We start from the raw sequence: 144,179 nt of genomic DNA, 5'->3' as shown, positions 1-144,179 counted from the left end.
CACAAAAGTTCAGATCACATTGTATTAATTCAGTACATTCATGCAGCACATAACCATAATGCAATACAAGCATAGAGTCATCTGTGCTCTCACAGCACAGCCTGGCAACACGTCACACAAGAAACTGACACCACATTGCACTAATATAATAAACAGCACAGCTACTCAAGCACAATGTAGACAACATTACTATAATACACAGCACACAATATAAATCCAGCACAACCTCTCAACACAGAGTGCACAATGATATAACATTAGCATACCAGCTGAAACCAGACAACATTAATGTAACACATCCCTACACTACAGCATAAATGACAAATGAACAACTCTACTGCACAGTCACAAAAATATGCCAAACCAGTATTGTACATTGGTGCACCATACTTTTATACAACACAGTATTCTGCCCAGTGCTCTCACAATACATTCCATAGCTGTACAGAACAAAGGCTACAATGCTAATACAACTTACCATGATCACACAAAATTAATACAGCACAAACACCCACAATAAAGCTAACACAGCAAAATCAGACCATTGCACAGAGTGCACACCCTTACTACGCAATGCAGGCCAACAGTACACAATGGTAATAATGAATGAATAAGTGCACAGCACACAAAATCAGCATCATACAACCACAATGTGTTGAGTGGTACTACAGCCAAATCACACAACACGTTGCCACAACAGTTCAGTAAAAGGAATAAATTGCAACACAAATGTGAGCCCATGGTACTGATATAAACAAATTACTAGAACTGGTCAAAAATGTTCCAGCGGATCCTTTTTCCATTGGAAAACGCTGTTTTATCAAAACTTAAATCTTCCATATATCAATTTCAATGAAACTTCATGTTAAAAAAAATCAAAATGAATAAAACTGAATGGAACGTTTTGAGGTTAGGTTGCAAAATTATTTTTGTTTAGACATTTATTTTATATTATACAGAAATTAAAAAGTCAAAATTGCAAGAAAACTTAGCAGTTTAATTGACCTGAAATGATTTTTTTGCAGAAAATTTCAAAAGTTTGGCGAAAAATGTAATAATAGTGAGTATAGCCTACCGAACATAGAAATGATACACAGAGGAGCATATCCAGCACAGATAGCACAGCCGCACTTCAGTGAGGAAACACAAATATTGAGGGGTTCTGCAGCGTGACGCACACCACATTAATATATAATGGTTCCATGTTGCACACAGTATACAATACCAGCACACTGAAAAGAGTTGATGCCAAAATGCATGAGGTGTACAGCTATAATGCTGCAGTACTGAATGCCATATGCAGAAGCCTTCGCAGAGACATGACAATCACACTATACAAACTAGACACTTGGTGAAATAAGATAACCATATAAAGTGAGATGTATGAGCACCAAATGCATGCTAATAACATGAGCTTGAGACCGAAAACATCACTATAACCTGGCAAAGAGCACACTTAGTTCAGGACATTAATATTAATCTAAGCTGATGCATGTTAGGGTTTTCTATAGTGCCCATCATGGTAGAATTCTAAAGTGCTGCTCAGGTACAATAGGTGTGCACAGCAAGGTACCCTAGCGGATTTCAGTGAGTCTTCTCTATTTCCCTGGCTTTACAAAGTTCTGCTATTTATTATTCAAATGAATATAACACTAAACAAAGGAGATCTCATCCCAATCCAGGGACAAACTCTTTAAAACACATCTCATAAAATAAACAGACTCCAGCAACTACTCACAGAAAAACTATCTCAGCAGCCCTGAGACTAAACCCAAATTGAATAGACTCCACCAATAAAATCACCACCACAGTCCCTACATCACCCATTGTCCAGTGGGCTATAGAGAAGATGTACCTTGCTGCAAGCTTTAAAGATTAACAAATCTAGGTTGTTATACACCAAAGTAGGAAGTGGATTTCAAAGGTACAAGGCCCAAATTGAGGAACCCCTGCCACAGCCCTTTCTTTTTTATATCAGTGGGGATCTAGCTGAGGGGACTGCAGGCTGCAACAGTGGCAGCATCACATGGGGGAAGTGGGGGTTGTGGGTCTTCTCAGGTTTGTCTTCACCGCAAGGTTAACTTGAGTTAGAACTCAGTTGTTGTCCCTAACTTGAATTCTGACCACCCTTAATTTGGGTGTGGTGGTACATTTAACTCAAGTTGGCTGGCGCCTCAGGAGTATAGGCTAATGCTCAAGTGAACACAATTTGTTAGCTGCTAACGTGACTGCTCTGTGGTGTGGATGCAGGCTAGTCCTTCAATGCCTTCCCATAATTTCTCTCATGTATGCTAAAAAGACAGACCAGTTCTCCCATGATTCACTGGGAAAGAATTCATAGAGAGGCTCACTTAATCCAGCTCAAAGAACCGTGAGCTGTACACCACAAATTCTTAGTGCCAAACATGAGTGAGTATAGTCCCAGTGTGGAGGCAGCAGTTCGAGTGTTATTTTGTAGCATGGTCAAACTCTCACTTGAGTTAGGCTAACTCAAGAGAAATAACTCGAGTGTAGATAACCCGAGTTAACTCTGCAGTGAAGACATGCCCTGAGAAGCACTGGTCTCATGCCATCTAGGATCAAACATCAGCTTACAGACAGGTTGGCGCTTTTTCCCACCCCCCATCTATGGATGACCAAGAGGTTGCAATCCTTTCTTTCAGGTGAGGCCCTTACACCTATTCCTTTGTCACCTTGAGGTTACATTGCTGCAACAGTCTCTGCATAGTTATTTCAGCACTAGACTCTGTGCTTCCTTGTTTGGAAATCCTTTCATCCACCTAATTCCCTGCCTCTCTGTCTATACTGCAGCTGGGCAAAATTTTCTGTCCAAAACATTTTTGGCAAAATATGAAGATTCAATGACACCAAACGGCTTTGTGACTTCTTGTCAGTTTTCAGTTAATTGTTTCAGCTGGAAAAAAACAAAACAAAACAGAATGAAAAAAATAAACAAAAAAAAAATCTGAAAACACTGAATCATTTCATTTTGATACGTTTAAAACAAAATGTTCTGAATTTTTTGAGCCAGAATGACTTTGTTTATAAATTTCCTTCAATTTTATTTTTTTTAAAATAGAAAAACCACCCCAAGAATTGAACTCAGACTAAAACATTTTGTGGGGGTGTCAAACTAAACATGAACCCAAACTATTTTTTTCAACTTTTTGATTTACCAAAAGCTTGAAAAAATTAATTTTCTGGTTGACCCAAAATAATTTTTTCCCAATTTTTTGGAACTGCCAGAGAACAAAAAAACAAACCAACAAACAAACAAAAAAAACACGGTTATTTGAAGAGCTCTAATCTTGACTGCTATAGCAGCTTCTCAGCTCTGAGGAGCACTGTGCATGTTCTGAAGAAGCTAAGTACATCATACTCTGTTCATTTGAGAGGCAACTGTAACTGCTTTTGTTGGTTTTTTTTCTGTCTTTTACCGCAATGTGCCTGTTTTACCTTATACATTTTAAAGTTTCAGACTGGAGTCAAAACAAATAAGCTCTAAAGATGCAGCTGAAAAAAGAGCTGACAAGAGCTTGTGTGTGCGTAAACTGAGGCATAGAATTGCAATGACTTGCCCAAGGTTGCCCAGAAAGACTGACACAGAGCTAGGATTCGAACACAGATCTCCTAACTCTTTCTTTCCTCCTCTGACCACAATGTGCTTGGCTTACAAGATCCTATTTCTCCTCTGGAGAGTGGACAGTCAGTAATTATTTTCTGGCCATCCAGTAATTCACTGAAGGGGCTAGGAGGATTGACTTGCTCAACTATCGGAGTGAGCAATGGTGAGGTTTCTGATATTTTTAAATAAAGCTGCGTTTTCCTTGTAAAATGGCCTAGGTACATCTTAAAAATTAAAATGAATCTTTCTTTAAAGGAAAGAATCAATTTCTTGTCCAGGGAGAGGGAGATCTGACCATAACAGTCCAGGAATCTGCATGTAAGATTTCAAACCAGACATAGTCACAAGTTCTTCTCCTGACTCTCTGTGGACTTGGGTAAGTCCCTTAGGGCTCAGTCCTTGAGATGCTGAGTGCCTCCTGCCAGGTGATGAGCGCCTTTGATGTCCATTCATCTCAATTAGAGGTGAAGTTTCCATGCAAGAGGAGCCCACCACCTTGCAGACTTGGGCATTTCACCTTCTGCCTCAGTTTAGACATCAATAAAAGAGGGAAAATACCCACCTTTCAGGGCTGTAGTAAGGGTTAGTTAAGCAAACCTGAAGAGATAATTTGTGACACAAATGCAATTTTTTGTGGTCAGAATTTTTGGGGTGTTCCTGAAAAAACAATAATTCTTTTTTATGAAAATAGATATTTTTTCACAAGATCCATTCAGTTAAAAAAGCCATTTTTCCATCAAAAAACATTTTGATAGAAAATTTTCCACCAGCTCTATTAACTACCATAGATTGTTTATAAAGCAATTTCAATATGACAAACAATGCATACATATTAATTATTATTAATAAAAGTATAAATCCTATGAGATAATTTCAAAATTATCAGGTGAAAAATATGTGAGATGGTAAGAAGTTCGGAAGTTAAAGCTATAAATATGCAAAGAAATATTTATTATTTAACATGGACAGTTATTTTGAACTATTTAAATCTAATATTAAAGCTGCAGATTTTACATCTCAAATCTAGAATTTCTTTAGAGCTTTGGCAATGTGTTGATAAAAATGGTCACTTCTACATGTTATGAAAGAGATTGTGCTGGGTTTTATAGGAAATAAGTTAGTGCATGTTACCTGTGATGTTTTTTACTCTGATTAGCTCTGTTTCCATAAGGAAAAAAGATGCTCTGTTTTCCTTATATTTGATAAAGACAAACTGCATTTAATTTTCTGTAATGATCTGCAAAGACTGGCAACATGCAGTAAAGTTTGTCAAAAGGATAATATGTGTTGACTTAACCCCCCTCTTAACAGGCTCAATCCAGTTAATATGTTTGTGACATGGAGGAAAATAATTATTTTATGCTGTTTAGGGGATCCATGAATAAAATATAGGATATACAGTTAAAGGAATCAAGGATAGGGACTGGGAAAGAAATCAAACCTGGTGTTTAAATAATTTCAGACTGAAAGCAAAGGGATTTGACAGCAGCTTCCCACTTCCCCAGCCGTATTTGTATATTCTGGTTCAAAGTTTAAGATTCAGATAACGCTCAGTATTCAAATTTGTCTTAAGCCATATGTGCAGGTGAGAAATTACAACATTTTGGACTAGTTAAAATTCATTTTATTTGAAACTGTGCTTCAAAAACAGAACGGGCCTGCTAACATTCTGATCGTCTCTTGGCTCTTTAATAATATTACTTGAGATATTTTGAGTGGAGCTGATTTTAAAGTAGAGGTAGCTAACCAGAGTTTAGACACCTTCCAAAACTAAACAAAACTTGCTTCACCCTCATGCCAAAGTCAATCATGGTTAGGTTCTTTTTGAGGCATCTAGAGATCTTGTATGTAGGAACAATGTTAATTTTTATTACACTGATAATTAGAATGCAATACAAATAATTGTATAGCAAGAGGGAACTGTGATGTTCTAAATGTATCTGTAACAGTGCCCTGCTATGGCGATCAGATTTTGTTGATGTATTAGTGTATAAAAAGAATTGAGCACAAGGCTAGAAATAGACAATCCTATTATGCCATTTTTATATAAGATATAAACCTGAGCCTATGTACTAGCATCCTGGGGCTAGCTTATTTCACTGCCTTATATTCTCAATGGCCAATTCTGGAGGTAGTTATAAACCAGGGGAGTTATGTACTGAGGTTAAAGCTCAATAGGAATCTGAGCCATTGGAAACTAGACATCCCCACACTGTGTAACTTCAGTATATTATCTTTCTTTCCCACCCAGCTTGCTAAAAGTTTTGGAAGCCTATTGTTTCCTAGCCACTGATGATGTATTTTGGAGTAACCTTGTAATTTAGTACCCTGTCTTTATCAGCCCACAGTGCTTTTTGTTCTCCACAAAAGCAAACTAGTGTTACTTGTTCACTAACCTAAAAGCAGTGGCAATATTGAGAGGAGAAACCAAGACAAACAAAACTGATTAGGGAGAGACTTGCTTTCAGGAAACCTTTTCCTGTCACAGGGGGATGGATAAATAAAATAATGTTTCAATAATTTATGCAGTGTGCACATGAAAAAACATTGGAATTGTGAAATGAAAAAACGTATAAAGAGCAACTGAAGTTGATAACTGCTTTAATCAGATCAGATGATCATTCTAAAATAAATTGGGAAATCAGTCTTGCTCTCAGCTCATGAATGGCAATGGGACTTGAATATATGTTCTTACATTGTTCCCCAGAAGTTCACTTCAGCTCCTGTCCTGATGAGATTAAACCCACTGACGTTGGTGCTGGCTTTCTTTGGGGGGAAAATTAGCCTGCAGAACTGGCTATATAAATAAACTTATCACCAGGAAGCTATGTGGTCTAGTGGTTAAAATAGAGATTGAGGAATCTGAGACTCTTGAGTCCCATTCCCAGCTCGACTGTGGGGAAGTCATTTAACCTTTCTGTGCCTCAGTTTACACACCTATAAAATGGGGATATTTAGCCACTTCACAAGAATGTCATGCGGCATAAAGTGAATGTGTGTAAAGCACTTTAAAGTCTTTGGAAGAAAACTGCTATATACATTAAATGAAGAGTGTTATCATTTACTTTTCACACTTAGAGCATCCGTACCTTCTGTATCATGCTATTCTCTCTCATATTCCCATATCATCTGAATATGAAAAAAATAAATTCTGTAACAAGTTAATAAAATATTGATTCTGTAATAGGCAGCACTGGGGGCAGGGGGAGAGAAGAACAGAGCAGGGTCGCTTAAGGGCTGGCTAATTTTCAGAGTCTTTTGTGGGGGAGGGTTGCTGTGCTGGGAGCAGGAGGCTGCTGGGACTTTTGTAACTTCAGTGTCTCTAATCCTCTCTTCAAGGGTTAAATTACAGACTGTTTCTGTCTCTGGAGTTCTCTCTTCAATGCAAACTCAGGGCTCCAAGATCTTGCAGGACTAATATCTGGGTCAAGAAGAGCAATTCTATTTTTTTTAGAAATTCTTTGTTCTGGCTTCTCTGCTACGGGCAGGAGCACATCTTCTGTGTTTCGTTCCCAGTGCTTTGAAGAGATCCCAGAGCAGCAGCAGGCTCCAGGCATGTTGTGGGCTTGGGAAAGACTGGGCCCCAAAGCACAGGGCCCATGGAGGTGTATGTTCTCCACTATGTGAGAGACTGCTGAGGAAGTTGAAGCTTTTCTTTTTCTCAACTCTCTCCCTGTCCTCCTCTCTTTGCTCCCTCCCCCTCCACCAGCCCCTTTGTCGACACTTGATCATTTACATCAAGTTGACATTCGCAGAGTTTACTCAGGGGTCTGTAATTGTATTCTTTCACCGGTTCTGCATTACCAACCATGAAAATGGAATCTTATCATCCCTGACCAATTTTTAATGTACAAAATGATTTGGCCGAGGTTCAAAGGGAGTCACAATTGAAATCAGGTGAATGATACATGTAGGGTTTTTTTCAGTTTCTCCGTGCCTTGATTTGATTTTTCTCGTATGGCATACAGGGAGAAGTAGCTTATTTTTTTTGTCTGTGCAAGCTATATAAATGTATATATACTGTGTGCACTATCTATCTATCTATCTATCTATCTATCTATCTATCTATCTATCTATCTATCTATCTATCTAATTATTTAAATTTACTTATTCATTATGCGATGGATGATAGTGAAGTTGACTATAATCTCTAAAAAGCAATCAAACAATTGGAACAAGTTTAAAGCCTGCTGATAGTGCTCTGGGATTAATAGGACATTATTAAATGAACTGCCTTTGCCACATGAAAAGGGACCTCTAAGACAAAAATAAAAAATCAGGGCAGAGTAAATCACCAAGTTGGTACCATAGAGAATGGAAGGGGGGCAGGGAAGAATAGGGAATCCTCCTTACTGAAATACATACCATCGCCAAAGGAACAGAGCCCTCCTGCTATGAAGAGATGAAGGGGGAGTTCCTATTATCACATGTTATTTGAATATTTTTTTATCCTTTGGAAGTTTAGTGTTGTGAATAATATGGACACCAATAACTCAGTCATGCCTTTTCTTTTACGAATAGTTACTAAAACTCAGGGAATCTGTGTCCTTGTATCCTATGGCTGCATTACTGAAGTGCCGCATTAACGTATGAATTTATGTTCGTGACACCCATCTGAGGTAGGGCAATGTTGTTGTCCCCATTTTTGGATTGCAATAGTGTGACAGAGAGATGAAAGATGAAATGTTCAGAAGTGGCCACTGATTTTGAGTGTTTGAGGTGAGAAACCTTGGGCCTCCTTTTCTGCAGGTGCTGCTCACCCATTGCTCCTGTTGGGTACAAGTGGATTTGCGAGTACTCAGAACTTCTGAAAATCAAGCCCAAGAGCTGTCAAGTTCCACTTCCAGAACCAGTGTTGACTTTTGGACCAAGTGACTTGTCCAAGTTCACGCAAGGAGTCTATGGTCATGCTGGGAATTGAACCTTCCAAGTCAAATACCTTGCTAGAAGGCCATCTTTCCTACCAAGCCAGAGAATGCCAAAGGGTGTGATAAAATTACTGTACGTTATGTGCTTGTGTATATGTTTGATGGGAACACCTATACGACAGGGTGCCACGAAGGGGAATTTTTTCCTTAATATTCAGGGCAGATTGATGGAGGGCTGATGTCTTATCCTCAGTGTGAGCATGGGGGGAAGCGGAGATTTCTAATGGGGGTCACACAAATCTTGAAGTGTTTTTTTGGGGGGCTCACTAAGGGATGTTCTCTAATTATGATAGCGCAAAGGGGCTCAAGGTATCCCCTTTGAATAAGCCTTTCCTGGGGTGAGAGTGGTGTAAACAGCAAGATACCATATCTGGTGCTGTCCATTTAATAAAAGGAAAAAAGGGATGTAGGGTTAGAAGGTTCTGCGGCTGTTGGGAAAACAGTTATTCTGAGACACCCTTAAGGTATCTTGGAAATCGGAACCTAAGATGGAATAAAGAGAAATGCTCTCTAGGACCTGGTTTCCCTGGAAGGTCCTGTGAGCAGGCAAAAGACTCAGAGCTAGGTTTGGTGCTGTCTCCTAAGGTGCAGCCCAGGAGGAGAGGAGGCAGTTTTACACCTTATTTGTGCTGCCCAGACTCTGGTTGGCTGCAGGGCCTGAAACAAGGCTGCTCTATCTTGTGGTGACCTTACTTGGGCCCTGTGTGACCTGCTCTGCAGCTCAGAATTCCCAGAGTGCTGAGAACAACACATTTCTATATTAGGGCCTGTGAAGGTGCAGTATTGGGCTGCTTACATTGGCCCAGTCACTGGCTTACTCTCCCTTGCCTGTTGCTGTCTCCTTACAGCTCTGATACGCCACTGCAATTGCATACAGGGTCAGGAGCAGGGGCCAGAATGTGGTCCACTGAGCGCAGAGAAGTGCAAATATGTCACACGAGCATCCTTGGGATCTGTCAGAGTTAGGATTTATCCTGGGACAAGATGTGAAAAGTTGCAGGCAGAAACAGCTCAGAGTAAACCAACTTGGTGCTACCTGAGCATCTTTAAGTCAGCTTCCAGTGCCAGCCAATCAGCAGCAATCAAATAAATAAAAATGCAGGACTGCCCCAGTCCCCAAAAATGTGCTCTTTTTTTTTAAAAAAAATGAAAGCTGAGATTCAACCCTAATCACTTGCCTCCAGGGGCTGGAGCTTTATAAAAATATCAAATATTGCAAGGCTTGCAATAAAATTGTGAAAACTGAAATGTATACAACGAATGCCAAAAAATAATTGCTGGGAATGCAACATTAAAAACCAGAACAAAAAACACCACCTCTGCTACATTTCTCAAAACTCTGTGGGGCAACGGGACTCCTGTGTAGCGATATCTTCAAAGAAGCAGAATTCCGGGTAAATAACTTCCCTCCTTTGAGCTACCAGATAGCATCATCACAGGATTCCCACTTTTGGAGAGTAAGTAGCTTGAAGGATATCCTACAATAAGAAGTAATGAGAGTTCAGAGTAAAGACAGTGGCAAACATCAGTTAAAGTGCAGTTGATGGAGGCAAGAAAGGTAATCTCTACCCAAGCTGTTCAATATGTGAACAGAATTTCATTGCTTGACTCTTGTATGTGTGGCTGTAGAACGGGGGTAGGCAACCTATGGCATGCGTGCCAAAGGCGGCACACGAGCTGATTTTCAGTGGGACTCACACTGCCAGGGTCCTGGCCACCGGTCCGGGGGGCTCTGCATTTTAATTTAATTTTAAATGAAGCTTCTTAAACATTTTAAAAACCTTATTTGCTTTACATACAACAATAGTTTAGTTATATATTAGAGACTTTCTAAAAACGTTAAAATCTATCACTGGCACACAAAACCTTGAATTAGAGTGAATAAATGAAAACTCAGCACAGCACTTCTGAAAGGTTGCTGACCCCGAGTATAGCCAGCATATGAGGGAATGGTATCTATTTATTGGAGCTGATAAGAAACAGAATTTCCATCCTGCAACATCCAAATTGGGATAAAAGAACTATCATTTGTGTGTGTGTGTAATAAAAAGTTCAGAAAAATTGTATTTCGAAATGTTGAAATGTTTCTCAGTTCAGCATTAATTTGTCTGCCTGAAGTGCTCCATTACAGAGAGACAAGGCAGGTGAGGTACTATCTTTTACTGGACCAGCTTCTGTTGGCAAAAGAGCCAGGCTTTCCAGCTTACACAGAGCTCTTCTTCAAGTCTCATGGGAATTGTAGTTTGGGTGCTTCATGACCCATTTAGCCTTGTGGGCACTATACTTCTCCCACCCACTGTTGGAGGGGGCCTGGCCAGAACCTGACTGGCTCTCAGCTCCCAAACAATCAGCCAGCAGGGAGGTAACTGGCGCTGAATGGCATGAGCTGGAACTGGAGCCTGTGTTTAGGGGAAGTGGAGTGGCGCAGCATAAGGCAGCAGCATCTTTACTAAAAGACTGCACCCCCGCCAGCAACCGGGCTTAGTCTTTAATTCTTTTTTTCTGGGCCTGTGACTTCTAACAATCCCCCCCAGTTTAAGTACCGTGCTTGGGGCTCAGATTTGGGTGGGCCTAGGTGCCTACTCACCCAGCCCCATTCGTGGCTCCACCCTGAGGGAAAGAGAGATTTGGGGAGGCTGATCCCCCACTAACCCTATCACATATCTGTATAACCAGATGATGTCAGTAAGTTTCACACAAGTGTCATTGACTGGAATTTAGTAAACAACTCCACTGATAATGTAAAAGAAGGAATAGAATCTCACTCTCTTAGGGGTGTTGACTGTGCAGTGCTAAGAGGAATAAAAAACAACAAAAAATGTTTTTTGTCAGGAAAGTAGGCAGACGTGACACTAATTACACACCGGGAGATGATCTGCTTAAGAGGCTGCTGGTCATACACAGTCACTTTTCAGTGAGTTCTGTTTCTACCTTTCCAAGTGAATGACCTTAGTAACACTTTGCAGTTTACAGATAATGTTTAGTTAGCTCTGAAATAATTGCAGTAACTTCATGTGAAATTAGGGGCATGCATGTAGGGCCGTGGTTTTGGACAGACCTATGCCATCCATTTAAAAACAATGGTCTCAGTAAATCTCCCTATGCAGGCCCATTTATTACAGCAAATGGGTTTTAAAGGGATATTCAATGGCCTCTAGGATATATTTATAAAATCAGAGACTGTCTCTGTATGGATTCCCCATCAAGCACAAACAGAAAAGTCACAACAAATTTTGTTTGCTTTTCCAAACTTATACCAAACTTTTGAGATTTCCCTTCCCTCAAACCTTCTTACCACATTGTTCTCTGTCTCCTAGCTCCATCTTCCTCTTTCCATTGCCAATCTCACTCTCCCATTCTCCTAATAGGACTACTGACTTCTCACTTCTGTCTCCCTTGCCCCAACTCCTTCACCATGATCCCTAACTCACCCTTTCCAACAGTTTTCCCATCATTGCTGGTGTTTCCATTGGTCTGGCCATCTAGGTCCTAATGGAACTAGAAGGAGGCTGCATTTAAATTTAGGTTTCTCTGAGACCTTCCCATACCAGAAGCATCTCACATGTACATGTCTGTTTCAGGGGAACCTTCTGAGAGTGCGAGGTAGGCCATGAAGAAAGAACACTGATTGGAGATTGGAGGGAAGACTATTTGAACCTACTTAAAGTAATAGCTTGGGATAAGATTAGGGTAAGTCTTAATTTTCTAAACAACTTTGCTCAGCAATGTTTTGTTACCTACCGCTCAAGCCAAGATGGGGAAAATCTAGGTTTGCAGAAACTCGAGAGTCAAATATTTTTGGCTCTAGGTTCTAATTTATGTTTGGGGGAGGTATGGGCAGGTAAATAGTTCTGGTGTTTTCCCCATCTTGAGAGAATACCATCCTGTTTACCCAGAAAATGCAGACATCCAAGCAGCAAATTATAGGGTTTGAGTGCTCTTAAATAAATTCTTCCTGTTAGCAAATACTGGTGACATCAGACTGTTGTACCATGTTTAATTGAAAGTGGCAAGCAAACACTGCACTACTGCTTCTAAACTGCCTGAAAGCTGTTGAAAGCTTTAGTATGTTAAAAGGAAAATGGCCAGATTCCATCTCCCTTTCTTTTAAATAGTAATAATAATAACAACCTTACTATGGCTCTATAATTCCACGTTGTATTTATCAGCCTGTGCTTCAGAATACCTTGATTTTTGATCAACTATATTTCTACTGATAATCCCTATGTGAGGCGATTAGCAAAACATTCAACTACTTGCTAAATGAAAATATGACAATGAGTTTGTTCAGGTGTAATTTATTTTTAATTGGTTATAAGAATTCAAGTGTGTCTGTGTTATAAAATAATACGCTATGTGAGAAATACAGGCAATAACCTAGGGCATTACAACAAATTTAGGAAAAGGCACTTCTTGTTCTATATACTGAGAGCTAAATGGCAGTCTCGTGCCAACAGTAGGGGATGACATTTATAGATTCTAATAGTTGCAAATGCTTCAGATAAGTCACTCTTACATTTCCCTGGTCGGAGTCCTTCTGGCAAGGAAGATCACCTTTAAGGGAATGAGATTCCATACAGTAGGTTCAAAACTGACTGATTCGTTTCATATTCAGTAACCATGAGCTCCATAGTTTCTAAACACTATTTAACTATATTTGAATAACATATTTTTAACTGGTTGGTACATTTTTTCTCTTATCTGCATGAAATTGCATTTTTGCCAGTTCAAATTCATTGATATCATTTCTACTGTATGTCAAGTCTGCTAATACAAGCTGAGGGTTTACCCAACAGTTGATTAAATCTATTAAGAGAACTGTACTTGCTTAGCTGACTAACTATTGCGGTTTTAGAATTCTGTGATGAGCCTGTAATTAATCCTGTGGTGCAGCTATGGCAATTTCCAGTACATCATTCCACATGGGAAAAGGTGGCAAGGTTACTGTGTGGCACCAAAGACTACTGATTTAAACACTTTTAGCATTTCTGTACGGTAGGGCTTATAGCTCCATTTCATACATAAATGACAGAGCTAAATATTCCGTTAGCCCTATTAACATCAAATTAAAGCTTTTTTTCCTAGGAGATAATTAGTTGATACCCCCATTGAAGTTCTAATTTATTTCCTAAGAAAAGCCTATAATTGGACATTGTTCCCACCCAATACAGAAGAAATCATACGCGGAAGTGGTCGTTTTCATCCAGGCAGAGCTAAGCGCTTCCTAATGTGAATCTACTCTTACTATAGGGCAGTCTGATTTCTGTTTATTATGTTGAACTCATGGCCTGTATGTGCAGAGGCATCAAGTCATGGACCAGCAGTGAGAACACAACTACAATACTACAAACTGTTCTAGGAGCTTCAGTGCCACAATAGAGGTCAATAAGCTGAAGGGAGTGCAGAGAAGAACAACAGATATGGAAAGGGAGAAAAGGATGGGGCTGGAGGAATCACTGAAAAGGAAAGAGCAAAATATCTACAATAATTTGTAGATACTAAATGGAGGGGAGTTGGTTAGATTGCTCCAAGAGGGTATTATTGGGAGTGACTCAAAAGAAAATTTTAATTAGCTATCGGGAGAGACTTCCTGAAGTTGAAATCTATTATGGACTGACCCCATAACCCTATGCTCAGGTGAGTAGTCCCATTGGAGACAATTAGACTATTTGTTTGAACAAGGACTGATCATGTGGTAAGAGTTTGCAGGTCAGGCCTCTTATGCTGTGAAACAGTCTTGCAAAAAGAGTGGAAGAGGTCTGTAACTTAAGTTATTTAAAATTAGAATGGACGAAGCCCTGGAGAATAAACTGTAGAAGAGAAAATTTTGATGACAGAAGACTGGATTAGATTACTTTTTCCCTAGCTGTAACTGTCTATGAGTAGAACCTGTGGGAATCTCAGACCAAACATGGCTAAAATTTATAAATGGCAGTAACTGTACTGGTTATTTCATTTCAGAGTAAGTAGGCTACCTATAACATGGAATTCTAAACTTGTGAAATATTAATGACCAGTAAGTGCCTTCATTTCATTTTTATCAGGAGAAAATTCTGTTATTACTCAGTTTTGAAAAATTTTAATTGTTTTTTTTTTTGAGGTGGGGTGGGCAGGACATAGGGAGAACTGAATTTTTTGCTTCCTAAATGTATTTTTAAGTAAGTTCTTTAAGAGTTAGGTTTAGTGGGAGGTAAATGACAGCAGGCAAGTGCACTAACCGTTCATCTTTGTAGACCAAATTTCAACTCTGATGTGAAATGCATTGGCTGTCTCATTCTGGTTACCTATGCATGTTTGTCTACACCACAAAACTGTCATAGAGTTTGCTTGTCTGTGCTGTGGAAAAGCCAAGGACTTGAAAAGCTGAGGTGCTGTGGGTCAGGCTTGAAATGCATTATCAGAGCTGTGTTCAGAAAACATCCCGCTCTCTTCCTTTAGCCAGTGCAATCAGTCCCTCAAAGACCTGTGTATGGGATTAATATTTCATGCATGAAATGTTTTGTGTACAGTAGTGACATAATAAGAAGAGGCAGTTTATTAGTTTGTGCATGCAAGAAGAATGGATTACAGAACAGGAAGTGTGTAAGCACTTGCCTTAAGATGCCATTTTTTTAACACCTAAGTTCATCATTCTATAGCAAACATGGTTCTGCTTTTCAGGTTTTTATTTTATTTTGCCAAACACTGTCTAAATGGGTAGCACCTCATTTTATTGTGTTTTTCATGCATATCTTGCACAGAAAGCAGCCCATGTGGAAAGACAGTGAACAGATAGCTACAGCTGTTGCCACTTATGCTCCAGAGCACAATTTTAGGAATTAATGGCTTCTAATCCTGAAAATAATATAGATACAGAATGGTGTTAGATTCCAAGCTGCCAAGCTGAAGTCCCTTGCTCTTATTTTATAAATATGTTTATAAGAGTCTGCCTTAATCTCTCAGCTGCAAGAAAAGCTTTAGAGATCACTCTCAATGTTTGAAGCTAAAATTGTTGACCTTTGGCAACTCATCAGTAGCCAGGAAAATACACTGAGGTATCTCTTTGCTGAAATATTTAAGACAATTGCAAAGCACCAGAGCTATCAACAGATAAAGATTCCTTCTGGTCCTGCCATCTACTTCAATGACTGAAAATAAATACAAGTGATTTCGGCACTTTTGGGCTATTGTTGAAGTGAGGGAATACACTGTGCTTGTTTTACAATTTCAGGCTATTAAAAACCACTAAACTGATTGATAGGTTTCAGAGGGGTAGCCGTGTTAGTCTGTATCAGTAAAAACAACAAGGAGTCCCTGTGCCACCTTAGAGACTAACACATTTATTTGGGCATAAGCTTTTGTGGGCTATAACCCACTTCATCAGATGCATGGAGTGGAAAATACAGTAGGCAGGTATAAACATACAGCACATGAAAAGATGGGAGTTGCCTTACCAAGAAGGGGGTCAGTGCTAAAGAAGCCAATTCAATTAGGGTGGATGTGGCCCATTCCCAACAGTTGACAAGAAGTGGTGAATATCAACAAAGGGAAAATTACTTTTTGTAGTGCTATATTCACCCCTTCCTGTCAACTGTTGGGAATGGGCCATATCCACCCTAATTGAATTGTGTATATTTATACCTGCCTACTGTATTTTCCACTCCATGCATCAGATGAAGTGGGTTATAGCCCACAAAAGCTTATCCCCAAATAAATTTGTTTGTCTCTAAGGTGCCACAAGGACTTCTTGTTGTTTTCATTGAATTGATAGTCCTGGGGTAATTTATGTAAGTCTATATCTTGCCAGAATCCTCAAAAAATATTTTCAGTCTGAGGTTGTTCTACTAAACTATAGAGTACTAAAAATAATCACATACAAAGTGTTGCCAACCCCAACGTTTAAAAAAATCACAAGGCCCCCAAAATCATGAGATTGGCTTAAAATCATGAGATTTCAAATAATAAATATTGGGTCTTTTTATTTATCTTCTGGTTTCTGAGTCTTTAGAGGTTCATATCTTCAGGCTTTTCACTGCTACTATGATAGTTTGAAATTTACTTATTTTTAAATGAAAACCAAAATACTCACCTAATAACATGCTAAGAAGTTGGGGTTATAAGAAAAATACCCAGTAACATGAGATTCAGAATAAAATCATGAAAATTGGAAAGACTGTTACATAGCTATATACCTTTTATTCCAATGGAACCCAAAGCATTTCACAAATACACACATTGACAACACTTTCCAAATTTGGGTACCTAAACAACAGTGGCCTGATTTTCAAACATGTTGAGCACCCACAATTTCAGGTGACACCTCTGACAATCAGGCAATTGTTAATTTTAGGTAACATCTCCAAAGCGAGGTGATAGCGACAGGTTATCGACAAATAAATTGCATTCTTATCTGTCCTTTTCTTCATGCAGCGTTAGCATCAATAAATGCATTATTAAAAATTACAGTGACTTCCGGGACGATAAAGTAACAGCCACCATGGGGAACTTGCCTTTGCCAGGGTCAGTTTTGAAAGCCTTCATGCCAGTCCAGCCATTTATGATTTACTTACATCTTCTTTGTCTCTTTCATGTGAATTTCTACAGTGGCCCTTATTTTTAAGGCTTTTGTTAGTTCCGCTTGCTTGCTTGTTTAGATGAACTCAAATGACAGAACTTTTCCTGCCTTACCTTTCTCTCCTGTCTAATTAATCGTCGTTATTGAATGCCTTCTGGAAGTAAGTACTAGCCAGATTGGATGTTGGTGGCATTTTTGTCCCCTATTGTGAAAGCATATAGTCATGTTACGCATCCACATCTATTAATAAAGTCTTCTGTAAAGGAGGCGTGGTCTAGTGGTTAGGCTGTTAGTTGGAGGACTTAAGTTCAAGTCTCAGCTCAGCCAGAAACTTGCTTTGTAACCTTTATGGACAGGTCACTTAGGGCCAGGTATTTAGGTGTGTAAATAGGCACATAGTGGGATTTTCAAAAGTACTTTGAAGCCTAACTTCCAATGATTTCAATGTGGGTATCCCACTAGGCATCTACTAAATGCCTTAAATAAATTGGGCCCTTGTCTCTTTGTCTATAAAATGGAGCTTTCTTTGTCTATGGAGTTAGGTGCCTAAGTCCCATTGACTTTCATAGGCTCCTTTGAAAATCCCAGCCTTATATTGTAAACTCTTCACAATACGGTCTGTCTCACAGTGTGCACGTGGAGTACCTAGCAAAATGGGGCATGGATCTTGGTTGGGGCCTTTAGGTGCTTCTATAATACAAATAATAATGAACACTTAAAAGAGAAGGATGGTTTGAGCACAAAATTGAGAGCTAGGAACTCTGGAGTGGGACTCTATATTTGGCAGGTTACTTGCCTTTTCTGTTTCCCTAGCTGGAAAATGGGTATGACACTGTCTTTCAGAAGTGTTCTGAGGGCTAATAGTTAGATATACCTCTGAAAATAGAATGCATGTTGCAAATGCTAAGTATTTAGCTGAAGAAGAAAATGTATCTCCATGGAGCCATAGAGAGATTGATGTCAAACATAGACAGTAGTACAGGGCCCGAAGCAGCAACAAGTTATATTGGAAGAGATGGTATAATAGGTTTAGAAGAAGACAGGTTGATGGAATGTACTACTAATGTAAATTATGCATAGATATGACTTACATGAAAAGAATCCAGTAGGTTGGACAGATAATAACATGAGGAACAATGTGGTTGATGCTGTTCTGACTGATTAGGCCAAATTTAGCAAGATATTACTATGTTCAGCCCGTTAAAGGAAGACAGTACGTGATGGTGAAATATAGGAGCCATGTAAACATTAAGCTGGAGAGAGCAAAGTTAATTAGCAAAGATGATGATGATTATCTTATGAAAATAGAACTTGTGAAAAGCATAAATCGTTTCCAATGCACCGCAGACTTCAAGTTCTATCAGGAAAAGCACAAAGAAAGTCATCAAGTATAAAAATTAGATAAAAAGTGCATGTAATAGTAGAAATCACTGAAAGAATGAGGGGATTAATAATACAGTAAGATAAACAAAAAAAGCAAAAAGAAGCTCAGGGAAAAGAATATTGACAGTAATGGGATAAGAACAGCAAGGCGAGTGAACATAAGTGGTATATGGAGAGAAAAGGAGGTTGAGGACAAACCATAGGACCCAAAGTTCAGACCATATATGGGTAAAGATAACAATGGACAATGATTGTGAAGATAATTGCACCCACCAGGGTGTGGGCATGAAATGATCTTTCAGCATTTGCTTGTCATGATGACAGAAGGTTTCCACCGATTGTCATACAGTGTCTCTCATACTGAAGTACCAGTGTTCAACACTGAGGCCTTGTCTACACCGCACAATTAAGTTGACCTATGTTAGGTCAACTTACAGCCACTGTAATGATTACTGTGGTTTTCCATGTCCACACTACCCTCCTGCTGCTGGTGGTGCACATCCTCACCAGAAGCGCTTCCACCAACTTCAGAGGGGTGGGGGAGATGACAGCCCGAGCTGTCAGCCCTGCTCGGGGTTCCCAGCTGATGGCCTGGGGTCTCAGCACCCAGCAGCAGGGCTCCCAGATGGAGTGCCAGGCTATCAGTGCCAGGCAGCGCGGTGCTGACAGGCAATGTAAGTAATGCAGTGTCTACATAGACACTGCACCACCCTAACTACAGTGCTATGCCTCTCGTGGAGGTGGGAGTTATTAGGTCAGTGTAGTGGGGGACTTACATTGGCGAGAACGACGCCATAGTGTACAGACAGAGTTAGGTTGACGTAAGCTGCCTTATGTCAACCTAACTCTGTAGTGTAGGTCTGGCCTGAGTGTGGCTTAGAAAATTTGTCCTAGTGATACGCCTATCCTTGTTACCTCTCAGTCTAGCTTACATTTGGTTGGGATTCATTACTTCATGTTTCAGCTGTTTCTCAGAACAGGGCAGATTTGTGTGAAGATAGGCAAGTTCTCAGTAGATGTGTTTCAATACTTAAGCGAACTGAGGTTAAGTAGGGATTTTTGCCATTGTCCTTGGCTTTGTCCAGCATGTGTTTTGCAGTTTGGACTGTTTTCTGAGCAAGACAGTTGCTTTATGGCTTAATAACATGGACATGCTATGACATGGGGCTGTCAAGCCTTTTTAACTATAATTAAAACCATCGCCCAAGGAACATTTTAAATCAGATTGCATTATAATCAATGTGGACTTTGTATCTGTATAGTAACTTCATATGCTTTTGCATTAGCTCATCGGATATTAGTTTTCCCTAACATTAGTGTTCCACTCTAGGAATCACTTATCTGCATAAACTTTTCTTGATGCAACCCCATTCTGTACTAATTAATAGGTTTGTAATAATTTCATATAACTTTATTCAATTTCATGTCATATTTCCCCAGAGCAGCATCTTTTGCTGAGCAATGAGCTATTGAGACTTCCAGTGCCAAGGAAGGTCATTGCGATAATTCATAGATTTAAAGATTTTTAAGGCCGGAAAGAACCATTATGATCAACTAATTTGACCTCCTGCATAACATAGGCCGGAGAATTTCATTCCTGTCATTGCTGCATCATGCTTACAACTTCTGGTTGAGATAGGGGATAATTTTTAGAAAGACTGATTGGATAATTTTGATTTGAAGACTTCAGGTGATAGAGTATATGCCATGTCCCTGGGTAAGTTGTTCCAGTGGTTAATTATCCTTATTATTAATTTTTTTTTACTTTATTTCTAGACTAGCTTCAGCTTCCAGCCACTGGATTGTGTAATGCCTTTGTCTGCTAAGTTCAAGAACTCTCTGCTATCAGAAATCCTATTTCCATGTGTGTAATTATAAACTGACTTAAGTCACTTATTAACCTTCTCTTGGATAAATTAAAGATTGAGCTTCTTTATTCTCTCAGGTTTTCCAGGCTGTGACTCCGGACACTGAACTGGACATAGTGCTTTGAGATCTATGGATGAAAAGTGCTATATAAGAGCTAGGTATTATTATTTATTATTTTTATTTTATAATAATAATGGCGGTAGATGGAGTTCTCTGTTAAGGACCTGAAAAAATATGATGAAATAATTAATTATTTGCATATGTTAATTATGCAGCTCTGTTCCTGTGGCATGCCCTTTCAAAAGTGCTGAGGGAACCAGTCCCCAGCTAATTCCAAGGGTCATATCAGCACAAAGTTAACATTCCTTATAGGGCTTGGATCCCATGCTGGAGCTTAAACCTGGGCTAGGCATTTGGGGAATCTTTTTGCCAGGGGTTCTCAAACTGGAGGTTGGGACTCCTCAGGGGGTCATGAGGTTATTACATGGGTGGGAGCGTGAGCTGTCAACCTCCACCCGAAACCCCGCTTTGCCTCCAGCACTTATAATGGTGTTAAATACAAAAATGTGCTTTTAATTTATAAGGGGAGTCACGCAGAGGCTTGCTATGTGAAAGGGGTCACCAGTATAAAAGTTTGAGAACCACTGCTTTATACTGTCAGATGAGAAAAACTGAGACCCTTTGGTAGAACATAATGGCCTGGTGTAGATACCAAGTGTACCCTATTGGTGGCAAAAGAAGCCCAGCCTTCTGTACAGACAGCAAATACAATGAAAGAGGAATTAAGCAAGATCAGTTTTGCTCAAAGAGTTAATCATTCCCCTGCTAGAGCATATATTTTTTCTGAGTAGAATGCTTGCATTTTTTTTAGCAGAATTCCTTTTACCTTATCTGAGCGCTCAAAATCCATATCCAATTGCTGGGTGGAGTGAGCCTGAATCAGGATGAAAGACCTATCAGTGTTTGAGACAGGAGATCTGGAGATAATGGCAGGAGGAACAGAGGTTCCAGTGCTCTGATGAGAAGTCCTGAGCATCTGAACTGTTGAGCTGGGATTGGGATTCTCAGGATGATGTGAGCTTTGGGCTATGTCTTCAGTGCAAAAAAGGTGACTTGTGGGAAAATGAATACACAGTAGCTATTCTGCCATAAAATCCTAGTGCAGAGAAGACACTATAACTTTACTATGAGGTAGGTAGGTGGGCAAGGTGTCCCAGTGTGGCATGGAGTATAGTGTTGGCTTCAACAGTGGCGATTGCTTCCTCACATTTGGTGTGAGTCCATTGATCTTCAGGGCATGCTGCCAAGTTCACCCATTTCCCCTGGTTTCCAAAGATGAAGGGTGATTCAGTGGCAGCTAACAGGCCCACCGAAAGGAGGGGTACAAAGGGGACAATTGCCCGGGCGGGCCCCAGGGCTCCTAGGCACATGAGACTGCTCCAGGTCCCACGCACCGGCACAATTGGCCAGCTCAGGCAGTCCTGGAAGTGACGGGAAGTGACTTCCACCCGGGGCCCTGCCCCCTAGGGACGGCCCTGGTCCTGTGTCCTGGAATTTCTGTCGGCAGGCCCGGCATCTGAACAGTTTTAATCTTCTTGGGCTGACTGGGTGGGAAGGATGTTGTGATTTACATTGGCTATTGATCCAGTCTGTGTTGTTTACATATTTCTAGCAAAAATTGTTATTGCTTTTCTGAGATGAAGGTTGAATCTTACCCTGAAAATTTTTAGTAGCGATGGCTTATTTCAACTACGACTGAAGTGTTTCACTTCTTCAGCTCCCACAGTGTACCTTCCAGATCATATTGCTGCTAGTGGGTTTGCTCTTTCTTACTGTTATTCATCTGCACCTTAGACAGTCATCCAGCACTGGCCTTGTACTTAAAAAACTCTGACTAGCAGTTACTTTGTATAGCGATGCACAAGATAGAGAACTTTACAGACAGCAGCAATATAAATATCCTACCGTTATAAAGCAGGTAGGTGTTTTGGTTCCATATTAATTGTCTGAGGAGCAACTTGAATTTCAAGTAGATGTTGCATTTCATTGTGAATATTTTGCACACTTCTAGCTACAGCCAGAATTCATAAAGGTCATATGCTATTGTTGATACAGTGTCATTTGTCACAAAACAGCCAGCTGCTAAGATTCCGCTATGACCGACACTACCTGGCAGCTTGGATGGATTTGGGAGGGCCATGTAGGAAGTGAAGGAAGATCAGCACTAGGATGACACTGACCCTGGCAGAATGTCAGAAGGCCTGCTCAGAGACATCACACTTCTAGCTGTTCTCCTACATACTAACCCCCCAAACCTCAAGAAGTTAATTTTCAACCATCATGTTATAAGAAGGCCTTGTGCAACTCAATGGCAGCATAAAATACAGCTGCTGCATCTCACATGTTAAAGTACACACCAGTTGTCCATTGCACTGAAATCTCTGTTTTCCTGTAGAATAACCATTTATCTCATTTATTTCTCCCCCCCACCCCCTTCTGGTGGAAATGCTTTAAGTTTCAAGCAATAAAAAGAACATCTAAGAGGAAAAATAATCTTACAAACAAATGAAAATCATTCTAAGCCAGTCATAAAACCGAGGGAAGAGGAAAATAAATAAATAAAACCAAGCAAACTATGCGTCGTGCAGAACATTTTTCCTGAACATGCAGCCAAAAGTGCACTTGACACATTATACTACCTGTGTGTGTTACAATAAGATGATGCTCTTTACCTTGGAGGCAACATAAATTCAGTGTGATAATACACAGGCTGCCAAGGCTAACGCTGCTTTTATTTAAATACTGGCCTAAATGCAACATACAGCCAGTGTACGTTAATGGCATGTAAATCATTGCTGTGCTGTAGCTGGCACAACCTATTGCTTCCTACCATTTCCCAGCATTGTCAAAGTTTTGTTTTGTTCCCTTGAATAGATGCTGTTTTCTGTGCTGAGCTCCAAGCAACCCCTTTATTGCTAGTTCCAGTCCTTTGGTACCCAAATGAATCACCCTTTGGATACATATTGTTAGCTCTGATGTGTCTGCTTAACTGTGGAGGGGAAAATACCCCTGGTTTATACTGGGGGAAAAATTGCACCAGATTCCTGAGAGGGAAGAAGCGGGCAAGAGATTCTTTGTGGGAAGAAGGGGAATACAGCTATTTTTTTATTAGTATTATAAAGAAATCCCCATTCTACTCAGTGTACATGCTACAGTGCTAGAGAATGTAACATTTCCTATGCTATCAAAACATTATTTAATGAACTCAATTTCATTTTATCAGTGTTTTGTATGTAGATAAAGAAACAAAGACATAAAAATAGGGTTTTTTTCAGACATTTTTTGTGTGTATGGATGAAAAAATGATATAGTGGCCTCGACCACAGATATCACGGTCACATTGTCAGAATGGACAGCTCAGCCTGTCATTCATTGCCCATGGCGGTGAATTGGAACAAGAGTTGTTGATATGACACTAAACAGAGAATTACATTTTTCTACGCTGTATGGAAAACATAGATGTATTCTTGTTCACTGTGCCTCTGAACAGGAGAACAATGCTGAGAGGAGCCCGCTACTTTATATCATTGTTGTTGTCTATTCACTACATTGACAATAGAAAGCAGTTGTTGTGAGCTGGCAACAATTAAATAAATAAATGTATAAAATATTGCCACTGCTGAAAATAACAGCAAACCATTTGGCATACATCTAGCAGAAAGCAGGGTTGTTTTATTCAAACATTGGCTGAATCCTTAAGCAGCTGCCAGATTTGTCTTGGGGCTTTTGGATTTTTTTTTGCATTTGATTTCAAATTTGTTATATCACCGAAACACATCATACCACAGTCTTATTTTTATGGTTACACTTCCAACAGGGTGAGGTGAGTTTCAGCATGCATCACCCATTGGCTCAACTAGTTGGCCATGAAAACGGAGGGAATTACACATGCAAATAACAACTTCCTTGTAGGATCTTATCCTACACTTTTGACCTACATGAACACCTGACTACCCATTTGAATGCACACTTTCACATGCTGAATGCACATAGGCAGATATGCATGAAAATATGGATGCAATGCATTTGTTTGCATGCTCTCCATAAGGTTGAAAAACATGGCCCTTAAGCTTCAGAGAACAGTAAATTGCCTCCTTAAAAATGAAAGTCACATGTTAAGTAATATTTTTTTTGCATTTATTTACACATATTTTATGTATGTTAACTGGCTTGATTCACTCCTGAGGCTACAATGTGATGAAAGGGCTTCAGCAAACCTTGCAGGACTGAGCCCTTAGTCAGGTTTCACTTCTTGGTATCTGTTGTCATAATTCTACAAGTTCTGTAGTTCTCCATAGAGCTTTAATTCTCTATAGAGAATTAAAAACAAGAAGGAAAATTCTCTTTTTAGTTTTGGAGGGATAAGGGTGCGAGTAATCAGATATTCTTGCTATAGTGTAAAAAATGATAAAAGTGCACAAACCCTACTTTTTTTAAGTCTCCTTTAAACTCTGGCTAGAGCTTTCTAGAGAGGCTTTCCAGGAGACATACTGAAACTATGCATCTCACATCTCTCTCTCTAGGGCTGGCTGCCTCTGGCTCTCTACGGTATCCATATAGCCAAGGGGGTGGGTGGCTTGGAGCAGTGTGCCTCCATACCATGGAGACTTGCCATACTATTTAAAATGTAGGATTTATTTTTAAAGTAACTTCCTTGACACATGTAGTTTTGTAAGTTATGGACCTGATTCAAAGTCTATTTAAGTCTATTGGCTTCAATGAACTCTAGATCAGGCCCCAAAAGGAGCATTAACTTTATTATTGAAGGGCTTTTTGGTCTGGGAATGGTGAGGGAGCAACAACAGCTGCACATATCACATGATGAAATGAAGATGACTCGTTTCCCTTTGTGCCAATAGACTTTTCTCAAGTGTATGAGAGTGACAGTGCTAGAGATTGAGTTGCTGTGTCTATCTTCACAGTCACCTTATCACCCTGACCTGGTGTATCCAGCCTTAACCAAAGCTAGGAGCTAATTCAGTCTCCAGATAGTTCAGTCCCCAAAGCTGCTCTGAGGAGGCTGCTCATTATGCTGAATTGTGTTAATGTTCACTATAGATGAGATACAGTTGAGATCAGCCTAACTTCTTTTTACTAGTGTTGTGCTAGAAACAGAGAGTGGGGCTGCAGGTGAGTCTGGGGGTTTATAGCAATTGTGTTAAAATTAGTGAGAGATGAAAGGACACCTGTAATTATGTAGGCTAACAAGCCAAGCAATATGACTTTAATAATCAAAGCAAGGGCCATTATTTATTGTGCAGTTCATCAAAATTCAGGGTGGGTCAGCCTGAGCCAGATGCAGTGGCAGCAGAATGTCTCACCCAACCGCAATGCTGGGAGGGGTTTGTTCCTGGAACAAATGGGACCTATCTAAACTTGCAAGGAAAGGCTACGGTTTTAGGTAATATAATACACATCTTGGCCTTTTGTTATTCTCAGCCCTTTCCTCTTTATGTTCCTACGGATAAATAAATCTTTGTTCGAAGAGATTGTCACTGCATTGTTATACTGATCTTAGACCCCCATAGAAAAGTCTATAGCAGAGGCCAAAACCCAGCTGGATCTGCTGAGGAATCACAGTTGCTGAGCAGGATGATGTCATCTAGAGACAGTGTGGTGAAATTCAGGATTCCATCTTGAGAGAAGAACAGCCATAGGCCTATCATGTGGAAGAGATACCCACAGGGATCAAAGGTACAGCTCAACCTGGTACTGTAACAAAGGCTTAATCTTTCTTCTTGGGTTTTTATTTGAAATATTAAATGGATAAGTAAACAGTACCTGATATTGATTAATTCAAGAGAGGTCCAACCCAAAATTTTGGGGAAGTCCATCTCTAAACTTTGACTGAGATCTGAACTTTGTATCTGTGGTTAATATATTGTAAGCAGGGTCTAAATGAGCATTCCCCTGACATCTAGTGACGAACTGGGGGGAAAGACTTCAGGAGCAGAATGTTTTTGCATAGACTCACCTATTCTGCCTAGGTGTTCAGCAGACAGAATTGTTTTGCCAAAGTGATCAATTTGGGCTGGTTTTGGGTTACAATTCACTTTAGTATTGAAAGCAGGAGTAAAGAAATGTTTTAACCTTAGTGTATGAATAAAGGGCAGCAGAACTGTATTTAGTATGTCCTGACTCAGGGGATTACCCTAAATTGAACTTCACTCACTAAGCAAGGGTTAGGGATGCCAAATTCAAGTGAAAGAGGGGGTAGGGAGGGTGCCAGGTGTTTCCACTTGATGGTGTGGACTCTGTTTAAAGAGTTCTAGACACCATTTGATCCTCCCCTCTCCGGTATGTAAAGTCAGAGCTGATTGAACTCAATTGGAAGTCCTTGTTTCTATTCAGTGATTACTAGAGATGAAATCACTGATGAGCAGGTTTAAGGGCTAACCCACATGAATGCACCCCTGAACGCTGGGTCTTTGCTGACCAAGGACAGCTGACTGAGAGTGGGATGCAGTGGAAGGAAAGGCAAGTGGCATTTTAAAGGGACATTTGTTTGTCAGACTTTCACACTGCAATATGGAAACTGAGGCAAAGGGCACTGCCTCACATATTGTGGGGGGAGTGGTTATGGTTATATGCTTTTGAATTGTGGTTGTATTTTCCAAAATTAATGCTGGGTTCCTTTCCCTTTTAATACAAGTTTTCTTCTGTTCAACACAGACTCAGTGCTTGTGAGTGAGGAAGTATTGCCAGTTAGAAGCACCCAGTGGGCGCTGTTTTGTAATGTTAAGAAGAACCCCTAGAACCTGGCAGAAGGGTTATAGTACTATTGTCCTTTTTAGTGTGCATGTGCCCAACAACAATTGTAATGGGCTTGTACGAGTAACTGATTGTAAAGATGGCCTCTGCTTGGGCCTAAAGGTAACTAGGAAGATTAAATTTTCAACCATATTAAATATAGTAAGACAGTTTAGATGCGGTAAAATAACAATGCAAAGCACGATTCACGCTTCTCAGAGTTCCTTATCCTCACAACTGTGTGGTGTGGTTCATGCTAATCTTTGTACTTCTTTAAAAACCAGGCAATATTGGTGAGAAAATGCATTGGCCCAGCAATTTTGCCCTCTAATTTTCTATGGGGCATACAAGGGAGCAGCTGTAACAGTTTAAAGAGAGTTCTGTGCTGTTATCAGGCACTGATTCACCATAGTGGCAGTGTGTAAGACTGCGCTGTATTTTCAGAGACAGTGTGGGCCATTACTGAATCAGATGTTTTCCCAACTATCTCTAGCCGCAGTCCAGGAAAGTGTAGTTTCCAAGCACTTCAGTGATACCAGATGAATTGGTGGGGGCTTTAGGCTACATTCCTGGTAGGAGCATTCTCTGCAATAGGCCTCCAATTCTCATTTGGGTTGTGCCTTCTATTGGTACAATAAGCAGTGTTTATTTCTGAGTTAGTCAGAGAATGGAAAAAAAAATTCTTAAAATTTTTGATTTTTTTTTCATCCTTAGTCCAAATTTCATTTTCACCATGCTTTCGCAGCCAGCTCTAGTTAATTGCCCTAATGCCAGGGGTTCTCAATCTGGGACTCTCATTCCTCAGAGAGGCTGCAAACAGGGAGGATGATCATGACCCCCTGAAACTTTTTTTTATGTCTAGATGGGAGGGAAGCTCCTGGAACTTTGTTACAATATGGGATCACAGTATGGAGAAGTTTGCCCTAATGGCATTAGAACTACTCTTAATACAAATGCAGCAGCAGCCCAATACTGACCACCAGTAAGCACAGTCTAGAGAAAATGTGCATTTATTTCGATATACTAAGATGAAAGGCACCTCATAAATAGAATCATAGAGTTCAAAGCCAGAGTGGTCTGCCAGATCATCTGTTTATCACAGACCACTAACCACCACCTATTTACTCCTGCACTGAGTCCTATAACTGGGAGTAGACTGTAGTATTGCAGCCTTCAGAAGAATAAACTGTTGTGTGCCACAGACAGAGACCAGGAGGGACCAAGGTGCTCGTGCAGTGCCCGAGGCCCCTGCAATGGTAGTTAAATGATTTAGTGATTTATCCAGGTACCTGAGATAGATTCATAACATTATTTTGGGAGCTTGGTAAGGATGATTGGTGTAAGAGGTGTGTGGATTGTTTCCTTGATCAGAGAATACAGACTTTTGCAAACATTTCTTTGATCAAAGTTGAGCATGAAACTCACCTATTGTTTGACAGAGAGGAAGGCTGAGGAGCCTGAGAAAAAGAGAATGACCAGTGCCCCTGGAGGCATTGTAAATCAATCCACTTTCCAGTGCCCAAATAACATGGGATTTGAGAGAGCTCTCATCAGTTGTACAACTTCTTGTGAGCTGATACTAATGTTAGAGGCTGAGTCTGTAGGTGAATATTTTTTCTTATAGAAGTTTGGATTAAATTCAAATGTCCTCCTGGTGGTAGCAACAATTGGACAGGCAAATAAGAAAGCCACTGAATCTGAATTTGAAAAGATTAATGTATTGCTTCCCATTGTACAATAACATACTACTGGAACTGGTCAAAAACTGGGGGAAATGCTTTGTGAAAATATAGTAGAAATGTTTTTAATTGGAAAAAAAAATTGATGGACCTTTCCAACCTGATCTACCTATTAGTCATGTCTTGTGTAAGATGCATATGTATATGCACACATGCGCATGCAGTTGTAATGTTGATTTGCTTTGCATTATTTGTAAGAGGGAAAATTAAGTAACTTTTAAAATCAAATCAAAGCTTTTATTTAAATGTCTTTTGAAAATAAGATCAAGGGTAACAATGACCATATCCAAATACCAGTTTCATGAATTTGGGAATAATCTAAATTGACTGGAATCCTCAGATGCCTGCTTGACTTCTTTGTGATTGCACTATTGACACTCACTGGAATTTGCCAGTTTTAGTCAGTCCTTGAAACAGACGGTAATGAAGAGGATCTAGATAGATATAATGCCAGAAGGTTATAAAACCTTGAAGCCTGAAGGCTGTTCAACATTTTTTTTTTGTTATGCAGCCTAATTGGGCTGTGGTATTAAGACAGTATGTTTTTAAGTTTTCATATGAAAGTATGAGCTTTGGTATGACAGAATATCAAAGTGAAAATTAATGTCCGCCACTTGTATATTGCCTAGACGTTACTTTAGAGAGAAAACAACAGGAGCGAGACGAAGCCATACATATGTTAAATTCACATCAGTAATAAAGATTAAGTAGAAGTTAATAGCATCCCAGTCATGCTTGTGGAGGTAATCTCCTTTCTGAAAATTCAAAATTAGATTTGGAGGATCGAAGCAAACAGGGGGTGAGACTTTGGCGTAATATTTTAATCAAATTGTCATGAATGAGTGGATACAATTAAGAATTCTGTCAGTCACAGTGCTGAGCCCCTTTTGTTAGTCAGCTGTTGTGAGGGATGCACTAGGGCATCGTGGGTAGAGATTAAACTTGACCTTTCCCAGGATCTTCATTTTTGACCCTCTGGCTAGGCTTTGCTTGTCAGATGGCCATTTCTTTTTAAAAAAAGGAGAAGCTGAGATTGGAGGGACAGACAAAGACGCGCTCTCTCTCTCTCTCTCTCTCTCTCTTCCCCCCAAACAGCGGACAATGCTCAGAATCAACTCCCTGTCAGCTATAAAGTGTCCATCTAAACCAGTTTTCTTTAATACTTTTCTAGTGTGTATTGTACATGTTTTTGGACAAAATTTTCAGAGTATGAATCTGTGCCTAGGGTGACACAACTGAAGGAATAGGAAATAGTTTCTTGTTTAGTACGTTATGCTCTAACAACACTCCAGGAGGTTGCTTTTTGTTTTTAAGAGTATCTGATAACGAGTGCTTATTTGTACAAATTCTAATTGTATTTTTAATTGCTTTAGAATGGTTTTGGAATTTTTCACATTATTAAGAAATTGTGTTTGACATACAGAGCTCTAGAGAATATGACAATGTAACACTGTGTGGCCTTCCCCCTCCCGAGTTAACCCTGATAAATAGAAATTAAATATAAATTATCTAAAAATGTCTCCATATATGTGCTTTGGGGCATTGATCTACATTGGAGGTGTATTTTATTTAGAGCATGGTTGTGAATTCAGGATTTGCAGGCACCAGACTATATAGGTGTGGAAGTAAAGCAAGTATTGCTGCACCCAACCTGAGTGAGAACTGTATTTCTCCGCCATAGGTCTTTGTGTTTGTTTCTCCTGGCCTTTTGGGGTTTTATTATTTATTTGTATTAGGGTAGTACCTAGAACCTCCAACCAAGATCAGGATCCCACTGTGTTAGGCATTCTACATAAACACATTAAGAGACAGAATCTGTCTCTTGGTGCTTTGAGGAGCCATTTATGAGCTCAAATAACTTAAGATCTTTTTTAAAAATTTCAAAAGTGTCTAAATCTCATTTCCAAAAGCAACTTATGTGCTTAGGATCCTAAAGCCTATTGACTTTCAATGAGTTTCAGGGCCCTAAGTGCCTGTGTGGGATATATTTTCACACACAAATGGCAGTTAGGGGCCTAACTGGGACAGATTTGCCGTGGGAGCAAGGTGCCCACTTGCTGTTTGTGCCTTTGAAAATCAACCCCCAAGTTGCTTATGACAATGGAACGTAGGTTCCTAAGGTCACATAGGGTATATCTATACAGCAAAGGAAAACACATGGCTGGTCTGTGCTGGTTGACTGGGCTCCCAGGGCTCAGGCTGTGGGGCTCTTTTACTCCCTTGTAAACTTTCAGGTTTGGGCTGGAACCCTCCCACCTCGCAGGGTCCTAGAATACCAGGCTCCAGTCCAAGCCCGGAAATCTACACAGCAGTGAAACAACCCCACGAGTCTGGGTCAGCTGGCAGGGCCAGCCAGGGGGTCTTCTTTGATGAGCGGACATAGCCTTAGGTGCTTGTGAAAATGTGACTCCTGGTCTTCTCAATGTGATATTTCCTCTGTCCAAGCACTGAAGTACTTTATGTCCTCTCTATCCAGGAATTGAAAAATCGCATGTTATTTCAACCCCATAAATGGCTCTCTGAAACATTAAAATACATAAACACAGCTACAAGAATGCAAATACTAGAAACTGGGCACACCACTCATTTATAAGTGAGGATAAATCAGTTGCATGAAATAAACCAAGAGCAACCTGACGCCTGAAGCTTGTTCAGCGTTAGAGGTTTCCACATCCATACATGTAGGTGGCTCTTTTTTTAAATAACACTGAATTTATTATTTTAAGCTGATCCCAGATGATTCTTTTATCTTCCCCTTCTTTTTAGCTTCTCTGCCTTTTTATACAGCTTGTTTGGTAAATAGAAAGAAGTGCTTTAGACTGGGGTGACAGTATGTAATCTACATCCCCACTGTTTGTTTTACCTTTTGTTACAGAAAGAATAAAGTCTGAGCAACTTGTGCTAGTACATCAGTTTCTTTGCACTCCTCTGTACTGTAGGACCTAATTATATTTTAACACTGCATTTACTCCATTTGCCTGGAGAATTATTTCAAATAAACTGACAGACCTATTGTGCTGTGACATCATAGCAAGTCTTTTTTTTTTTTAAAGCCGAGAAAACAAGCCCTTCTGTTAATTCAGCAATAGCACAAGAAATTACATTAACAACATTTAACCAAAGTGTTGAAAACATACTGAAATAAACACTATTGCACTTCGGGGGTTGAAAGGAATATGCATCAAAATGCTTGGCATTTAATTTTTTTTCTTCGGGAATTTAGCCAGTGAAATATAGCTGCCAGTGTCTCAGGCCTGCGTGTGTTCTTCTGCAATATGCTCTCGATCAATCAGATTTGCATAACTAAACTGTCGGCAAGCCCGCTCTGCTGCCCAGGTGCAGGGACATTTGCATATAGAACAGTGAGGAGGTCCCAAGAGTCACTTCAGACTCCAGTGACTGCTGAGCCCGCAGTCCACATAGCACTGGAAATGAAATTGGAATGACAAAAAAATGGTAGTGCTAGTCTGGAAGGGTGAAATATGCACTTGTGTTTCAAAGGTTATGTAGAGATCACAAGACAGCATTCAGACATGAAAATACACATAAGCCCACAGAAAAGCAAATGCCATTGTGTATATTTTCCCCCCAAGATACTTTTTTTTTTTTAACCTGTAGAGTTGTGTATCCTCAGTGTTTCATTGATTCTCCAAACCTCTAGTGGGGAGGATTAGCCAATGTGTGTATTTTAACTCTATATTTTTCTCACAGCTATGTCCCTTAGGTATAACATTAAAATTAATAAGGGATCTTTATACTTGAGTTTACTCCTCTATAGAAAATGTGTATTCGCTGCTCCTACATATATGAACATATGTGTATCTGCTGCTCCCATGACTTTGCAGTGTACAACACATACAATTAGAAGGAATAGATGTTCAGGTAATTGCCCCAGTGTATTGGTACAATTGGCAAGAAACTCATGGAAAAAAATGAGTAATAATATTAGGGACTTTGTGATCTTCCTCTGAGGATCTCCCTGAGCTTATCCCCATTTTACAGGTGAGGAAACTAAAACAGAGAGGTGAAGTGATTTGCCTACAGTGAAGCAGTGCTTCAGTGGCAATCTGGAATAAAAGTCAGGGAACCTGACACGTCGTCCTCTGCTCTAACCATTAGGAGAGGTTGCCTATTCCCTCACCCCATTTTTTCTAAAATTAAAAAATAATCATGCTCATCTCAGCACCATTTATTTAGAATCTATTGTCAACTGTAATTTTCCATAGGGACTCCTAGAAGGACAAACCCTCCCCAGTGCATCTGTATTCCCCCATAATACCGTGTACTCAATTTCCAGAGAGGAAGGAATATTGCAGATTTGGCCCCTGGTCAGATTGGTGGGGGAGGGGGAAAGAAATGGTGTCCCTATTGGTTTGAATGTCACTTGTTGTCAAGTTGGCATCCTGAACAGTTTCCATGACAACAGCTTTTTTGTGCTGCGGGACGAGGTCATGCACCTGTGCTCCTGATGAAAAGGACAACAAGAGAACGTACATTATTTAAAGCTTTTATCTTTCAGTACGTGTTTGAGTATAACCTTGAAATTGGGTGAATAAAGGACAAAGTACATTGCTATGCATAGGACCGAGGCAGGCTACATCAGTTAGGAAGAGCTCAGAGTAGGCTGGAGTATTTTACTCCATGACCACTTTTCTAACCTGTCATGGATGGGTTATGCTGTTTGACTCCTTTCCATCCTTAATACCAGCAAAAGTTCTTTTCAAGTGAATGGAGTCACTCATTCCAGTGGGAATCTGAAAAGAAGGGAGGAATAGGTAGTTTGCTCATCAATCAGCTTTCCAAGCTGTCTGCTGTTATCTTCTCTGATAGCGTCCCAGTCACTATCCTGCCCCACCTGGGATGTGGGCATTATTATTATTAACTGTTTGTATTGTGAGAGTGCCAATGATAGCCCATGATGTCATTGTGCTAGGTGCTTCACAAAACAGCAACAAGACAGCTCCTGCCTCCAGGAGCTAATCATCTAAATGATTGGGCATCTATCTGGATAATGAGAACATCCACAGCAACTTTAAACAAGGAAATAATTTGTTTTTGTTTGGGGGTTATTTTTAGAAGAGATCAATACTCATGCTTCAGGGCACAAGCCAAACAGCTGTTGATAGGGTCTAGGAAGTAACTTCCACTATGGCTACAGTTGTCCACTATGGGATTTCTTTCACCTTCATCTGGAATATGTGGTATTGGCCACTATCAGAGACAAGATAGTGGACTAGGTGGACCACTGATCTGATTGGGTAGTGTAATCCCTATCTTTCTAAAATGACCTAAATATAATAGGTACATGGGTGATCTTAGAGAAGACTTTGTCATGGATTGGACTACAGGACTGGAGCTAATATCACATCTTCCCAATTCCAGTTTTACCTTTTTCATATACTATATATCTACTGCTCGTGGTGTGAGACTTACAGATCCAACCTTTGTATCTTTTATCTCTCTCATATGAATTCCCTGTCTTGCCCACAGTAATTACATGGCTACTCTGGTCTCCTCTATCTGTGAAAGTAGCATCTGTTTGTCTTCTCCTAAATGTACAAGGTATAAATGAATATTGAGTTGCCAGGTAAAGAACCACTTGTGTATTGTAAGTGAAGTGAAGAAGGACTTTGATTATATGTGTGTCCTTATATGCTTTATATTCTATATCCCAATGCAAAAAGCCACACCATCAAGGAAAGAGACATTTTGAGAGCAACTGAACATACAGAGCCAAATTCATCTCTGAGCATAATTCCACAGGCATCATGGGAATTTGACCTAGAATTTTCATGGACTGTACCCCAAAGTGATACAGAGTAGGTGTTTCTGTAACCTCAATGCACTGAGACTCACCATAAAGTTCATTGACTTTTAAAATTGCTGTTGGACCTGTGGATCAAGAGGACTGTAGAAAGGGAGAGAAGAGGAAACCCCACGAAATGGGAAAATGAAAAAGAATGGGGAAATGGCTAGGGTGGCAGGAGGGAATTACCCAACCCCACAAAGCACTCAAAGTTTGTAAAAGACATGAGCCAGAGGTGGCCATGACAGCAGCATGGGCTTATTCCCGCTTCACTTTTGTGGCGTGTTGGAGAAAATCATCATTGTGCTATGGCCAGGTTTGCAAAGAGGTCACACAGCCTCCTCACAAGTTAATTCCCCTGGTGCTGAACACCCCTTGCCCAGTGCAGAGCTGGGGGAGTGCAGGGGGAATTATGGGGTAGGCTTGGATAGAATGGAGGTAGGGCAGGGACCCTATCTATCCCTGGAGGTAGGGCAGGGATAGAATGGAGACTAGACAGGTTGGGGTGGGAGAAGGTGGAGCTATGGTGGGGTTTATGGCAGCAGGGAGAACATAGAGCAGCTCCAGGTGTGCCCTGACTTGCATTGGAGGCTGAAAGCTGCCTCTGCCAAAACAGGGAAGGCATAAGTTGTCTCCTGCTCAGTCAGTCCCTGTGCTGGCGTCTGCACCAGCTCAATGATGAATCTAGACCTTAATGTTCATGCACCAAAGTCCCCACTGTCTTACTCTTTGGGGTGTGTGAGTGGACGTCCATCATCTTCTACCCCTGGTGAATTAGCACCTGCTTAGGATGATATTGCACCCTTGCCTATGCTACCACTTAAGTCGATGTAAATTACGTCGCTCAGGGGGGTGAAAAAATCACCCAAGCGATGAAAGTTACATCAACTTAAAGCGGTGTCTACACCCATGTATGTAGCGCTATGTTGGCGGGAGACCACTCTCCTGCTGACATAGCTTCTGCCTCTCCTTGAGGTGGAGTAATTTATGTCAACAGGAGAGCGCTTTCCCATCGACATGATGCGTCTTCACCCGATGCACTAAATCGGTGCCGCTGCATTGAAGGCAGTGGTGCGGATTTAGCATGGTAGTGAAAACAAGCTCTGAGCTAGCAGAGCAGTAAAAGCCATGCAGGATCATTTTTGGAGAGAGATCACTGTTGTGGTGTACCTGCTATTTTCAGTTTAATTAGTACTCAGAACTTCATTTGTCACCTTAATCATTGCCGACAGACACCACAGAGATGGAAACCTGGAAAAAAAAGTTGTTTGTTGCTTCAGGCGTGTTTTATTTGTTCCTCAGCTCAGTTCATGTCAATGCATCACTTTTGGTGAAATTTAGGCTAAAAGTCAGAGGGATGTGTGTGGAGAGGGGGTGGGAATCTGTTGTCCAGTGGTTAGAAGAATATAGGACTGGGAGGCAAGGAATCTAGGGTCTGTTCCTTTCTTCTATTGATTTGTGACCTGGGCAAGCCCCTTAACATCTCTGCGTCTCAGCTTTCCCCATCTGTAACACAGAGCTGATAATACTTGCACTGTGTTTGAACTGAGCATACCGTTGTTTTTCCCATTCACCCATTGCGATTACTGCCAGACTGAATAACTGTTTGAACAAAATTAAAATGAAAAAAGTTGAAGAAATTTGGAGCCCACCAGCAAATACCTTTCTCATGGTATAACATAAACTGCTGGGATTTCACATGAAGTTTGCTTATTTTTTTGTTCAGGCATCGGGTAGGACTTTTTGGTGAATAAGACCCTAACTCAGCAAAGCACTTAAACTCGTGCTTATGTTGAAGCACATGAAGCACATCCCTATTCACCAAAGCATTTAAGCTTGTGCTTCAGTCCCACTGACTTTAAGTTTCATTGACTTCAACACACACAGGGAATTCCTGGGGAGAGGGGGCAGTTTCCATCTCCTTTATTCCAAGAATCTGGTTCTATATTTTTCAGAGGTTCTAGTCTGGGTGTGGTTTCTGCAGCAGACAGGCCTCAGGAAATGCAAAGGGCTATTGTCACAGTGACATTGGCCAGCTTGTTGTGGTGGTAGTGTTAGGTTTGCAGATACCTGTAGGGGAGCCAGATGCATGTTTTTTGTGCTTTGTAGAATTTTATTATTTTGTGGTGTGCATTTGTTTCCAAATCCTACTGACTTCGGGTGCTGCAGGAGCACTTGCAGACAGGCCCACAGTTTGTAACTTCTGTGCCAATAATGACACATGTTTTAATCAATGTTCAGTCTTCACTGCCACTACAGGAAGTGTCTTTAGCCATATTGTGTGAATAAGAGGAAGAGCATGGACACCTTGTTCTGGCTTCCCTCTCAGGTGTTATGTCTCATCCTGATAATTGATTACTATTATTGAATGCTGCTACGAGGGTAGCTGGCCTTTTCCCATCCCTTCTGTGATCCACAGTGAATGAGATGCTAGACCTCCATTGCTCATCAGCCTCTGTTCTTTGTCCCCCCCAGGTGGATCTTTTCTCAGTTCTGTGTTTTCTAGTCCCATTGCATGATAACCCTGTTAGGTTGTTTCTATTGTGCAGCAATGGATAAAACACCTGGGCAGTGTCTCCTATCTGAGCTGGGGTCTTGGGCATGCTGTTTTCCATCTGCAATTCTCACAAAATGTGATGGGCTGTAAATAAATATCTGCACTACAGGCCAGCATGCTTTCCACGTTTTCATGTTGCCATTAAAGCCATGGATAGTTAAATTATTGAAGCATGGGGAACATGGTACACAAGGAAACGTGCAGCCCTTAAGAGTATTTTCACCAATGTCAGAGACTTTATGGGAGGAGATCAACAGAGTTAGGGGCTCAGGGCACTAAAGAGCTGATCCTGCATTTCTTATGCATCCCAAACTTTTGGGTGATCAAAGGGCGGAGAATCAGCCCTCCTTACGTCATCTTTTCACGCAGCCATTCCAACACAATCATGCAAAGCTGTGTGTGCACTTTTTCTTGCTGGCCAACATGGACAGGCAAAAAATCTGGCCATCGCTCATTGAAGTGGGTTGGAAAGAAAAACATAGTGGTGAGTGGCTGTACACCCGTGGCCAGCCCAGTCCAACTATTAGTGGTGGAGAGTCTCTCTGGCTTGCAGTATTCTTCGAACCTGGAATATTGGTTAGGTCTTTTTTTTTATTATTATTTTCAAGTGTAGTATTATTTATACTACAATAGAGGCCCCAACTGAGTCAGAGTCCCAGCCTGATAGAGCTTACAATGTGAATAGACAAGACATGAGAGAGGCAAGAGAGGTGAAGTGACTTGGCCAAGGTCACAAACAGAGCTGTACAAAGAACAATTTTTTTGGTGCATTGGCAATTCCAAAAAAATCAGGAAAAAATAGTTTCAGGCCAATCTGAACACACTTCCCCACTCTGGGGCAGGGAGTCCATCTGGACCCAGGGCTCTCAGATCTTCCAGACTCCCTGTCGTGCAGCTAGAGGCCTGAGAGCCCAAGGTCAAGCTGGTGCTCCAGGGGCTTCTAGGGCTGCCAGACTCTTGAGTTTCTGGGGAGCTCAGGGAACTACAACAATTTCATTTCAAAAAGTTCAAATGAAAAGTCATTTTGAGTTGTTTTTTTAAAAATCAAAATATCGGAATTCCTGCAGAAAATCTCAACATGTTGAGTTTTTGTTTCTGTGTGGAATGATTATATGTTTTTATTGCTGGATTGTCCACGGAATGGGAATTTTGGGTTCTGATCAGCCCTATTATTCTCCCCATTTAAATATTGGGAAACTGAAGCACAAAGAGATGAAGTGACTTGCTCAGAGCAAGTCCGTGCCAGAGCCAGGAATGGAACACAGATAGCCTGCCCCGCCAGCGTGTACTTTCACCAGTAGGCCAGATTTATTCTTTCTTATCTTTACTTTCCTATCATAGTCTGTAACTATTTTGTGTGTTTGTTCTCTTGAAAACTGGTGTAAATTCAGCATTTGGATGGTCAACAGTCAACCTGATTAGCACCAATTATCAAGTCCTTTTGAAAATTATATTTTATCTTAGAAGAAATGCAACAGCACAAGGGAGGGGATTTGGCCCAGGCGATTGGCTACTAATCCCAGTTGTTAGCTGGATATTATGGCTTTGGGAAAAGGGGCCCATTTATTTGGTGCGTTCCAGTAATCTAATTGGAAGAGTGGAATTACCACTTAAAGGATGTGCAAGAACGATGGGGAGAGAATATCTTTAAGTCATGAAGCTAAAATGAACTGTGAAGTTATATGCTGGAAAGTGCTGCCGTAGCTGCTGCAGAGAGAGGTTTTATTTGAAATTACAAGATGAAAATTACCGATCAATGTGGCCGGAATAGAATGATTGATATTTCAATTGCACTACTAGAAAATGTAACATAGCCTAAAGATACACTATTTACCTTCTTTTCAATTCCAAGTTTTTGCAAATTATAACAATGTATATAAGTGTATAAATGGGCATTTTTAGAGAGTGGGTTGCAGTGTATATCCAACTTCAGGCAAGGCAGAGCACCTGCGGCATTTACTTGTAGCAAAATTGTGACAGAATGGTCTCCCATCCCATAAGTCTCCTTATATTTACAAAGGCTTCAGAGCCTGAAGACCCAGTTGTGCAAGGGGCTGAACATCACCTGCTGACTTCAACATCCCTCCATAATCTCTCTTCCCTATGCAACCACAGCAGGAGGCAGAAAGGGGTGAGCTGGCTGTTCAGGAGTACAGACCCCATTTACATAGATTCTTCTCTCTCCAAGTAGCTCTTGGACAGTAGGTCCTCAAACCTTCCAGATTGCTTCACCATTATTTCCCTGGATAGGCCAGTACTCTCTGCAGCCCCAATATGAGACTTTCTGGAACTTATGTGCTCTTGAAGTTACATGAGCCATGAATCTGTGTTCTATCCTCCCCTCTACTAGGTTGGGCCCTCACTGACAAGGATGAAGTACAAAGAGAGGACCTAAAAATTACCTCAAATGGTTTCCATTGCATTCCATTGCATTGCATAAACAAAATCCATGGAAACATTTTTTTTTTGGTCTTGCAAAAAGCTTAAGTTCTAGCCAAATTTGACCTGATGCTGTCTCTTCAAAGAAAATAAGAGCCTCCTGGGAGGCTATGCAAATATCTTATTTAGAAGCTGCCTATCTGGGTGTTCTTTTTTTAGGAGCTGCCTGCATGGGTGTGGCTTTTTTTCCTGCCAATTTTTAATCAGTTAATGATAGTTGTGGACATGAGTGGAAGCCACCAAATTTGGATTCCAGAATTATGAACATTCCAGGGTTTGGGAATGCTTGAATCCATGGTTTTTAGCTGGGCTGGTCTCTAATAAAAAGAGAGGGTCAAATTCTGCATTCAATTACTATTGCGCAAATGTAGAATAATTCAATTTTCTGCTATAGAGTAGCTCCAGATTTATACTGAGCACAGAATTTGGCCCAGAGTCTTTATTTCTTAAGAGTGCACCTGCGTGTATTATTCATTCCTCACTAGAATCCATAATTTTCAGTGACATCATAAATGGTTGCTGTGGAAATGATTACAGAGTCACAAACATGATTATGACCTCAGGTGAAGAATATGCAGAGAATTCTTAGGCAACAGCAATTCTTTTTTCATACAAATGTCTCTAGGAACATGAATGAGAGGAAGATAAATACAGAAAATAGAATAAATAACTAGAATTGCCTCTAAATGAAATGTTTTACCAAGTTTTCCATGAAGCGTCAGCGGCTCCTTAAACATGCTGGTGATGGCCTATCACAAAGCCAGATGTTACCATTTATCAAGTAAAGTAAAGAGCCCCTCCTGCTTCCACAAATATGAACTGAATATGAAATCAAATGGGAAACTGCTGCACTAACACTGGAGAAGATATAATGTAACTTTTAAGCTATCGACATACTTGAGAGTAAAAGAAGCATCTGACAGAAACGAATGACTGTCGGCAGCATTACTTGATTCATTTCTCAAAGACAAAATTGCAGCCATATGTATAGACTTAAATCACTTGATGGATGTCCTACAGGTTATGATTTTCTTCTCCTCTTTCTCTGTCACCTTCTCCTCCCTTTCCATATGTAGGTCAAGTACTTCATAGGCAAAGGGCCCCATGTGAAAAGAGCCTCTGTGCAAGTCTCATAAAGAACAAAAAGACTAGAAAAAAGGGACAAAAGACATGACAAAGCAACAGTGGCACCCGCTAGAGTGACGTGGGAAAAACAAACAAAACCAAACACAAAAACTCTTGAGGCTCTCTGTTAGACGGGGTAGAAATTTTTTGTTGGAAAACATTTTTTGATGAAAAAATTGCCTCCTTACTCATTGAAAATTTATCCTGAAAATGTTTTTCTTTCACCACCCCTCCAACTTTCCAGTTCCTTGGCAAAATAATTGAGAGGGTAGTGACAGACAGGCTTCCACAACCTGTGACATCTGCCAGCACCATGGATGCCTTATAATTAGGCTTCAGACCAGGGTACAGTATGCAGGGGCGGCTCTAGAAATCAGGCTGCCCCAAGCAGCGCGGTGCGCTGCGCCGCCCTTTCCCGGTCCTGCGGCGGGTCCCCTCTTCCCGCGGCTCCGGTTAAGCTCCCGCAGGCCGAGCTGCGGGACGAGCGCCCCCTCCGCAGTCATGCCTGCGGCAGGTCCACTCGTCCCGGGGCTTCGGTGGACCTCCCCCAGGCATGACTGCGGCAGGTCCGCCAGCCCAGCCTCCCGCCCTCCCCGGCGGCAGGGGACGCCCCCTACATTTTGCCACCCTAGGCACCAGCTTGTTTTGCTGGTGCCTAGAGCCGCCCCTGACAGTATGGTAATAGCCCTAGTAGCACTAAAAGATGACCTTCTTGGGAGTTTAATAGAGGCCATGTCTCAGTACCCATAATACGGGACCAAGAGAACGGTGATAGGTAATTGTTACACTTCCTTGAAAGTCCTCCTTTATTGGGTCCATTTTTCCTCCTCTTCTCTTCCCCATCTTCCTGAGGCCACCTGGCGATGTAGTAAAATGTCATTTCTCTGGTGCCAAAATACACTCCTTTGTGCATTTCACAGAGGAGGCTGGGTGGTCATAAGGCTGTCACAGTGCCTACAAGATTAGTACCTGGACGAAGGAATAGTTGGCTCACATTCAGCTGGGCAAGTGGTAAATGCTCTGAAGAGCTAACGAAGTCACTGCCTTCCTATTCCAACAAACCTTTACCTTTATCAAAATGTTGCAAAGCCTCAAAATCCCAATTAAATCTAGTTGTAGCATCAGTGTCAATAATGTGTTCTTCTGTCTCCAGTCTTCAGTTTGCTAAGAAATTTGTTTCTTCCTCTCAGATGAAAAGTTGGCTACAGTGATTATTTCCACACGGGATTACTGTACCTCACTGGATCTAGGGCTGAATATAGAATCAATTCAAAAGCTCCAGCTTGTGCAATAGGCAGCCATCTTCCCCAGAACTTGATGGTTCAGCAAGGTGGGCCCCTGTGCTCTGGTTCCTGCACTAGCTACCTATTTGCCTCTGTTGCTGGTTTAAACCCTGGGTCTTGATCTTTAAAGTAACTCATGAATCAAGTCTCAACTCCATCCAGGACCCACTGAGACTGCTGGGTTTCCTCTGGGAAAAGCAACTCACAAAACCTATGATGAATTACATGAGAGTCTGGAGGCAAAGTGCCTTCTGTTGATGGCATATGGCTAAGGAACTAGACCAGATGAGATTAATCAAAGTGTGTGACCACAGTTAGGACATGCTATCAAAACTTCCTCTTTGATAAAGTTCTCCCACTGGAATTAAATTAATAAAATACCCCAAGCAGAATCTTCCATAAACAGGGAGAAAAGTAGAAGTTTCTGTGTCATCCACTAACGACCCTGGAATGCCAATCCAAGTTACCTGCATAACGCTTAAATACTATGGTGGTGATGGGTGGCATAGAAAACCTTAAAACAGTTAAGCAGAACAATATGTTCTCAGAATGAGCTTAGACAATGTTCCATGGTGTGTGCCTTCCTCATCCTCTACTATGCAGAAGATAAAGATAGCAATTAGGAAGTGACCAAGCACTACCGAAGTGATATGAAGAACAAGTACTTTGGTGCGTAAGTCTGGCTACTGCTGTGCATATATAAAAACTACCCAAGTACCAAAAAGGAATGTATTAAGCCACTGAAGTTAAATTTGGATGGTTGAGTGGGTGCAAATCCCATTCTATTGAATTCTATCCCTCCACTCCTGGTTCCACTGATGAATGCATATTCATAAATGTTTCTAAAAGCACTTAATAATCAGCCAGAAAAATGCAAGAAAAACAAAATCGAAGTGATACTAATGCAACATGCAGCTTGGAATTCTAATATTAAAATGAACCCATTGTCTGTGTCCAAGTAACTACATGTTGTGGATCAAGTTGTCAATGGCCAGCATGCTGGTGTCCAAATGGAGAAGGGCACAAGAGGCCTTCCCCCAATGTACCCATACAACAGGCTTCTGTAGCAATCTACATGGAACTTGGAGGGAAGGGCACAGGCTGCAGGAAGCCAGTCTGTGTGCACATAGCTGAAATGCTAGCTGCAGTTGCAGCATCTCTGTCCATAGTTATCTTAATAAAGAGCTTAGTTTTAGAAAATGGGTGTGTTTTCATATTATTATCCAGCATGCGGTACATGTGACCCCAAGTGCAACCAGTCACTGTGCTCACCTTAGCGCAGGGATTGTTCCTTTCTAGTGCTTCCACACTTGCTACCTACCCCAGAAGGGGTAGGTAGAGAAGAGGCCTGGCTCTAGTTCTGCTCCCGGCCCCTGCCACATTAGCTAGCAGAACTGGCTGGAAGAACAGAGGGGAGAATATTACACCCCCTGAAGCAGCAGGCACACTCCCACTGAGCAGTGAGAAGTTCCAAGAGGTACTGTGCACAATTTCTTCCTCCCAGAGCTTCCCCTCAGTATGGTGTCTGTTCTGCATAACCGAGCCCAGTTTGTTTCAGGAGGGTTGTGGGGGGAGGGGAGTCTCTAAGTTATGGTTGCTGTGGGAACTATAACTTTGAATTTCTTGACATCGGTCCAATGACAACCTCAGCATTAACGTTGCATTAATATAGTATTTTTGCATTTAATTAAAAAAGATGATGGTCTGGAATCTGTTAAGGAATTTAAAGCCAACATTTCAACTCTTTGCTGGGAGCAGAGATGTCAGAGCCTCTGCTCTTGAAAAACTCATGTGTTCTTACTAAACATTCTGCCAATGTAAAGTATCCAACAGAGACTAAACGAGAAAGCAAAATGTGCATGAGGCCATTGTCTGTCTCTCTATCTGCTTCTGACTACCCTCGCCCATTCCTCCTGTCTGAATGGAGCCACTATGGCTGGGCTTGAAGCAACTTGAAAACTGTATAATCATTGCCAACTCCTCCATAAATCACCCCCAGTGTTTGGCCACTGACTCATTTGTGTGCAACTGCTGAGGTTTTAGTAACTTCCATCCCCAACCTACAATGTCCTCCTCCAGTCTCTAAAGAGCTGCTTGCAGAAGTTCATTGTATGCATCAGGATACAGACACAAAGCAGCTGTAAATGTCTACTTTACCCCCTCCACCGGTCCTGATTTGGGGCTCTATAAATGATGTATTTGGGTTTCCCAGGACTATTCCAGCACTACTGCTAATTTGACTTCATTTTCAACGTTGCCGCAGAAAGACCACTGACAGGTGTTTCACCTCTGAAGGTTTTGAGACACTGGGCTTTCAGAGCTCCCTTTTGTAATTTAGTGTTATTTCAAAATAAGTTCAGCTATCAGACAAATAGACATATGGACTATGCTAAAGTTAGGTACTGTAGATAGGAGAAAGATGTTCATATGGCACCCATGTTATTTAGCCTTCTCTCATAACAGAATACCATACTGTTAAAATTTTCTATTTTTATGTAATTCTTCCACTTATATTGATATATAAAATTATTAGTCTAAGGTTGGCTCGCATCATCAGAGCTTTGGAATGTTGGCAGCTTCCCTACAGTCTGTTGCAGGCAGTAACTGCCAGGGAAGTTGCCTGAACACAAGCAAAAAATAGGTCTTCCTGCTGAGCCACCAACACAGCAATGTAAGGAAAAATTTAATACCTTGGTCTTAAGAAAGTTTACATGTTCTTCTCACAGTCGTGCCTTGGGTAGGGTGATGGATAATATAAAATTCCATAATTTCTGCAAGCCTAAAACAGTTGCGAAAGGCGACTTGGCAATTGGTGGCTTTCTGTAAAAGATTTTTGCATATAAATTACAAATGCATAAGACATTTTAGCTCCAACTTTACATGTGTTTTGGAGGCTGGATGCAATCTTGTCCCTGCCTGTCTGTCTGCTTTTGCCATTGCTGCATCAACGTTAATCCTGCTAGTTTTTCCTCTGGTTGAAGAAAGGCTGGCTTTTTCCTATTTTGAGATGAAACAGTGAGAGGGGAAATGATTGATGCCTTTTGTCCTACAAATAAATAAATAAATAATTCCTAGGGTTTTTTGTTTTTTTTTAATGAGTGGTTGTATTCAATTCATGCATACTTTATTTTTGCCTTCTGTAGTAAACTGTCCAGTATTACTGCTGGACTCAAGAGTGGCTAGCGATTCTTTGTGATGAGACAGTATTTATTTACTGGATTTCTCTCCCCCTCTGCCTCTTTAAAGGGAAAGTGCCATACTATAAAAGTATTATTGTCTTCCCTTTTTATTATATTGTATCAGAGAAATTTAGGCTTTGCTTTAACAAAGTGTTTGAATATCCTATTTAAGAAATGCCTTGAACCTGAGCTCAGAGCTGGGCGGATGGTTTATAATGAAGTAGTTTGACAAATGTAGCCCTTATTTCTATTTGTCATTTGCCTGTGAAAGACTGATTTTTCCCCCCTTTTATTTGTTCTTCAAATGTTTTATGTGAGCATATTGAAGCCTGTGAGTTTATTGTAAATAGTGACCACTGTGAAAAATCAGTATTTGGAACTTGCTAACTGAGTTGTGATTGGACACCCAAGTCACATGGTATTTTTCCATTCGTTGATTGGATGACTGAAACTTTTGTAAATAGGAGGACTTGAACAAATAATGGGGTTTAGATTCTCATATTGAGAGAGGCAGCAGAAGCAAGGTTAGTAGGGCCAGGGGACTTTAGGACACCCCAAACTTTTTTCCTTTTTCCTTCCTGGGTCACCCAAAATTTGTTTAAATATATATTTCAATACTATTATTGTCTAGGGTCAGATTAAAGTAACAGGAAGTGCAGGAACTGCTGAAGTTCCTCTTCCCTCCCTGGTTTGGGATAGCATTGCTCTCCCACAGTTCCTCTTTTCTTTGGCTGGTGTAGTAAGAAATCCCTCCTCCTGTTTCAATCTACTTTAACCACATCAAGTAATCCCCACTGAAGTCATTAGGAATTATTTATCCCCTCTGGTGGAAGAATCAGGTTGCTCTGAAGGTGCTGTATCTCGACAGCTATATATATATACATATATATGGCAAATTGTAACTTACATATAACCCACATCCAATATCAGAACAGTTTGGGAAATTATTTTATTTTCCCATGAAAATTGTTGACAAAAAAAATTGATTTTTCATTTTTAAAATTTTTTTCTTTTAATTATTTTCTTATTGAAAATCCCAAAACTGATTTTTTTCAGTTTTAATCAACTGAAAATGTTGAAGTTTATAGACTTTAGTGTGTGTGGGTTTTTTTTAACAACTTCCAATTTTTGTTGGTGAAAATTTCCATTTAATCAAACAAGCCTATTTGAATTAGAAAGTGATTTCAGGCAGCTTTCTGTGATACACACATGATTTAAAATGGTATCTTGGGATTACAGTGAAGTCCACATCAACTGAAAATCACAGGAGTTCAAGTTACTCACAACTTTTAGCTTGACTATCAAGCACAGAAGAGTTGAACATAAGGGTTCCAATGACACATCAAAAGCTATGACATCTCTGCTCAAATAATTTATAAACAGCAGAAGAATTTTGAGAACTGAATTACTACCTTAATCTTCAAAAGAGAGCATGGATTGCTATTAATATAAAGAACAATTGCGGGCTGTTAGCCATTAAGTTATTTGAATTTGAAATCCATCAAAAAGGTGGTGGAGGAGGAATATATCTACACTCTAATGTAGGTAGAGGATTTTGTGTGTGAGGTAAAATTACTTTAGAAGGAAGACAAGTTTAAAATACTGTATGTATCACTGCATAAAAGAAGTGTGGCAGGTTTGTGATGGGGCTACCTTTCTATAGGCTGGCTTGAGACTTCCAATTATTTTCAAAACAACTATAATAATAAAAATAATAATTGGAGATATACCAATCTCCTAGAACTGGAAGTGACCTTGAAAGGTCATTGAGTCCAGCCCCCTGCCTTCACTAGCAGGACCAATTTTTTTGCCCCAGATCTCTAAGTAGCCTATCTCAAGGATTGAACTCACAACCCTGGGTTTAGCAGGCCAATGCTCAAACCACTGAGCTATCCCTCCCCCCCCCAACTATCAGATGTAACAAGTTTTAGAATCTACAGATTGGGACCAGTGAACTAGGGTGGGTCTCCACATCCTTCTGCAAATTTTCTGAGCCTTCCAGTCCCCCAAATAGCGCTATCTTTTATGATCCTCTCTGTGCGATGACATTGTGATTCTATTGAAAAGGAAGAGTGCAAGCTTTCCCTTTCCAGTCCTTGGGACAGCAGGTAGGCATGAAGTGGGGAAGGGGGGAAGATGTCTACATGGAGGATCCTATATAGAAACTTTTCCCTCCAAATGTCCCCACCACGATGCTTTGCACAGATTTGCTCCCTCATGCTGTGAAGCAGGGGAATGTAGTACCCTTTGTACTAAAAAGACAGGACTTGATTATAATGTTTTGGCAGAGATACCAAATGATGATTTTGCACATAGACTTACAAGTTCTTTTTCTTAGCATGTAAGAGCTGTTCAATCTTTGAAGAAATGTTTGTAATGTTTGGTTTTTGTTTTTGTTATTTTTGTGGGAGCTTCAGGAGAGTTGACTCTGTCCCTTAATCTCTTTAATTAGAAAAAATTCTTTGAGTAGAATTGCTCCCTGGGAACTGGACATTCATGTTAGCTGCAATTACTAAAAGAGAGTATTGGTTACAAACACTGTGCAGGCATCTCTGTTCAAGGACTGGTTTATATAGTGTAAAATAAATAAATTACACTAAGAAGGTAACCATAGACTCATAGGACTGGAAGGGATCTTGAGAGGTCATCTAGTCCCATTCCCTGCATTCATGGCAGGACTAAGTATTATCTAGACTAGTGGTTCACAAATTGGGGTTCATGAACCCCTGGGGGTTCATGAAATGTTACAGGGGATTCTTTGGGGGGGGAATCCCCAATGGCAGACAGAGCTGTCCCTAGGGACCCCGGGCAGCACAGGGCCAGCAGCCCGGAGCCCCTGGACTTCCAAGAGCTAAGCAGATCAAAGCATGCATATCTATCACACTGAGGAGATTTAAACTTCAAGACTCCTTATAAGATATGGAAAGGGAAGTGGATATTTTTTGCTGTTTTTAAAATTAAACAGGCAGCTAGTATAGTTTTACTATAGTGGCATGAATAGTAACACTATGAAACTACAGAGATCCACTTCATCCTATATTCAGTTCTTCTTTTTCCTCAACATTTTCCTACCCCTGAATTCTCAAACAGAAGGTTATCTTAGCTAATAGTTTTATTCTCTACAAGATAAATGTGGGGCAGGAAAAAGTCATCCCGAAGTGATGGAGGTTCAGGTAAATGGATAGATTAATGGGACTTGTAAAAGCCAAATCAGCTTTGGTTTCATGAATTTAGATGCACTACAGATTGGTAGCTTTGGATCTGGGGTGGGGTGAGCAACTTTGTATAGTGAAATTACGCTCACTGAAGTGTAGAAGAGAACCATCAAAATGTATTTCATGTCTGACACAGAATGAGTATCAAGCCAAAATCTTTTATTGTACAGAGCTAAATCTGAATTTGCATGTGAGGGGGAAAAACGAAAGAGAGAGAGAGAAGCTGAAAAAAAGAGGGGGGGGGGGAGGCCAGTACTAAAACTGCAGTCTTAGCCTTCTAAACCCTTTTGCTTCTCTGATTGATACTTTTCAATTATACCTTCCCATTTCACTGACATTTGAAATGCTATTTTTTTCTAGCGATAACTTCAAATGCTTAAGTTCCAACAGCACCAGTCACCCTGTTTAGCTGTAGTAGTAAATTGGTTCCTTGTACAACATAATGGCAGTGACAGCCTTTTGCTAGGGAAATGAGTTCTCCAATGGGACATGCCTATGATAAGACGTCCGGTTTTGAAATTGTATTTCTCTGTATCAGAATTAAATCTGGACTTTATATTTCTTTGCTGCCACTGCTCTCTAGCTGGTCCCTATACAGTACGACCAAAGACTGACAAGTAATGCTAACACAGGAACCCTTTCACTTAAATTGGATTTGTGCTTTTATGTTTCCTCCTATTATTAGCTATTAAAATCTCTCCAAACCTTTTTTAAACAGTGATAGGGTTTGCCAAACCCGAAACTCACAGATTGGTGGGGAAAAATAAAGAAGAATTCTAGTTTTCAGAGCAGTCTTTTCCATCCCAAGGCTGAAATATGTAAAATTAACTCCTATTTAGAAAATACAGTTTTGATTTCCTAGTTTATACAGTAAGAGACACAGAATATCTTTTCATAAGAAAAGGTCAGGACTTGAATGCACTATTGCAGCAGAGTGAAAGGCCCTGTAAAAACGACACCAAGCAGAATGCAAATCAATGCTACTCTGGGTACCTTTTGAAAATCCAGCCCTGCTTTCTTCTGCCTGTCATATTGTGTTTCATAAGAGCCTTTAATGCTTAAAACAAAAGTAAAGTACCTCCCGTGTCTTTTGATTTGCATTGGTGCTTGACAGTGCCATAAGTGTGTGCATTTTGTTAATGCTGTTATTAACATGTAATGTAATGGAACTGCACAATGGAGGTCACTAGGAGATCATCAGCACATGTAATTTCATTTTAACCTTAGGTTTACTTTATCACTTAGGTAACAAAATAACAATCAGGCTGGGGGAAGGGTTTTCTTTTTTTTTTACGTTAAAAAAAAAAACTCAATATGAGTCCTTCTTGGTCTCCCTGTTCCTGTGCTGCAGAGACCAATGTCATGGTGTCTTCCTTCAAAGAAACACTGCTGGTAAATTTCGGAGAGAAATTCCTGAATGGCCTAAAGTTCTTCCGCAAACAATTGTTTCAGTTCCCAGGATGTTCTCTTCCTGAGTGTGGGACACATTTACAGTATAAATCACTGTCCTGGGATCTTGAAGTACAGTGGACTAGTGTAGACGAGCCAATTTAGACTGAATATGAGGATGATTTGGGAAGGCTACACTTTCTGGTTCCAGGGGTGTATTTGAAACAGGGAAAATCAGTAACGTCTCTAATATTTACCTAAATAATGGACCAAACACACCTTTCTTATGTACGAGTGGTCCCATTACACTCAGCCGATTGATTTCAGGGAGGATTACTCATGTTTATAGAGTGATCGGGATTTGGCCCTTAGTTGCTACTCTTTGGAAAAATTGACCAGAATATAACATTGATGGCTTTTATCAGTGTTTTTTTTTTTCAAATGTCATTAATAATCAGAAATGTTGAATACAGAAGGGCAAGTTAAATCCTGTCATTGAAACAGTAAACAGCTTTAGTCAAATGTATTGGCACAGGATTAAAAATGCATCAAGCATGTATTTGTCTTCTCAATGGGAAGCCCTTATTAATAGTTAGAAGAGTGGAAAGCTTAGCCTTGTACAATAAGCACTGTAGTAGTGTTTTTTTTAAATACGTTTTAATGTGTGAAATTGCAGGATGCCAAGGTTGCCATTAAAGCTTCTCTCCAGTTCCAGTAATTTTCCCACTTAGATTCATTCTTTCCCCTTACAAAAGAGCATTTCATAGTGGTCACAGCAGAAATGCAGTGATACCAGGAAGAGTGCAATCCTCTTGCAAGATTAATTACAGCGCCGCTGTCAAAATATTGGACATTGCAATGAGGACATGAGTCAGCTTAATACTGCAGAAGAACTTTCCCTCTCTTTCTCTCGTTTATTCGGCTTCACTAAGGTAATTGCCTTTATTTGTTGTGACTTCAGCTGAAACCTAGAAACCTGGGAAATGTATTTAGAGAAATCTACCTTGTTTAAAAATCTATTCTGTGACACTAGTATAACCCAGTTGTTAAGAACAGTCAAAAAGGCCAGGTTTAATAGAACGTGATTGTCCAGTTTATAGCTAGGAGTTCCCTTTGGAAGTAAACAAAACCATTGCTTTGAGCCCCCACCTAGAAATTTATTCACAGTTCTGGTTGCCTTTAATGATATTATCCTTCCACACTAGCCAGCACATGCAGGAGTCAACCCAATTTTCAAGCTGTTAAAGACCGCAATCCCTGTCAACCTACCACCTCATAAAAAACCCGATGGGCCTATCAGCGTGCTCCGAGGCCTAAGGTCCTTTACCTCTTTCAGGGCTTGTCTACAGTGTGGCGTTGTTGACAAAACTTTTCTTTCATGGGTACTTAACACCCCTCCTCCCCCCCCGCAAAAGACAAAAGTTTTGCAGACGCAAGTGGCGATATGAACGCGGCTTTGTCGGCAGGAGCGCTCTCCTGCCAACAAAGCTACAGCCGCTCGCAGGGCTGGAAGTATTTTTACAAAATACTAACAAAAAGCGTTCACGCACACTAATTTTTAGTGACAAGGCTGTGTCAACACAAGCTGCGTAGTGTAGACAAGGCCTCAGACCAGTTTGGGGGAAGTGAAAGCCAGTCAAGAACTCCTCACTGAGAATTCCTGGCTGGTAGTCCTTTGACCTTTAAATCTGCAGCCTATTACCTTGTACATATTAGCTGATCTTAGCAGTTGCGAAAGAAGATGAGGAGGCAGAAGAAGATTAAGGGGGGGAGGGATAGCTCAGTGGTTTGAGCATTGGCCTGCTAAACCCACAGTTGTGAGTTCAATCCTTGAGGGGGCTACTTAGGGATCTGGGGCAAAAATTGGTCCTGCTAATGAAGGCAGAGGGCTGGACTCAATGACCTTTCAAGGTCCCTTCCAGCTCTAGGAGATTGGTATATCTCCTATTATTATTGAGGCAGTTAGTATTTTGAGTCAGTTCCAAAACTCAGAGGAGTCTATTTTCCTTTTCCAGTTTGGATGCAGACAAAATCTTTTGAAAATAATCATTTTTATAAGATTTCAGGCCAACACAGTGGAAAATGCACCATTAAGGGCTTTATAGGATAAAACCGATGTTTGAAATAGCACCCAGAAACCATTTGGAGACCAGTGCAAACTGGGGGACCACTATTGTTATATTCTCTCTATGGAAAAAAATCCCCCCACAAAGTGAGCAGTGGCATACTGCACTAGATGAATGAGTGGAATGTAGTGGACTGTAGCACTTAAATATACAAGCAATTTTTCATCTTCATTGTCATCATCTTTACAAACATTAACATACTCACAATGTCCCTGTGAGGTAAATATAGTTACCTGAGTTTTACAGATGGAAAAACCGAGGCAGACATGTTAAGTGACTTGCCCAAGGCGATATGCCAGACTCAGGGTTGCCGATGACATGTAAGAAACCAAGAAAGCCAATGATCTAAAAACTGGGATGTCAATTAACACTGATGACAATCCTGAGTCTGACCTTGGTAAGTCCCTTGTCTGCCTCAGCTCTCCAGCTATAAAATTGAGGTAACAATACTTGCCTCACAGAGATATTGTGAGTGTGTTAATGACTGTAAAGTGCTCCAAAGGTGAAAAGTGCTTCTGTATTTAAGTGCTACATTCCACTCAGGAGCTTCATCTGGTGCAGTATGCCACTGTACGGGTGTTTAGTGGTTTTTTTTCACAGATAGAATATAACAACTGTGTTTCCCCCAGTCTGCACTGGTTTCCAGTTGCTTTCTGAATGCAATTTAAAACATTGGTTTTATTCTCTAATGTCTTTAATGGCTACTGAAAATGCTAACCTCCTAATTGTTTTAATTTATTTATTTTTTCACATGACATTTTGCTACTTGGGGCTTATTATCAACAGGGTTTTTTTTCTTTTCCTTTAAAAAATATCAGTGCAATTTGCATTTTTCTACCCAGACTGAATCCTTGGTCAATTATTTTGGATAATTATTGATTTTTTTGAATCTATGAGGGTTTTTTAAACAACATTAAGGTAAACAGAAGTCTCATTGTGTTCATTTTACTAGATAACACTTATCTAGACAAAAGGAGACATAAGCATAAAACTTACCTATAGAAAAGATACCGTGAATAATCGCCAGTAAAATAAAACAAAAACCTTCCTTCGTTGAAGAGAATGGGAAAATTGCTCTCTTTTCACTAATTTTGATTGAACTGAGTCGGCACTCTCTGAAGTGGGTCACTGATACCACCAGAGGTAACATTTAACTATTTCTTGCACATTTGGGCACAGAAAAATACAGTATGTGAAAACTAGAGAGGGCCTCCAACTCAGAACTTGATTCTGACCTTTCCCTGCTTTGAATTTAGTGGGGGTCGCAGGTCAGACTGGACTCTGAAGATATCAGCTCGCCCTGATCCTGAGTCAGTTCCAAAACTCAGAGGAGTCCATTTTCCTTTTCCAGTTTGGATGTAGACAAAATCTTTTGAAAACAATCATTTTTATAAGATTTCAGGCCAACACAGTGGAAAATGCAGAAGAGCAGTTCATCTTATGAGCTTTCTACCATTTAAGATGGCAGACATCTCCATTGATCAGAAGATCTCATGAGTTTCCACCATTTGGGGCCCAAATCTCCCAAAAATGGACTGTAAAATTTCAGTTCTACCTAATCAGAACTGAAACCCTTGCTCTGAGCTGACCTTCCCTGAAAGCCCAAACTGTGCCCAAAGCTAATTTAGATCAGGATCCAGATCTGAAAACTGTCTCTTCAGCCCATGCAAATACATTGTATAGCCCAAGCTGTACCCAATATCCAAAAATTATCAATAATGCTTTCTGAGATTTCTGTAAACTTTGCTACAATATGGTTGTGTATTAGATATAAACAAGAGGAGACTGAGAGGAGCTAAGAATCCATGGTGATGGGTGTGGGAACAATCAGAACCTTCATAAAGTAGAATGGAGAGAAATACTGTGAGCTTCAGCAGATTAATTAATGGCTACTAGGGGTTTATTGGGACTCGGAATAATTATAGGGAACAAGTGATCCCACAAGTGACTTGACTGAAGCAAACACTGACGTACAGTGAACAGTCACTCATGAATTCCTATATTTCTAAACAGCAGTGTTTGGCTAGCACAAAACATGCTGCGTTTAGGGTTAGGCCATGGACTGGAGCTGTTGTTGGAACACAAAGGAGAAATTGGAGTTAATTATTGCAGTTACAAAATGGAAAAAAAAATTAAAAACAAAATAGGACGTTTCAAAACGTATTTTTTTAAAACTTTAATTCTTTTCTGGTTCCCTGTGGAGTCTTCAGTTCCTAGGGTGGCCTGAGGAGAGATCACTGAAGCTGTGCTTTGTAGTCTATTACAGCACAGCTGTTCATCAATTAGAATGGAGAAAATAATCCTGCTGTTTTAGAATAGTGTGATGTGCATGGTACATTATCAGACAAAATGCAAACTGGATACTTGAAACCCACACAGTAAGACTGTTATTGTGAGGGGCACCTCTGGCTTAAAAGTTCTTTCTCCCTCTTCACTCCCTCCTAATTTAAAACCATTATTACAGACTTGAGCACCCACTCCAGCTTTACAACATGAGAGACCATCCACTCCTGCCCTACAGGAACCAGTACAGCAATTAGTGGAATCAGAGTTCAAGAATTAACTAAGAAATCTGAACCGATGCTATGCTAACGCAGAGTGTCAGTTTTTATGTTTTTTCCATCAGTCCCTCTTTCCTTGTAATGTAGCGAAGAGAGATGTGGTGAAAAGAAGTTGGCATTGCAGTTTGTTGCAGGGATTGGTTCTCAGGTTAGAGTTTCTGTTGTGTGGTGTGTAGTTGCTGGTGAGTATTTGCTTCAGGTTGGGGGGCTGTCTGTAAGTGAGGACTGGCCTGTTTCCCAAGCTCTGTGAGAGTGAGGGACCATCCTTCAGGATAGGTTGTAGATCCTTGATGATGCGCTGGAGAGGTTTTAGTTGGAGGCTGTAGGTGACGGCTAGTGGCGTTCTGTTACTCTTTTTGTTGGGCCTGTCCTGTAGTAGGTGACTTCTGGGTACCCTTCTGGCTCTGTCAATCAATAGAGGAACGGTGTGCCAAAGCTTCCGATTCGCTACTGACAACACTGTAACTTTTGGTTTTCCCTGAGGATCCACCCCCTTTATGCTGCTGCAGAGGATTGATGTTTCAGAGCATCCCTGATGAATACCTCCAGTACATGGGGCCTCCTTAGTACCCAACACAGGGCCAGTGTGGAGGCATGTTTGGTTTGGGAAATGTATGTGGCTGGAATATCTGCACTTCAACTGTTCTGGGCTTACGGACAGCCCTGTAGGTGACTGTTCAAAGCTGGCATGAGTTAGAGCAGCTCTTCTAACTTGCTTAGGGGGCTGGGAAGATATCTAGTTTGTCACAGAATTCAGGAGATGTGAAGATGGCTTATACCCACCTTTGCTTCCCAACCCTGGACTTTTAGCTCAGAATCAAGGACCTTATCTGCAGCCCCCTATTTTTCAAATTTAGGCCTGGTCTATGCTAGAAAATTAAGTCTGCTTAACTGCTTCACTCACGGGTGTAAGAAATTCACATCCCCTGAGTGGTGCAGTTAAGCTGACCTAACTCCCAGTGTAGATAACACTAGGTCAATGGAAGAATTTTTCTGTTGACCTAGCACACTGCCTTCCAGGGAGATGGATTACCTACACCCATGGGAGAACCCCTCCCATCGGCATAGGTAGTGTCTACACTGAAGCATCTCATCCGTGCCGCTGTAGCACTTCAAATGTTGACAAGCCCTTAGGAGCTGTAAGCAAAAGCAGCCTGATCTGTGTGGATGGTGCAAAAAGAAGAACGGTGGTCTCAGCCCTGAGCTCACAGCTTCACAAATATTGAATTTGTGAGCAAATAGGAAGTCAGTGTAGTCTTAAGAATGGTATAATGTGTAATATCACACCATTAAATAGGTGGGTTGTGCACCTTAGCTATGGTCTGAGTAGACTTCCAAGGTAGTCCCATGCAATGCGTCCTGCAGTAATCTGTTGGGAAGGTCACCAAATAACAGGTTGAATCAGGGAGGAAGCTCCTATCCAAATGTAGGGGCGGGGGGGGGGGGGGGGAGGGAAGCACTCTGTGCCAATGTCTCTCCCTTCCGGTCACAGGGCAGCCTCACAAATCTTGTTACACTCTCACCCATTAGCCCATGTCACCCATCACTCACTGTTTTGAATCTTTTCACTGGCTTTACCTTTTCCTGCACATCAAGTTCAGCTTCTCACTTGCCATTTTAAGGCTCTGCTGACCTCACTCCTATGTCGACCTCTGCTCTAATCTTTTCCTGCTCCTTTTGTTCCACTCAAGACTCCTGCCTCGCTGTTCTCTTTGCATCCTTCTCCCACCCTTGTCTTAATTTTTTCCTCCAGTAAGTAAACAAACTTAATTTAAAAAGCAAGGGCGCTGGAACACAGGTTGTAAATGAATAAAGCACATTGACAATTATAATGTAATGCTTAATTATTCATAATGCTTCATGTACTAGTGACTCCACTGCAGGGTATTTTGTAAAAGTACGGAAGTAGTAATATGAGACACTAAGTGACATGAGACACTACAGCACTGCCTCGGCTATTAAACCTTGGCTCAGAAGTGGGGACAGCTCAGCCATTTTTGGGCACAAATGACAAAGCATGTGGATTAATAAGGGTCATCAGTAATAATAATAATTAGAGCTGAGTGAATAATCCACATCCAGTAATTGTTTTGATAATTTTTGCCTGTGTTTTGTTTCGGAATAGTCTGTGAACAGATTTAAAAATCCTCAAATGTATTTGTTACCAGGCTTATCTGTGAATATTGTCAGGGACTAATCATTAGTTTGCAGATCGTTCACAAACAGCTCATTGCAATTAAAGGTTTGTATCTTATGCTGCGCTGGATTTTGTCTAGACTATAGACAGTCTCACTAGTGTATCTAAATCAGTGGAATTTCACTAATGTAAAGTTCTAATGTAGACACACAGTACTAGTCCAAAATGGGGTTTAACCTCGCAATTTACCAGTGTAAAGCACATCATTTCAGTCTCCTCCCACACCACCACCACCACACACACACACTTAACATTGTGGCAGAACACATGTGCACTGTAGGGGTTGGCACAAAACCCTGAAAAACCCCTCAGCATAGAGAAGGTCTTGGTTATATGGTTTTGTTTATGTTCCCTGTTTGGGATAGCTCATGTATGAGGAACTGTGGTAAGCATGAGTGAGTGTGAAGGTCATGGAAATATTCATAATTATCTGTGGAAAGAAAGAAGAGTTGTGTGGATCATCACTAAAGATGGTTGCAAATTTTTCTACAAAACTTTTTTTGGAGGGGTCAGAAAAGCTAATTTGTTGAAACTGAAACTTTTCATGTTTTGACAAACTGATTTGAATATTTTTTGGAAAAAAGTTTCAAAATTATCAATGTTTCATACTGACATTTTCTAGAAGAAAATACTTTTAACCAAAATTTAAGCAAATTGTAGTGGAAATTTAAGTAAATATATGGTGGAAATCACAATGAAATATATTCAGAATTATCAAAATACTGTAAAACATTTCAATTTACCAGAACCAATGTTTGTTTGTTTAGATTTTTGGTTCATGGACATTTTTTAGATTTTGACTTTTCATCCCAGGGGGATGGGGGAAAAAAATTCCAATCTTGAAATTTTCACAAAATGGGAAAACCATTTTTCATCCAGCTCTAATCATGACATGTGGCACAAACCAATCTTCAGTCCACTTAAAAAAAAAAGGTGGGGGCATTTTTTAAACTTTCTGTTTTCCATCAGCATTATGGAACGAGTTGACCCATCAGGGTGTAGGCAAATAAAAATCCCAGGCAGGAGTGTGAAAACATTTTGTGTGATGTGACAGCAACGACACTCCTGCATTCACCTCTTGTAACTAACCTACCCAGCACAAGATGCAAATTTTTCATGTGATGTATACAATTCACTTTCAGGCTGAAATTCACCCCTTTATAGCTAGACAGACTAGTTAAGCCCTCAAAACAGGACATAACTTGGACTGACTGGTACAAGCCTTGCTCTGATGTTCTTCATAGGAATGTGTTTCACCCTTAGTGAATATACTTTTAATGGACTATTGCTTGAAAACTTAGGCCAAATGTTTCAAACTTGAGTGTCTAAGAAATTATTAGGTGCCTCCGTACAGTTTTAAGGTCTTAACTTCAGGCATCCAAAGTTTACAATTTTTGTTGACTTTGCTTAATCAAATGCTTCTCAGTATCTCTGTATAGGGTATGGGTCATGAGATGGCAGCATGGGATGACCTGCAAGATGGATGATCACCCTAAATAAGGTCCTTCTGTTATGCCATATGTTCGGAACCAAGAGGCTGGATGGGTCTCCCATATCAGAAGAAAAGCAATACAATGAGGAACAAATGCACAAAGCAGTGTATAACCTGAGACTAATCACTCTTTTGTACTCTTTTTGTGCAGAATGACTAAGACTCCTGAGGGCCTTGGTGGTTATTAGCTGAACTGCTCTACCTGACTATTTTCATACAGGTCATCAGTTTATTTTTATTCTGCTAGAACCAATGGTTCCTGTCATATTAGAAAAGCCTCCATTCAGGAAATATTCATTGCAATGGCCTACATACAGTTAATTTCTCCACATACATTGCAAATGAAGGACAGAGTTAGTACCATTGTATGGAAGGAACAATGCCAGCTAGGTGCTTACAAACTGCCACTGTAACAGTGCATATGTATCATAGAGGCACACAAACAATGTTCCTGTGCTGTTCTGATTGTAAAAACTCCCACCTGTGTAAGTTTATGTGCAGGCTAGTGAAAATGCCATCCATTCCCAGTGGTATTTCCAAAAAGGTGATTTTTCTCATGTTTCCACTTGTTTTCTCTTTAATTCTCCAGTTATGACCCCAGTCTCCTTGCTGAATCAGGATAGTGAAAGCATGGCTTGTTGCTGAGCAATGAATATAAGTACTATCTATTTTCATGCAGGTCCACCTGCCTTGTTTGTTTTCATTGTGCAAAGAGCCCTTAGTCTCAGTTTATTATTATTTTTAAGCCATTGCCTTAATGAACAAAAGAAATTAATTTACTTTTCCCTGTCTGTCTACTTATTAGAGTTATATTTGTCAAGAAATGAAAGGCTTAATTCACAAGTGAAATGAGTTTGACACTCTCAGACTAATTCTTACTGAATGTCTGTCACCTTCACAATGTAGAAACACATTTCAGTATGACTGGCAGTCTCTGCTCAGGAAAAGATCTGGATTGGAATAGAACAAGCTTTGCTCTTTCACAATGCTCTGCTTATGTATTTCAGTGCCAGAGAATTTGTACAGCACCATGCTTTGCACTCCCCAATGTATCAATTGCCACCATAAGCACTTACATTTACTAGTTAAACACCCAAATCAGGGGAAAACAAACAAACAAAAAACCCCAGATAATCATGAGCAAAACTCAGAAGAAACCAGAACTTAGGTGAATATTTTAAATAATATTAGACTGGAAAAATTAAAGCAGCTGTTAACAAAATGTCAGTTTCCAAGTAACTTATAAATAGGTTTTCGCAGCTTCTTTCAAGATCCAGATTTCTTTGGATTAGAGCAAGTGAGCCAGACTCTTGGAAGCAGTAGGCACAATGGGAGATCCTATGTGAAGAACTGGAATTTAAGACTGATAATGACACACTACCGTGTATATTTAATGTACAGTTCCCAACATTTAAAAATGTGAAGGTCCTGTAATATCTTGCTTATTCCTAGAGAGAAATGAACATTTCTAAGGCCCCAATTCAAGAAAGTCCTTAAGTAACATTGAGCACATGCTGAAGTGCTTTCTTGAGTCAGGGTCAAGGGCCTGATCCAAAACCCACTGAATTCAATGGTAGTCTTTCCATCAGGCCCCAAATGCCTGCATACACCGAAATTAGGAATTAGGAAAGCTAGAAGAATGATTACCTAGAATAAAAAAACATATATGGGGGAGAAGGGGAATTCATTATTTATATATTGCTGAGAGTCCCTAGCTATGTTCCTTCCCCTATAGCAATGTGGAGATGTTTTGATAGTAAGCCCAACATAACAGAGATGAACTTAGACCATGTGTACTTTTTTGGAATGGAAATAAAAATTCAGTGTGTCTTTAGTCTGGCAATGTTAAACAAGATACTTAAGGTTAAAATAAGAATCCAAAGTCTGGCTCTCTCAAATACATAGACACACACAGATATACTTAAATTAATATAGCAAGTTTAGTTGATCTATTTTTTCCCTTTCTTTCTTTTTCTTTCTTTCTTTTTTTTTTAAGGATATAAATTCCAACCATGTTTTGTGTGAAGGGTCTCAGTGCATACTGACATTGTGAGTGTCAGCTCCAGATCACTTTAATCAGAGAGTGGATATGCATGATAAAACGGATAAGGGACTTTAATCAAAAAATCCGCTGGTCTGGAAACGTGACGCACTCCGCCAAACACACTTCATCCCACTTTTCTTGTGCCACTGCCAAGATTTTTATTTCATGAATATGCATTGGACATGATATTACATTAAAATGTGACATTGTTGTGTGGCGGCAGGGATTTAGAATTACAATAAATAAATAAATATAGAGACTTCTGCAAAGTTTTTATCAATTGAACATTAATGTCACAGTGTTTTTGTTTTTTCCCCCTTGCCCTCCCCGAAGCTTATTTTTATGTTGAATATCGGATTCAGAACCTTCTATTATCATAAAAGAACTAATAGCAGAGAGGTGCCTTGTTTAGACTCTATCCAGCAGTCTACCGAATAGAGTTCTCACCTAGGGATCATATTATTCCATATAAAATGCTTATTTGTGGTTTAGGATTTTTTGTTTCTATACTGAAGGATAAATTCTAGGTATTGGGGCCTGATCCAGAGGCCATTAGAGTCAATGGAAAGCCACCCACTGACTTTGGCTCAGGCCCCGAATGAACAAGGAAGCCCATTGTTTCCCCCTATTTTTGCCATGTTACATTGCGTCCTGAAAATTGCTGAGGATAATGCTATGGTATGGAAATTTACAGCAATACTCTTGTCTTAGTCTCAGTTCTGTATATATCACATACACAGGCCAATCAGCTTTTAGTTACACTCTGGTAGCATTTCTGAATATTTCTTTTTGAAAACCCCCGCACCATGATTTCTGAGAACTGATCTCTCAAACAATATACCTTGAAACACACATCCTAGCTTCTGGTTATGCATTCATCAGATTAAAGATGAATGTGTTATCAGATTTTGTTTGCTGTTTTTCAGTTTCTCTGCTATGAATATATACAGGATGGCATTGGGGAAAAACAAATTCATAAAAAATGAACAGAGTGACTTCTGAAAAATATGAGCCAGATCCTTAGCTGCTACAAATAGCTGTAATTCCATTGATTTCAATGAAGCTACACTGATTTACACCAACTGAGTATCTGACCCTACATATGGGTATTGAAATACTACTGAGTGACCCTGTAGTATATCCAAAGTAACTTAAGTGTGGGCTAGTAGCAAGGACACTAGAGTGGGACTCACAAGACCTGGATGTTACTGCTGCCTCTGCCTCTGGCCTGATTGGTGACTTTGGGCAAGTAACTTTCCGGCCCTGTGCCTCAGTTTCCCTAGGTGGGGCTAATAGTGCTGACCTCCCTTGGAAAGGCTTTGAGCTCTACAGATGAAAAGTGCTATGTCAGAGCTAGGTGTTGCTTTTCCAGGCTGAGGTGTATGAGTGGAGAGTCTCTATTTGCTAACTGAAAGTTAGTATGTTTCAGTTGTTCAGTAAGCACCTCTTCTTGTAATAGAAGCTTAGTTTTAATTAAACTCAAACAAAAATCCTAATTAGTGAATGATCTGAAGTACCAATATTTCTTTACCTGTATTATTAAGAAGGTAGCATAGTGAAGGTGCACCATAGCTTGCTTGCTCTGTGTGAAAGTTTGTTTTTTTAAAAACAACACTGATAATGCATCCTTCCCCCATTCCCTCCCACTCCCCACACTACTGCAAGAGACAGACAAGGAAGCGAGTAAGGAAGGTCACGACTGACAAGGGCAAGCAAGACTGAAGAAAGAATACAACATGCTTTATACTTCTTTCACACTGAAGCTATGGTCATTTCATGTAGCGTTTCCATTATAAGACCCAATTTCTCAAGGATTTATATCTGCCATATAAATCTGCTACTGGCTGAAGCTTGACATATGGCACAAGGTATTAATCAGGAAGGGGGAACTTACAAGTTATCCAAAAATTAACTGAAAACTAAGGTCTAAAACTTGGTCCCACTGTGCAGCCCCGCAAGCTGGGCTTTATGCTGGAGACGCCAGAATCCACTTTCCTGCCATGCCCACATTTTAAATTGGCAGCAAAACCCTTCCACTGCAGCTATTGTAACATAGGCAGGAGGACTGCAGTACTCCACACCTTTCTCCACTCATCTCCATCTGTGGGTGGAGGGGAATGGCTGGTGGAGCTACGTAGTCACAGACCCTCCAGCCCTGACCCTATTTCTACCTTGGCCTGCTTGCAAAGCTCACAGGTGCTCTGTGACCCAAGTACTCCCAGAGAACACAACTGTAGTGCACAATCGTTGTTCTCCCTCTCTCTTGTGCGGCAAAACTGTAGTAGTTCAGCTGAGGTTAATGCCCTTTGTGTATTCTTTGGCTGGGGCAGGGACAGGATCTGTCCCCTAGTGGCTTAAGGCCTGAGCCTACAACTTGTGGTGTGCAGCAGGCTCCATGCAGAGATCTGCCCATATACAGTCAATTGGAAAATTGGGACTCTATTGAACAATAATTTTTCACTCATAACTTAGTCTACATTATAATCTAATTGCTTTTAGTGTCTCTGTCTTTTAAAACAAAAACATGCCTTTCTGGAAACGACTTGTTTAGTGAAAGCCGTGAACAGAGAGAGAGTGAAACTCTGGTTATAGCACAGTAAAATGGAAAACCTACTGCTATTCCAGTAACAGTCAAATAATAAACTTGTTAATATATCAAAGAGGAGTCCACTAAAAGTGGCTGCATGGGCTTTACGCCTAGAAAGTGATTTCTGAGCATGTACCATAACAATTTTACATAGAGGGATTACTTTTTTAAACCCTGATCAATTAGAAGTTTTAAAACTACTCTTAACAATGTCTTTGAATCTATAATAGTTTGTGAAACCTTGATTTAAAAACAACCACCACCAGCAAAAGTGCTACATGTGATAAGGTAAAATGTTCCAGCCAGATCCTTAGCTGGTGTAAATTGGTGTTGCTCCATTGAAGCTAATGTACAGCTGAGAACATGGACAGAGTGAAACTCTGTTTTCAGCATAGTAGAATGAGAAACCTATGTTTCTTCCATTCAATGTGCAAGATGCAATTTGAGTAACAGTCAAATAGCAAAATTCTTAAAAGATAAGAGGAATCCACTATAAAGCGCAATGACTTCAATGGAACTACACTAATGGACATCAGCTGAGAATCTGGCCTGGCATGTTTGTGAACATGAAATTCCTATTTACAGGAGAGATTCTAGTGGCTGATAGAGATATCTGTATATGGAGAGAGAGCAGCTAGAAATACCGAACATAAAAAGAAAATCCCCAAAGGAAACTACTATCACAGAAACTATTATTTAATATTAAAGGTAATTGTAACACAAGGGCATGACGCATACCCTTGTATTACAATTACCTTAATATTAAATGGTATTTTTCTGAATGGTAATTAGAGGAAGTTATACTCGGTCCTTAAGCCTTGCTATTGTACCAGACTAGTACTGGGGACAAGAACAATGTTACATGACATATTGTGTATTGGCGCTTCAGGATAGGGCGTGGAAGTTCGGGATACATTATCAGCTCTTTAAATTAACAGGAGGATGCTTTCATTTTGTACGGTTGTACACAATAACTGAACTCCATAACCAATCTACCAGACTGGGGTACAAAACTGACACATTTTACTGATTCTGAGACACAAAGGTTTAGTGTCTTAAACCTTTCCCAGTACTGTGGTGATTCAAAGTCCTACTTCTTTGCACTTCATGCTTTCTTCCTAATATTCATTCCTTAGGGGGCCATTTTATCCTAAACTTGCTATGTAGTCTTTGCTTATGAACAAACAAAAAGTGTGTGTGTGTGTGTATGTGTATGTGTGTATATATATATGTGTGTGTGTGTATGTATATGTATATGTATATATATATGTATATGTATATATATATATGTGTGTGTGTGTGTGTATATATATATATGTGTGTGTGTGTGTATATATATACTGTGTATATATACACATGCTTTTTTATGCCCCAATTCTGCATTTAGAGCCATATTCTACACCATCTTTCCTACACAGTTCTCAAAGCAAAACTGGGGCATTAGCTTACATCATAACCTATGGGGAACTTGAACATGGCTTGTGTATTCTTTGTATATCTGTAGCTGACATTATTATTGATAGATGAACTATGGTCTAGTCCTGTACCTGATCCCTGAAAGGATTTAACCAGTTAATAGAAGGTTATCGAGGCTGACTTAAAAAAAATTCTGACATGCTTAGTCAGAATGAATCATTTTGCATTTGGCTATGCCGTGTTGGGTCATACCAGTGGTTACATCATGTCATGTTTCATTATTTCGCAACTCATGACGAATGTTATATGACATAGCAGAACCGGCAGCATGCAGTATAGCAAATTAAAAAAAAAAACGCATATAGCATCCTCTTATCTGGTTTTTGCTGTGGTTTCAGCTAGAAAACTCCCAGTGTGAGTTCTTGTTATTAATTAGCAGGTTTGGATATCTGCAAAAGCAGGTATTTCTGAGATATAGGTGCACAGTACATGAACACAGGCATCTGGGGACTAATTCAGCTCTAAGAAGCAGGACTATATTTGAAAGGAAGTTTAAATAAATCTAAAAAGAGAATAAAAAAGTAGGATTTCGATATATAATATTACTATATGTTCCAAATGCTAGTCCAGTCTTTATTCCGCTTTAATTTTTTCCTTTAAAATAAATATAGGATTTTCTCCTTGTAATCATTTCCCTCCACATACACAGTCAGACAGTATCAGATGCTTTCACTTTAGGTTGCCAACTTTCTAATCACACAAAACCAAACACTCCGGCCCCGCTCCACCCCTTCCCAAACATTCTGGCCCCGCCCCTTCTCCAAGGCCCCACTCCTGCTTGCTCCATCCCCCACCCTCACTCACTTTCACTGGGCTGAGGAGGGAGTTGGGATGTGGGAGGGGGGTGAGGGCTCTGACTCGGGGGGTGGGCTCTGGAGTGAGGTCAGGGATGAGGGGTTTGGGGTGTGGGAGAGGGCTCCGGGCTGGGGCAGGGGGTTGTGGTGCGGGGGGAGAAGGGGTTATGGCTCTGGGCTGGGGATGCAAGCTCTGGGAAGGACCAGAAATGAGGGGTTGAGGGTCTGTGGCAGGGGGTTGGGGTGCAGGTTCTGGCTGGGGGTGCGGGCTATGGGGTGGGATTAGGGATGAGTGGTTTGGGGTGCAGGAGGGGGCTCAGGGCTGGGGCAAGGGGTTGGGCTGTGTGTGGGGGGGTTGTGGGGTGTGGGCTTTGGGAGGGAGTTTGGGTGCTGGAGGGGACTCTGGGATGGGGTTGGGGTGTGGGAGAGGGTTTGGAGTGCAGGCTACCAGCACATGGTTCCCGACCAATGGGGGCAGCTTAGCTGGCACTTGGGGTGTGGGCAGTGCATGGAGGGCCGCTCATGTGCCTAGGGGCTGCAGGGACCTGGCGGCTGCTTCCAGAAGCCACGTGGAACTGGGGCAGGTAGGGAACTTGCCTTCGCCCCGGACCCCTGCTGCACCACTGACCGGAGATGCCAGGGTCCCTTTTCGACCGGGCATTCTGGACACCTGGCAACCCTATTTCACCTGCAATCTATTAACACACTGCATAGGAGTTTGGAGGAATTTTATAGTGCAGGATAACACAGGACTTTGCCAAGTAGTTTAGGCCCTAAATTTACAGTGCCTGGAAGTTTGTGGAGGTTGGGGGGAATCCTTGGGATTCCAACTGGCTTTTAGTATAAGGAAAATGGAAATACTGCAACACTAGAGGACTCCCCTCCCCACCTCCCCAGTTGCTATTACTTTTCCAGGACTTGCACCTAAAAGGAATAGTGTGTGTCCCCATGTTGGACCCACTGCAAGAACTAATTACCAAATGCTATCCCAGAGCAGTGCTGACACAGATGATGCCGGACTAGAATAGTGCTATGCCAGCTGCACGTGACAGCCAAGATTACCTGATGGGCAGTGGAAACTGCTCTGAAGGGGAGTAGCATGCACTCACTCCCCTCGATAATATGTGCTGCCAATCACAGCATATGAATTGACTGGGTTGGGCCGGACCGTGGATGTGATACACCAGTCGATGCAGTAGTGAGGCCCTATCGAGAGGTAGGAATTCTGCCTTTCTGTGTGCTAGGGGGAGCAAGTCCCTAAGCCACTTGCGCTAGTGTCTCATAGGCATAGGCGGCAGGTTTGTATAATTTTTGGTGGGGCCCAAAATGGTGGTGCCCCCCCGCTCCCGCCCTGTAAGCCGATATAAAATGAAGCTACAACGCGTCAGCGCCACAAGATTACAAGGGTCAATTAAAAGTGGAAAGTCAGAAGCAGCACTTGCCTACTTCAATATACGGTATTATATTTTGTTGCATCTGTTGTGATGAAGTGGGAATGTTCTTAATATTTTCTCTGAATACTGTGTGGGTGCCTCAGTTTCCCCTGCAAGATGCCAACTGAAGGTGTTGGGGACAAAGAGATCAGGTGGCCTCCTTGTCCAGAAGAGACACAGAGGCCAGAGGAGGGAGTGTCAGTTTGGAGCTGGCTGGGGAAATTGGGAGAGACCCAGAACTTGGTTCTGGGCTCCCCACCCCCCAAGATGGACCTGACAGAGGGGTTCTGTTTTCTGTACCAACAAGCTCTGTTTAAACTGTGTTCCCGTCATCTAATAAACCTTCTGTTTTACTGTCTGGCTGAGAGTCACATCTGACTGCAGAGTTGGGGTGCAGCGACCTCTGGTTGCCCCAGGACCAGCCTGGGCAGACTCACTTTGGAAAGTGCATGACGTGGAAGGGCATGCTGAATGCTCCGAGGTCAGACCCAGGAAGGTGTAAGCTTCTTGCCCTGGAGACAGTATGCTCCGAGAGAGGAGGCTCCCCCAGAGTCCTGACTGGCTTTGTATGGAGATGTTCCAAAGCATCACAGCATCCCCTTCCACACCGTGCACTTCCAAGAAGTCCGCACAGGCACTGACACTCCCTCCTCCGGCCTTTGTCTCTTTTCCAGGCATTAGGAGGCCACCTGATCTCTCTGTTCTCCAACACCTTCAGTTGGCACCTTGCAGGGGAAACTGATTTGGGAGAAATGAAGTAAAAGCTGCCCAAACCGAGCTTGAGCACTCCTGAATTTTGAGGTGTTCAAATCTGGAAGGCAGGTGCTGGGGGTGGGAGAGGGCTGTGGGCTCCATGGGGGAGCATGGCAGCAACTGTCTGGAGCTGCATGGAGCCAGATACGCTGGTCTGAGTGGCACAGTAAGCGGTTTGGGGGTTGGAGAAGAGGTAGGGAGTTCCGGGGGGCAGTCAAGGGACAAGGAGCAGGGGGAGTTGGATGGGGCAGAGGTTCGAAGGGGCAGTCAGGGGACAGGCAGCAATTGGATAGGCATGGGAGTCTAAGAGGTTTATCAGGGGACAGGTAGGGGGTGCGGTCCTGCGGGGCGGAAGTTGGGTGGGGTCTCAGGAGGGGGCAGTTGGGGACAAGGAGAAGGGAGGCTTAGATAGGGGCTGAGGTCCCAAGGGGCAGTTAGGGGCAGGGGTCTCGGGAGGGGGTAATTGGGGAACAAGGACCAGTGGGGCTTAGATAGGGGGTGGAGGTTCTGGGGGGCAGTTGGGGCAGGGGTCTGGGGAGGGGGCAATCAGCGGACAGAGGCTGGGATTCAAAGGGCTCTGGGCTGCTGGCAGCCGCGGGGATCCCAGAGCCCTTTGAATCCCAGCCCCGGCTGGGAGTCAGAGGACTCTGGGCTGCCTGCAACCGCAGGGAGCCCAGAGCCTTTTAAATCCCAGCCGGGGCGGGAATCAGAGGGCTCTGGGCTGCCCGCTGCGGCGGGGAGCCCAGAACCCTTTAAATCTCAGCCGCTGCTGGGATTTAAAGGGCTCTGGGCTGCCTGCAATCGCGGGGAGCCCGCAGCCCTTAAAAACTCAGCCGCGGCAGGGATTTAAAGGGCTCTGGGCTGCCTGCAACCGGGGGGAGCTGAGACCCTTTTAAATCCCAGCCGCAGCCGGGAATCAGAGGGCTCTGCGCTGCCCGCTGCGGCGGGGAGCCCAGAGCCCTTTAAATCTCAGCCGCGGCTGGGATTTAAAGGGCTCTGGGCTGCCTGCACCCGCGGGGAGCACAGAGCTTTTAAAATCCCAGCCGCGGCCGGGAATCAGAGGGCTCTGGGCTCCCCGCCCCAGCAGGCAGCCCCGAGCCCGCTGATTCCCGGCCGCGGCGGGGATTTCAAAGGCTCTGGGCTGCCCGCCGCGGCGGGGAGCCCAGAGCCCTCTGATTCCCGGCCGCGGCTCGGATTTAAAAGGCTCTGGGCTCCCCGCGGTTGCAGGCAGCCCAGAGCCCTTTAAATCCCAGCCGGGGCTGGGATTTAAAAGGCTCTGCGCTCCCCGCGTTTGCAGGCAGCCCAGAGCCCTTTAAATCCCAGCCGCGGCTGGGATTTAAAAGGCTCTGCGCTCCCCGCGGTTGCAGGCAGCCCAGAGCCCTTTAAATCCCAGCCGCGGCCGGGAATCAGAGGGCTCTGGGCTGTCTGCTGCGGCGGGCAGCCCAGAGCCTTTTAAATCCCAGCCGCCGCCGGGAATCAGAGGGCTCTGGGCTGTCTGCTGCGGCGGGCAGCCCAGAGCCCTTTAAATCCCAGCCGCCGCCGGGAATCAGAGGGCTCTGGGCTGCCTGCAACCGCGGGGAGCCCAGAGCCTTTTAAATCTCAGCCGCTGCTGGGATTTAAAGGGCTCTGGGCTGCCTGCAACCGCGGGGAGCCCAGAGCCTTTTAAATCCCAGCCGCAGCCGGGAATCAGAGGGCTCTGGGCTTCCCGCTGCAGCAGGCAGCCCAGAGCCCTCTGATTCCCAGCCGCGGCTGGGATTTAAAGGGCTCTGGGCAGCCCTGGCGGCGGCGGCGGCGGCAGCGGCGGGGGGGCGCTCCAAGCAGGGGAGAAAAAACATTGGTGGGGCAGAGCCCCTGCTTGGGATTTATTCATGGGGCTAAAGCCCCAGAGCCCCATATAAGTCGGCGCCTATGCTCATAGGACAGGATTTGGTTCTAAATTACGTATGTGCTTGGAGAGGAGAGATATACAATAGCCCTAACTGTGCCTGCACAGCAGCCCCGGGAGTAATGAGATTTACTGTAACAGGTCAGGTCAATGCTCCATATTTTTAAGTCCTTAAATATATATTTAGATGATAGGGAGCTGTCTGTGTGGCAGCAATCCAAGCTCTAAAGCCTCTATAAATATATATTTACATGACAGATTTACATGAATTGCTCTGGAGATCTTGCACAAGTTTCATGCAAAGTCTCTCAACAGACTGCAATATACTGCAGCAAGACAGTATTTCCATTGCAAATGATGACCCACACAAACAAAAGAAATCCAGGCTATAAGGGTATGTCTACATAGCAAAGAAGAACCTGCGGCTGGCCCATGCCAGCTGACTCGGGCTTGTGGGGCTCAGACTGTGGGGCTGTTTCTCTGCTGTGTAGACTTCTGTGTAAACTCTCCCAACTTTGCAGGGTCCTGGAGCCCAGGCTCCAGCCTGAGCCCAGAAGTCTACACAGCAATGAAACAGTCCTGCAGCCCGAGTGCCTCAAGCCCAGCTTGTCTGGCACAGGCCAGCCATGGGTGTCTAGTTGCTGTGTAGACATACCTAAGAGATCAAGGCATAACTGAGTGTGGTCAGCCTAATTCAGATTCTTGTTCATTTACTAATAGCTGGGCAGGGCACAGAAACAAAAATGTCCTGCTATAGAATATGGTTTTAATGAGCCATTTTCTGCCCACTGATGCATAGAACAGCTACTGAAATTTTGGAATTGATCAGATGCGGCTTTCAAAAGTTACCATGTTATATCCAAAGAAATAAATGCCATCAAGCTCCGCCAATGATCCAGCAAAACTCAAAGTGTATTAGATACACAATACGGGCATATAATTTGATTAAACAGATTGATAACATTGCAGTGTTCTATCAGGTAATGTAACACAAAAAGCTTTAGAAGATGTGTAATAGAAATTCTTTTCTAAATGACAAAGCATCTGTACCTTCTCCTTTGGCATACTATGGCATTCTAGGTAACTGAAGCAGTAGTAGTAACAGACTATCTCAAATGCTGATATTGTTTTAGAGAGACTTATTTTCAGATTTGTCATGATCTTTCCTGGCAGAGCAGCGTGTGCATGCACCTTTTAATTATAAGATGAATAGTATTTCCAAGTGCCCATATATAGCATAGGATCTATGTGCCAAATAGGGCAGACTTCTCAATGAAGTCAATGGGCTAAGTCTCTTAAGGTTAGATCCACAAGAGGGATTTAGGCTTAGCAACACTTAATGGTCACCTGATGGAATCCACAGCCCCACATTAGGCATCCAGGTTCCCTATACAATGCAGGGGGAGAGTTAGGCACCTAACAATGGGGTCCACAAAAGCTGAGCGGGGAGCTGCCTAAACTAACCAATAGGAGATGCTGTAGAGAAAGATGTAGCCGAAGCCCTACCCTTCAAAGACAGTTAGGTGCCTGACAGGAAGCACCTTTCTCTGCTTGGGATTCACAGCTGTGAACTCTCTCCTGGAATTAGGCACCAAAGCCAGGTCAGCCCTTTTTCTCAAAAACCAGAAGAGGAAGTACTTGTGGCTCCTTTCTTCCCTACTACCTAAATCCTTTTATGGATCTAGCCCTCAGTGTCACTAGTATAACCCCATTAAAGCCAACCAAGCAAAAACTGGGCCAGTATATTATTTCAATGCTGAAACTAAATCCATCATGGAATTGTAATGATTTTTTCCATAGAAAGGACATTCTGATATTAATCTTTCTGGAGCTTCCAATTATAGTATATCATACAGAGTATTCTAATTCAGGTTCAGCTGACTTCTGTGGGGTTGCACCAGTGAAAATGAAAATAGAATTTGGCCCATTGAATTCAATGCACACTTTGCCTAAGGATGATTTGGCTCATACATACCACACAGGCACTGGGAAATACTGCTCCTTGCATAATTACAGGTGCTGATGCTACAAGTATGCAATCAGTATAAGGTGGATAACCCCCAAATGGTTTTATACAGGTTTGTGGGTTCAGAGAAGAATTAAGAATAATTGGTTTTAAAAAAAAATATAGAACAAGTGTTTTTCACCTGCCAGAAAACCCATCTGTATGTCTAACATTCACACTACTCGTCTGGTTACACGTTGCACAAAATGAGCATTTAGTGCTGCTCATTCATTCTTCTCTAAGCCCCTAAATGTGCTTAGAAGCTCAGTGAAGAGTGGATGATGTTAGATGACTCAAAGGGTTACATCTCAAAATGGCGTACCAGAATTAAAACTCCCATAACTTAGCTGTTACTGTGTCTGTGCATCACCATAATTAATCATCTAGGGCCCAATCCTACATGGTACTTAAGCACATGCTTAACTTTAAGTCCATGAGTAGTCCCATTGACTTCATTGGGACTTAAAGTTAAGCATGTGCTTTCCTGGACTGGGGCCCTAGTCTATTGGGGCCTGAGTCAGTGCTCTTTGAAGTCTACAGCAGTCTTGCCATTGACTTCAATGGGCATTGAATAAGGCCCCTTCTCCTCTGTGAAGGAAGAGTGGGATTGCTTTTTAAAGCCTTACCACTTTATGGGGCTAGTCCTGCAGTCACTGGTTGGTTCTTATTAAAGAAAAATTTCTGGTGAAACTGATGCAAGTTTTGCTTGAGTAAAGACAGGCCTGAGCTTTTAATTGATAGAGAATAATTCGCTTAACTAGTTTAGCTTTCTTTCTGCTTATACAGTGTCAACAAGCAGATCTGATTTACTTCCCATTCAAATTTATTGGGCAAATAATTCGGAGAGTCTTTTACTCCATAAATTAATTGCAAAAAGTTCAATGTGAATGTTCAATATTCAGTATTCAAAATATGAGCTGTTGTGATAGGTCAGTCATTTGCTACTGCTTTTTCCCCTGGTTGGAGGACCATAATACTTACAATTCGGGGTCAGGCCTTGTAATTCATTCACTGGAGTTTTATTCTCACAGGCAGCAAAAGAACAGGATAGGGAAACACCTCTAAATTTTAAACCTTTCTTTTTCTGGGTCCCACAGAGACACCATCAACTTGAAATCCAATCATATTTTTAAAAATGGATTAAAAATAGTTTCAGGTACTACATCTGCTCAATTCCCCTGCTAATTTTTGTGGCTTCCAATTTTTAAAAAAATGTTTCTTTCCCATGCTTCAGGGGATTTCATTAAATGTGCCTATTTTTACCTCAGCATAGGTACAGTGGAGTTTCCCAGCCTTCCCACCTCAATATGACAGCCAGAAAAAATAGACTGAGTTGAAAAGTTTTGAATGAAACATTTTCTGGTAAGAAATGGGATTTTGTAGAAAATGGAAATATTCTCCTGGAAAAGATCCATTTTGATGGAATTTTCCATTAGGAAAATTGAAATGAAATGTTTTGTTTCAGGTTGACATTAATCTCCACATCCGCCTGAGCTGCTGGGATACTCATGGGAAGTTCTGGGTCTCTCTTGAGGCTCCCACAATGCACCGCAGCAGCCTAGCCAGGAATAGAGACTGCAGCACATGTCGTCCAGCTGAGGAGCAATACACATATGGGTGAATGGGGCCTCGAGAGACCACAACTCCTGCTCCCATGAGGTACTGCAGTTGCTCAGGTGGATGCAGAGACCAATGTCAAACATACCTGAAACAAAATTATTTGTTTGTAGTTGACAAACCGAAAGGTTCTGTTTCAATTTCTGAATGTCTGCAAAAAGTTTACATATTTTGACTTTTTGTCCTGTATCGGGATGAACACAAATGTTAAATATCAGAATTTCCCTTGGGATGGAAATTCCATTTTTCAGTCAGCTCTAATGCCTTGTTATCTTACTCTGCTATAGACTCATTAAACCTTTTAGGCTATGTGCTCCTTTCCATGCAAAAACCTGTGGGAAGAAAAATAGCCCCCTGAAATCTCCCTGGCTTGAAAATAACAGAGAGCCTGTCACACACTTCCCCGTCTATAGAGGTGGGATTTGTGGCAATATGAATGGAGCAAAAGTTATGGCCCTTTAACTGCATGGAGACTTTCTGCCACTTCTTTTCACTCCCATGATTTTCATAAGGCCATTATATTTAGTAGCAGGAAATAATATTTTATTATTATTTTATTACTCTCCCCCTCACACACACCTCTATTTTTATTTATCTAAAGTTATTTGGTTTCTTATGAAAGTTACAGTTAACTTTTAATTGCTCTAGTTCTGCAGAGATTGAGAATATCCTCAAAAGGACAGATTTAGAACCAATTGGTCTGATTATGTTGAAGTACTAGAGAGAATTAAGTTCAAGATATAATTTTGTCATGTCCCTGGTTTCAAAGAAAAGAAGAAAAATCCTTTCATTTTCCCTCTTCATAAAACCTACTGTAACCTTGTCAGTGCTCACTGAATTGATGCTACATTGAAAATAGTGCTGAACAAGTTGCATATTGTGAATCTCATAATACTATAATGTAAGATTATGCAGGGGATTAAAAAATGAAGATCAACAAGTTAAGATGTCAATAGTTATGCCAAGGCACCTTTTCTCCCCTTTCAAAAGCATTCAAACAAAGCAAATTCCACTATGCTAGTGATTCTGTTTTATCCACCATCTACTGACAGCCTTGATGATGATTCTCTTTATTCAAGTGGTTTCTTCTTGTCTTCCACCTGTTGGTATCCAAGCAACTGTGACAGTGCCAAAGCACATACTGCTATATGTTGCAGAGTCACTGCTACTACACTTTGTTGTTTATGGTAGTTTAATAAGAAACACCATCAAACTCCAAATCAAGAGTTTTCACTTCTAATTGGTGCAGTCATATTTCTAGGAATTTGGAAAGCTATCAAGATGGGCTCAAGTCAACACAATTATGATCCAGATTTTGTGCGGTTCAAAGTTTGAGCCTGTCAGCTCCAAGGTTTTCCATTTGTAGTAGAAGCGTCATTCATAAAGCTGTACATCATATGATAGAAGATCAGACTTTTCCTCACTCACATTTCCCCTGACACACCTTTTACATGCCCCGGGATTCTTCTTCACTTACCAGTACCACTTGGTTGGAAGATCTTCTATAGCTGTAAGATTTAGTTGTAGGTTTGCCTCAGTAGCCACCTATAACTAATGTTGCAGTAACTGAGTAGCACTGGAAATCTTGCCTTTCTCCCAAAGCATGAGGCTTTGTCCGCACTGGGAATTTGAAACAATTCCTGCCATTGATAGTCAGCCTTTTATGTAGCTGCACTAGTGCAAATCCCAAGGAAAGACAGAGAAAACTAGGATTAATGCTGATGGAGCACCTCTGGTCTGAAACCAAAGTGAGCTCCATTTGCACATATCCAGGTCTACACTTAGGAGTTCCCAAACTTTTTGCCTGAATGACACTATTTTCAGACTTATTGCTTCCTGTGACCCCAAACAACAAGGACACCATTTTGTAGAACACTGTACATGTGAGGTCATGCTGTTCAGCGCAAAATGGCATCCTCTGCACAGTCAGGACTGCCACAACCCCATCCATTGATGGCATGATGCCACTCAGGGTTGCGACCCATAGTTGTGGAATTGCTAGGGTTACCCAGGTGCAGCTACATCAGAGACTTGCCATTGATTGCTAAAACTGGGGCAAAATTCCAATATAGACAAGGGCGGGTGTCATAAGTGGAGGTTTGAGTTTAGGTTTTTTGTATGTTAGGAGTATATCCTTGCCACCCTGAGGTAGCAATGATAAAGGGAGCTCCACTCCTGAGAAAAAATCTCATTAAAGAAAATAAATACACAAGAGCAGCCTATAGCCCTGCTCCTTAAAACCATGAGATCTTGACCCAAACAATCTCTTTGGGTTGGATTCTACTCTACAGTCCTGCTTGAATATGGGGCAGCACATATCTAGGATGCCCCAGGGACAGGACAGGAACCAGATTGTGACTCTGAGGATCACAATCTGCTTCCCCTTTGTTTTGGCGGAGAAGCAATCTGTGCCACATCCCACTCTGTGGTGGAGCTGGTACGTAGGCTGGTGTGCTGAGGAGTAGAACCAAAACTCTACCATCTCGCAGTCCCTGCCTGCCCACTTCCTGCCCACCGACATGGGAGGGAGAGTAACAGCTTGGTGGTGTCTGCTTTCATCATGTAAGCTCTGACAATGCTAGTAGCCCATAAAAGGGCTGTAAAGGAACTCCTTATGCGGCCTCCCCCCTGCACTATTATCCTTAGCAGGAAGGCTAATGATGAAGCCTAAGGGATTTAAGTCCTCTCCAGACTGTGTAAATTTAAGAAATTCAATAGGCCCTACAGTTATACCACCACTCCAGACAGCAATCAATATAGAAATGTTAGGGACCCTCATGTCCATGAGGGGCTGAGTGTAGGCGGGGGTGTTCTACTGTATCACCATGGAAAGTATCTCCTCTTTGCTAGCTTGATCATTTGTAACTGGGGCTGGAAAGTGCAAACCAAAATGTAACCTGCATTAAAAGAATTTTGTGGGCTGTACAAATCATAAGGGTAAGTACTTCACAAAATACTGTCAACTGAGGCGTATATTTAAACGGTTAGATAAAATATCTCTTTGCCATTTTTTTCCAGTTCTTTTCTTTTTATAGTCCACTGCAAAACAACAATAGATAAAAAGGCTGTATATAATGCATGTGTGTGTGTGTATATATATATATATATATATATTTTTTTTTACCTTTCCCAAAGGAGTCTCTGTGCTACCCACACTAATTGTAGGTTTTTCTGAAAATGCAGCATGAATCATTTATAAATAAAGAGACTTTAAAATCCCTAAAAGACTCCCTGAGGTATTCAGTATTTCAGCATAAAATAACTGTTAAATGGAGTTATTCTGAATTAGCTTTTACTGGAAAGTGGTGAAAATAAAGTTTTCTTTTCACTGTGAATGTGCAATAATTCTTTTACACAGCTACCCTGGGTAATTGACAAGTGATTTTCATAATTCAGGTTTTAGCAAAGAAATCATCTGAAGTGGCTAACATTAAATGAAGGGAGCTGCTATTAAAACATTGCTTTCAAGAAAAACTGCATGAGATGTCAGTACCAAGGGCTCTGTGTTGAAACCTAAAAACATAATAAAATAAAAACACAGACATTGAGGCTCAGTAACAAATTTATACACACGTCCTCCTCACACACACACTTAAAAAATAAAAAAGGACTTTTTTATTTTAATCTTTCCTATAAAAGCAGTAATTATTTTAATGCATAGATAACCCCAGAAAGGCACAGCACTCAGAAGTGGTGGTTGATTTGCCTGTCTCCTTTGGACTTCATAACCTTGGCTGTCCATACCCAGTGTACAAGCAAAGGTCACATTTGATCTCGGTGTCTACAATTATGCAGAGGAGGCTTCTTCAACACTTTGTAGTTGATTGACAAATTGGTCTGTCACTCAAATGCTCCTTCAACTTATCGTGAACAGTAAAGAAAATTATCTGTTCTGTGCATATGTGAGAAAAAGCTTGTTCATTAAACTCTAGATTGCTGAAGCTGTGGAACACATAAAGCTTCAAGGAATATCCACTCTATATGACAAGTATACTAAAGATACAGGTATATGTATTTATGTATATATGTATCTCTGTTTGAATTTACACAGTATACCTGTCTGGTCTATATAATCAATCTGAGGCATGTTTATGTGTATAAACATACAGACACATACATGCAAACACATAAATATACCTGGGTAACATTTTATAGTACAACATTCTACATATTAGCTGGCAATGGCTATTATCTTCTAGGGGCATACATTGTAGCCCTCATATGCTGGTCTATTTACAAATGCCTTTGGATTGCAAATACAAGGATTTAAATACAGTAGGTTATTTAGCAGACAATAAAGAGTGATCTTAATTTAAGGCTGGCATAACCAGGTACAACTCAGTTGAATTTAGTGGAGATGTGCCCATTTATACCAGCAGCGAATGTCATCCTAAGTATCACAAAGTTATCATCTGGAGTCCACTTCTTACAGTTTGAGAATATTCCTGCACATTATGTGTACATGTGTCTCTCCCACTGCCTCACAAGCTCCAGTCTGTCTGTCTGTCTATCTGATAAAGATATCTCTTTCTATATCAATATATATGCTTTATTCTTTAGTCACTTTTAACTATAGTGTCAGTTCCAGCACTTTCCGAAGGCTACTGCCTTTCTCTTCTAGTCATTTTTTTTGATTCACTCATTGTTGGAAAGTTTTCAAAGAATATTTTTGCCTTTGTGTCTGCGACTAGCGGACAATGCAATTCTTCCTGTGACAAACAACAGTGAATACATGTTCCCTCAAAACTTTGTGAAAGTTTGATCAAGATCCCAACTAGGCAGCTGTGGTCCATCTCTGGATCAAACCTAAACAGAATACGACCTCTTTGCTCTCTTCATATTTTCAGAAGACTGGTTATTTCTGTCGGGGGGTATTTTGCTCCAAATCTATGTTAAAGGATGACATAGGCTTAAATATCATTTAAAAAACACAAAACTTTTTGCTTTCATTATTAAAAATGTTTCTTTGCCGGTGGCTGACTAGCTTGAAGTCTTTGAAACACTGAGCTTTCTATAAAATCCAAATAATTCTCTGTAAATCAAAGTAATTGGCATGCTTGCTGCAAAGCCTGAAGCTGCTATTTTTTTTTTAAGGTAATCTCTAGAAAGTAGTTTGTACTCATGTTTTCACAGTGATTAAATATGCAAAGTAATTTTCATGATTATCACCCCGTTCTGAACCAAATCAGATGCGGCTATGCTTCTCTTTGTACAAAGCCAGTTATTGGATCAGATTCCAAAACAAATCCCTTGAATTTGGCGGATCATCATTTTAAAAGGGGGCTTGTTAAGGTAATGATTAAATTAAACCACCCCTTTAAGAATATTTAGATCTGGTCTGCCAAGCGGAACGGTCTAATGGTTTTTAAATTAGGAGCTGCGAATGCTAGTGAATTTCTTTTGTGGGTCAAGTGGGTATTAACAAATGCTAAGACTGTTCTCTCTTTTGTCATCACCTTGAAATCTGCAAAGAAAAGGGAAGAGTGGGAAAGACATGAGGAGAGAAGCAGTGTTAGTATTTAACATCAGTGCTTTTAACCAAGGGCAGCTTCAGATTTACAAGGTTGGATAGGAGAAGATATGAGATGTTGCTAGTAATCTCTTTATACCTCACTCTTGAGAGAGACTGAAGCTTGAATCTTCAAGGAAGTGGAGGACCCAAGTGCATTGAATTCTGGCAGGCTTAAGCTGCTGCAGAGGTGTAATAGCCCACTAACCACAGGAACATGGGTAACAACGGATACCTATGTCTGCAAGATTTTTTAACCCTGTCACTATTAAGTGGACTTGCAACCCCATATGCTGCTGCAATTTTGCAGAGTTTTGTCCTTTGCTTTTTGTGGAGGGCTTAGCTGAGCTCTGTCCAATATCAGCAAATGAGTTTGCCTTTTAGATAATCTAGACAATGTTGTTGTTGTTTCCACCCTGCAACACTAATTGGTACCAAAGTTTGATGGAGGGTGGATCTGTGTAGTCACAATATTCTGCCCTAGTGGAAACAAAAGCCAAATCACAATAAAAGTCAATCTGGTTAGGTCAGTAAGGAAAATAAATACACAAGAGCAGCATACAGCCTTAGTTGTGGCAGATCTTGGTTTTTGAATGCTCAAATGTGCAACAGTAACATTCCTCTAACAGTAGTTCCATAACCCAAAACTGTCTACATATCACAGGAACACACTACAGTAGAACCCCAGAGTTATGAACACCTCGGGAATGGAGGTTGTTCATAACTCTGAAAGGTACGTAAATCTGAACAAAACATTATGCTTGTTCTTTCAAAAGTTTACAACTGAACATTGATTTAATACAACTTTGAAACTTTACTATGCAGAAGAAAAATGCCACTTTTAACCATCTTAATTTAAATGAAGCAAGCACAGAAACAGTTTCTTTACCTTGTCAAATCTTTTTTTTAAACTTTCCCTTTATTTTTGTAGTAGTTTACGTTTAACACGGTACTGTACTGTATTTGCTCATTTTTGTTTTGTTTTTTTGTCTCTGCTGCTGCCTGATTGCATTCTTCTGGTTCTAAGTTAGGTGTGTGGTTGACCAGTCAGTTCATAACTCTGGTGTTTCTGACTCTGAGGTTCTACTTTATCTCAGGTGCCTCAGGAGGTCTGTAGGAAGAAGTCCGCTGCCCTGCAGCTATGTACACAGTCATACGCCCCTCCCACTTTAAAGCCCTGGACATTTTTGAAATTCCACTTCCTGTTTTCTTGTCATGGACAGAACACACAGCATCTTCCCAGCTGACCATGCCGGCTCTCTGCAGCAAACACACTTTCACCTGGAGTACACCAGAGTTGTTGGATCTGCTGGGTCTGTGGGGAGAGTAGGCTGTGCAGTTGCAGCTCTGCTCCAGCTGCAGGAACTTTGATACTAGCACAGGCTTTCTAATTTCTAAGACTTTCTAATTTTCCTGGGGATGCTCTGCCTCAGGCCTTGCACTCACTCTACCTGTTTGCCCAAGGCCCCACCTCCACCCCGCCTCTTCCCACCCCGTTCCGCCTCCTCCCCCAAGTGCGCCCCGCCCCTGCTCCTTCCCCTCCTCCCCAGTGCCTCCTGCCTCTGGCTTCTCCCAGCAAATGCAAACCTGGAGGGTCTCAGAGGCAGGGGAAGCAGCCCTGGCACTTGCTGGTGAAATTCACCCCTTGGGAGCATGAGTCTTGTGCCAAGGGCTGTTGGCAGCTCAGAGGCCCAGGGTCAGTTCTCCAGGGGAGGTGGTTCGGAAGTTACTGGATGGGACACCCACCAGAGCCTGGAAAACTCAGCTCGGCCCAGGCACCTCACGAAGCAAAACTGCCCCGCTCCTGGGCCCGGCGTGCGCGACTTGGACATGCGGAAAACTTTGTGCCTGGAGGTGGGGGCACGGCCCAAACTGGGAACAGCCAGTACCAGGTCAGCCCTCGGGTCTGGCTCCCCAGCTGCCTTGGCCGTAGCCTGGCCCTCTGCCCCCTCAGTGCACAGTGTTCCCTCCCACGCTGCCCCACGGACACGGGCTGTTCCTCCCGCACCCTGCGCTGCCCCTGGACATTGGCCCCTGCCAATCACTGCTCTGCAACCCAGCAGCTGCCTGCCTGAGAGAGCCTGGGTGGGGAGATGGCTTCTGCTCCCTGCCCAGGCTTGCTCGCCAGGCTGAGCGACCTGGAAAATATGCTGGGACGGAGAGGGGGCTCTGGCTCGCTCGCCCCTGGTCCCCGAGCCCGGGGGGTGAGCAGAAGCTGCCCCCACAGCCAGGCTGTCTCAGGGAGCCGCCAGCCCACCACGCTGCAGTGCGGCGACCCAGCGGCTGGAAGGGGCTGGTCCCGCCCCTTCCACTCCTGGCTCTGCCCCTTCCACTCCCTGCCGGTAGGTGCTGAGCACCCACTATTTTTTTTCAGTGGGTGCTCACGGAGTTGGCACCTATGCTTACGGGCAGATTGCTGATGGCATGGAGGAGAAGGGGGCACTAAAGGGACATGCAGAGTGCCATGCTAAGATCAAGGAGCTGAGGCAAGCGTAACAGAAGGAAAGGAAGGCCAGTCATCGGTCTGGTGGCATCTGCTACTTCTGTAAGGAGCTGCATGCCATCCTTGGCAGTGACCCCACCTCCACCACCAAGAGCCCCTTGGATAATTCAAGGGCTCTGGAGGCAGTGGCCAACGGCGTTAACCCCAAGGACAAAGTGGTGGAGTTGAAGGAGGATGGAAGATGGGCAACAGGGACATCTAGTGGCATGGGTAGCCAGGACCTTTTTGTCCTATCTTGCCCCTTCCCACCTTCACCCCCGAGTGAAACTCTCCATGGTTAGGGCTCTCACTGAGCTGTGTGCCTGCCAAGGGAAAGTGAAAAAGTGGTTTATCTAACTTATATGAATCAATATTGTGAGTGCACTCACAAGAGCGCCTCTGTCTGTTGTTTCTTTAGCTCTGACAGATGTGCCCTCGTGGGTTTCCTCCTGCTAAGCGGCTCTGAGTGCTAAGGAGACGAACCAGGAGGAGTACGGAAGACATATTCAGGGAGCAGTTGGGTTTGTCTGATGCAGCTGCTAGTGAACAGAGAGCATGGAGAGTCTATAAATGAAAGACTGAGAACTGATAGCCAGGGGCAGGAGCAGACGATACAGGTTCTGGAGGACCAAACAGACATGCTGATGTCCCTGATTGTTCTGCAGGTGGAACACATGCATGGTGGCTTCCCTATGCAGCCAATATAGAATTGCCTTCCATGCCCTCCCCACACCCTCTTCCCCATGCCTTGCATGTGCCCAGGCCATCCCAGTACCCCATGCACTCCAACCCTAGGAACACATTTCTGAATGCCAGCTGGACATATACCCAGCTGTGAGAGCCTCATTTGAAAAAGTGCTCGAGTGTCATGTCCCTTTTAGAAAATATAAATGTTTGTATTGGTGATAAATAAAAATGTACTCATAGAAAGAAAATGAATCTTTGTCTACAAATCACAGTGGTTGCTGCTGAAATTCATACACAGTGGCAATCTGCATTAGCAGAGTACAGTGAACGCACACACAGCAATCATTACAAGGGTCATACTATGGTGCAAGAAAGCAATGCCTAGCTCAAAGCATTACAGACAGACACATTACTGGGGCTCATTGTAAAAAGGCTCCTTTAAAGCCTCCCTGCTTCGAATAGCCCTCCGTTGAGCCACCGTAACAGACCTGGTATCTGGCTGCTCAAAAGCAGCCACCAGCCCATCCATCTCAATGCTCCACCCCTGCAGAAACTTCCCCCCTTAGCTTCACAAATATTATGCAGAGCAGAGCAGGCTGCTATGACCATGGGAATATTTTCCTCATTGAGGTCTAACCTGTCCAAAAGGTAGCACCAGCCACCTTTTAATCTGCCAAAGGCACATTCAATGGTCGTCTGCACCTTCTGTAGCTGTTGTTGAAGTGCTCCTTGGTGCTGTTAAGGTTTCTGGTGTAAGACTTCATGAATCACAGGAGCAAGACTGGGTCTCCCGGGATCACAATTGGAATTTCAAAATCCCCAATTGTAATCTTCTGGTCTGGAAAGAAAGTCCCTGCTTGCAGCTTTCTATACAGTCTAACATGTCTGAAGATGAGTGCGTCATGCTTCTCTGACCATCCTGTGTTGATGTTGGTGAAACAACTTCAGTGACACCTCAGTGCTTGCAATACTATAGAAAAGTAGCCCCTTGTTGATGTACTCCATCGCAAAAAGCAGTTTAATTACAGCGGTAGACGATCATTGATATAACTTAAGTCGACAAAACGGTGTAGTTTAGACATGGCCCAAGTGGTAGATGCTTACGCATCTCATATTGTAAGGTCTTTGGGGTAGGAGCTGTGCCTTTTGTGCATGGGGCAGAGCCTGCCACCTAGTGTGGCTAGATGAAAAGACATAATGATTATGATGATTTTTTTTAGATGCAGTCATGGTAAAATATGAGTAAATATGGTTTAAATATGTGCTATGCATCCTTCCCAAAATATTCTGAGTTGGACCTGGGTAAATAAGCATCCCTAAAATGGGGAGTGTATACTGGGCTAGTGTTTGAAAATCCAGTTTTTCTTTTTGAGCCTACAGTTTGTAGCTCCAGTTATTTGTGCTTGGATATCAGGGACATAGACATCCAAATGATATCACATGCATCACACATACTGTGGGTGTGAAATTTGCACCCATCAATATTTGTAGGCCTAGAATTGCTGTCACAAAAATGGAAAGCAGGTTGAGTGCCTATGTAAATACAGACTCATTATGTCTGATGGGTTTTCAAACAAATTTTTTTTTTTTGTAATCTTATAAGACGGCAAGAAACAAAAACTGGTATAAACCCAGTATAATAATAAGGTTTTGAGCATTGCCTTAGGTTTTGAGATGAACATTTTTAACCCACTGATATCTTACTTGGTAGCTAATTTTCTTTGCTGAGTTGTAAGTCAAATCTCTGCTTTTGGCTTATCTGCAAAGGAGATCTCAACTGCATATTGTACCTTTGATCTCTGCACAAAGCATTCATTGACGTCAGTATGAGTTTTAGATTAGAGTTATGTAAACCTTTCACAATAAAATCTGAAGTTATGCAAAACTCTGTTTTCAGTTCAAACATGGAAACAAAACAAGCAGTGTTCCATGCAGAAATTTTCTTAGCCCCAAAAATTTTCATAGAAAAGCTTGTTATTTCTATTTCTATATAAGCATGACTTTTCCAAGACTCAGTACTATGGTTTTGTTCTCTAGATTCAGCTGGTCCCAGGGTAAATCATCTGGATTAGATAAACCTTTGCCGTTTCACCTATATTGCAGTTGGTTTGAACAACCCTGACTCTTGAGACTAGAGATGGACTCAAGCCTCAAAAATTTTATCCCCATTTTGAATCTCACTAAGTCTGGAGCTGTTCAGATCTTTTTTGGAGGGGGATCAAGGTGGAATGGGATGTCCATTTTCAAATTATGATAACATTACGTTTAGATTCAGATATGGGTTTGGATTCCAAGCACCATATACCCTCATCAAAGATGCCTGGATCCAGATTTTTGGTTTGGGTCCATCTCTGCTTAGTGCAGAGCTGTAGGAGTGCAAAACTACATGAGCAGAAATGACAAAAAAGTTAGTTACAACACTCCTGAAACCTCTGAAGCCAGTAGGCATTACTCAACTCTGAGGGGAATAGAAAGCAGAAAACGGAGTAAAGATCTATTGTGGAGATTGGGAAAGGAACTTCCCCTTAAGTGTCTAAAGATCATTGGCTTTCTCTGGACAGTATCTTGTTTTACAACTTCTGTGATTTGTAGCTCTGCACTGAGATAGTGACAGAGGATAACTTGAAGACCGGTCCTGAAGTTATTGGGAGATTTGCTTGAGTAAGGAATGCAGGATCAAGCTTGTACTATGGACTTTCGCAACAGACCAGAGCAGCTCCTTAGAGTCATTCTTAGTGATCAGAGAAATAGTGTGATTCAATTAAAAATTGTAAATGCATGTTTACCATTAGATAGGAATGGCCGCTTCAGAGCACGTTTAGTCTACTAGGTAAATAATGTACATTTTAAGAAGATTTATAAATATGTATTTGACCGAAGGATTCACTCTGGTGTCTTAGATAATTAATATGCAATGGAGAACTTTCCATTAAACTTTTTGCTTCTCTTTTCCCTTTAAAAAGCAAAGAAGTTAAATAAAAACAAACAAACAAACAAAAATACCATCCCCACCATTGTTTGAATAGTGGCATACTTGGGACATAAACCACAAAAAACAGGACACTGGAACTTAAGGCTGGTGCAAGCTGTGCTGTGAAGCTGATTTTCTTTTCCTTCTCCATGACAGCTGGAATTAAAAGACCAAGTGTCAATCTACTTTGAAACTTCCTGGCTGTGGTCCATTTGTGTCACAGCCTGAATCACGAAGAAATGGTTGTTTCTCCATAGGTAAGGCCAGGTTGTTTCTGGACCACGTGTGGGTGCTCAAGGTGAGTGGAAGGGCACAAAAAGGGGTGTAAGCCATACCAGCAGGGTAGGGAGGGATGAGGATGAGCCGAGGTCGTGGTGGTAGCCTCCTAAAGGGCACTGACATAGGCATGCTGTGACTGTAGGCTGAGGGACAATGCCTCTCGGAGCTCTCCCAGAAGCAAAGCAACTCTGCGTTGCCCCTTTTATGGGCCTGTCTATGCCTGGATGGTATAACCTGGACGTGTTTGCAACAAGTTTTCCATAAAAGCCCTGACTTTGAGCTGATTTAGCCAATCTGCCTGAAATTTCTCAGGTATGCTTCAAGATTTTTAGACCATAAACTCTTCAAGGCAGGGCCTGTCTCTTACTGCTGTCGAGACCAACTAGAATGGAGCTCTGATCCTGACTTGAGCCTTTGAGCACCGTTCGACGTCAATGTTAAATAATAATAACAGCATAGATACCAGGTGCCTTTGCCAAAGGAATTTTTTTTTGTAAAAGTTGTGGTAAGTGGACAAGACATTTGTCAACTGGCTTAGTTTGGGTTATCGGAGAGTTTCACTTCTGTGAAAGTTTATTAATTTTTTTTTAACGTCATATCTCATGAAGAGCTTTGGCTGGTGTTGCCAAAAAGATAGTTTGGACCTGGTTTTACTGCATTGTCCTCAATGAGGAATGGTGCCCTGGACTAGTTTTGCAGACTTTATTGAATTAATTTTGAAGGCGATTGCTACATTGCCTATCTTTAAAACAAATTACTACAGAGTACGAAAGCTATATTAAGTTAATTGTTGTCTATTCACAAACTTAATTCTGCTTTAGGGTCTGATTAAAAAAAGAAAAAAGGAAATACGTCTATTGATTTCAATGGATTTTTCATCAGGCTCTCAATGAACTTTTTTGTTTGAAAAAGTTACTTAAAGCACCTTATTTAATGACAAAGTGGTGCCCCTTTCATTTTCTTAGCCACAGGTAAATGGCATAAGTTAACTGTTATTATGTTAATGGGAGATTGATGTGCTCATATATAAAATTAACATGGCACACATTAAATGGATTAAAAGCTGGCTAACTGATAGATCTCAAAATGTAATAGTAAATGGGAAATCATCTTTGAGTGGGTGTGTTTCTGGAGGAGTCCCACAGGGATCTGTTCTTGGCCCTACACTATTTAACATTTTTATCAATGACTTGGAAGAAAACTTAAAGTCATCACTGATTAAGTTTGCAGATGACATAAAAATTGGAGACATGGTAAATAATGAAGAAGACAGGTCACTTATTCAGAGAGATCTTGTTTGCTTGGTAAACCAGGCACAAGTAAACAATATGTATTTTAATATGGCTAACTGTATACAAAGAATGTTGGCCATACTTACATGATGGGAGACTATATCCAGGAAAGCAGTGTCTCTGAAAGAGATTTGGGTGTCGCGGTGAATAATCAGCTGAACATGCACTCCCAGTGCAATGCTGTAGCCAAAAGGACTAATGTGATCCTTAGATGCACAAACAGGGGAATCTTGAGTAGGAATAGAGAGGTTATTTTACCTCTGTATTTGGCAGTGGTGCAACTGCTGCTGGAATCCTGTGTCCAGTTCTGGTGTCCTTAATTCAAGAACAATGTTGAAAAATTGGAGAGAGTTCAGGGAAAAGTCACAAGAATGATTAGAAAACTTGTCTTATAGTGATAGACTCAAGAAGCTCAATCGATTTAGCTTAACAAAGAGAAGGCTAAGGGGTGACTTGATTACAGTCTGTAAGTACCTATATGGGGAACAAATATTTAATAATGGCTCTTTTATCTAGCAGAGAAGGGTATAACATGAGCCCATGACTGGAAGATGAAGCTAGACAAATTCAGACTGGAAATAAAGAGTACATTTTTAACAGGGAGAGTAATAGCTGTTGGAACAATTTACCAAGGGTCCTGGTGCATTCTCCATCACTGACAATTTTTAAATCAAGATTGGAAGTTTTTCTAGAAGATCTGATCTAGGAATCATTTTGGGGAAGTTCTATGGCCTGTGTTATATAGAAGGTCAGGCTGGATGATCACAATGATCCCTTCTGGCCTTGGAATATGTGAATCATTAAAAGAATTCTGATGTTTTACTAGAAGTCTTAAGCCACTGTGTATGTTGTACATAGTTACACGTCCTCCTTTTCGCTTCTTATGAAAGCGTTAGCGTGGCACTGAAATGTACAATGAATGAATTTCCTGCTTTACCTGTGCCTTTGTAAAAAGAAGATGGTTTATATCATGATGCTGTCCTGGCAAATTAAAGTTTAAATACATGAAATAAATGCTCTTCAGTCTCTCAAGAGCAGTAGGCCTCAGAGCAAAGCATTTTAACTGTTTTATGGAGAATAAGACTCTGTTGCATTGTATCAGAGAGCAAGTGCACAAAGCTCTTTCGTAAGACCAAGAATGCTATGTTGACTTTTTAGTTTGTTTTATTATATGGATGCCATTCATGCTGCTATAGTTAAACTAATTTCAGTGCCTGCATTATAAATGCTTCCCGTCCGCCTCCCCCCAGATCAAATATTGTCAGACTCCATCTGTTTTAGGACATTGCAGGAACTTTTTTTTTTCTTTTAGCTAAAGTTTTAAAAACAAAATTTTAAGAAGTGTTTGTAGTCTCTAGAATCCTGTCCATGTTTCATAGTGCTCAGTTGATGCTCTGAAACGTTTGCAGTCCTGCCATTTACTAATAATTATAATGCTAAAACCAGGGGAAGGGCATGACCTTGTGGCTAGGTCAGAGGAGTGGGACTCCAGAAACCTGAGTTCTATTTTTAGCTCTGCCACAGATTTTCTGTGTGATGCTGGGCAAGTCTCTTAATGCTTGATCTGTAGTCAGTTGGAGTCTTTTCAATGACTTATGCTCTTTGTGCCTCAGTTCCCCATTTGTAAAATGGGATAGTAATTCTCCTACCTGTTTCACCTGTCTTGTCTACTTAGCGAATATGCTTACATACAATGCCTAGCACAATGAGACCCTGATCTAATTTGGGGCCACTAGGCTCTGCAGTAATTCAAATAATAAATAATCATCTTAATCAAATGAGTCTCTAAACTCTATCTATTTCTTACCTGAGTAAAAGGAAACTGGCATCCATTAGGGAGAGTACACCCCTTTTCCTCCTCTTCTAACAATCTGACTGTTCAGGAAATATGAACATATTCTCGGTGAAACCTCACCCTCACTGAAATCAATGGCAAAACTCCCACTGACTACAATGGTGGAGGGGGAGAGTTCCTCCCTTAATGCATAAGACAAGCCCATTCAGAGCTACTAGTAACCCTTGGACTCCAATGGCTTATAACAGGGCTGAATTTAGCCCAAGGTGCTGACCACAACAAAATAACTCCTTTGTGCATATCTCCTGAGTCTGCAAGGTGTGGCTCCTGGGTGTACAAATGCAGGCAGGCACTTTGTGTGCATTGGAAAGGCTCAATACACAGACCGTACCCACTCATGCATGTGCACCCACCTGCGGTCTGTGTCCAGGAGTCAGATCACGTTGTTGCATTAGTGTGTTCAATGGTTTGTGTTTAATATTTTTAAAATGAGAGGAGGACAAGAGCAGAAGAGGCAGAGATTAACTGCAAACTCTTTATTTATTGAAGTCAGTTAAAAAAATGCTGACCCTCTTTCTTTACTGGCAACCTTAATGTGCTATTTGTGTCACAACCATAATATCCTTTAGACATTTTCCTGTATTTAACATTTTAGAGCAATGACAATAGATCAGCACTACTGTACAGATAATTCTTAGGGGCTAACTATAGTATATATATTAACCAAAAAAACCGATTATCGACTCCCTTAAGGAAACAAGCTAACATGCACTATACTCTCCTTTAATATCAATGTTTCATGGTTATCATTTTTAGATAGGATTTAGATTCTAGATTATGTCTGTAGGAATGAGCAAGCAGTCTGTTCACTACCAGTCTGGCTTAATTTTCTCTTCAGTCTGTTTTTTTTTACCATTTTGTCAGATGCTATTTTTATGGATTTTCCCCCTGTTATAAAAGTCCTTGCTTTTGCTAATATAACATTAATTTGTGATTGATCTTTTTTGGGGTGGAGAAATAAGGTCGAAGCATATATTGGCATCCTGATGGCTTAAGCTGGTCACTCTGCCAGCTCTTGATCAGCAGCCAACTTTTCAATTAGGAGGTGAGAGCGAGTGATCTGTGCTTTTCTTTTTTTTTTTTTTTGCCATTTATCTCATCTCTAAGGAGAGACACTTTTTGCCTTTCTGAAAATGGCTCCATAGACTTTATCACTGCAGTTCTCTCAAGTCCAAATCCATTTTGATCAGTGGCAGATCTCCGCCTCCCATTGAAAAGTTCACTGAGGTTCTCAGCATCTTTCAAAATGCTTGGAGGTGAAGCTATGAAACACAGAAAATGATCAGAGCAGTAATGATGATAATACCAGAAAAAGGTAGACTGGTGCAGCAGCTAAGATATTATAATCCAAAAAAATGTTATGGGTAATTTTCCCCTCATAACCTGAGGACAAAAACTTTATTACTCTTTAAACTTCAATATTGCACCAATTAAATTCCAGCATCAGAACCAAGGTTACCAGTCCATGTTTCATTTGAAAATCTCTCTCTTGTTCCCATATGTCCCATAAGAACAACTTTTTATTCTTCCTTTTTTTCTCTTCTCATTTCCAGTAATTAAAAACCATGAAGGAATATTAAGTTACAGAAACTTCATAAATGTGCTTTCACTTTTGCAAAGTGCACACTTGAAATAATACTATTTTCTCAAAGAAGAAATAATATATAAAAAGAAAAGAAGCAAATTTCAGGCTCTTTTCTTTCCTGGTGCATTTAACTTTTCTACCTCACAGCTCAGATTGCTTTTTTTAATCAAAGCAGTAATGGAAGAACAGTCCTTACACTCAAATGCAATCACATTTAATCATATTTAATATCCTTATTTCTCAGCTGATCAGACTTTAAAAATGTGATTGCTTTAGTTTGATTTAAAACTTAAGGTAAGTCAGACACAATAAAGAAGTATATTTTTGTTGTTTCTCTGCTCAAATTGCATGGCTTCTATAGCTGCTTCAACTCTGGTTATACTTTTTTTTTTTTTGGTAGAATTCCATAGTAGTATGTTGCACCACCACATTAATGTTTTATTTTGCATTTCCTAAACTTGTTTCCCAGCCAGTGGAACCAAATTCTGCACTGTTATTCTGATGTAAATTGAGACTAACACTAATTAACATCAGTATCCTAGGTCTGTATGTTCAACCTTCATTTCCAAAGTATAAGGAAAGGAACTGAAGCTGAAGTGACTCTCATCAGGCATTTCAACTACATTAAAGTCCATTATAATTACTATAATTATCCCCTAACTTCCACAACATAATCTCTTTATAATCTACAAAATGCTTCCTACTTGTGTTATTAAAGGGTAAAGGGTATATTCAGTGTGTCAGGGCTTCTTTTGATGTACTGTATATGGGTTCCTTTATTCTCAAAGCAGATTACAGAATGTCACATGCGAGCACAAAATCTTAGGGTACTCAGAACACCGCAAGCAGCGATCTTGATAAAATATGAGAGGGACTGTGTGTTACTAGTAGCACAACTTCAGGGAACCATTTGCCCTGCTGGTAAATTGGGTGTAGACAAACACTACCATCAAGTCTCACATGTATTTGTGTTCCCTTCAATCTTATGCCCATGCGCACGAATAGAACTCGTCCCTCTCACCAGCAGAAGTTGGTCCAATAAAAGATCTTACATCATCCAACTTGTCTCTCTAATGTCCTGCTACTGACACAATTACAACTACACTTCTTACATGAATAGAACTCTTATACTTTCCATAAACAGTGAACCTGGAGCTAATGTTATAATTTGATCCTCCCAGTCCAGCCACATATATAACATTTTCTAAACTGCAGAATTGAACAGAGCTAACGCAATGTTCCATTCTTTGTTAATTTGATGCATGTGTTCTGGGTGGATCTTTTTGTGCCCAAGTTCAGGGCTGAGGTATTACATAAATTCAATGCAATCTTGAGGCCTGATCTACTTTGGACTTCTAGAGCTCGTAGACCAGGCCACCTCAGCAACTTGACAAGCATAAATAAACCATAGGAAAGCTCCTTCTAAGAGATAGCTTAAAAGCTAACAGTGGTTGATCTTTCAAAAACAGTAGTAATCAAAAAGCCTACATTTAGTCTACATTGATATGACAGGATGCTGTTAACAGCTTCAAATTGGACTTTATGGAAGCCAACATCCTGGTCACTTAGAACACCCATGGTACTGGGTGTGGTTAAGGTAGAAAGGAGCACTTACAATTGCTGGTAGCCTGATGAATTAATGAGGTAATTAGTTCAACAGAACCCAAGAAGGAAACCATTGGAACTCATTCTCTTTAAGAAGAGTGGAAGCCTGGAGAAAGGAACCTCAATAGGGAGTAAAGGAAAAGAGGAGCTGGGCTTAAGCATAGGACCCAGAGCCCATGCGGTGAGAGATGAGAAAACCCTCAATGGAAAACAACAAGCCAAGAAAGTGGGGCCCAGGTAGGAAAGACAAGGGCAAAGGAGAAGCAGGAAAGTGAAAACCCTAGATGAATACCAAGAACATGAGATCCAAGTGGTGAATACCACAGCACAGGAGAAGCTAGAAAAGTGGGTGAAGGAGCAGAGGACACCCATACAAGGACAACCTGAAGAAAGGATGGGAGGTGAACCCACCGTATCCCAGTTAGGGGGCCCAGAGAAGGCAGTGACTCCAGATGCCTAACTCCTAGTGGGGGGGATCAGAGACCTCAAAGTGTGAGGAGTTAGTTGGGGGATGTACCCCAGCATCCTCTACAAAGGGTGGAGTTAGATCCCGAGCCAGAGACTGTCGGTTGTCCCTGGTGTGATGACCTGTAGGACAAAACTGAGTTGTGGAGTAAACCTACATCTAAAGTGATCATTCTGTGGATGGGAAACCCTCACAGGTAGCCCATGGAAGGGCAGACAAAGGGAATTCCAGGGTTAAGAATTGCTATCTTCATAAGGAAGGTAGAGGCCAGTCAGGGAGAAAACAGCCCTAGTGGAAAAGAGGGGCCCTTAGCTGAGCTGGGACACTTAAAGAGGGGAGGTATGTGACAGGGAGCTATTAACAACTTCCAGCTGGGCTCTATGGAAGCCATCACCCAGGTCACGTAGAACACCCAGGACACTGGGTGTGTTTAAGGTAGAAGGGAGTACTGATACCTGGTGATAGCCTGAGTTAATGAGGTATTAGCTCACCAGCTGGAGAACCCAGGAAGGAAGGCTGGCAGGCAGTATAAAAGGCAGGGAGCAGGAAAGCACTCTTGGAGTTTAAGAAGGAAACAAACAACAAAAAGGTATCTTGGTGGACCTGTGTGCTCTGTAATTCACCAAGACAGCTTACGAGCCAGGGTTTTCCTGAAGAGGAAGGAGGAGCCCATCCCCAACTAGCATTATGAGTTGCAGTATTATGGAAAGTAGCATTTCATTTATGCCAGCAGCAGAATTAATTTATAGAAATATGGCCACCTTTCTTGGGAATCTGAGAGTACTGGTCAACCTTTCTGAAATATCTTTTTTAAGGGTGGACTGTGTTACAGTCTTCAGTGAAGACCTATTAACTGCTGTAATCATTGACTTCAGAGGAACTGCCCACATCCCTTCTAGACCTGAGCAGCTAGTAAAATTTTGGGGCCCTGGGGAGGTTCCAGTTGTGAGAAGAAATTGATGGAGCCTGGTAGTTTCTTTGAGGCAAACTTGTTTGTTTATAAGAAATGTACAAAGTCGGCCTTCATGAACACAGGAGGAACCAGGGGTTCTCTTCTTTGCTTATAGCCCCCTGCCTCTGTAGCCAACACCAAACCCAGAACTTCCTCTAGGCTTCTCCAGGGTCAGATTGTGTTTACAGGCCGCTTCTTAGCTATTCTATCCCCCACTCCTACTCCACACACACTTACTCCAACAGTACTCAGCAAAACCCTTCTGCCCACTCAATCAAAAACTCGTAGGTGGTTTCCCAACCCCTTTTGTCTTAGGTGGGGGACTGGTGATCAATTAACATAACTGTAAGGATAAATTAAAGCATTCCTTCACACCTGGTCAGAAACCTCTTTAAGACCTATACAGTCACCTGTACCTCTCAGCATAACAGTAAGCATTTGCAGGATCAGCCCCTTAGGTCCAGTTATCCAACCTACGCAAACAACCACCATCAATGGAAGATTCCATCTGCAGCGTTGCTTTATTATCTAAGAATTCCATCCCAACAACGTATGCTGTGTCTGAATTCTAGGTTTAAATCAGATGACTGTGTCCAACCAAACATTCCACAGCGCATGCCAAGAATAACTGTGCACATAATACAGTCTCATATTTTTAGTATAGCACTTGCTTATACTGTGTGTTGGAAATAAAAGCTATAAAATGGAAAATAGAGAGAGAGAGAGATGTGTTCTTTCAGAGTGGCATATAATAATTTTAATAATATCCATTTGGAGTTCTTTTTAGGAGGAATATAGAAAATGGAATGAGGACAATCTGTATCTGCTCTAGCAACATCTTTGAGAGACAGGACAAGGAGAAGAGAGTGAGTAACATTTTTCTACATACACAGAGAATAAAGTGTTGTTTCATGCCAGTGGTTCCGTGAACATTAGGTGTTTACTTATTAATCAGACAGCATATTCCTAAAATAACAGTGGAAGCTCCTGAAATACCAATGAGTCACTGCATTTATTTTTTTAAGGCTCTAGTAGTCACTTTTTTTTTTTTGGTACAAAGAAGATATTAATTGTGTTTGACAGATAGGGTGACTTGCCCAACTTCACACAGTGAATGAGTGGCAGAGCTGCAAATAGAACCTACAAGACAGATCTTCAACTGATGATGTCAATGTCAATGGAGCTATGACAGTTTATACCAGCTGAGGATTTTCCCTCAGATCTATTGACTCTGATGCTGCATGAGAATTTCAAAGATGACTTAATTCTATTATTTTCCAGACTAAAAGCCATGATTTGTACACTGTCAAACCTGTGGTGGGGAGGAGAAGGGGAGGTGTTTCAGAGGAACTATAGAATCCAAACCAGAAAGTAGCTCTGAACCCAAACTTTGAAACTGAAACACATTGAAGTTTGGTGGGGCTCAAATCTGGACCTAAATGTCGCATCTCAAGTGCCACCTCCTTCTCAGAAAAAGAAATGTTAGAATAAATAAGAAATGGAAACTGGTGAGAAAAAAAGGTGGAGTTTGGGGAATGGGGACTGAATAAAATACAATATCCTGGAGTTCAAGAGAGGGAGGAAGACGTGAAAGTCAATAGAGCAGAAGTATTTGAGTCCACATTTGAAATCTTTCATTAAGTCCCCTAAACTTTAGTCCTGCCCACTTGTGGTTTATTAAAGAGATCATAGTATTCTTACCTTTTGTTGTTGTTGTTGCTGTTGCAAAGTAGTGATATTAAACCCAGTGTCTGGGTTAAATCCCAATCGAGTAAGGATGCTCTGCTTCTTAAAATTCTCCCTGTACTTTCAGTTTGATATGGTGTTCCTGTTCACTTTGCAGCCTAAACTATTGTGCAGGGTTGTTGTGTGGTGCCAAAATGCTGCTGTGTTCTACTCTAGAAGTGGCTGCATTTTGGTGGTATGAGAAAAAATTTCCATATAGCTTGTAAATTATTTGAGATCCTTTGGGATTGAAGGTGCTGCATAGATGTAAGATGGTATTTTAGAATTTGGCAGACATGGAGAGTAGTTGCCATGCACACTGTCTCCAGATTGTTTTTATTCTACTTAATAGGCCAGTCAGGCTTTTTCCTCTGGTTTCCTGATCATCCCCCATTAACCTGCAGTCTTTGATAAATATGCATTGCCTCATAATGTTGCATAAACATTTTTAGATGGCAAATAGAGAGTAAACAAAACACATGTTAAAATGATATTAAAGCCTTTGATGGCTTATTAATCATTTATATAAAGCTTATTAATCACATGGATACTTTAAAACAATGTATTTTCTTCCAAAATTCTGTCTCTCTTAAGAGGTCAAGGTCACTGGGAGCTGATTCTCCATTATCCCAATCCAAAACATACAGAAATAGGAAAAGGATCCCCCGTAGTCATCTCACAGCCAGTGCCACAGCTTTTCATGTTCTTTTGAATAATCAGTTTGTAAATAATGTTGGAGATTCTGGTCCCAGGAACCTAGTGCATTGCAGTGTTGACTCACTGGCTTCGTCTAGACTGGGGTTTAAAGGTGTGTGGGTAGAATGTGTTAGCTAACATGTTCTAACAAACAAACACATTTTAAAAGCACTAGCAAAACTTTCATTGTCTTCAATGGGGGCAGGATATCAACCACAGTGGAAACAGGATAGTGTATAATGTAACAAATGCTAAGCTAGCCATGTTGAAGAATCGGGTATGTCTACACTGCAGTCCTGGGGTGTGATTGCAGCGGTGCTTAATTGGTAGTGAAAGAGGTGCTGGGAATCGAGCAATTTTTTTACACTCAGAACTGATACAGCAAGCCTAAAAGTGCCGGGGCTATGAACTGCCAAGCCTAGAGGTGCCAGGGTTAAGTCCTGGCACAAATTAAACTCTGGATTGCCACTCATGTAGACATACCCAAGCTACCCAGGTACCAGAGCAGCAAAGGTGCGGCAACCTGGGATTCAGCGGAGACTGAACAAGCCCGCCTGGAACTCTGGGTAATTACTAGGATGGGTAGCCTGTGCTGAAGCCCATGCTGCCTCAGTTTCACTGCTCCAGTACCTGAGCTAGGTAGTTTAAAGCTGGCTGAGGTATGTCTACAAGAGCTGTAATCACACCCCGTGACTGCAGTGTAGATATACCCTACGCTTCAACACGACCAGCTTAGCATGTGTTAAAATATACACTGCCTCATCTACATAGACGTTTGGAATGTGTGAGTTAGAGGGTGGTTCCAGCCTTCTCAGTGCTGGGGGCTGGAAGTGAGTTTTGGGGCCCATTGACTGTTCTGCCTTGGGGCCCAGAATTGCTGTCAGCGGGTCTGCCACCACCATGTTAAAATTCACACTTAAATCCTAGTCTAGACAAAGCCATATGGTCCTGGAGGAAAGACACTGCCCGCATGAGGATAACTAATGGGATAAAGCAGGTGTGAGATTTTAAAGGGATGGTAAACCTTCCCTACTACCTAGAAGTAATATTTGACCCTCTGAGGCAACAGAAAAGGGATGAATTTCAAAGAAGGCAAAACTCTAGCCAAAATGCATGTAATGATTACAGGGCTAGTGCTCACTTTCATCATACCTCAAAAGTAAAACTAGTGCACACAGGTTTTCTCCAGGATAGCTCAGGAAGATCAGTTTACTAAAGAAAAATAGGCACTGTAGGGCAATGGAAGAAATCACTGCTAAGGGGTTTAAATCCTCTTCCCTACTTAAGTGCAAGTCTCTTTTCTGGACACAGGTGTAGTGTTGCTACTTTCATAGAATCATAGACTATCAGGGTTGGAAGAGACCTCAGGAGGTCATCTAGTCCAACCCCCTGCTCAAAGCAGGACCAACCCCAACTAAATCATCCCAGCCAGGGCTTTGTCAAGCCGGGCCCATAGGGAAACCTGGATTGCTCTACGCTCAGCACGTGCAATCAAACTGGAAGCTACAGGGCACAGGATGATGTAATTAGTACAATTTGTTAGCACTGGTGAGCTAGAACAATAATCCCTAAATGATTAGGAATCACTGCTAGGAGAACAAGTCCATTGCACCAGCTCTTAAAATTAAATAATAATAATGCCTACATCTTACACAGCAGATCTCAAAGTGCTTTCCAAAGGAGCTTGGTTCACTATCCCCATTTTACTGATGGAAAAACTAAGGCACAGACAATTAAAGTGACTTGCCTAAGGTCACTCAGCAGGCCAGTGGTAGAGCCAAGACTAGAACCTAGGTTTCTTAAGTCCCAGTGTAGTGCTTTAAGGCCATATTGCCTCCCCTCCAAGTAGTTAACCACTGGAACAATTTATGGTGGATTCTATATTTTTAAATCAAGACTGGATGTTTTTCTAAAACTAGATAGCCTCTAGTGCAAACAGGGATTCATGCAGGGAAATCCTGTGGCCTGTGTTGTGCGGGAGGTCAGACTAGATGACCATAGTGGTCTCTCCTGGTTTTATAATTAGGGCCCTACCAAATTCATAGTCCATTTTGGTCAACTTCACAGTCATAGGGTTTTAAAAATGATAAATTTCATTATTTCAGCTATTTAAATCTGAAATTCCACGGTGTTGTAATTGTAGGACCCAAAAAGTCCTGACCCAAAAAGGAGTTGAGGTGGGGGTGTCACAAGGTTATTGTAGGGGGATTGCAGTATTGCTACTCTTACTTCTGCGCTGGCGGTGGCTCTGCGTTCAGAGCTAGGCAGCTGGAGAGTGGGAGCTGCTGGCCAGGAGCCCAGCTCTGAAGGCAGAGTCACCACCAGCAGGAGCGCAGAAGTAAGGATGGCCTGGTATGGTATCGCCACCCTTACTTCTGCGCTGCTGCTGGCGGGGCGCTGCCTTCAGAGCTGGGTGCCTGGACACCAGCCGCTGCTCTCTGGCCACCCAGCTCTGAAGGCAGCACAGAAGTAAGGGTGGCAATACTGCAGCCCCACTAAAAACCTTGCAACCCCTCTGCAACTTCCTTTTGGGTCAGAACCCACCAATATGAGAAACACTGGTCTCTCCCATGAAATCCCTATAGTATAGGGTAAAAGCACACAAAAGACCAGATTTCATGCCGTGACACATTTTTCATGGTCGTGAATTTGGTACGGCCCTATTTATAATCTATGAAGAAGTACCAAGCAAAAGTCACAATTTTGTTTCCATAGATGGTGCAATAAACAAAATATATTTACTTTTCTGAACTGAAGATAATTTTTGCTAAGAGTTATTTGATTTAGGAAGGGAAGGCAGTTTGATCCATTTATTAGCATGGTCTATTTTCTAAGACTGGGAGAAGGGACTCTGATATATAATACTAGGAAGTTTTACCAAGACATGGAATGCAGAACTGGATTCTAATCCAGATCTGAATTTCTACAGATCTGCTGCATTTGTATTCTGTGTTCTGATTCTGAGAGATGCCCAAATTGTGAACTGCCATGAAAAAAGCATGAGTTTAGATGGCATGTTCATGTTCAGGCCCATCTCTAATCATACTTAGCACTTACGTAACGCTTTACATTTCCAAAGCCCTTTAGAGGCATTAACTAATCTCACAAGATCACTGTAATGTTAGCTCCATTTCACAGATGAGGAAAGGAAGGCAGGAAGTTCAGGGATTTGGTTGAGGCCACAGAAGGAGAGACAGCATCCATGCTGTGCCTGTTAGGGCCAGTTCCTTTCTTCTAGTGCCTTGCTTAGTCTGCTGCCTTCTCTACAGGAGATTGAGGGCCTGGTCTCCACTGTCCTGTACCTTGGGTAGTTATTTACATCAGTGTAAACTGGGTGTAAAATGCTATCCACTCAGAATTCAGGGAATGAGAGTTGCTCCGTTCTGTTCTCTTGATTCATTGCAATAGTTGGGGCAAACCAATTAACATCTCTGCCCCTCAGTTTCCCCTTGTGTGGAAAAACTCACCTTTGTTACAGTGCTGTGAGATCTAAGGTTGTAAAGTGCTATGTAAGTGCTAAGAATTCATATGATTGATTTATATTCATAAACAGTCTTGAATGATGGCATGGAGACAAAAGGAGTAGCTCACCTTAATGTTTGAATGGAAAACATGAAAGTATGGGCAGGTCTACACTAGAAACTTTTGGTATCATAGCTATGTTGGTTAGGGTTCATGCTTTTTAACAACACTGCTATGCCAGCAAAAGCTGTAGTGTGGATGCAATTATGCTGGCAAAAATGTCCTTATTTCACTTGGTGTACTGGTATAAGCTATACTGCTGAAAGCACTTTTATGACAATATAACTGTCTACGCTAAGAGGTTTTGTTGGTATAATTCTACTGGAAAAACTTTTCCAGTGTAGGCAAGGCCTACAAACACACACTGCATCCTCTGTAAGAGTGTCTAATTTTAAAAAGATTGTTCTGATAACATATTAACAAATAAACATAATGCAAACTAGACCTGGAAAAAGAACAAAACACATTTTCCCCTGTAAATGCAAAATGCTGATGGCAAATTGCAGCAAAGAATAGTTGAAATAAGCACCATTGGCTTTCTTCATAGCTACATTTATAAGTCTTATTTCACAAGATTAAAATAAAAGATGCACTAAAAATGCTGTGAGAATTTTACCAGCACCATGTATAACGTTGATGGTAATAAGTAATATGACAGCCTCAGTTCCCTTGTCAAGGAAAGGGGCGAAAACTTCATTTACTTCTAGTCACGGGTGTAATAGATTAAGCTGGAGAATCCATTTCAGTCAGGGAAGGGTGGATGCTGATAAAGTTACGAGCTTACTGCACCTTTTAAAATGAAATATTTAAACAAGTGGAACCTTATGAGGTTGATGCATTAAGCCGACACTAGATGTAAATCAAACAACACCTAAATGTCCTTTAACAAAGTCAATTACATTATATAAGCTTAACAGAGATGGAACTCCTTTATCCTGTGCATCTGCCACTTTTTTGTGCTGAGATGAAAATGATTCCACAAACTCCAAATTTCATTTATAACCCCTCAGTGTTGTACTAGAAACTTAAAAAAAAAATTAAACAAAAATGTGTTCCTTATTAATATTATTGAAAATGGGGTTTGCTAGTCTAAACATCTACTGGAAACATTGACTCAGTTCCTGAAATCATCTCTATTAGATTATGTAGATAGTATCTATGAAAATACTTCTAAACTTAATCTGTTGAGACGTCAAAGAGTCTATAAGCAAATACTTAGATTTGCATTAGATTTTTACTTTGAAATCCATTATTGTAAGTTCCTTGCTGACTTTGATGTGCTGCATTCACACCTCAGAAAGGAGTTGTAAAGGCAGCACATTAGTTTATAGATGTTCACAGACTATTTTTCAGATAAAGCCATTTAAATCTTTTTTGAAGGTCAATCCCAGCTCTTATCATTCAAGAAGTAATAATAACAGAAAGACGCTGCCTAGAGTAAGGACTGCTTTAAAACACAAAATAGCAGAGGTGGAATGAACTTACTTAACTCTTACCAGCATTCTAGTGTTGTGCCTTGACAATGTCCCACTAAGGTATAATGCGAAGTCTCAATATAGGTGTATGGAATTAAATGATTAAGGGGGAAAACGGATTTCAGTTCTTTATAGTTGGTTTATGTTTTCTTTCAAAGGAGCATAAAACTCTGGCAAACCAAGTATAATAACAGGTTTCAGAGTAGCAGCCGTGTTAGTCTGTATCCGCAAAAAGAACAGGAGTACTTGTGGCACCTTAGAGACTAACACATTTATTTCAGCATAAGCTTTCATGGGCTACAGCTATGCATCCGAAGAAGTGGGCTGTAGCCCATGAAAGCTTATGCTGAAATAAATTTGTTAGTCTCTAAGGTGCTCCTGTACTTTTTTCAAGTATAATTAGGCAGGCCAAAAAGGAATTTGAAGAGCACCTAGCCAAAGACTCAAACTCACAGTAAAATTATTTTAAGTACAGCAGAAGCTGGAAGCCAAACAATCAGTGGAGCCATTGGTCAGTTCAGGGGCTAAAGGAGCAGTCAAGGAAGATAAGGTCACTGCAGATAAGCTAAATGAATTCTTTCCATTAGCCTTCACTGTAGAAGATGTGAGGGAGATTCCCACACTTGAGCTGTTCTTTGTAGGTGACAAATATGAGGAACTGTCCCAGACTGAGATTTAATAGAGGAGGATTTGTAATAAATTGATCAATTAAACAGTAAGAAGTCACCAGGACCAGATGGTGTTCACCCAAGAGTTCTAAAGGAACTCAAATATGAAATTGTAGAACTACTAATTATGGTATGTACCAGATGAGTGGAGGATAGCTAATGTGAGACCAATTTTTTTTAAAAGGCTCCAAAGGTGATACTATCGATTATAGGCCAGTAAGTCTAACTTCAGTACCAGGCAAATTGCTGGAAACTATAGTAAAGAACAGAATTATCAGACACATAGATGAGCACGATTTGTTGGGCAAGAGTCAACACAGCTTTGTAAAGGGAAATCATACCTCACCAATCTATTAGGATTCTTAAGGGGGTCAACAAACATGTGGACAAGGGTGATCCAGTGGATATAGTGTACTTGAACTTTCAGAAAGCCTTTGACAAGGTCAGTGAACAAAGGCTCTTAAGCAAAATAAGCAGTCATGGGATAAGAGAGAAGGTCCTCTCATGGATCAGTTATTGGTTAAAAGACAGGAAACAAAGAGAAAGAAAATATGGTCAGTTTTCAGAATGGAGAGAGTTAAATAATGGTGTCTCCCAGGGATCTGTACTGGGACCAATGCTGTTCAACATATTCAGAAATGATCTGGAGAAAGGGGGTGAATTTGCAGATGATAAAAATTACTCAAGATAGTTAAGTCCAAAGTAGACTGTGAAGAGTTATGAAGGGATCTGTAGTGAGTCGGTGTGGCTCCCCTCCTGCCCGGCAGAGGGAGCTGCCCTGCCAACACCTCAGTGGGCGGAACTTCCGCCCCCAGTCCCCGCCCCCCGGAAGTCAAGGGGCGGGGCAGGAAGTAGAAAAGGCGCATGCCCAAGCTCAGTCAACACCCAGCCGCCGCCAGGAGCAGACGTGCCTGCGGGAGCTCCCGGCTGGGAGCCCTCCTCGGCCCAAGGTAACGGCCCTGCCTGGCCGGAGCTTCCCCTCGCCCACTACCCAGAGGAGCCCGCGGAGCCTACCCGGAGCCCGTACTGGGAGGAGCCCCCAGGATTGCCGAGCGCCCGCTATGAGGAGGAGCCTCCTAGGCCCTGCTGTTACCCAGAGGAGCCGCCCGAGCCGTCCTGGCCCAACTTCCCAGAAGAGCTACCGGACCTGCCGCCAAGCCCTCCACCAGAGCCGATGCAGACCGACTGGCCTGAACCGGGTGCGACGGACGAGGTAGGCCTTGAGGGGGAGATGGACTGTAGCCCGGGGGTAGCCGACCCTTGTCCGGCTGAGGGCACTGATGTGCCCATGTCAGTGTGTTGCGGCCAGGATCCCCACTGACTGCAGCGGGTCCACGCCGCTGCTAGGGCCCCGGGCTGGGACACAGTGGAGTGGGTGGGCCTGTGTCCCCCCTGCCACCCCACTCACGGGTGGCAGTCTCCCCCTCAACCCAGCGCTCTGGCATAGCAGCTTGCACTTGGCTGTTGCTGCTCAGCCCTGCCTGAGGGTTTGAGCTAGAGCTGCTGTTTTGCTGCCCCGCCCTGACTGAGGGCTTGGGCGTTGTAGACTTGAATTGCTGCTCAGCCCCTGCCTGAGGGTCTAAGCTAGAGCTGCTGTTTTGCTGCCCCGCCCTGACTGAGGGCTTGGGCTTTATGGACTTGAACTGCTGCTCAGCCCTGCCTGGGGGTCTGAGCTCTGCTTCTTGTTACTGCCCGCCCTGAGCTAGGGCTTGGGCTTACAGACTGAACTGTTGCTCAGCCCTGCCTGAGGGCCTGAGCTCTGCCTCTTGCTATTGCCCTACCCTGCTCCAGAGGGCCAGGGCCTACCTGAACTATTGTTGCCCTACCCTGCTCCAGAGGGCCAGGGCTTATTGAACTGCTGTTGCCCTGCCCTGCTCCAGAGGGCCAGGGCTTATTGAACTGCTGTTGCCCTGCCCTGCTCCAGAGGGCCAGGGCTTATTGAACTGCTATTGCCCGCCCTGCTCCAGAGGGCCAGGGCCTACCTGAGCTATTGTTGCCCTACCCTGCTCCAGAGGGCCAGGGCTCATTGAACTGCTGTTGCCCTGCCCTGCTCCAGAGGGCCAGGGCTTATTGAACTGCTGTTGCCCTGCCCTGCTCCAGAGGGCCAGGGCCTACCTGAACTATTGTTGCCCTGCCCTGCTCCAGAGGGCCAGGGCTTATTGAACTGCTGTTGCCCTGCCCTGCTCCAGAGGGCCAGGGCCTACCTGAACTATTGTTGCCCTGCCCTGCTCCAGAGGGCCAGGGCTTATTGAACTGCTATTGCCCGCCCTGCTCCAGAGGGCCAGGGCTTATTGAACCGCTGTTGCCCTGCCCTGCTCCAGAGGGCCAGGGCCTACCTGAACTATTGTTGCCCTACCCTGCTCCAGAGGGCCAGGGCTTATTGAACTGCTGTTGCCCTGCCCTGCTCCAGAGGGCCTGGGCCTATTTGAACTGCTGTTGGCCGGTCCCTGCACCAGAGGGCCCGGCGATCTAACGTTGTTCCCCGTGACTCCTAATAGCTAGCAGGCGAACAGAAGTGAGTCGGTGTGGCTCCCCTCCTGCCCGCTGGAGGGTCGAGCCCCGACCGACCGACTACAGGATCTCACAAAACTGGGTGCCTGGGCAACAAAATGGCAGATAAAATTCAATGTTGATAAATGCAAAATAATGTACACTGGAAAACATAATTCCAACTATACATACAAAGTGATGGGATCTAAATTAGCTGTTACCACTCAAGAAAGATCTTGGATGTTATGATATAGATATTCAGGCCTGTCTGCAAAGGCCTGTACTTTAAGAATTTAGGTGTATTCTTATCACTCAGCTAGTTATAGAGGTATAAAAGAAAGAATCAAAGATCACTGTCTGTGTAATGGCCTTCTCTTACTGTGACAGGCTAAGGCCTTCGGCTAAGATGTAGTTAGGCAGCCATAAACTGGGAAGTGTATGGTCATATCCTCACATTCCAAACTAGTCACATTGAAATAAGGTGCTATTGGGCTGTTAGGAATACAATCTTGTCCTGATATTCCTATCACCTCCAGAGAAAGAGAAGAGCCTAGAAGATGGAAAAGGAAACTTAGTTTGATAGTATCCTGTCTGGCAAGAACTCACTTATGAATAGACACAGCTGGAAAACCCTTATGTCTGTATAGATGTAGTTGTGAAATCCTCACTTCTGTATTGTTTTGTATGTTTATTTGCATGGTCTCTGTCTGGTTCTGTGATTGTTTCTGTCTGCTGTATAATTAATTTTGTTGGATGTAAACCAATGAAGGTGGTGGACTATAATTGGTTAAATAACCATGTTACAATATGTTAGGATTGGTTAGTTAAATTTCAGTAAAATAATAGGTTAAGGTATAGCTAAGCAAAACTCAGGTTTTACTATATAGTCTGCAGTCAATCAGGAAGTGGGGGGGGGGATGGGAACAGGGACTGGGGATGGGGGAATTGGGATCATGTTTTGCTAAAGGGGGAATGGGAATAGGAACAGGAACAGGGACACAGGCGAGGCTCTGTGGTGTCAGAGCTGGGAAGGGGGCCACTGAGGAAGGAAACTGGAATCATGCTTGCTGGAAGTTCACCCCAATAAACATCAAATTGTTTGCGCCTTTGGACTTCGGGTATTATTTCTCTCTGTTCATGCGAGAAGGCCCAGGGAAGTAGGAGGGTGAAGGAATAAGCCCCCTAACACTGGAATCATTGTGGATAGTTCTCTGAAAACATCTGCTAAAAGTGCAGCAGCAGTCTAAAAAGCTAACAGAATATTAGCAACCTTTAGGAATGGGGTTGATAATATGACAGTAAATATCATAATGGCACCATATAAATCCATGTTATGCCCACACCTTGAATACTGCATGCAGTTCTGCCCCCCCCCCCGTCTCAAAAAAGATATATTAGAATTGGAAAAGATACAGAGAAGAGCAACAAAAATGATTAAGGTAAGGAACAGCTTCTGTATGAGGAGAGATTAAAAAGACTAGCTCTGTTCAGCTTAGAAAAGAGACAACTAAGGAAGGATATGAGATTCATAAAATCATGAAGGCTGTGGAGAAAGTGAATAAGGAAGTGTTATTTGCCCCTTTACTTAACACAAGAACCAGGGGTCACACAATGAAATTAATAGGCATCAGGTTTAAAGCAACCCAAAGGAAGTACTACTTCATACAATACACAGTCAACCCTGTGGAATTTGTTGCCAGTGGATGATCTGAAGACCAAAACTATAACATGGTTCAAAAAATAATTAGATAAGTTCATGGAGGATAGGTCCATCAATGGTTTTTAGCTAAGATGGTCATGGATGCAACCCTATGCTTTGGGTATTCCTAGCCTCTGACTGCCAGAAGCTCGGCATGGACAACAGGGAATGGATCACTTGATGACTGCATGTTCTGTTTATTCCCATTGAAGCACCTAGCATTGGCCACTGTTGGAAGACAGGATATTGGGCTAGATGGACCACTGATCTGACTCAGTATGGCCTTTCTTATGATCTTTGATTTTTGTAATTGATAATCTGTTAAAATGCATGCTTGAAGCAAACCGTCACTAGGTTGTCTCTGTTCCAAACCTGTGCAATTCGTGCCTTCACACAAAAACGAATGGTTTGAAACCTGGATGACTAAATTCAGATTCCTGAAACCCTTTTTAGGCACCCAAATCCCATTGCTTTCTAGAGGAATTGTGATTGCTCAACACCTCCGAAAATCAGGCCACTTCTATTAAAGTAACTAATTATTGATTTAGGATCCTAAATTTTGGTGGAAGTTCTTGTTTTCTTTCTGGGATAGTCAGCTCCCGATTATGTGTAATGAGGTATCATAGAGGATTCAGAGTTGTGTTTGAGAATGTCAGTTTCAAGGTGAGTGTCCTGCTAATGTAATTATAAGAATCGTTTTAATTCATCTTTGTCTTTTATTGCTTTGCTTATCACAGTTTTTTCTCTGTTTACCACTGAAATAGAAAAAGCTCTGCTTGGTAAAGTCACTAATGCTCAGTATCTAAAGTCCGTTCTCATCGAACCTTGCATAGGTTCATTTTGATTTCACGGATTGGCTGGATTCTTTTGTCAGCCCTGTGCAATTTCCTGATGTAGACTGAGGATTTTGGAAGCTGTTCCAAAAGGCCTTATTCTCAGGGGGTGGTGGCTTGCTTTGAATACAATGCTTGGCAAACAGAGCAGCAGGAAATTCAGAAAAGAATTAAATTTAAGTTTGTTAGCGATAAATGGTTAAGGATTTTTCCTTTTTCCCCTTTCAGATTTTAGATGGGGGCTGGCAGCAGTGGTAATGTTACATGTTCTTCTAGATGAGTGCTGGCAATCTTAACTTCAGGTTAACTACATTGTTTACATGTGATTTATAAATATTGTTGCTTAGCGTAGGTGATGTGACGTTTCAGCCGTATTCTTTGCTCAGGGGATGAATAGAGAGAAGCTCTGCAAAGTGCTGAGGCAGTGTAGACGTTTTACAGAAAACCTTGTGTCTGGCCCTGTAATGACCGAGCAGAGGAGCTCATTGGCTAGCCTTGTGCTACCAATTTTTCCTTCCTGAATGCTTATGCCAAGTGGTACTCATGAATCTAAGTGTAGACCCATACAGAAATTTCACAGTGGCATTTTCACCAGTTTGTTGCAAGAGATTTTTGCATGCCTCAGTTTCTGCAACGTTGGGGGAGATGTGGCTATTTTTGTTTGAAAAGCAATCATATTGTAGCATTTTCACAGATTATCTGGAGAAAGCCTTCTCCACTCCAAAATGGTTCATTTTACTTGCAAAGGGACCCTTTTTTGCGTCAATCCTTTGCAAATTGTAACAAATTGTATCATGAAAATAGGCCACATTTAGGTTCATAATAAAATATAAATAAACCTTCACCATGTAACTAAATTATCTAGGTTCTTATATGACACCTTTCACTGTGGTTACCTGAGCAGTGGCCAGAATTATAAAAGGAGCATAAAAATTAGAGAGACAAGGTGGGTGGGGTAATATCTGTTATTGGACCAACTGCTGTTGGTGAGAGAGACAAGCTTTTGAGCCACACAGAGCTCTTCTTCAGGTCTGGGAAAGGTCCAGCATCACAGCAAAATGTGATGTGGAACAGAGTGTTTAGTATAGGTAGTTAGCACATACTGTAAGGTAGCGTGGCCTGTTAACACCTGTGCAGTCACAGAACAAAAACTGGAGTTTAGTGGAAAGTTACCCAGAAATCATGCAAGAAATCCAAAACAACTATCAAAAACTACCACTACACTGCAGACATATAAATAATGATAGTTTTATCTTTCTTTTTCTTCCTTCTAGTCAGCATTGCCTTGACTTTATTGTGAGAAAGCTATGTCAAAAATGGATTTTGCATTTTTGTTGCAAATAGTTAAATCACTTCTATCTCTCACATTTTATTGGTATTCAGGAGAGGTTTCCTTCACATCCTCCCAGTGCAGGGAAGGCAAAGTTTGTTCCTCCATGGAAAAGGTACCCTGAGGATTCCCAGGAGCCTTTGCAATTGCTCTGGTTCCCCTGGTAGACATCAAGTGCTCATCATACCTGGCAGCATGATTCCAATGGAGCTGCACAGCCAGGGACTCCTTCTGGCCATAGCTGTGCCAGTGTTCTCTCCTCCTGGGAATCTGTAGAGAGGAGAATTGCGTATTCTCCCAGCCCCTCCCCTAACTCACCTCCTGTACTTGGCTCACCCAGTCCTCCCTCTGACACAGCCAGTTCCTCCCTTTCATCCCACCACCTTGCAGACCCTATCTATCTTAAATACTTACCTGGCCCACATTATCACGGTATCTGAACACCTCACCATCTTAATGTGTTTCTCCTCACAACACTTAGGTGAGGTATCATTATTCCCATTTTACAGATGAGAAACTCAGGCATAGAGAGGCTATGCGACTTGCCCGATGTTACACAGGAAGTCTGTAGCAGAGCAGGATCTTCAATACAGGTTTTCCAAGTCCTAAGCTAGTGTCCTAACCACTGGACCCTGGGCCTCCAGAGCACATTCCATGATGTTTGAAGGAAGCAGGGAGGGGGAATTCCACACATGGAGGGGAACCATTATGTAGACCTAGGGGTCTGGGAACAATCTCACCCCTGACCATGGTCTGTAATGGAAGAAATTCCCTTTTGACCTAGAGCTAGGGTGGTTTTATGTCAGTACAACAAATGTATTGTGCTGACTTCTCTGACTTCAGAGGCAGGTTGGAGCATTAGTGTGACAATCTTTACTGTGGAAAGTTGGAGAAAAAGAACAGCTTGTAAGAGAAAAGGCTATTATGCCCTCTGCACACCAGAAAACTGTTTCATCCTGAACTTTCCAAGCTGGCCTAGAAATAAAAGAGATCAAAATGTAGGTCAGGAGGCATAGGAGAAGTTTAGTCCTATTACCCTAAGCTTACATACGGTAGTAAGGCTCACTCACATGTCATGGATGTCAAACACTAGATTTAGATAGTTAAAACTCCTGTAGCGAAAGCGAGGAATATCCAGGATATACTTAAACAAGTGTAAGCTTATATTTCTTAAATGCAAATGAAAAGGAACTAAATCTTGTACTCTTAGGAGACTGGTTGTATTTGACTCAATAACTTCAGTATATAGGAAGATCAAAGAAAAACTACTTTTGCAAATACTTTTCTAAAGATCCATGATTTTAGAACTTAAGAATTACTTTTTAAAAACCTTCCGATGTATCTGTTCTCTCCCCCCCACTACCCAATCGGTTAAAAAACAGAATAATCACAAACTATCTCAAATTCTGCTTGCCTGCCGCGAGGTTAAGCCCAAGGTCCAGTGTTTCCTTATTCCTACTGACCTGACAACAGCAATTTATTTTCTGCCTGACTAAGGATCACTGGGGAAGTGTCAATCATGATCTTCCCCTCTATTGATTCTGGTCAGCAGCTATTGACAACCTTAAAAAAGATTATGTTTTAATTGGGGATCAGATAGATGGCATTTTAAGGTATTTAATTTCACTTTGTAACTCGCTATAGATTATCTGAGTGGTACTATGACTCAAGGAGGATAAAGATGAATGTGTTGTCCTTTTCTTTTGGTGACCCTGAGAGCAAATGTAACTCAGGCTAAAGTGACTGAAAATCTTTTTCTATCACAGGGCTGAAAAGGTTGAATGTGAATTCATTAGTATTACCTTTGTTTAAGGCACAATATCTACACATCACAAAGCTCACATCTTCAGCAGCCACACTTGTTCTCATAAGGTTTTAGGTAGAAGTAGACTGGCAAGGTGAATGAAGAAAAGTTTCAGAAAATCAAGACAAAGAGCTCGAATTCTCCACTGCCTTGCACCTGAGAGTTATTTACAGTTGCTCAAAGTGGCCGTACAGTGCTACCAGTGGAGTGATACTTGCACAGCTATAAAATAATTATAGAAGGTTCAAGGCTGTGAAGCATCAGGCTCTGAAGGGTGTGTTTTGCACAGTAAAGGGAAGAAGAATGTTCCTGTGAAGCTAGGCATCACGAGAGCCAAGACATTCAAAAGCAACTAGTGACCTTGGGCACTTCTGTTTCTGGGTACCCAAATTGAGACCCCTTAAAGGAGCCTTATTTTCAGAAAATGACAAGCACCCACCTCCTCTGAAAATCAGGCCCCTTTAAGTCTCACATTGAGCACCTGAAATCACTATCTACTTTTGTAAATATAGGCCCTGCATTTTGTTCATGGCTCTCCCATAGACAAGTGGACGTCTTGATATCTGTGTCTTAGTTTCACAGCCTGTAAATAGGGATAGAGAAATAGATCTACTGCACATGTTTTGTGAGACTAAATTTCTTCGTGTTTATGAAGGACTTTGAGACCCTGGGATGGGTGGTGCCATAGATGTGCATATATATATTATTATTATTATTTATTATTTTCTGTCCCAAGTTCAAAAAAGTACAAAGCTATTTCTAGGAATAAATTGGTACTGGTTGTTTGAAAACAAAGAGTTTATTTCATGTCCCCCTGACATAGTCAATGTTTATATTGTATTCATCTCTCTCTTAGTTATTGGGATAATTGGAATGTTCATATGCTTCCTGCAAATAATTAAAATCTTTGTAACTGAGTGACCCTCATATATCATAATGTGGGCTCCCTTATCCTCTCTCCCATCATGGCTACTATAAAGAAAATTAGGGAGCTTAAGAAAAATGCTTGGGTTGAATGGGAGAGTTTTTGTTTTTATTTTTGCTGTGTATGTAAGAGTATAATATTTGGGCTGGATGACATTTAGATTCAGGTGATAATCAGACCCTGAATCTGAATATTATCCTATTTCTACAGTTACCACTTCCTTGGGACTCTTCTTGCATCCCTCCAATTCCTCCAGGCTCTGGGATCTTTTGAGGGGTTCAGAGGCTTCATTCAGGGGGTCTCAGTATCCCCAAATGAATCATAGAATGTCAGGGTTGGAAGGGACCTCAGGAGGTCATCTAGTCCAACCCCCTGCTCAAAGCAGGACCAATTCCCAACTAAATCATCCCAGCCAGGGCTTTGTCAAGCCTGACCTTAAAAACCTCTAAGGAAGGAGATTCCACCACCTCCCTAGGTAACCCATTCCAGTGCTTCACCACTCTCTGAGTGAAAAAGTTTTTCCTAATATCCAACCTAAACCTCCCCCACTGCAACTTGAGACCATTACTCCTTGTTCTGTCATCAGGTACCACTGAGAACAGTCTAGATCCATCCTCTTTGGAACCCCCTTTCAGGTAGTTGAAAGCAGCTATCAAATCCCGCCTCATTCTTCTCTTCTGCAGACTAAACAATCCCAGTTCCCTCAGCCTCTCCTCATAAGTCATGTGCTCCAGCCCCCTAATCATTTTTGTTGCCCTCTGGTGGGTTGATTTGAACTGGGTTTGGAGAGGGAGCAAACCCACCAGTTAGCTCCTTGAAGATATTAACTGAAGGGAGGAGCAAACTGGTACTCTCTGTAGAGCCATAGAAACGGAGAGCGGGTTCCCTGGTCTGGATATGAACACAAGGAGTGTTTTCATGCAACCACTCACCAGACATCAGCAGTATGTTGGGTGATCTCAGGAGCTGTGAGGGGAGAAGGATACTAAAGAGAAGTGGAGGGGCAGGATGGATGACCCAAATACCCAGAGCTGAATGTTTCTGAGTGATACTTGAAAACATTGTGACTAGACTGGTAATCTGGCTATTTCTGAAACGTTTTATTCGGGTGCCAGCTCATTGCTCTTTTCTCCCTTCACCATGCCGAGGGCCAGTTTTAAGTCATTAAATCCTTCCACCAGCTCCTTGCCAAGTGCCATTAGTGAAACCACACCTGCAGCCTACTCTATGGGAAACACATATGGTAGTGCATACTTGTCATGCTCACTTTCTTTCTCAGGAACCTCCATAATCAGTCATCCTTCTGGCTGAAGTGCTAAGGTCTCCCCAAATGTTAGATGTTCCCAGCAATTTCCAGGCTCACCCTAATTTTACATACTTTTTATTTCATAATGAAGCATTTTATTTTAGTTCCTCCCATCACTTAAGGTCCATGGAGGGTGAAAGTAGTACCCCACTGTCTGAAATCAATTGTCAGTCATTTCACACCTGTACCAAAAGCAAACAGACATAACTCTAACTGGCCGCCTGCCAACATTTCAAACTGCCACCACATTAATTAACGCATCTGTGGTGGAATTGTCAGTCAGATTCCACTTCTAACCTGCACAGCCTTCTGACAGAAACCCTGACAATCAAACATATGTTTCAAATACTGTGCGCAATAGAAAATATTGGGTAATGTGATATAAATGGGATATTTCATGTTTGCTCAGTGAATAAATTTGCATTTTCCTGCCACTTATTACCACTGTGATATCGTAGGTCACGGTCTCCTAGCAAAACTCAAGAACATACCTTTCTACCTACCAAGGCCCAGCTGGAGGATGCAATGTGGGACAAAGACTCAAAATAATGAGCATTAAAAATTATTCTCCAGGAAATTAAGATTGCTGTGGGATTCACTCCTTTCATCCAAATATCTCTTTCTAGATCCTCAGTTTGATGATGATTTATCTCTGATACAAATAATTTTCAATAATAAAAGTGAAGGGGCAGCTAATTGGTGTGAAACACAAGTAACTTTGGTATTGTAACAAGTAATGCCTCTCAAAAGGGAAGACATTTGAGACTTGTGTACCAGGATCACATTTAAAATCTGGTGCTACTCTGAAAACTGAACTGTATACAAATAACATCATTTATGTCTATGTTTGTTGGGTCTCATTGATTCCAGATCCAATGTGCTCAGTTTACAAACAAAATGATGTATTTTCTAAGTGCCAGCCCTGCAGACTCAACCTAAGCTCTCAGAGTCAAGATGGATTATTTCCTTCTCACACTTCATTCCAATAATAAAGATTCTGCAGGCCAAAATTTTCCCCTCTGTTATTTTTTGTATATGCCATGGCCTTCTGTAGGGCGGTACGGATCTAACTGATTGGAACTTAGTAAGGAATTCTCTTTACTCACACAAAGGACCAGAATCCAGCTCACTTTCTCATGGACTGTTTTAGCTTTGAGGCGATAACCAGAATAAATAAGATATACAACAGAATGTAATGGTACTCAGTTATATAAGTCAGCTGCAAAGTTTAAGTGTGACCAACTTCTATTACAATGAGAGATATTTAACTTATAGTTTTTGTTGCAGTTTCTTTGCGATTCATTTGTGTTTTGTTTTACAATTTAGTAATTCCGGCAAAACAGGTTAGCGAACATGATTCATATAGGAAACATGAATGAGAGTGATTAGATCATGCCATACTCTTATTTCCTTTCTCTTTATTATTATTATTATTATTATTTATTTATTTATTTATTTATTTATTATTGTGTATGTGGAGCGCTGACAAGGTCCTCAGTGCTGTAGAATAAAAAGGACACCTTAGCTCAACCTACAATGGGACTGTCATCTAAGAAGACAAACAAAACAACAAGCACAGACAGTGCATATGATGCATAGCAAGTCACAGTGTGACAGGGCAGTACACAGGGTTTTCTTGCTTTGCCTTGCCTTTTTATAGTAAAATAAAGAATTACTCTTCTATGTGTAATTAACCACGGGGACAATTTATCAAGGGTCATGGTGAATTCTCCCTCACTGACAATTTTTAAATCAAGATTGACTGTTTTTTTCCTAAAAGATCTGCTCTAGGAATTTTTTGGGGGAAGTTCTATGGTGGTCAGACTAGATAATCACAAAGGCCCATCTGGCCTTGGAATCTTTGAATCTATGTAGAGCAGATGTAAGCGGCAAGAGAAGGGGGATTTGAAGTCAGAGGGAATTATGTTCCACTTCTTTGCTCCTTGTGTACTCATTCACACCCCTGCAAAGTGAGTGTAAGACATAACCATTCTAGTGTTTTATATTCATCCTGCATAGGTGCAGATGGCTGCTTAAGGTGCCGGGCAAAGGAGAATCAGGTCTGGAGAAGGGAGAAACACTAGACACCATGCAAGAGAGGGAACCAGATGCAGCAGGCCCCATAGAATCATAGAAGATTAGGGTTGGAAGAGACCTCAGGAGGTCATCTAGTCCAACCCCCTGATCAAAGCAGCACCAACACCAACTAAATCATCCCAGCCAGGGCTTTATCAAGCCAGGTCTTAAACTGTAAGGATGGACATTCCACCACCTCCCTAGGTAACACATTCCAGTGCTTCACCACCCTCCTAGGGAAATAGTTTTTCCTAGTATCCAACCTAGACCTTCCCCCTGCAACTTGAGACCGTTGCCCCTTGTTCTGTCATCTGCCACCACTGAGAACAGTCTAGCTCCATCCTCTTTGGAACCCCCCTTCAGGTAGTTGAAGGCTGCTATCAAATCCCCCCTCACTCTTCCCTTCTGCAGACTAAATAAGCCCAGTTCCTTTAGCCTCTCCTCATAAGTCAGAGGAGGCGTTAGTTGGAGAAGGACTATGAAGAGAGTGGTTAGGCCTCTGTGGCCTTTTACAAGTTGTGAAAGAAAACTGCTCATCTGTTCACACATAGAGAGAGAGAGAGAATGTACAGCTGGGGGCTTTGTTATTCATTTGGTAAGCTCTGACAATTTGCTCAGCGTCATACAAGACAAAGACAATACCTGCCCAAAAGAGCTTGCTGACTAAGGCCCTAATCCTACAAGTCACACTACACAGGCAGAGCCTTGTGTTTGCACTGAATAACTTTCAGGATTGGGGACTAAAAGTCCCAGAGAGAGAAGATGGTCAGGGGAAGGTATTACATTATAAGAATTTATTTCTGTGTCCTCCAATCCCATACTTCTAAAAATCTGTATTCTATCTAAGATACTTAAAAGGTTTCCGGCAGCACAGTATTTGAGCATCTCACAATCTTTATTATACTTACGCTTGCAACACCACTGTGCAGTAGGTGTTGGGCTCTGTCCATGTGCTGTTCATACATAAGCTGATCTTTACATTCCAAGCTTATTTTGTCCATTATCCCTAGCAGTAGGGTGTTCCTGCTTATCTTACATAGCCTAGACATCCTGACTCCCAGAATGCTGCTTGTTACAACTTAACCTTCCATTCACCTTCCCAATCATGCCCAGTAAGAAATCAGGTCTGTCTTATGTCAAGTTTCTTATGCCCAGCCAGGCCCACAGTTGTGAAACATGGACACTATGCCACTCAGACTGAGCAAAGCCGGAGGCTTTCCACACAAAATGCCAACGTTGTATATTGTGCATAAAATGGAATGATTTCATTTGTAATGCAGATGTTTACTGTTGCTCCCATCTACAGACTACTGGGGCCATTGTCCGCAGTCAGCATCATACTTTTTCAGATATGTCGCAAGAATGCCACAAGATGTTCCAGCGAATGCTGTTCTCCAGGTGGCTTGTAACATCCAGGATAAAATTCCACCAACCGATGGGTGAAGGTGGCCCAAAGTCAAACTCCCTATTACATGGGTACATCCAGTCTGTCCCAATGTTGGACTCTCAGCCCATCAAGCTCTTGCGGCTGCACAGGAACGGACTAAATGGTGAACGATCAGTATGGCTGACTCTGTGGCTAAGCATTGAGGAAGAAGGCAGGCCTACAAAGGGGAGTACTATTATCCCTCATTCTACAGATAGGTTGCCGAAGCACAAAGAGACAGTAAGTCCTGCATGCCCAAGGTCACCTAGGAAGTTTGTGGTAGAGCAGGACCCGAACCCTCCAGTGTCTTAACTAAAAGATTATTTACTACACTCTCTATGCAAATCTAAACACCAAATGAAAGGGAGGTGTGGACATACAGTTTGACTGATATATGTCAGTTTTTGTGGGCCCTGTGGAAGCACTGAGTCTTTAGAAGTGGCTCCATTATAGAGAGAATAGAGGCCTTGTGCACTGGGATGGGAAGGTTAGTGTTTGCAGGGTGGCAGTCCTAACTCTGCTTAGCAGTGCAGGTCTTTTCTGTGGTACCAGTGGAATGGCACCTGATAGAACTCTGCATAGCTTTGTGGAGAAATTACTCTGTAGACCCACAGGCCAAGCAACCTATCCCGCCCCCTCGCACGCATCCTCCCTTTCCTTCCTGGGGATACCAGGGAGCAGTCTTCTAACAAGACACTCTCATCCCCATAACCAACATTTTCCTGGAAGGAGCGAATCTTTAGCAGCTGCCATTGCCCGCAGCACGAGGGGGCAAGGAGAGGGGGGTTGCTCTGCCACTTGAGCCAGAGGTTGGGGGTACATGAAGCCAGCAGTGCCAGTGAGAGGTGCCCTTACAGCCTCAGGAGACCCAATGTTGTCAGGAATTTCAGACCATCTGTGAGCTGTTCTGTGGGGCTGCAGTTTGTGGTGGGAAAACGGGTAATAACTGCATTGGAAGTAAGTAATGGACAAGGCTGGAACTCGCTCTAACTAGGGACGAATCAGTGGGAGTGAGGGTGTGTGTTGGAGCTGGGTCAGGAGCCTGGAGATTAGCCTGTGGCAACTAGTGCAGACAGCGTGATAGAGGGGGGAGAAGAACACACTGGCAGTGACATCAGCAAGGAGAACCTAGGGAACCTAGAGTCCCCCGAGTACGCCATCAAGACTGCATTGGGGACAGGAGCCTGTCTCTCTCAGGAACAAAACCAGGCCCTGGGAGCCCAGAGACTGAGCTTGCAGACTCCTGAGCAGTTGTCAGGCAACATGGAAGTGTGCATGTGAAGGAAGAACCTCCACTATCCCAAGAGCCTCTCTGACACCAGTAGCTTTTGCTGAATTTCTCCTCTCTCTAGAGAAGGGGGAACTTGTGCAGAAGGAGGGAGAAGATTCTTGGCAGGAAGGACACAGGATTTGCTGCATTGGGGAAGGACAGGGGAGATTCTGAGTAGATTAGCCAGAATAACAGTGACTTTGGAAAAACTAATTCAAGTACTTTGGGTTTGTAGGTGAGGGTTGGCTCAGGAATGAATAGCTCCTTTGAGGGGCAGCGGGGGAAAACTTTTATTTACTAACAAAACAAAGCATGAACCTAACAAGATGTGTCCATCATTCTCTTGCTTGTACCTTGTATGCTGAATCCCTGCCCCCGGACTCTTTGTCTTTTAGATAGTGGGCTCATTGGGGCAGAGACTGCGTCTAGCACATTTTGGGAGGGGATAGAGCTGTGTAAGGCCTTGAAGGTGAGGACAAAAATCTAAAAATTGATGTGATGGGCCGTGGGGAAGTTGAACTGTGGAGCTGACATGGTATGATGGAGCAAGGAAGTAATTTTAACAGCTGCATTTAGTTGGGCTGGAAAAGAGCGACATGGATATTAGGGAGTAATTGAGATGGGAGGTAAATGCTACGTTGAATTTTAACTACCCTCCAAGGAAGGCTAAAAGGACAACCTCTTAGAAATACTAAAAATACAGTGTACAGCAATTTCTTTAGTATAGTCAGTTTAATTGAAATAACCTCCAAACTCATTTCCAGAAGACAGTATTAATTGGCTCTGCTAACCCTATATGTTGTACAGCCATTTATTTCATGCACTAACTCTCAAATGGGCCGAGACCCAACGAAATGCGTGCATTCCTGTGGTTAAAGGACGAGATGGTGTTTCCCCCCACATCAGGCATTGCATGTGCTCTTAGAACTATTTCCCTCGCTTGGTTGGAGTTTTATTCATGACTGAGATCTGGCTGATGGGTAGACACCAAGGGCACAACACTAAACCATCCCATAGCACTGGGATCCAAACCGCATCCTCCGAAGGAGTGAATCTTATGGACTAAAAGAGTGGTTGTCTGATGCTTTTTTTTTTTTTTTTTTTTTTACTGTTATTGTTGTCAATCAACAGGAACAAGAACGATATAGATAATAATCCTGGCTTTTACCCTTATCACCCTCATGGTGTTCTTGTGAGAAACTGAGTGTGCGTATACTTTTCCTGGACATCCTGAGGCCTCAGCCCCATGTTTGCAATATGTGGCTCATGTACCATTCTAGCCCCGCTCTTTTCCTCTCCAAGATGAGCCTTCCCTTACGTTCCTAGCCCTGTCCTAGCTTCAGCTTTGGTCATTTGAGGATATTCCCTTACCCCTAGACTGGCCAGCCAGCCTCTGTGTCTGCACTCCTCTGTTCTTAGTGGTCAGCCTGCTCAATAGGACTCCATGCCAGGAAGTGCTCAGCCCAGGGCTTCTCCTGCTGCTTAAGAGGTTGAGACAATAGGACCTGGTGGCAGAGAGAGGCAACTCTTACACAGAGGCCAGGTTTATCCCTGGAATTTTCTCACTCTTGCTCCCATTGCTTCAGCTCCATTGCTGATAAAAACGGTGGGTTTCCAAGTACAGACAAAGTGCTAGTGGCCATTGATATTTTAAGCACTGCATTGGGTAGATCTGCTCTGAGCAAGATTAGTCAACACAGCACTTAAAACTCTGGCAGCTTCCTGGAGCCTGGTCTACACTAGGGCTCACACTGATTAAATTACTGACCGCAGTAGCAATGGGACATTATTTTGGCAGAGGAAAAATCCTAATTTAGACACCAAATTGGGGCAGAGGAGGGTTCGCTACAGGTCAGAGCCACAACCCAGATCCTGAGAGCAGTCATAGACTTGGTGCCCTGCAGCACAGTCTTCCCTTATGGTATGTCTATGCTGGAATAAAAGACCCGTGGCAGGGCCATGGCTGGCCTGGGTCAGCTGACTTTGGCTTGCAGGGCTCAGACTGCGGGGCTAAAAATCAGGGCTGCCCGTGGTGGGGGGGCAAGTGGGGCAATTTGCCCCAGACCTCGAGCCCCCACAAGAATATAGTATTCTATAGTACTGCAACTTTTTTTTGGAACTTTTTATGGAAGAGGCCCCCAAAATTGCTTTGCTCCAGGCCCCCTGAATCCTCTGGGCAGTCCTGCTAAAAATAGAGGTCCCAGAGCCCTTGCTCCAACCTGAACCTGAATGTCTACACCATAATGAAACATCCCCAAAGCCTGAGCCCCGGAAGCTTGAGTCAGCTGACATGGGCCAGACCCAGCTGCTTAATTGCAATGTAGATGTGCCCTCAGTGACCTCATTAAACTCCTGGAAATTGGCTAATCCCCAGGTTTTAACTATATTTGAAGGGTTAAAATCTGGTTCTCTGGTGCTAGCAATTTTGTAATTCTTCATCTGTGTACAAATCAGCTCACATTTAAAGCTTCCTTTCTCAACAAAACAGCCAGATTTCTTTTAATTGTGTAAGTGAGGCTGTATTTAAACTTTCCCCCACTCTCCAACATTTGGTTTGGATGGTGATGATCTTTTAACATTTTGATCAGAGCTGTGGAGATGTGTATTTGCTAGAAAAGTGGGGCAGTACTGGGCTACAACACAGCACTGAAAAACCGTAAGATGAACATCTAAGCGTTGATGCGATGCTGTAGGAGATGTCATTTCCTGTTGCCCATATCTCTTGTAATGGCTCCTCAGATATGAGCCTGCATGATTAAGCATGTTTAATCACTCAAATCCATCTCCTTTGGACAGAACAATAGTTAAAACAGCCTCATTTCAGTCAGAACAATCGTAAAATATTCATTTCTACCCAAAATGGAGAAGAGACAGTGCATGCCATTGCAGTATTCTTGGGGAATTAAATGAATTCTTCCTAGGAATCGTTTAGTGACAAGTAAAGCACTGTATATTCTTTGACATCAGTGAAATTATATAACTATGAACTGTGGGTGTTGGTTACAGGTGGGTCTCTCATATACCCTGATATTATCATTCAGAACTTGCCCAAATAACACAGCCTAAACCTCTACAGGTCACCCAAGGTTTCTCCCCAAAGTGCAGTCTTTTTGGTGTGTTTTGTACAGGAACGAGACAATATTTTTTCTAATCTCTGGTCTTTGTGGTTCAGATATTCTCCTCTGCCCAGTTCAGGAGTCAGAACAGTTCTCTTGATTGGTGTCCCACTGACCAAAATGATGCCATCAAAGGAAAATATAGTATTTATCAGCAAGTTCCAAGTCTTTGTTCATGCTACTGGACAACTCTGTAACAGGTTAAGAAAAAGACTCTTTTAAGTCTGAAAAAAGATGGCTTTTTTCCTCTTAGAAACTAATGGGACTACTTACCAAGAAGTTTGTCTCCCTTTGTTCTTCAGATTTTAATTCCTCAGCCTCCATTTTCTCTTCCCCTCTTAGAGAAGTGAGGATAGAGCTGTATGAACCCCTGATTAACCATTCATCTGGGTTCATTTGGAATACCATACCCTTTTAGCACATGCATGTTTCTCTGAAAGCCTGTAACAATCCATTCCTTCAAGTGCTAAGGATATTATTACTTTACTGGCATACTTTACTTTCCCCCATTTTGCTAGGGAATTTAAACTCCTAGCTCATGGGAGGGTCAAGTGGATACAGGAGTTTTTGCCCTTCCACGTGGTTCACTGCTCTGCAGTAGATTTAGCTTTGGGAAATCCAAGAGTGAGTCATACCAGGAGAGCTACAAGGCCTCTCAAGAACTCCTTGCCTCCCTCAGATTTTCCAAATTCGGAATGATTAACAACTCAACCTTTATCAGACTTGAAAGACTTTCAGTTAGTTTCATTCTCATGGTAGAAGGTGGGGAGAAAAAGGCAAGGGAAAAAACCTACCAGCGGTAGACTGAGTAGAGTTTGTAGAGGTTTGAATGATACTTGGGTCACTGTGATGGCAGAAACCTTCACAGCAGAGACTCTGAAGGCCCAAATCACAGTTGGCCTGTGGCTCTTTTACATTTGGTGTGTGGGCAGAGCAGCCACTCCCCTGAAGAATAATCCTGGCACCCACTGAACCAGCTCTGTGTCCCACCCCCTCAGCAGGAGATCCCAGTTCCAGGAGGCATTCCAGGGCTGGTGAGAAGCATGTTGGGGGTAAAATGGGAGAGGGAGTGGCCAGAGTGCTCTTATGCCCATTGATTCTATGCTTTTGCAATGGCATTTAGAGTTAATTGAATCAGGGCTGCCCTGGCCTGGGCTGGGACTGAATCTGCCCTCTGTTCCTGGCTGGCCCTGGAACCGGCGGCAATGAATTGCACTGTGAGTGTGGAATTAGTATTATTTGTAGCAATAGCGTGAAGGTAAGGTATTTTACACCCCATCTGAGGAATCTCCATCTCCATTCATCATGCAGAAAGCAAAATTAAGACTGAAAGCTAATTGCTTGGCTTTGTTTTCTGATTTTTTTTTATTTTTTATTTTGCTCAGTAGTAGAATATTTTACCTGTAGATAGCAGCAGACTCCTATGCATTGAAGCCTGATAGCTGAATTCTGGGGAATTACCCATTTATTTTTTTAAAGTAAAATAAAAAAGAGAAGTAGCATTTCTCCGCCTGACTGATGAATCATGGCACATCCGCCTTGTTACATCAGGTTTTGTTAGATCACATGACATCCTATATCCTGATACAGTACCATGCACTTGTTACAGTAGCTACTTCCACCTTGATAGTTGCAGGTAAGAATGAATAGAAGTAGAAGTGTGTAAGTCTTTACTTGGCTAGCACTTTGCTGTAACAAAATCTGATAAGAGAAGAGTCTACAGAAGATTGCTAAGACTGCAGTTTTAGTTTTGTCTGTGAGTAGAAACTGGCATCTTGAGTGTCTAAAGAAATATATATATGAAATAGGGATTCTTCACTGGTTTAATCCCTTAGGTATCAATAGAGAATAAAATCCAGAAGCAGAGTTGTTGCTGAAGCAAGGGGCTATAAAATGGGGTGAGAGGGAAAGCAACAAACCTCATTCATATTTTTTTTAAAAAATCCTCTTCCAAACCCCTGGCATGGCTTGTTGCTACAGCATTGCCTCTAATCATACTCTAATTGTTTTACTTTCATCATTTATTTTTTCTCTCAGAAATCAGATTGTGAATATTATACAAAGTGAATCTGCTCATACTAATTGTATATTTACTTTGATCTGACTAACATGATACTGAAGGAGTTTTCCAAGCCTTAAGAAACTGCATGTAAGATTTCAAAAAACTTTAAAAGAGCTCTATATGTATCTAATACTTATTTTCCACAAGTCCTGGTCCCCTGAAACATGATACATTTTAGGTACTGTGGAGTTTTATTTCAAATTTTTTAAAGCCCCATAACTCCTAAATAACAAGCAGTTAGGATAATAGTTCAAGCTGAAATAGTATTTTCTAGCGCAGTGTACTATTGTCATTCTGAGTGGCTGTCAATATTTAGATGGCAGTCACTCCAAGAAAAATATATAAAGGTAAAATACAAAGGCTTTCCTTCAAAATCCAGCTGCACTCTTTGACAAGAACTTATATTAGGAAGATGTGGATGATTTCAGAATCACCTTTATCCTATTTATTGAAGGTCCTTCTAAGTATACATGGCATAGAAATGAACAGGGGAATTTTCAGAAGGTAATTCAAAATCATGCAACATACGTTTTGGGTATCCAGTTTTGGGTGCTAACATAAAAAGGGGAATTTTCAAAGCTGAATGTGGCCTGGGCTCCTACTGGGAAATTTGCTTTGTCGTGGGTTCTCAAGGACATGAATGCACTCAGGCAGATAGTAGGTCAATAGAATAGTCAATAGAATCTTCAGCACTTCTTGTATGGTTCAGTTTTTACTCACTGTTCTGCTCCCTGTTTCATATTATAGGTGCTTTCCCCACCTAATATTGAGGAATCAAGAAATGAAAGATCATTTTCCTACAGCCACATATTGTACATATCTATTATTTTCTATGCCTATATTTTGGTTAAATATATCCTGTAAAATACTACATGTAGGCAACATGGCCAAGTTGATGTCCCTAAAGAAATTTACATTTTTGCATTTCCTGACATTTTTTCGTCTTTTAATTGCTTAAACTTTGACAAAATATTTTGGGGTAGATCCTCAGCTGGTGTAAATGGTCTCATAGCTCGAACAAAGTCACTTGGGCTTAGGACATGTTGCTAGGTCATACTATAAAATCTAAAACCTACTCATTGGCTAATTTTTTTGATTTAATCAATTGCTGCTGTGTGGTTAGTCTCTTTCCAAAGCTGCCTGGGAATTAACATGTACTGAATGCTTTTGATATATAGGAGTGTTTGTTTCAGGAGTGCTTAATTCTTTTTTGAACTGGATTATCATGTTAGTCCTTGATCTGGTCTAAATTTGTAGCCTAAACCTTGCTGGCATAAACTGGCCTCAATCCTTATTTTCATTTTTTTTTTTTTGTATCTCATGCTATCAAATGCTAGTATGCCCAAATGACTCCATAATTTTTGCCTTGTCTAGCTGAGGTATTTTTAAGATACCTGCCACCATGGTATATTCTTACCTTATTTTTCACCCCAAACACTACCAAATAACCACATATGTAAAAGTTGCAATGTTTGTGTATATTGTCCAATAATAATAATAATTAATAAAAAGCTTACTATGCATGTCCCTTATGCATAACCTTCTACTGGTCCATTAACAGTTGTTTTGCAATTGGTCTATACTTCAAATGTCATTTTTCTGGAGACCAGCCTGTACTATGGAAAGTGGCTGTACTAGTTTATTTCATTCACAGAAAAAGCACTGAGTTTGAAGTGGATTATATTAATTCATAGAAGACTGCACTAAATGTGTATCTAGCTGATGAATCCTTTCTATCCTTTTTTGTCTCTTTACATATGTGACCAAGAATATCTCCATATACTTTTCTAGGGCAACTTTAATAGTCTTCCAAATTTCCTATTTATTTCATTACATTTTTGAACTACAGTAGAACCTCAGAGTTATGAATACCAGAGTTACAAGCTGACCAGTCAACCACACACCTCATTTGGAACCAGAAGTGCTGGTTATAAAATACAATACAGTATTGTGTTAAACATAAACTACTAAAAAATATTAAGGGAAAGTTTTTAAAAAAAGATTTGACAAAGTAAGGAAACTGTTCCTGTTCTTGTTTCATTTAAATTAAGATGGTTAAAAGCAGCATTTTACTTCTGCATAGTAAAGTTTCAAAGCTGTTTTAGTCAATGTTCAGTTGTAAACTTTGAAAGAACAACCATAACGTTTTGTTCGGAGTTACGAATGTTTCAGAGTTACAAGCCACCGCTATTCCCGAGGTGTTCCTAACTCTGAGGTTCTACTATATTTAAGTCTGTCTCTAAATGTATCTTTGTACATTTGTTCCATCGTTTTCAAGCCCATGCACAGCTCCACAACTGCCCACACCTGCTCCTCTGCCTGCTTCCTATAGCCCTTCCAAGCTATGCGGCTAGTCACTCACAATATGAACAAATAAATAGCTGACATGATGTCTCCTCTTGCCGTGAGAGCCCAACAGCCTCATTGTCGGATCAAGCTTATTGCCTGGTCCACCACTGAGTATAAAACTGTAAACAGCTGTGGATCGTTGTAGTCATTAACGGACTCCTCTTGAGTGGTGCATAAGCCTGCATTCACCAAGGGAATGGTCTTGGCAAAATGCCTAATGGTGATTCTTGCAAGTTTTAGAATGGGGGATCTGAAAATGGGCCAGCAACCCTGTTAAGCTGAATTCCATTATTTATTTTCCTCCTAATGCCCTGTATTTCCTGGTCCAGCGCACACTGCTGGAAAACTGAGGAATCAGGCTGTATACATCAAATACTGAAACCCACATTAAAACCATACAAATGGTAGCTAGTGTACATTAGCTCCTGCAAAGGTCCTCCTGCCCCAACTGCTATGCCCACGTGAAGTCTCATTGAAGGTAATGGGATTCCATGTGGGCATAAGAGTCTGGATGGGTGGATCCCTTTGCAGCATAAGAACAATACTTTTTGTATTTTAACCACAATAGCCATTTTTTACCTCATTGACACCAGCATAAATCTAGAGCAAATCCATTAGAGTAATTCTGGTGTCAGTCAGGTTTGAATCTGACCCTATGTTCTTAAAATAATCACATCTACCTCAGTTTAAATTTACCATGGGGTGATCAGAAAGGTTGGAGATGGAAATGTAGTTTTTCCTTATAAAATGGAGGTGGTGGGGGGAAATCTTACATGACTTTTTTTTTTCTATTCTAGTCTTCTGTAAAAGTCCTTTCAGCAGGAGTCAGTATATTAGTGCCTATGTATGATCATGTAGTAGCTTAATTACTGACTTATGAATCCATTGCTGCCAGTATTGGGTAGCTGCTTTTAATATTTTACTCTTTCCCCTCCCAACACGTCCTGACATCTGACTTTATTCTCATACTTAAAAAGCTGCAAATTGCCTTAGCAAGACCCACTGAAACTGGAGGACGATTACTATACACATTGTGGATGTGATGCAACTGTTTTTGTGCAATTTAGATAGCATGCTGAGAGGAGAGCAAGGATGGTGCAGTAGCTTGGGCATGAGGCTGGGACTTGGGAAACCTAGGTTTGATTCCCTGTTCCACCATACGCTTCCTGTGTGACCTTGGACAAGTAAATTAGTCTCTCTCCCTCAGTTTCCCTGTTCTCTTTGTTGGGGATAAAAGCACTTCTCTACCTCTCAGGCTAAATACAGTAAAGATTTTCTGGTGCTCTGACACCTCTGTGATGTGGTATACAAACCCCACACTAGAACAGAGGAGGTTAAGGGCAATTATGGGACCATGTAGACCCCATGTAGGGGTCTAAACCTTGGGTTTTCCCTAGTAACAACTTGCAATGGTTGTGCAGGTGTGTCTCCAAACCAGATTCCTGTGAACAAGTGGTAGCAACACAGAATGCCCCTTTCCTCTCCCAGCTGCTAAGGAAGAAGGAGGTGAGGGCCACTGAAGGTTGTCCCGGATCTGTGCAGTGTCCCTGCTGCATGATGCAATTTCCAAAGACACCAGAAAGAGGGTAGATAGTGCAGGAGGTTAGCAAGCCACTAACCTTTTTTTCATCCCTTGACATCCATAAGAAGACAATACTGACTATGTGGGTTGTCCCCTGGGGGAGGTCTGTCAAAGAGCCCATTGGAAGGGGTAGGATTGTATGGAGACAGAAGGCCTTCAGGCTAAACTAAGTTTAGATAAAAGCATTCAATCCTGAACCTTTAGAAATCTCTCATCATGAGATTTATAGAAATTCTTGCAGTAGAGAACTTTGTTTACTTCATACTCTTTAAATCTAGCTCTGCTATTTTAGTGTTGGGTTTTTCTTTATTTTATTTTTTTCTTTGTAATATACTAGAAGTATATTAAGAAATGATTTCAAGGGGAAAAGGAGATTATTATTCCAATTTGGGATTCAAGGTATTTTAAAATGTGTGATCTGTATTTCAGTGGTGATGAGGCTCATGGGGGCATACATATACAACTGTAGAGAGATATATCTGAAATCCATTGAAGTAACTGGTTTTGTGAATCTTAAATTGGAACAATAATCTCCTTTTCCTGTTCCTGGGGGGAATGCTTGGCCTGGCAGGAGGAACTCAGGATCTTATAAACTTGCACCCCATGACTCTTTCAATGGTAATAGAATCATAGCACAGAGGACAATACAATGCAGACTTTTGTTCTCATGTTTTTGTCTTTCCTTTTAAATTGACTAAGGCAAAGAAACATACTGCAGAAAATGAGTTTAGAAAATAAATGCTGATGTTCACTGTTCTGTGGGATGACGAATGCCTCCTGGCAGAGCACCTTAATCTGCCTGTGACTTCAATGGCAGCCAAGCAAGCCCACCATCTTGCTAGACTGGGCACCTTGTGTTTAATTCTACTCCCAGTGAAGTCAGTGGTGAAATGCTCATTGGCATCAATGACCAGTATCTCAGGGGGCATAGCTATTGTTGTACTGTATACAGAACTGAACGGTGTTGGTCCTGATTTGAGCAGGGGGTTGGACTAGATGACCTCCTGAGGTCTCTTCCAACCCTAATATTCTATGATTCTATTATTCTAACATAGTAGTGTTATAGTAGCACTTATAAGTGTCTCTCCTATCCACAGGATCTCATAGGCTATGCTATGCCACACTGTAGATGTTAGAACAGTGTTTTGGACATTTGCCTTTCTTTCTGATGAACAAGTAAAGCTTTAATGTTTGAAGGAGGGTTACTGGGTTGCTACTGTGCCTCTGTAGGACACAGCTGCTTGCACAGGAAAATAAAACAGTTTTCTCTGCACTTTTTTCTTGGGAGTATGCAAAAATCCCATGTGCATTTTTTTATGAATTGGACCCTTCTATTTTATAGCCACTACTAGTCATGCTTATTACAATGCCATATTATGGCCTTAGCCACTTTTTATGTCCCTGTAACATAGTACCCTAGAGAAAGATGCTTCACTAAGCAAGAACCAGTAAACTTGCTACAGAATCAGCGGAATACTTTTCACAAAAGTGCATAAACTTCTGTTCTTAAACATTGTCATCCTTCACCTTAACAAGCACAGCAAAAAGGTTCCACTGGTTTCTATGCCTTGTTAGGTCTATCATCTTTTTAATTAATAGTGTTTTTACGAAGCCGTCTGAACTGTGTCATTTCCATTATCAGGAAACCATTGCCATTAATGAATAATTTTCATTTCTGATCCTTGATATCATGCTAGTTGATCTCCTGTTTCCATGCCGCCGAATGATAGCATCGTTTTCTGCCCACGATCAAATTTAATTTGGACTCTGATTATATTATGCTGTTGCGACTGAAGTGTCAATTTTTGTCAGGCAATTAGGAGCTATAACCTGTGAAGTTAAGTTTGATAGGCATTGTAATTGGATTGTTACAGTAATAGCTTGGAACATTCCTTTTTTTCTTGCTTCTTTGATTCTTGATGCATACTTTAGTCATGAGAACAAAGGCATTTTGTTATTATGCAACCATAGGACATTCAAGACAACAAGATGTAGACAGAGTTTTTCCACTCGCCTCACGTGGACTTGATTTGGATTTAGGTTTGACCAGAAATCATGACAGGATTTTGAAAAGAATTCTGCTGGGGTCAAGGAAACCTGCAAAAGTCAAATATAGAATAAAGCTTTTAGGATCATAATTTTTTGTGGTTCTTTAAATGAAAAGGTTACACAGAAAAAATAAATCAGAACTGGAAATGTGTCAAATTACTCTTTACGTCATTCTCACTTCTTTTTAGCAATTTAGTGGGCTCCGTGAGTTTGTGATCTCGGCAAGTACCAGGTACTGTAATTTTGGAACACGTTATGGCCCAAATTCTCTGATGGTGTATATGGGCACAGTTCCACTGAACTCTCACCAGCAGAGAATTTGGCCCTATGGAAAATAATCACAGCACGATAGCTAGTATGTAATGGAGAACACATTTATTTTTATTGGAGCCTTGTTGTCAGTTCACTCTCCAATGTCAGATTGGAAGTATCTGGTTGTACATTTTTTTTCTTCTTCGCCGACACAGTAGTTCACAGATTGGCTGCTTGTCAAAAGAGAATTGTTCTCAATGTCTTTGGCATGTGCTCAGCCCTTCCCCAGGCTCCCCTCCTGATCATCTCTGATCAGAGGCACAATGAAGAGACATTTTAAAAAGGACAATGGAAAGGGGCTACCATATCCAGCACTCATCTGATTAGGAATATGTTATAGACACTGCCATGGGACAAGTAAAAGAAGGAGGAAAACAAAGGAACCCCAGCTGCTGTAATATCTAAGAAATAATGTACACACACTAGGGTGTGGTTATAGAAAATGGAAAATTCAAACCAGAGTTGCAAGGTGAGTGGCTAAGCGAAGTTAAAGCTTTAAAACTAATGAAAGGCAAATTTGAAAAGGGTCACATATGTCTGTATGGTTTAAGTAACTCCCACAGAAACTAGAGTTCTTAATGGAATTAGCTGAACATCCGAGGATGCCTTTGTCCCACCCCTTCAGACTTCCAATCACCTTCTCTGAAACAGCACTAGTACCTTCCATCTGCTATTGTTTCATTGGGGAGTAGCCTTCTGTGATCTGGTGGACTCACGTTCCAAAGAGGCATCTCATGGTGTGGCCTGGTAGACCTGCCCCTCTCTGCTTCAGGGAGTAGAGTCTTCAGGGACAGCCATTTCTGTCCATCTTCTTCTCTATCATCTTCAGTGGGCTTGCTGAGCTTGCTTGCTCTTGGAGATAACCTGGTGCATCTACTGCATCCTTTGGCAACTTTAGTGTGCTCTTGGTAGGCCTGTTCCCTCCCAAATCCACTCTGCTAATTTTCTTCTGAGGGTAACTGAATGATCCTCATCCCAATCCTGAAGCATTATGTCCCAGCAACTCCTCTGGTAGGTCCTGAAGCTTTATCTTTTGACAGTGTAAATTCACAATTAAGTTTATGCTCCCATAATGCATTGTGGGATTGCAACACTCCCAGTCTTGCTCCCTCAGTTCCAGCACAGATCATGTGAGACTAACAGTTCTTGAGATGACCCATACCCAGGACTGCAGATCCAGATGAGAATGTGGTAATATCAGAAAACTCTGGATAGCCGTGCTTGGTAGATTCTGTGTCATATAACATCATTACTAGAGGCTGTGGGGAGGGAGTGCTTTCTATGTGCTTTGAATTTCAGCTCAGACAGGGAAACTAGACTGGTCTGTTAGTCAACTTCACTGTTCTATTTAAAATCCCTTCTTTTTTCTGTTTCTTTTGCTAAGTATTAACAGAATGTTTAAGTTAAATAAAACAAAACATGAACATTTCCATTTGTATTAGACTTTCTTTAAAATCTTTACTTTCATGCACAAAGCCTAAATTTTGGGTCTAGGCTACTTGATGTTGTCCCCTTTAGTCTGGTGATGTCAAAAACGAACACTGAGAACCTGGAAGGATGCATCAGAGCTGTCAAAAAGAGAGTGGATTGCTGAAGTGACACAGGCAGCTGCATATGAAAAATAGAAAGTAAATATGGAATAGAAAGTAAGTTAAATGGATTTGAAGATATCTGTAATCTATTCTTTAGCTGTATCAGAAAAGATGCCCTGATCTATGATAGGAGATGGTAGAGGGAAGTTGAGGGGTGAATGAAAGTTTTTGGCTCTGAAGATGCCTAAGAGACACAGAATGCGGTGGAATTATATCGGAAAAAGAAAGTAAAAGTCATGTAAATCATTATGTATGTATGTGCCATTTTCAGGAATATAGACTAAAACTCCAATGAAAAAGAGAAATGGACAGGTAGATTAGTAGGCATGAAGAAATTCAACCCCAGCGGATGCATGCAACTTTCTGGAGTCTCACAGCAATAAGAATCATTATTAATTTTCCATTTTTCAGTTTATCTGATACAGGCCAAGAAATTACCGTATGACTAATTATCTGTAGCTCATTATTTGTAATGTACTGTGGCAATAGTCAATGAGCTCTGTTTTCTGAAAACTGTTTCAATCTTTTGCTGTTAGTACTATAATGAAGCAGGTGCAGGATATACTTGCATAAGAACTGAGAATCGTGTTAGCACCTATGCTGCACAGTAAAGCTGCTGATACTTTGCATGCAAATTGTAAGCATCATCTGAGGATCAGCAGAGTTCATAGGTTCAGTATTCTCTCCCTTTCAGCCTCCTATGTCAGCCATGTTTTAACCAGCTGGGGGCAGAATGACATTTTGGAAATTAAAGAGAAAAGAAGTAGAAATTACAAATCCACTAGTATTTCTGCATCTGTGCCTCACCATTAATAATATAACATGAAAAATTCTATCAGGTACAAATGATGTCTGATTATATTTTTGAAGTGTCAGTGCATGGGCAGCTTTACATTTGACATGCCATTTAAATACTTCAATATATTTTTATATTTAAAATAAAAATCTTTGTCAGGATAAAACCTCGGTGAAATCTCTTTATTTTCATACTGGTGTAAGAAACATTTCCAATCTTTTTGACATGCTGATATATTAGAAGTTACATAACTCTTTATAATCTTTCCAAATATTTCATTCTATGAAGATATTTCATTGACAACTTCCGTTGTTTTTACTATACTTGTCCACCCCTTCACATTTAATACTCTGATTACACACCTACTTTATGTTGGATGCAATCTGATCATTCTAGTGAAATATTTTTTCTTTAACTCTTGAAGGGAATTTATCTCCGATGAAGGGGATTGAATGTTGTCACCCCTGGGATGATAAATCCAGTGTCCAAAAATACAAATAGCGTGGGTAGCAGCACACACTTCCCTCACAGTGTTCCTCATCTCTAACCTGGAAGAAACACAGTTAAGGGTGAAAGGGTTAATCAGTTCCCATCCCCAGTCAATCTAGTGAAACTGCAAACAGGCATGTCAGTTAGTTTCAGACATGGCGGTTGTTTATGTGATGGGAACACCCATTGCAAACTGGACTGGGATCAAAAAACTCCTTTCTCATAAGAAACTAAACTGCTGCTGTTGTAATATCTACCTAGTAGGACTGGATTTAAACTGGCAATCTAGAGGTAAAAGGATCTGTAGTCTGTAACCAAGCTCTTTGAGCCATCACTCCTAGAGATTATTTTACAAGTTGCATGCCCTGTCCATCACTATACCTCGCGGACCACTTTTCCCCATGTACATATGCCTTAATTATTGTTTATTAAGCACTGACAGTGTACTTGGTCCTGTACAAGGCATAAATAGAAGACAACCCCTGCCCTGAAAAGCTTACACTTAAAGCTGAGCAAATAATGATCCACAAACAAAAAAATCAGGAAAAAATCCAGGTTGATTCAAACTGAAACCATTAAAAAAAATTTTCATTGAATTAAAAGACTTGAAAAAATTCTAATTTGAGTCAAAAAAAATTTCAGGACAATTTGAAACTTTTTAAAATTTCATTTCTACTTGACTGAAGTGTTTTGGTTGTCTCAAAATTATTTTTTGTTATTTGTGAGGTTTTCATTTTGATTTGGCAATTCTCAGATGTTTGTCACCCTTTTTTGTATTTTTTTTTAAATTGGTCAAATTTGAATTTGAAAAGCCATTTCAAAATGAAATGTCAAACTTATATATTTTGAAATATTTGAATTGTTTTTTTCTTGGTAGAAACTAGTTGTCAATTTGACCAAAATTTGCTGTTTATTTTGTAGCACCAAAAAAATGCATTCTAAGGTGAAAAAGCTGTTCATCAAAAAAATGTGTGTCTGGCCCTACACACAATGTAGAAGACAGACAGAAAGGCAGGACACACCAGTAGATCCAGCGATTGGCCAAAGGGCCAAAACAATTTATTAAGTAGATTATGTGAAAGTAAAGTTCAGAAAAGCACATAAGATGGAATAGTTTTATAGGTCATATTATGGAAAACAAATAATTTGCTTGCCAAACTGTCTGTCTGGCAATACATTCATGCTAGATAGCATTAAGGATTATTTCATAAACATTTTTTCACACATACTAGATCAGTTTCATTCCTGGTTGTGGTAAACTAAATGGATTAAAAAAAAATTATGGGAGAATATTCACACTCAAGATTGCAATGAATTGGAAAGATCTCAAAGTAAGAAAAACAAATATAAAATCACAACTGTATTAAAAGCCTAACTAGAAAAGCACATATATTGTTCCCAATTCTTTATTTACAGACCCTGATGTAAATTAAAGATGACCCTTGACCACAGCCTTCAAATCTGGATGTGAAACCTTTCCAGAGTGTGGGGGTTTTGGTATATGGAGTTTTGCTTTAGACCTGTGAAGATAAGAATGCCCCACAAAGTTTGGATCCACATTCAAACTTTCCCCAAATTCAGGGACATTCAGATCCAGAATTTTGGTCTGGGCCCATCTTTAAAATGAAGCCATCAAACACCCTTAAACCATAAGCTGAGAAATGTAGTATGGAATATAATATTTTGAGGGAAGCCGGGGGGCGGGAGGGCTGGATATCTCAAGGGATTTGTACTGCTATATAGAGAGTATAGCGCATCAGTTTGAAACCAACCTATGTCAAAAATGACTCAAAGTTGTTAATGTTTGATTTCTGTTTAATGGCCTAAGAGAAATAAGGTGGCATTTTCAGGCTGATTCCTAGCGGACAAGTGGCCGCATCACAATTGGCAGCCTCGGATCAAAGACAGAATGGACATGGAAATGGAACTATCTTTTGAGGTTATCTTTTCAATCAGGGTAAAAGTATATTGGCTTGCAAGGTGAGGAAGATTATCCTTCCAATGCATCCATGCAATGGATAAACAGAGGACTTGTTTCCTAGGATAAGATTTTTCCAAACTTGCTCTCAGCATTGGCCTAACTCTACTCCCAGATTTCACTGTGAGTGGAGTTAGATCACTAGTGAGAACTTCTGAAAATCCCATCCCTAATGTTTCCAGCTGACAAGACACTGTGCTAGCTGAGAACTGAACCCAGATCAAGTGCTTGGAAGGCAGCCATGCTAGCTACTACATCAACAATGCTGACCCCCACACCTACGGTTTCCAATCTGCCATGATCATGGCATTCACTTATAAAAAAAGGGGGGGGGGAAGGCGCAAAGCAAGCTATTCTACCTGAAAAGGACAGTGGTTATAAATAATCAGGGAAACAGCAATACAGGGAAGACATTTGTCTTACAGCTGTGATCTGTTGCTTCCTAAAGGCTTGAGTGTGGAGATATTGCAAGCCCTAAGCAAGGGGAAGTGTTTAGCTGGACTACCCAAAGAGAAGACCAGGGACTGAATTAGGACTCAAAATTTGGCCTGAAAATTGCAAGTTTAGTGTGCAGGTATAAGAAAATTACTCAGAATTATCCAAATGGTCCTTGAGTAGAGTAAACTTTTTTTTTTCCTGGCCAAACAAAAAACAAAACAAAAACAAACAAACCAAAAACATCCAAGAGGAAATAAAGTTAGTTTTAGCTTGACCAGAAACAAAAAGCATTCTTTTTTTTTGCAAACTGTAAAAATAAAAATAAAATTGTTTAGTTTGACTTTTTAAACCTATTTTAAAAATAAAATTGAAACTAAAAAGTTGTTTCAAATTGAAAAATTGAAAAATTTATTTAGAAAATGGCAGAACAAAACACTGAAATAGTTTTGGAATTCTTTTTTACTGGACTGACTAGGCGAATTCAGCACAAATTTGCAAAATGTTTTGGTCTGCCTAAATCTGCTTTGTTTTATTGAAAAAAAGTTTTTGTCTGAAAAATTTTGCCCAGTTTTATTCTTGAGTCCAACCATTAAAAAAATACCCTGACTTGCAATGATGAGTTTTGCCTAATCTTTCTTTGTTTCCCTCTAGATCAAAAATGGCTTGTTACTACCCCTTCAAACTTTTCACAGTTAAATCACACTGAATTCTCATAATCTGGCTATTTCTGATGGGAATTCTTAGCCCAGTCCTGCTCTGATTGATATTAATTGACTTTTTTTGCCATTAAATCTTTGCAGGAGCAGGGTTGGACACTCCATGTGTGTATGTTTGCACATGTGCCCTTTACTGGATGGTTACATGTTCTAAAGAATTTAAGGCTTATTCCATAGACAGCTGCTTACAGAGATATTTCAGCTTGAGTGGTAGAAGCTTGTGTTTTGGATCTATCTATCTATGACAATTATATGGCCCTCAATGCTATAGCGTCTGAACACCTCACAATCTTTTGTAAATATAGGAACTGTAGACCCAGGATTCTGGTCATAGCTCTATACCTGTGTGTAGTATATTTGAAGAGGTGACAACTTGTTCACAATTAAGCATGCAGCCACAGCCTCATTATAAGGCTGATTTTGACCTCCCCCACCTTTGAAGTTCAAAAAAAGAAAACTAAAAACCCTCCCGGCATCACGTTTTTAGAGTTAAGACTTATTGACAATGGTAACGCTTTCTGAAAACTGTGATTAAATTGTGTCAGTACTTTTTCAGATTAAAAGACTTAAAATAGCTTCTTTTTGCAAAATATGCAATGTCTATTGTTCCTTTGTGTCCTTCTCTCTGCCCAAGGAAATCACATAATACCACAGAATCTGAAACATAAGCAGATTTTATGCAAGAGGCAGTTTTTCAGGGCAGGAATAATAAAATGTTTAAGAAATGCCATTATTTGAAAACTAGACTGAATTCTTTGTCAGTGAATTCAACAGGGAAAATATCAGGGAGACAAAAGGGCTTGTCTACATCGTGTGGCAATGTGCATTATGGGGTGTGACTCCTAAAGTGCACTAACATGTGGCTCATTAATTGACATAGTACTATTTCAGAGAGCACTAGGGAACTTTTAGTGTGCACCAGCAGGGCCTACATGGACCAATTAATGTGCAACACGTCAGTGCTCTTTAAAAATCACAACCCCATAGTGCACATTACCCCACCTTGTACACAGGCCCAAAATATTTTTGTCATCCAACTTTGAACTGCACCAGGCTGCTTTTCAAAAGTGGGAGGAAATGACAACATCTGGGAAAATGATTTTATCTTTCCACATTCCTGGCTCCATTTTCCAGATGAGGTACCAAGGAACAGAGGCTAAGACCCAGATCCCCAAAGATATTTTGGTGCCTAACTCCCACTGATTTCAACTCATTTAACTCCCATTGAGAATCTGAGCCCAAGTGATCTGCCAAATGTGATGTAGAAATCTTGTAGCATAGCTGGGAAGAGAATCCTGCCCTTTGCATCCCTCTGTCCTTAAATCTACTGTTGGTTGTTGCCGAGAATCAGAGCTGGAGTGTTTATTATGTGGGCTGTGTAAGCTTTCTGATACCCTTAACTACTCATTTTCTTGCTTTTCGGTGCTCGGGTTTTGTAAGTGATGTGGTTGTTAGGTACCTTTCTTAACTCTAAGAAAACAATGTCCAAAGATGACTGTGAGGAGTTACAAAGGGCTCTCACAAAGCTGGATGACTGGGCATCAAAATGGCAGATGAAATTCAAAATTGATAAATGAAAAGTAATGCACATTGGGAAACCTAATCTTAACTTTACATACAGAATGATGGTGTCTAAATTTAGCTGTTATCACCCAAGAAAGATATCTTGGTGTCATCATGGATAGTTCTCCGAAAACATCCACTCAATGTGCAGTGGCAGCCAAAAAAGCTAACAGAATGCTAGGAATCATTAGGAAAGGGATAGATAAGACAGAAAATATCTTAATGCCACTATGTAAATTCATGGTACACTCACCCTTTTAATACCGTGTGCTGTATTGGTTGCCTCGTCTGAAAAAAGACATTAGAATTGGAAGAGGTACAGAGAAGGGCAACAAAAATGATTAAGGGCAGTGCTTAATTTGTAGTGAAAGAAGTGCTGGGGATCAAGCAATTAGGTGCTGTGGCTCAAACAATTTTTTTACATTCATAACTGATGCAGCAAGTCCAAGCTTAGAGGTGCCAGGTCTCAACCCTGGCAAGCCCTGGCACATACTAAGCAGTGATTAAAGGTTTGGAACAGCTTCCAAATATGAGGAGAGATTAAAAACACTGGGACTGTTCAGCTTAGAAAAGAGATGAGTAAGAGGGGGATATGATAGAGGTTTATAAAATCATGAATGGTTTGGAGAAAGTGAATAGGGAAGTGTTATTTACCCCTTCGCATAACACAAGAACCAGGGGTCACCCAATGAAATTAACAGGCAGCATGTTTAAAACAAACATAAGGAAGTACTTTTTCCCTTCCACACAGTCAACGTGTGGAACTCATTGCCGGGGGTTGTTGTGAAAGCCAAAAGTATAACTGATTTAAAAAAGAATTAGATACGTTCATGGATGACCAAGTAAGTCAGGGATGCAACCCTATGCTCTGTGTGTCCCTAAACCTCTGGAAGCTGGAACTGGATGACAAGGAATGGATCACTTGATAATTGCCCTGTTCTGTTCATTCCTTCTGAATCATGTGATGATGGAATGCCCTGTTTTGCCAGCCTGCTTTGAATCTGTTGTGCTTTACTGATGGGAAAATTAAACCATTATGTGGAGTTAACTGGCATTCTTTTCCCTTCAGCCCTGGCACCGGCCCAGCCTAATCCCTTTGCGCTGCATCAAGATGACATGGATTGACCTGTGCTAAGGATTTCTTCCAAAATTCTTTTCCTGTAGAGCAAAGCAACGAACGCAATGTGACTTCATTGAGACAAAGGCTAGGCAACATCTTTATCCTCCCAGATGTGGACCACTGCAAGCACTATAAAGGGAAGCCTTTGAAATACTATAGTGCAAGAGTAAGGACTGATTGATACAATTAGCACCAACAGCACAGTAATTGGATAACCTCTTCCTTGGATGACTGACGGTTAGTGGACTATGTTGTTTAATGGTAAAATAGATTTCACACCATTATAAATACATACAGTAGCCCCTTGAAATTTCCTTTATTGCATTCCATGACAAAACTGCATTCCAAATACTGTACAAACATCTGCTATGAAGCTCCAGTCCTCAGAGAAGTGGGATTGGCTGCTCTCTCTTTCAGCTAAAACACTCAACAGAAAGATTCCTCACTTCTTCCTCCCAATGAAGAATTCTGACTTTTGACTTACATGTGCAGTTTTCTGTAAAGATGGTGTCTGTGTGTTTCCTAGCTTGATTGTGACTCCTCAAGCATATCCTCTTGTCTAGGGCATAAGGTAGAGTAAAATAGTTTACGCATTGTGACAGACCCAGGCCAGTGAGGTACAGGCGTCTGGTAGAGGGCAAATATACTGGTCACTGGATGAGTAGTTTTCTGTTCCCTGAGTGACCAGAGCAGGGGCTCCACTAGAGTAATCAGGAACCTGCTAGAACCAATTAAGGCAGACAGGCTGATTAGATCACCTGCAGCTAATCAAGGCAGGCTAATCAGGGCACCTGGGTTTAAAAAGGACCTCACTCCAGTCAGATGAGGAGGAGCCAGAGGAGAGGAAGTGTGTGTGAGGAGCTGGGAGCAAGAGGCACAAGGAGCTGAGAGGGAGAGGGTGTGCTGCTGGAGGACTGAGGAGTACAAGCGTTATCAGACACCAGGAGGAAGGTCCTGTGGTGAGGATAAAGAAGGTGTTTGGAGGAGGCCATGGGGAAGTAGCCCAGGGAGTTGTAGCTGTCATGCAGCTGTTACAGGAGGCACTATAGACAGCTGCAATCCACAGGACCCTGGGCTGGAACCTGGAGTAGAGGGCGGGCCCGGGTTCCCCCCAAACCTCCCAACTCCTGATCAGACACAGGAGGAGTTGATCCAGACTGTAAGGAAGATCACTGAGGTGAGCAAATCTGCCAATAAGTGCAGGACCCACCAAGGTAGAAGAGGAACTTTGTCACAGCGTGTACAAGCCACTAGTTAATAAGCATCTTTGTATTCACCTTTAGAGTCATCGTCTTCACCCCCAGCCGCCTTCCTTTTCTTAATAATATTTAGGGCAGACAGCATTGTTAATGGTCAGAACAGGGGACTAAGAGACAGGGCTCCTGGGTTTTGTATCCAGCTCCTCCAGTGAGTCTTTATTAGAGATGGTGGAAATTTTTTATTCAAAAGTTTTTTGATGAAAAATGCCTTTTACATATTAACAGTTGAAAATATCTGTTTTCTTCTAAAGGTTTAATGTATTCATTGAAAAAACAAAAAGAAAAATGAGAACCCCAAAATGAAAATGTATTTCATTTTAGAGGGTTTTTTTTAAGGACTTTTTTTGTCAAAAACAATAAAAAAATGCAAAGGATTTTTAAAAATAAAAATAAAAAAAATAGTTATCTATTTTTTTCATACTTTCCTCTCACCCCCAATGTTTTTTTTCAAACAGCTGTAGTCATTATGTGACTTGAAACAAGTTGTTTCAATTCTCTGTGCCTTGTTTTACCCATCTGTGGATGGGAGAGAGGGAATACTCACCTACTTTCCAGAGTGTTGTGAGGCTTAATCAAACTGTTTGTAAGCACTTGCAGACTTCTTGATGGAAAGCACTAAGATATGGAATGTATAATTATTATTAATGTATATTGCCCATTATTTTTATCTATGGTGGTTTTCCACTGCTTAAGAAAATTAGTCTAATCTAATGTATTGGCCAGATAGAACCACTGAAGTTCCTTTGGTTGGAAGTTCAGTAATGGAGTCATGTTGAGTTTTATCTGCAGCAATCTTACTTTACAAGCTTCCCAGAAACATACAGCTTGAGCATTGCTTCTAATTGTTGGCTTCAGGCTAAAATTTTTGATCACTTTATTCCTGCTATTTTCAGTGAAATTCATTCAATGAAAAGACTGGATAATATTTTATACTGTTTAATGCTTTATTTTTGGGCACACGAGGGATGAATGTGACCTTTTGAATTTTAGCCTAACTTTGGTAAGAGGGAGCATCCTCATTCTTATTTTTTATTCATATTAATACTGCATCTATCTCTTTTGCCCTGTAGAAAGCTATTAATATTGTTCTATTAACCTCTTTCTAAGTACTAATGACCTTTCCCCTGAAAATGCAATTATTGGATGTTTTTTCACAGTAAATCTCATTTATTAGAAAGTTTTGCCTCATACACTTTGTTGGCTGCCATTTCATTTAAAAATCGTGCTTTTCATTATTTTCAAATAAGTAACTTATTTTTAGTAAAAAAAACCACACATGTAATGCATTGACTATTTTGAGGTTTGCTTGACACAGCTGTGCCATTGACGTCATAAAGCTAGAGGGCCACAATGATGACAGAGCTTTCTGCAGCCTGTCCCCGCTCAATCACAGCTGGTCTGCTGCAGCTGGAGTAGTAAAGGCACTTTAGAGAGTAACCATCCAAAGCACTGTCTCAGAGCTGGGTCCCCTCTAGTGTCCGCTCCATGATGTCTGACTCCTTTGCCAGAGCTTCTGCTTATTCTCCATGTAGAAGTGGTGATGATTGAGCTGCTGCTGGGCAGCTTTCTCCGCTCCCCTTTTGACCTATTCAAGGGACAGAAAGAGGGCCTTTTGCTTGTGGGGATAAGGGCAGCAGCCCCTTTGAGAGGGACAATGTTGTTCTTCAAGGTGGTGGTTATGGGGTGTAAAAAAAAGCTCTTTATAGACCCTTCTTCTCTTCCCACTAAGGGTAGAATAAGAAGATAATGCCCCTGTAGGTCTCTTCTCTGGCCTCACCATCAGCCCCTCAAAGGAGTTTTTCACTGGCCTCCTAAGGGGCTGGGGGGAGAGGATAGGCTATCTCCCCAGCTCTCCCCTTTGGCATGGTGATAACATTATGGTCAGAGGTGGCTTCCAATAGCTCATGGAGGGAGAAAGAATGAATACTCTGGCAGCCTTTTTCCAGGCTATAACAGATTAGCAAAATTAAAATTAAAGAATTCTTTAAGAAGACATACTGCTGTGTGAAATAGTCTAACTATTGTCATCTGGTGTCTAGATGGGGTTTGATTCTATTGTATAGAAACATTTCAGGACACAGTATCCATAACTATGTGTACGAGCAAGGTAGGTCAGAGAGGAAGAATGATCTTGTGTTTATAGCGCTAGAGTGGGACTTGGAAGTTTTTGGTTCAACTTTCAATTCTGCTACAGACCTTGGAATTTGTACCCAAGCTTTCTAAGTCTTAGTTCCCCATCTTCACAGTGCAGATAACACTTCTTTTTGTCACCCTTTGTCTGTCTTTTCTCTTTGGATTATAAACTCTCTTTTGAGCAGAGACTGTCTCATTATGCGTATAGATCAGGGGTTCTCAAACTTCATTGCACTGCGACCCCCTTCTGACAACTAAAATTACTTTGCGACCCCAGGAGCGGGGACCGAAGCCTGAGCCCATCCAAGCCCCACTGCCCCGGGTAGAGGGGCCAAAGCCCAAGCCCCACCACTCTGGGCGGGCAAAGCTGAAGCTCAAGGACTTCAGCCCCAGGTAGGAGGACTGCAACCTGAGCCCTGCCACCCATGGCTGGAGCCCTCGGGTTTTGGCTTCAGTCCTGGGCAGTGGGTTCAGACTTCCACTCCGGACCTCAGCAAATCTAAGCCAGCCCTGGTGACCCCATTTGGGGTCCTGATGCACAGTTTGAGAACCGCTGGTATAGATTGTACCTAGTGCAATAGGCTCGCAATATGTTACTATAATAGATGTAAGAAATGACGACACATATATAGCTACAATTTCAGCAAAAAGAATAAACTGCATGCAGTTATTTGCCTAAATTCAACCAGTTCAATCCTGGGAGAGAGCCACCTAGGTAGAAAGTTCAACTAGTAGCGGAAAAGGCTGTGCTGCTTTGGACCAAGGAAGTTATAGGGCCCTGGGCAGGCTGGCTGGGGATGCTCTGATTCTGTGCATCATCTCAATCCCAGCTCTTATGAAGTCTGTGGTGCAAACAAAAGCAGTTCCTCCTTTGTAGGGGCCATGGGTGAGGGGAAGGGAGATGGAAAGGAATGGGAGTAATTTTCACTTCCCAGAACCAGTTTAATCAATCTGGACCTTTATGGAACAAATACCACAAGGCTGAGATTTTCAAAGCCACCTACGGGATTTGGGCATCCAATTTGTGTTAAAATATGAGTGTCTAAATCCCCTAGGCAGCTTTGAAAATGTCAGCCCAAATGGTCTGACTGAACTGAGGGCACCTGTAACAGCTATAGGGAATAATGGTTTCCCCCTCAATCCAACTAGCTACACTACTTGCAACAGCAACACAAACATTTGGACACTAACATTTTACTCTCTGAAACTTTGTTTGCTACCACATAGGACTTGTTTTGTTTTTTTGTTTAAAAGTTCAAGCATTTTTTAAACTTTGTTTTTCCAGCAGATACTTGGACTGCACTTTTCAGAAAACCGCATCTTCTGTACATTTTCTGGCTCTGACTCATCAAAATGAGCTGTGTTAGTCACATAAAATTATGTATTTCATAGAATAAAACAGGAAAAGCACTTCACCGAGTCATCGGCATAGAGAGTGTGACTGCTAAGCCACTTACCTGACTCTATAGGGAGAGGCAAGCACACAAAATGACCCAGCTCACATGTGTGAACTAGTGACAGGAAATCATTTTTAATCAGGTGAATATGATTCTGTTAATATTTGTTACAAATGTTTTTTTAAATAGTTCAAAATCTTTAGAGTAGAATTATCCATCAGGTGTTCCATTGTCCTTTTTTCTTAGCTTAGATAGATTTAGCAAGAAATCTAGATTTGATTAAATAATCTAATCAAGCTTTTTATAACATGGTCTCGGAGTGCCTGGTTATTCTGTACTCTAAAGCTAGTTGACTTTTTAAAAAACAAAAATTGCAAAACCTTGATAAAATTTTTCATCAACATTTAGAATGCTGAGGGGGGAAATAAACAGGGGGAAATGTTGCAAAAATTTTCACACAGAATGGTTTCCATTTTTTCCACCAGCCCTACTCTCCACTTGTTAAAAGCTCATAACTTGGAGATTTCAAAGTGAATGGTCTTCCAGGTTGATGACCCACTGACGAGGTTGTGGAGATTTTTTTATTACAAAGGAAGTAAATATACTTCACCAACTTCTATGAGTTTCCTTAGCAAAGTCATGGAACATCAAGTGACGTTTCCAGTCGATTCCAACCTCTATTTTAACTTCTTCTTTTTCGTGTAATCAAATTTTTTTTTTAACCATGAGCTGAGTGTACATACTTTTAAAATAGCATTGATGAGGCAGAAAGGTACAACAGCAAACAAACACTGTAGCAATCTGGACTCAGAAATATAGAAATATGACTTGTCATTCAAAATAGCCACACTTGCCACATGAGTTATTAACGGAGTCAGATGATGAGTCCTCAGTTAATTATATTTGTACCACTAACTACTTTTTAGCCATGATTGATTTAGTAGTGCTTTTTTTCTCTTTTACTGTTGCTTAGGCTTGAAGCATCATCTTTATAATACATCACACCTACTTACACTGGCATATTGTTTTTGTTGCATAACACCATCTATTAATATAACCTGGCATGATGTATCATCCCATTCATTATCTAGCTCATATTTCTAAATTTTATTTCTGACAGAGATTTGCCAAACTATTTTGTTAGAGTTCAAATGCAGGAGAATATATTGGGTTTTTTTTTTGTTTGTTTTTCTTTTTTACTGTAGACCTATATTCGTAGGAAAGAACCTACTTTCCACTCTTTTGGGGGCTGGTGCTACACTGCAATTAAATACCCATGGATGGCCCATGTCAGCTGACTCAGTCTTGCAGGGCTCGGGCTAAGGGGCTGTTTAATTGTGTAGATGTACAGGTTCAGGCTGAAGTCCGAAGTCTAGGACCCTCCCACCTTGCTGGGTCCTAGAGCCTGGGCTTCAGCCTCAGCCCAAACATCTACACTTCAATTAATCCGCCCCTTAGCCCAAGCCCTGCAAGCCTGAGTCAGCTATGGGTTTTTAACTGCAGTGTAGACATACCCATAGGCATAATTACCTTTCATCCTAATTCCGATAAACAGAAACAGACACTGGAGGGGTAAGGATGGACATTCTTTTAGCCATGTAGCAGCTGGATTGCTGCTGCATCTGCAAATCCAGCTTTGCTATTTAAAGAGCTGTTGTTTTACTCTTTGCCACTGTACAATGTCAAAATAACCTAGGAACAGGCCAATCTATCTTCAGATAGAGGCTGGAGGTTAGAACTGCTGATACAGAAGGTCACTGAGCACTTTACTCTCTTGCAGGCTGGGATTAGGTGCCCAAGTCCCAGTTTTGGCTCCACTGCAATCCCCAAAGCTCTCACCAAACCCTGTAGGAACCTAAATTTCTTCCTCTGGGTATGCACACACACATTTTGTGGATTGCAGTGTTGTTACTCAGATTTTTCTAGACACTCAGATTTTTTCTAGACTAGAGTCTCCCAAAACTCTAGTCACTTTTGAAAACCTGGATTATGGTGTTGTCTCTCTGATCTTCTGTTGCCAAATCTCATTTAAAAAAAAAGTTAAAATTGCATCAAATATTTCCCTGTTTCCACTCTTTCATGTAGGCAACTGTTGTAGTTGCCACAGAGATGTTTTATTTCATCACCAGTTTGAGGGCAGATGGTTCACACAGAAAAATACATGAGACTTCCTGATTGTTATAGATTATTGAATAAGCATATACAAAGAATTATTTGTTTATTGAGTTAAATATATATTTCTTTTCAACAGAAAGATTTTTGCCTTAGATCCTTTATATTGTACATGCAGGCAGACTTCCTGCTCTTGGACGCAAAAGGCTAAATTCAGCCATGGTATAAATGGATACAATGCTATTGATTTCCCTGCACTTGCTCCCACTTATACCAGGACTGTATCCAGAGTGTTTCTCTGGAGGATCCAAGGACGGTGAATCATAGCAGCAGATAGAAAACGTCACCCTGAGAGACAAAACATGGCCAACTGAAACAGACTCCACCACAGACTCAGAAGCAACTCCTACACATCTAACAGAAGCAGAGAGAGAACTGAAGCCAGAGGCTCTTCCAGTGAACCTGATCCTGAATCTCTTCTCCCTTTTCAGCACTAAACTGCATTGTCTTAATCTGGGACTATGATTTATCTGTGAAATTCCTAGTGGGTGGCAGAGGTGGGAAAGGGGGCTACTCAAAGCTCCCCAGAGCTGCAGGCTGAGGTAAATAGCGTGTCATAACACATTTATCAAATGATAACAGAAACCATACAAATATATACAAGAGGGAGGAGGGAACCCATTCCCCACTGGGAAGTTACTGAACATTTTGACCAGTTTAAAAAAGTGTGTGTCTGTTTGCGCGGTGGCAGGGGGAGGGTGGGAAGATTTCACTGGCTTCACCTCTGCAATAAATCATTAGTCTGGGAAGCCTGAGCAGACAACTGAAATGGATGATCCCATTATGGATCAAGGTGGTGGTATTCCTGTCCTGGGGAGTTTGAGAGAGACCACCCAAGCACTGTGGGACAGGGATGAGACTGTCAGTTCTGCCTGTGGAGCTTTGAAAGGATCAATCTGCAGCCTCTGACGTGGTGGGAAGGGGAATAAAATAACTAACGGCGCTTCTCGAATAGCGGGCATGACATTAGTCATTTGTTTGAACAAATCCCTCCATCAGTCTCATTTGGATTCTGGTATTTTTCCTTCCCCTTGCATGGATTGTCAATGTTGATAAAGAAGGAATGCAAAGTGAGGTAAAATCTTTTGAAGGTATGCAATAGTTATGCATATATTAGAATTTGTTGTGTCAACATATTTCCAAGAGGATAAAATATAAATGCTATATCATTTAAATGTTATAAGTACATGCCACTCTGTTTAGAATGTAAGGGCCAGATTTGAAACCCTCACTGACAATGAGTAGTATCTTACTTCA

General features: G+C 41.4%; 2 long non-coding RNA genes across 3 annotated transcripts in view; both read left to right on the top strand.

Moving 5' to 3' along the window:
* Positions 1-25,951: 25,951 nt before the first annotated feature.
* LOC123368401 lies at positions 25,952-112,030 on the top strand. 2 transcript variants are annotated; one of them, XR_006578767.1, is made up of 3 exons: positions 25,952-26,113; positions 93,342-93,420; positions 111,486-112,030. It is a non-coding gene; the product is annotated as an uncharacterized LOC123368401 (long non-coding RNA). The 2 variants fall into 2 exon arrangements; XR_006578766.1 differs by lacking the exon at positions 25,952-26,113 and adding an exon at positions 84,684-84,818 and having other exon boundaries at positions 93,332-93,420.
* An 8,012-nt stretch (positions 112,031-120,042) lies between these two features.
* Positions 120,043-144,179, top strand: part of LOC123368402 — a 24,414-nt gene continuing 277 nt past the window's right edge. The window contains exons 1-3 of the long non-coding RNA XR_006578768.1: positions 120,043-120,132; positions 135,911-136,198; positions 143,140-144,179. The exon at positions 143,140-144,179 is cut by the window's right edge and continues 277 nt beyond it. This is a non-coding gene — a long non-coding RNA (uncharacterized LOC123368402). The remainder of the gene's footprint in view (positions 120,133-135,910; positions 136,199-143,139) is intronic.

This window comes from Mauremys mutica, chromosome 4 (genome assembly GCF_020497125.1).
Source record: "Mauremys mutica isolate MM-2020 ecotype Southern chromosome 4, ASM2049712v1, whole genome shotgun sequence".
NCBI lineage: Eukaryota > Metazoa > Chordata > Testudines > Geoemydidae > Mauremys > Mauremys mutica.
This window is presented reverse-complemented; position numbering and strand designations above follow the sequence as displayed.